The 144,179-nt window shown below is 38.9% G+C and overlaps 2 protein-coding genes across 5 annotated transcripts; one reads left to right on the top strand and one right to left on the bottom strand.

Annotated features, from left to right (window-relative positions):
* The first annotated feature begins 54,207 nt into the window (after positions 1-54,207).
* SPHKAP (SPHK1 interactor, AKAP domain containing) lies at positions 54,208-117,893 on the top strand. Of its 2 annotated transcripts, XM_014877860.2 has the most exons (12): positions 54,208-54,222; positions 72,414-72,516; positions 78,035-78,145; positions 97,201-97,260; positions 100,152-100,286; positions 102,727-102,982; positions 103,247-106,979; positions 110,232-110,411; positions 112,273-112,359; positions 113,352-113,404; positions 113,489-113,673; positions 115,705-117,893. In XM_014877860.2, exons 2-12 carry the CDS (start codon positions 72,433-72,435, stop codon positions 115,846-115,848), a joined length of 5,028 nt encoding a protein of 1,675 aa, XP_014733346.2. In that variant the 5' UTR covers positions 54,208-54,222; positions 72,414-72,432; the 3' UTR covers positions 115,849-117,893. The 2 variants fall into 2 exon arrangements, with proteins under 2 accessions (XP_014733346.2, XP_088026888.1); XM_088170762.1 differs by lacking the exons at positions 54,208-54,222; positions 112,273-112,359.
* A 3,790-nt stretch (positions 117,894-121,683) lies between these two features.
* On the bottom strand, positions 121,684-141,155 carry DAW1 (dynein assembly factor with WD repeats 1). Of its 3 annotated transcripts, XM_088170760.1 has the most exons (14): positions 141,062-141,151; positions 139,633-139,705; positions 138,253-138,397; positions 135,014-135,072; positions 134,225-134,347; positions 132,592-132,691; positions 130,710-130,817; positions 129,910-130,016; positions 126,689-126,791; positions 126,199-126,313; positions 125,035-125,111; positions 122,949-123,111; positions 122,310-122,387; positions 121,684-122,186 (listed from the first exon to the last, which is right to left on the bottom strand). In XM_088170760.1, exons 1-13 carry the CDS (start codon positions 141,099-141,101, stop codon positions 122,353-122,355), a joined length of 1,248 nt encoding a protein of 415 aa, XP_088026886.1. In that variant the 5' UTR covers positions 141,102-141,151; the 3' UTR covers positions 121,684-122,186; positions 122,310-122,352. The 3 variants fall into 3 exon arrangements, with proteins under 3 accessions (XP_088026886.1, XP_014733347.1, XP_088026887.1); XM_014877861.2 differs by having other exon boundaries at positions 121,684-122,387; positions 141,062-141,155; XM_088170761.1 differs by lacking the exons at positions 121,684-122,186; positions 122,310-122,387; positions 122,949-123,111 and adding an exon at positions 124,152-124,337.
* Between the last annotated feature and the right edge of the window lie 3,024 nt (positions 141,156-144,179).

Below are 144,179 nucleotides of genomic sequence, written 5' to 3'. Positions count from 1 at the left end.
TCATTAATAAAAGCTTTTTAGGACTAATAAGATTACCAATCATAACATTATTAATAACACTGCTTTGGTAAAACTCTAACTTTCCTATTCACTTCTTTTCCAGATAAATCTGTGTTGACTTTCATAAAAGGTTACTACATGGAGGAGCCCTCTGGGCTGCCTTTCTTCAGCTATTACGTGTAGCTTTCAAATTAATACACATGCCTTTTTATATTTATTTTATCACTTGTATATAAAGAAAACAAATATTTTGAGACAAGAGCTACTGCTTCTCCCATGGAAAAAAATGCATTTCCCAGCTCTAAATTTAGGTCCATATTTGAAGTACAACACACTGTGCAATTATTTTGAACAACAAACAAAGCACACAGAGCAGAGGTACAACTGACAGAGAATATGCTTTTTCTAACTCAGGTAAATCCATCCGGGGATGTTGCAGCCTAAACTGCAGAACAAGCACTGACAGCCTCATATAGCACCCCAAAGCCCCAGGCTATCCACTGCCACTCATTGGTGAGGAAATCCAAAGTACCTGGCTTTGGGATAGCTCAGGGAGGCCTTGAGCACATTTTCTTTGTGCCTCCTTTCAGAACAGCAGAGCCCCCACGCTGGAGATCTCCTGGAGCACAACCTGAACAGATCCACACTGGAGCTGGCTGCAGCTTGTAGCTCCACAGGGCTAAAATGTGTTGTTTTGTTTAATTCTCACCGCACAGATGCATTCTAGCACCAACAGTGCTGTTGCAGATATTAAGAGTTTTGATAATCTAACTAGAAAATGCTTATTGTCAGCTGTGCTGCCAGAACACTGGGGGAGTGAAGCAGAGGGAGAATAATTTAATTTAAAATGCTGATTCTAACTTCAGTTCTGGCTTGCCCCTCACTTTTTCTTCTTTGTTTGCATTACCAAACCAAAATAAGATTTTTGTGTGTGTTTTACGTTTTGCTCAACCACGTTTTTAGAGAAAAGAAAAAAAACCTATATCTTCACCTACAAAATCCACCGGCTGATGAGAAGGATGCTAATGGTATCCTATGGCTCTTGAGAAAATGAACAGCAGGACTCACTTCATCCACACACACATGCAGTAAAGATTCTTCTCCCATTTTTCCTTTATTTATTACCAGTGACAAGCCCACATTTCTCTTTCTAGGTCAACTGGGATGGTTTAGGACATCTGACTCAACAAAACGTAGTTGAAAATCCCATTTGGCTTTTCTCAAGCTTTCAGAAATTATATTAAAGTGTCTTTCTGCTTTTACTCCTCTATAAATTTGTAGAGTCAGTGCTAGATCATTTTCCCCACTACCATCAAAGAAATAGGAATGCAGCTTTCTTCCTCTTTTTGTGGACTTGAGAAGAGTTAGGGTTCTTTTTGAAGAAGAGTTCTCTTTGGAGAAGAATTATTTACACCATAATATTCTAAAATTATGAAAGTTTTCCCATCTCATGTCTATTGTAGAGAATGTGAAGCATTTTTATATAATACAAATATAAAATCTGCAATTTGGGATTTTCATGTCTAAACATGCTGGTGACAGGAAATTGTGAAATTCATCTTGCACCAGACAAAATCATACTACTGTTGTAGCAAGAAAATTATTGGGATTTTTTTTGTTTTGGGGTTTTTTAGGTATGTAACCATGCCTGTATGTTGTGTTGAATCAAAAGGAATACGTGAACAGAAAAAATACTTTTTGTGTATTTCAGTCATTTGTAATTATACAAATGGAAATTAATAAATGTCATGGTTTGCAAAAAGCAGCTTAACAGTAGTTTAAAGAAGTATATAGGATCCTAGGCGAGAGTTATCCTGCAGTTCAATTATAAGCAAAGAGAAATATAAATACATATTTAAAACCCATTGTCCCTCAAATACATATATGCATAAATCCTGAAACCAGAAACAAAAAACTTCCCTGCTGATCTCAACCTTGTCCTATTCTATGAAATCTTACTTTAGTTGTTATTTTTGTAGACCATCTCTGAACTTACATAGCACTTATCTATAGATATCACAGTTCTGTATTCTTTAGGACAACATCATAGATACTTCCCTGAAAAGATCTGGTTTTCAAACAAGTTATTTTGGAAAGGGAATCGGGTAAAAAAGAAAAATTTCCCTTTTTGCTTCATGGCATGTTTCATTCTGAAACCCTAATCTATTTTCTATGATGGCAAAATCACTGAACTTGAGTTTTGTTCTTGTCCATATGACTGGGAGGAGGATAATGAAAACAAAACCTCAAAACAAACCACCACCAGAAACCCTCCCAACAAACCACAAACAAAAAACTACCAAAACTCCACAAAACTCCTAAACTAGTAGGACTTCCAGGCAACTCAGTTTTGCTTTTCACCTTTACATAGGCTTTTAGTTCAAAAAGGAGCAAACTGTTTTAAGCTGTAGCATCAAAGAGACAAATTCTGAGATGGAATATAATAGTCTTTCCATAGGACACTTTTTTTTAATGCAGCATAGCGTCTATAACCTAAAAATGTACTTTAACAGAACCAATTCTCTTTCTTTAATAAAAAACCTCCAAAACTGACTTTCCACCAAAGAATTCGGAAAGCAGAGCCTCTTAATTTAGAATCATTAGCAGTATGCTAAGGCATTAATTGAGGAACTTTTTGCTGCTACTGTTCTACTGTTGATATGGAGGAGCAGGCTCTGTACACAGATACTGTAACAGGAAAAAACCCAAACTTATTTCTATTTCCTTCCATTCACTTCATTGAATCTTTTTCCAAATAGCTTATTTAATAACCAGATTCACACACTTAAGAGTTTTCCAATATTTAATATTAAAATAAACCCTAAAAATATTTGGGCTTATTTCTGGCTCACTTTGATATGTTTTGAAGTGAAGTACACATCTGAGGACTGTAGTAGAACCTTTTCTTAAGATGTATGGCCAGCTGGTCAGCCAGGGACAGCACTTTGCATTATCTATCTATCCACTAAGATCTATCCAATGAGGATATTCTTAAATAAGCCAGTCTTTTCAGAACAAAAGGTGTATATGAAATACTTTATCCATTCTGAAAAGCAAGGATTAGAACACCACATTTCTTGCATGAAATTGCCCAACAACTTGGAAACCAACCCACCCTGCCATGGAAAAGATCACAGGGCAGATTACCTGTACCATTTAAGTGAGAAATATGAGATCAAGCTTTACACTTAAAGTGGAAAAAAAAACCCAAAAATCAACCAACCAACCAACAAACAAACAAAAACCACAGAAAAAACCCCAAAAAGAATAAAAAACTCCAAACCACCAATTAATCACTAGAGACATGTATTAGTTAATGTGTGCATAATTCCTGCTTTTGTAGTAAATACAGATCATGTACATAGTCCCTCCAGTACACAAGAGGATCACAGAATCATTTCCATGATACATACATTTTCATGGAAAATCATTTTCATCATTTCCACAAACATTTTCAAACAAGACTATTTGATTTAACCCAGGAAACTGGAGAGTATGCTTTAAAAATACTTTAAATGATAAAGACTGCCAAAATCAGAAGCATTTTTCAGTAGTCTTTTTGGAGTTATTAAAAAAAAAAATAAAAACAACTACATGCAAGAAAGCTAAATAAATACATTAAGACTTTGTTCTCCCTTTCACCTACATAATATGCACTGTCACTTTGCAATAAATAGATAAAAAGGATTAAAACTGCATCTGTTTCCCCCAAAGTAGAAGCTGGCTTCCCTACAGGTCAGCTCTCATACAACGTATGCAAAACATCCTGTAGCAACAGGACAACTGAGATGAAAGCTGAATGCCAACCTTCCAGCTGAAAACAAATCTTGCTGGGAAATTAGCTCTAAGGGACACCACAGTTACCATGACTGTCTTTGTTTAGCACATGCCACACTATTAATTTGTTACATGATCATAACACTACTGAAGCGGAATTTAAAAGTATGTGTTTGTTTACTTGCAAAGACAAGAAATACACATATTAAAATATTTTTGGTTTTGTAGATGTTTGATAGCTTGGAAGAAAGCACCCAACAGCACTTGGTATTTAAAAAGCCTTTCAAATCATGATGACATCTTGAATTGTGTTACTCATCTTAGTATGTAGAGGGCAAGGTCAGCACAGTCACCAACACTTAATGTTTCCAAATACCAGCCCATGTACAGATATAACAAAATTACCTTAAAATATCAATCAGAAACACTCATCTTCTTAACCCCACCAGACTGATGTCTGCTCAGCTGCAGTCCTTCAGCATAAAATGTCACAGTTGAAGATATTTACATCCTCTTTGGCACCAAGGCTGGGAGCCTTGTGGAGGAGCTGAGGGTTTGCCCCATCTCAGCATCAGCCCATCAGCCCCTGAATGTCGTGAGTGCTTAGTGACAATGAGCTCCAGAGGAACTACTGGCTTTTTGTTTGATGGCAACGAAAAATGTACCAGGATGATATTGCAAATACGGTAAGATCCTTATTCTGCAAACAGTTTCTCTGATTCTTAACGGCTAAGAAACTTCTCCAGCTTAACACAGAAATACTTTTAGGATTGTAAGCCAGGCAAGAGTGACCGTGAGCTGTGCCCTTAAGAAAAGATAGCAGCACTTAATGCCAGGCATTCTTGTCTAGTCTACTACTATTCCATTTCATGCTCTTTGAGCTTGATGCACAATGTTTCTTTTTGTAAAATTGATCGCATTATTCCTCTGGAAACATTAAAAATATGTCAAAAGCTTCAGCACAACTTACTGAAAAAAATATAGTAAAATGGTCTAGCATTTTATACATAAATGACAGGTAAATTTGAATTTAACCACGCACAAGTACAAAAAATTATCTTTATGATATAATCTTGGGCTTTTAATTTTGCTCTCAATTTGTTATTGTTAGCTATAAGAATATGCAGCAAATCTGGCTTTTTCCATTGTCAACTTAAACAACAGAAGAAATTTGGGGGTTTTAAATTAAATTAAAAGGCTATTTTCTCATTTTTTATAAGAGGGAAACCTTCTAGATTCAGCTCACACACCAATTTCATGTTTAATAAAGCCAAGGAAAGCCTACAAACTAAATCTATTACCAGGATTCACCAATTTTTCTTCTCTGAAAAATAGTATTTACAGCTTGGATTCACCTAAATTTGTGGGGACTGTGAGAGTCGTTGGGTTGGGGTTTTTTGGCATCTTTTGCAGAAGTCAAAGTACCAGGGTGAGGAAGGTGGGTGGAGGCTGTGAAATAGTCTTTCCATAGGATGCCTCTGCATGACAGCCAAAAGCCACAGGGCTATTTTCTGGTTACCACAACAGTTTCCATGCTGCCTTTCACTTGTAAAGCTGACAGCACAAATGGGGCCACTCCATGTTGGACTTTTCATAAGTATTTGGGATAGTAAAGAAGCATTTCTTTGAGTGTGCTGTGCCATCACAGAGACCAAGGCTCTCTCCTGAGCTCCATCTGACAGTGCCCTTTGGGAAGCCAAGAGCTTTCAGAGCCACATAAACCCTCTTCCAGTATAACCCACCACACACGTAGAAGTTTTACACAAAAAGCAAACAGCCCTGCCTCTTTCAGCTAACACGACAATTTAGAGGAACCAGTTTCCATTAATGGTGTCAGGAAGCATCAAAGGAATGAAGGCACCAGAATAGATCAAACATCCAGGTATGTCTTGCTGAGAGTTATATATACCCTTCAGAGAGGGGTATGGATGGTCAGAAGAGCAACAGAAGGCAGCACAGGGTGGGTCAGGACACAAGCAAGGCTTTTTAGCAGGTGGTCTAAAGACTTCAATGAGCACCTGAGCACATCTCTGGCAGCCCTCAGAAAGAATCAGTTCCTCCTAACCCTGTCAAAAAAGGAAAAATATTAAAACTGGGTAAATTAATTTAAACTATTCATAGTGTTTTAATTTTTTTTATTTTGACCTTGTATGAGGTATAAGCCAGGAGCTACAGCTTCTACCTCTCACTCTGTTCTTGCTTCCCTCCCCACATTACTTTTGAAAGCACAGCACAGATGCTTTCCCAGCAGTGTGTTGTGCTGCTGCCAATTCCTTTGTCTTGCTTGCACTGTCACCAACTGTACTCGTCTGGGGGTAGCTTTTTCTGTTTCTAACAAGATGTATTTCACAAATCACAAATTAAAGCACTGCAACAGGTCTCCTGACATGAACAGAAAAATTGTGCTTGCTGGAGCACGAGCAGAAAGGAGGAAGAGATTCATTGCTACCAGACATATACAACTAGAAACAGAACAACTGCTAAAAATCAATTTTAAAACCAATTTTATGTGGGAGTTCTAGAAGAAATGTCAAAGAGATGACCTTAATATAGAAGCGAAGGCAGTACAGTGGTCATGGCACACATGCTACTTCATGTCTGCAAACCAGAGGAACCTCTAAGCTGCCTATGGAATGCCTAATTACTTTGAGTCACATTGCTCTCAAAATATTTTGACAAAATAAATTTCATAAAGGCATGGTGAAATATTTAAAACGCACCAGACTCCTGTTAAATGGAAACTACTCTTCCTTGATTAAGTTACTTGTACAAATGGGAAGTTTAATATATTTAATATTAACAGCAAATTAATCTCTAGATAAAATATTTTAAAACTACTCAGTTTATCAAATGCAAATATAAATGAGCTACTTTTTTCATATATATTCAAGGAAAAGAATAATTTGTTACATGTGTTTTGGGATCTATGTTAACTCTCTGAAGCATATTGTGAAAGTTATCCCAGATTCTTTATTAGCAAATTTAAATAAAGCAGCATTACTTTTTCTGTGAAGGTCCTTTTCCATCTTTAATGCTTTCTATATTATAGCCTTCTCATTCATATTTACAGATGTAGTATAACATTTTAAAACCAAAGCCAAAAGAAAACACAAACACACACATTCAATTCATTAAAATTCCTCTTAGGTCATAATATAATTAAAAATAAGAGAACAAGAGAGAAGACAGACATTTCTAGCTCCACAATAATGTTATTAGGTTAAGGACATGACAATTAACAATCCATTTTATTTCTACAGTCGTTTATTGCTGTTAGAGAAGTAATTGACAGAGTATTGTTCATATGATTGCACACAGGCATGCAGTGCTGTAGATGAATATTTGTTTACTGCCTGAGATAAGTCACTCTAAGTACACTCAGGGTTCTGAGAGCTGTTTGGGGCTCAGCCATGAACCAAAACCAACAAGCACTATGCACACACTAATTTCTTTAGGCCCCCTACAAGTCAATAGAGCTCTTTATGGCACCAAATCTCCCTGAATCAAATTTTGTGCAGATGACATCTGTTCCTTTTACATTCATCAACACAGATTATTTTGCTCTCAATACATCTCAATGCTAAGAGCTTTAGACACATTCTGTGCACTTCCTAGTGCAATGTCCTGGATATCATTGGTTGTCCTAAAGCACAGATATATTTCTAGAACTGTTATTTGGCTTAAATCATGAGACACAGCCATTGTTAAACCTCAAATTCTTAAACCTCTCTCATGTCGCCCAAACCTTTGGAAACAGAATTTTCCTGAGACCTCCCAATGCTCTGAAAGTTCCCATTTCAGTGCAAGCAGAAGCAAAGGTCTTCTCCTGGGTGTGACCATGGGTTAGATCGTTCTGTTCCATTGCTGATACTCTACTGACAGCTGAGACACGAGATTTCACCTCATTTTTACTCCTTATGTGTATGCAACATACTGGCACTATTGATTTAATGAAGGCACCCTGGCCTTTATAGATGACATTTCATCAGTTATATTATTAGGTAGCTTCATCTTTATTATAAACACAGATGAAGTTATCCAGGCCTTAGAAATTGAACAGCACTGTCTTTCTACCTCTCTTCTAATTTGCTTTTCTACTTCATTTTTACATGTGACAATGCATATTTTAATTATTTTAAAATTTAAGTATCCAGAAGGAAGAGGTCTGCTACATAGCTGAGTTAAATATAACCCACTTCTTGCTAGACTCTTTCTTAATCTAGTAGTATTTCAGACAAATCCAATGACTATACATTTAACCTAACACAGAGGTACCTCACAAAGCTCACACAGTAGATTTCTGAGGTTGTTGGGGTTTGGGGGTTTTATTTTCAGTTTTTGTTGCTTTTCATTTGTTTGGTTTTGGGTTTTTTCTTCTTTTGGGAAATTTTTACTTACATGCTCCTTGTCTGATATGTACACTACCTCCAACTGCATTTTGATTTTTCTTGATGATAGTGCAAGAGACACCAGCAGTACGACATAAATTTATGTCACGCTTAACTGAATGGTAGGAGTGAAGAGTATTCCTTAAAATTAGACTGACTGTTTCCATGGAAACAAGAGAGCACAACAGAATTGTAATAACTTGACTTTATAAAGTCAAAAGAAAGGGTATTTTTATACGTTTTGTTGACAAAAGGACAGAAGCCAGTAGTTTATTATTTATGGGATTTCACCTTTAGGCATATTTCTGAACCTTATTTTGTTCAGAAGAAATCAGTTGCTGCTTTTGAGGTTGGGGAGGCTGACACTAGTATAAAAGATATAGAGTACCACTGTTAACTAATAATATGCTCTCCCAAATAACACAGATGAGAGCTTGAACATAGAAACAGAGTTTGAAGACATTAGACAAATGCAATTTGTCTTAATGTTCAAATGGAATTTAACATTCATCTTCAGAAAAACAAAAAAATCAGGAAAGGGAGAAGGATACCTGCTTCCAAATTGCTAGCAATGGAAATCAACCTCAACCCAGACATTGCCACAGTGATACAATATCTTTTCTCTGTTAAAGAGGAAAACAAAAGAAAAATAAATACACCCTCCCAACATGTCTCATTGCTTACTTGTCACATGCAAGTTTTAATAGTTATTTTAGCAGTTCTAATAACTACTTTGAATATAACAATGTCAAATGTCACAGCCTGCACACACCAAAACAGCAAGTCCCTGACAGTGATTGCTACTTGACAATTATCCAATTTTTAATCTCTTCTCTATGTAATGGTGAGTTTTCTCTCATTCTCATTTCATAGGCAAAATTCTGACCATCAGCAACTCACATTTTCTGTAGAAATAATTGTATCAACAGTATTGCCTGCATCAATTAAACTTGTAACCCAGACAGAAGAGACAGATCCTTTCAAACTAATGATCTTCTGGTTGTTTAGCAATACACTTATTTCTTCTTTTACTGTAGCCTTCTTTTAATACTTTGTTATTGAATCCAACTACTGTAAAACTATACAAGGACTGATTGTTCCTCTCCACCTTCAGCCATCACACAAAGAGCTTTAGCTTCCTTCATTTTTAGGCAATTCTTCCAGTGTTCTGAAATGAGCTAAACAGGTCAATAGTCAGTAGCCTGCACAGCTCCTCGGGTAGCCATCTTAAAACTTTGTGATGTAAGCTTTTTAATTAACTCTACCTCTAGCTCATTGTATGACAAGAATTCTGGTAGTTTTACTATCTATACTGACGACATATCACATTTATTTTAGCCCCAGATAAGGAAGAGGGTAAAAAAAAAAATCAATACACCTTCCTTTAGAACAGGCTGAAAGAAGAGGCAATCTGAGACAAAAGGGATTTTCCTCCTTCAGGTAACGTGCTGTACCTTGTCAAAGGGGATGGGAATAATTCCTGATAGGGTTCATCTCCTTTAGCTCTAGGACTGGACACCAGTGGAAAGAGACTGATGGGAAGCACCAGCATCAAGAACTTCTCATGGACTTGCTTTCAATCCCACTGTATTTGGATTTGCCACCAAAGAAGTGAAAGACACCCCTCATTGGGCACTATTCAATTTTACTTTAAAATGCCAGACAAGTCCCAGACTGAAGACATTAGCTTTACTCTCATAAAGCAAAGTGGCATGAACTTGATTATAGTATTGGAAGGATATATCAAAACACAAAGTATAAAAAGAATAAAGCATAATGCCCCCCAAATCTATTAATTCCTCACTTTTCCAGCAAGATTACTATAAAACTTGCTCATAATTTCTTAGCCACTTACAAGCTACATAATGGCAAAATTTTCTCCACATTTTTATTTTATCATTATTTACTCTATGTAGTCTATTCTCTATAGAAGGTACACACAAAACTGCACAAGTCTGGCTGTCCTTTGGGGAGTGCAGCTATCTTCTAGTTTTATAAGTCCAACCTATTACACACCAGAGCATATCAGTTCATGAAGAAGTCAAGAAAGCTGAGCAACAACTTGATTTCTATTAAATTTCAAATGTACTTCAGCTCAAAATACTCAAGAACACTCTAAATTTTGCTTTGAACATTGTCACAATGACAGGTACTTCATTAATGAAGAACAAGAATTTACTTTAAAGAAAGCAAACAGTGAGAGACCAACCAAATAAACAGGATAACATACCATATAATCATAATTACAGTATATTGCTCTTCACATCTTCAGAGTATTTTACCAACACAACTTTTCACAGAAGTCCTGCCTGATATTAATGCATCATTAAGGTCATTTATAGAATTCAGAAGCAGAGGAATCCAGGCATTTTTGAAGATCATACAAAAGAGCAGCCGAGCCAGTATCAGGAGAAACATTCTTGCAGACTTGCCAAACCAATTTACTAGAAGTGGCTCTCAGTTCTTGTACTCCGAGGCCTGGCACTACAAGCCTGACACTGTTACTTCCTTCTGTCCTGGACTACTCTCTGGATCTGGGCTCTTCTGCCTTTCATGTCCAAGAGGTTTTAGAACAATTTAGTGATCAGCCATACACATGTAGTCTGCAGCCAGTGATACAATAAATAGATCCTGTGTTTTAAGGGACAATATATATGGAAGAGTAGAAGTAGTCATAGGTCACAAGCAGTGATAAACTAGAGTGGAGCAAGAGTGGAGCAACTGATACAAGGCAAGTGGGCAAGAACATTCCAGGGAACCTTGGCTAATTAATTCCAACTTTCTTTTTTTAGAACTCTGAAAGTTACCGTTTGAATTTTGAATGAGAATACCTAAATAGAGAAAGACAAATATTCAGGAGCAGAATGCTATTTTAAAAATTATTCTGGTTGCCAACAAGACATCAAATATTTCTTTTTTTTGGACGCACACACAGGGCATGCAAATAGACATGCATAAGTGTTACTCCCACCACACAACACAAGTCTTGTGTTCTCCTCTGACACAAGCACGAGCCACGTCCTTTCCCTGCCTTCTCACTGCATTCATTGCTCGTGCCATTTCCACCTAGATGGAAAAAATTGGTCCAACAATGCATTTTCATGTTACATGGAACAGGTTTCCCAGGACACATTTAGAATCAAGACGGTTTTGTAAGAAAGAGAATATAAGATGAAAAGGAGCAATTTTTGCAACAGCCACTACATTACATTAGCTAGGTTTAGTATTTTTCAAGGCATAAATATTCAACGTTCCATTGCATTAAAAATGGCCTGATCAATCCAATGGACTTTCTTATGGAAGAATTCTCCAAATATATAATGCTTTACTACTGAGTGCTGACAGTAAGCACAGCATGGGGAAGAACAGTATTAGAGAGTGAATGAGGGGAGCTGTACTGGTAAACAGAAGAAACAACTCAAAATGAAATACTTTTAGTTATAAAAAAGCAGTCTCAAGGTTACAAGAAAACTACTGGGATTATGCCTTGGTGCTTGATATGGCTTTCATATAATTTATATTGCTCCCACAGAAGTCAGTAAGCTTCAAGCAGAAAAGTCAAATATATGGAATCCCAGGCAGATAGGTTGGTATAAACCTATCAAAGTAAACTGATATACTGCAGCTATTTAAGATGGCCACAAAATGTGTTTCTACTTGATTAAGTTAAATTTTGTTAATTTTCTAAATTCAGTTTGTGGAGGGGATTTTTTGGGCTTGGTTTATTTTATTGTGGGTTGCTTTGGTTGGGTTTTGGGTTTTTTTAGTAAAATTCTTAGTCTGGTTAATGATTTATTTATTCTTAACTGAAAGGGATAAGTTACTTCATAAATTGATTCAAAACCATACTGATAGCTGGTGGGATTGATACAAGCATTTGTATAGTAGCTTTTCCCTATAAGGTTCCATCTCCTGTAAAATCTCCATTTTAAGTTTATGTCATTAAACTTAACAGCTTTAAAAACATAACCTATACATTAATTCCTTATTTATGTACTTTCACACAGAATATCCAAACATACCAATAAAGTAGAATCTTTTGAATGAGCTCTACTAAGGGATACTTTTTGTTAAAATTGGGCTGGTTTTTTTACTTTCCCGCTGTAACTGGCTGGGTATCTTATGGTTTTTCAATGCTGTTTTCATTGGCAAGGATAATATTCTGTGACATGGATCAGGAAAGGAACCAAAAAGAAAAAAAATTGTGAAACTGAACCTGTGAAAAGAGAATTAGCACAGTACTAATGTAAGAGTGAGAATACTGAAATGCAAAGCAGATGCCCATTCATCTTCCACTGCAACTTGTAAGAGTAAGGAAAATAGTTTTAGAAGTGATTAACTGAGTTGGTGTTCAGAAAAAGTCACAGGTGAAGATGTAATATTTGACTTCATTTTCTAGATCTTTCACAATTCACAGGATGTGGCCTTGAACATAGTTTACTGGAATGTATATTAAAATCTAATCTAACACCATAGTGAAATTGCAATACAGCCTGTAATATACCATTCTATGCCTTCTTCTCAATATCTTCTCTCTGTGACTTTTCAAACAACACAGAGCCCCATGGGAAATTAAACACCCTTCTATGACCGTCCTGTACACTTCTAGAAGACTAATATCTCAAAACAATTTCTAAGCTCAAAGCATACAAACAGTGTAAGAAATATGACATAAGTAAGCATACATACCTGTTAACACCATATTAAAAACATTCCAAAGAACACATGAGGTTTTCATATCTGTTAGTTAACACAATTTTTCATAGATAAAAATACGTTACAGAGGAAGAATAAAATGAGAGTGTGACACTATATAAATACAGCTAAAAGGGGATTGCAATTATCTGTAACAAATCATTAATAGGCTTTGAATTCAGAGTTAGGCCATGAAATCTCAGATGCCCTAGCTTTCTCCTTGTCAGCCTGCTGGCACAGACTCTTACATCAAGAACTGCTCAGAACAGAGCTTCCAACCATCCCTCCCAATTCAGGGCACCAGGGGAGCAGGATCAAGCAGCACTGGAATTAAAGTGATGCAGGGATGCTCTTTTACAAATGTAGATGAGAATTTACCATTCCATTTTGTGGTCTGTAGTGAGGCATTGTAACTGAATGTGACAGAACACTGCAGGAGGGTAGTTCTGCTTCACAGCATTGTAAGGGAAGAGAGTGGGTAATGCTGATGCTTTACAACTGTAGGCATGTTTTTCCACAAATAAGCTCTATACATAAATACACGTATATAGCAAGAAGTCAAAGGTTCTTAGGCTTCATTTCAGGGAGAGGGAAAGTCAGAAGAAAACACAGTTACAGTAGAAATATTATCTTAAAACCAGCACTGACCTTGCCATTGATACACCCAATTACAGCAGATTTCTCCTAACAGCTCAGGTCTGCCACATCTTGCAGAATATCAGCCCTTCCACCTACAGATTCTGACAATGTAATAAGATGAAAGGATGAATGAGAGTCTCAGATCAGTAGGAAAGTTTCTCCTGCAGTTGTCCTTACTAAAATTTCCTACAAAACTGGACCTCTACTTAGCCAACTTTTGGCATTTGTTTTTCATTTGCAGCAAAACAAAAGGCTCCTCCACAGCACTCAAACTTTAGCACTCGGATATGGTGCAGAAAATGCTCTTGATTTCCAAGTACCGGGTAAAAACTACAAATAAAGAGCAATATAGAGACTATTCAGGAAAGAGGAAGAGGGATGAATGGGTAGGAGTTACATGCTAGAATTTAAAAGATCTTTTTTGATAGAAGCTTTGCCTAAATAGACCCATCAAGACAGAAAGATTTGTTCTATGAACTTGCATTTACTTGGGGGAAAGTATGAAAAATCCACAGAGCCACACCTGACCTACAGAAACCCTTTAACACCACCTAAGTACAGTAAAGAAGGAACAAATAACCCAGGAGAATTGCTATCTCCACCTTTCTTACATGCAAAAGAAACTGAACCATTTACCAGCTGCTTGTGTTGTTGTTTACAGCTCAGGCAATGTAACATAAGAAAATTAATTATGCCAGAGTCACAGATTCATTCCCGGTATTAATTTGCTGCACACATTTTCCTTCACACTTCACAAGATACCAGGAAAAACTGAAAAAGGATTGATAAGAAAAATCCTACAACCTTACTGCAGGTAAGAATGCAGGACAATCAGCTACTTCCAAATTTCTTACCTCCACCTCTTACTTTCTGTTCTCCTACTGTGAGCCATAGCCACAGTCACCATCCCTTCATGTGAGATCATGACTGCTTTACCTGGACAAAGCTGAGTCAACTGAGTCGAGGTAAAGCAGTCATGATCTCACATGCAGAAGCCCCCAGGCTCTTGTTCTTCTGTGCTGTATTTTACCCCAAAACATCGTTGTGGTTCGGGCCTGCTTGCAGCATTGTTTCTGCAGATTTGCAGAACAACTTGCAAAAAACCACTGGCTCTTCAGCTTGGCTTGTCCCAGGGGGCTTGACCAGAGTCTCTGCAGTTGAATTATTCCCATCTCCTGGCATAAGTCCCAATGATCTTGGAAGAAACAGAGGAAGACTAAAGATGTCAGCATGGTATTTCTGCACGTTCCACACCTCAGCTAAACTATTCACCTGTAGGAAGTGAAAAGGAGATCTAAATGTTTTCTTCAGCTAAAACACAGGCTCCCACTGCTTTACAAGCATTAAGCAACAAACAGATAAGCATATTCCAAATCCTCTAGAATATCAAGGTGCTGAAAATACGTATTTTGCTATTTTATCATTTTTTAATGCAAGGACAGAAGATTTTAAGTGTCAGTATATTAATCTCAGACCTGTAATTGCTTCATTTCCTCTTTTGCTAAATTATTTTAGAGCAGCTTGTGATACTGACTTTCTTTCCCCTCAGCCACATCACAGAGCCTGTGTATCACTGTTGAAAAACAGGACTCAAATACTTTAAAGCAACTAAGACAACGTTGGCAGAGAACAAAGTCCGAATCTCTTCACTGGCATCCTTGAGTTTGCCAGGCCCCCACAGGGGGCTGGGCAGTTCCTACCAGAAGAAACAGGGCCCTCTAAGTTTCAAAGATTTCTTTACATGGGATTTTATAGACAATATATATTTCACAGATATTGGAGGTACAAACTAAAATTAAATTCCTAAATTAACATTATAAATTAATAGTAGCCTAGCCATATCTCTCATTTTGGTCAGTGTTGCTGCACATTTTGATCAATGGCCTAATGTGACTGTTCATTCTCAAGCTGAACAAATTGAGAGAGGTATGGGAAGAAAGATACCAAAAGCTGGCAGAGGCTCCCTTTCAAAGCCTTTCCTCCCATGGTGGACTTGTCTCTAATATTGGAGAACTCTCTCTGCAGAAAACTTACCAAAGAAAGAAAGTCAGATGACAGAAAAGACAATCTATAATTTACAAACCATTTTCACTTTTTTCCCCTCATACATTCCACCCTTCCTACATCTCCTAACAGAAAATCTCTAGTTTAGCTCTGCTTTCACTTCCTCTACATGTCAGATAGCCTCTTGCCTCATGGAGACCTGTGTGGAGTTACTACTCTATAAAATAAGAGTTTAGTCATGTCCCTTAATATATGCATTTAGAAATACGTTCACTGTTGGCCAATTTTACTTTGTAGCCAGTCTGCACAGTTATATTTTGGTTTGGGAACCTTTTAAAATAATTATAATTATTTTATGTTAATTTGGCAAGTTACTTGCTAATATTTATTCATAAACCAAAGCTTAAACAGTTAATTCTTTATCACAAACATTTTTAGCAACGTAATCTGCAGAATAATTCCCATGAACTCCCTTATCAAAATGGCAAAGAAAACAGCAGTTAAGCAATAACCCATACACAAAATGCTCTATATCTTATTTCCCAGTAATTCATGATTAGCCACAGAAAAAGCATAAGCTTAGCTTGTTCAAAAACAAAAAATATCTTGCAACTTCAATTTCCATTAAAAATCTAAGGAAGAAAAGATTCAAAATTTTCCAAATGGAAAACTACAAAATCACCAGAGGAGAAAAAAAATTGTATCATTTTAAGCTTTTGAAAGGATGAAACTGAGAAGCAATTTTCTAGAACTCTCAGCCCGCAGTGGCTTCAATTACTTGGACGTGGAATTTGTTTAAATTTGCCCTGTTTGAGGACTTGTTGCTAGAACTACTGCAGTCTCTACCACACCACTAATGAGGTCACTGCATAAGGGTTCAGAGCTGAACTGCACTTACAGCCAGAAAATAATGTCTATTGCAGAACCACATTTAATTATATTATCAAATTTATGTTTATTGCCTCTTGATGAATTTCATATCACATTCTTTCCATTTACAACTAAAGTATTCTTCTCACAGTCAGTTACAGGAGAAATAAGAAAAAAAGCTTCAAGAATAAGTCCACTCTTGAAAATATAATCATCCAAATGAAAAACATGTGAATAAAATCAAACAAACAAAAAAGAATTTTTTGTTTTTAAATGCAGACAGTTATATGTATCACAGCAACACACAGGCACACCTGCCCTGCCAGGACACCTGCTGCATATGAGCAGTGTGGACTCAGTAGGATTCCCAACAAGAAATGCAGTGGTTTCTGCACACCAAATAAACTCTGGCCACATAGACTCAACCTGCAGCACACAGGGTACTAAAGAGTCCAACAGCAGGCAGGGCACAAAAGGATTTCCCTTTCCAGTATAAGAAAACTTCTAATGCTATTTCAGTGCATTTCACATTCAAAGCACAATTTCTTAACCACTATATTTAAATTTCTTTAAAAGCTGAACTGTATAAAACAGGACACTGTGCTGCACAGAAGCCAGTCTTCACCACAGTGAAGCTCAGCAGTACCACACTGTCCCTTCCAGTCCAGTCTGCAAAAAAAGTATGCTGTGGAAATAGGTTAGAGAGAAAACAAATTATTAATAGCTATTATATTAATATTTAGATAAATGAATAGCTAATGAAATTCATCTTATATATTCTTTCCTCCTTCAATTGCAATGTAACTTCATACACATATACTCAAGAACTCTGAAAAACTCTGATGCTTTAGGACAATGTAGCAAGCCTTTCTATCATGTGTTACTCTCTTTGAGATCTTAGAGATTTAAATACAAATAATTAAATCTCTTTTTAGTTGTTTTTTGATTTTCAACACTTCATTTCCTAACACTTTAGGCAGTAAAGAGTGTTTCTAATGTTTTAGCTCTTATTTCACTTTGCAGTGAAACAATTTCCAGTCTGCCATTTGTCTATGATAGCAATAAATATAGTAAACTGTATTTTCCCCTAATAGAGAAAGTTTATATTATTTCTGTGCTGCCTTCATCTCAGGGCAAGTGCTCTGAAAAGCTGAATGACAAATTTGATCGAATATTTTGAAGTAATTGAGAGGAAGATCCAGTTAGTCATTCACGGGCAGGAGGTCAGGCCTCCTGTCCTCTCCTGCTGCACACAGATGTCCTTACACATGTTGTGAGAAGATGTGAGCCCCAAGGCAGGCCATGTGTTAACCCTGCCCTGGCCACAAATGTGTAATGAAGACCCTGGGAAAGAGAGGACACAGGTGGTTGTAAAGCAGAAAGTGCACAGAGAGGTCAGGCTAGGACACAAATACAGGTTCAGCACTTTGGTGTTCCTTTAACAGCTTCTGCTTAACTGAGTCCTCTCTGACAGACCTGGGGCCAAAAGTCTGCCTCCCTGCTCTTTGTTCCTGTCTATTCCAGTTGGGCTGTAGAGCTCTGATGGGAGAGGGAACAAATAAAATACTAATAGCCACAGCTATTCCGGTACAATAAAGGGAACCAGACTGCAGCCAAACATCAGTGAGAAAATGGTAAAAATTGCATTTTCCTCTCCTCTTGTTGGGGAAACCCAAACAGTTCCCTCGATGCTTATATTAAACTCAACCCAAGTAAATCAAAATGTTCTGCTTTTTTAGAACAACTATCTGAAATTAATATACAGTGCTCAGCTTCATTTTTGCCACAGTAGCAAAAGGAATAGGAGTTGTGACTTGCAGGATGCATTTCCCACTTCCCTCTTGCCCACCTTTAACTGTGCAGCAGTACCAATGTCTGGCTGCTCCCTCTTGAAGCTGTGCTTAGCAGGTGAGGCCCATCCACACACTCGCTAAAGTCAAATGGAAATTAACCATATGTGTGTGAAACCAAAACCTGTATATGCCAGATAGAAAAAGGCAGAAACCATCATAACAATTGTCTTAGGACACATACTACACAGATACATTTTTAGCATCATGCTGGGGACTGTTTTGCAGAAGGCAATCCCTTATCTATCTCTTTGCCCTCAGACTTCTGATGTGGATTAACCTTTCTCACGAACTCCAGTAGCACAATTAACAGTAGAAAATATTATTAAATATGATAAATGAAGAAAAAAAAAAGCATTCCTTTTTAAGAACTGTTGATAAACATGAGTTTGCTGTGATTTCAGATAGTTTATGTCTGGCCCCTGTGATAATTCAACCACTTGTATTTTCTGGTTCCACCAGGGCGACTCTCAAATGGACTTTGCAAACAGCTACTTGCACAAGTGCTTCATCCAATTGGGAATGAAACCCAAAGAACCCAACATGATCTGTCTAGCAATCAGGTATTTGCAGTCAGTCTCTGGATTGTGTGCACAGACACACAGAAGCACTTCACAAGTCATCAGTCTGGTAATCAAATACTATTGTTATATAATAAATTTGACTAATGGGCACAGAGCACCTGCTGGTTTTGTTGCTGCTGTTATTACTAGCCAAATTTTATTAGCAAGTAAAAGATAAGGCTGCTCTTCTTCCATTTCAGTAACTTGTGATAATGGTGACATTAGGATCCCTGTTTTGAGCATATAATTTTTAAGCTCTGTCCACATTTTCATGAGCACAATCAGGCTTGTCAAATCTACTAGTCTAAGAATCTTCATCTTCTTTTTCAGCTGAATGATTTATGCAGCCAATATTAGGTAAAGAATACTTAACATATAAATGTTTTATATCAACTTAATTAAAAGTTCCCAGTTCTCAGTCACTCAGTACCGGCCTAGGTAATTTGCCTAATTTTTGTCTTCAGGGGGTTCTCCTGTGAGCAGTTTAACCACATAGAACCTGTTAGGAATGAACAGTTTATTGAAGTGATATGTAATTTATTTTATTTACCCTAATTGTATTTTGGTGACTGACTGAATTGTGAATCTTCATCACAGGCTGCATGAAAAAAGGCTCTGCTGAAAGAGACAAAGAGTATTTATTCCTTGAAAGATGATATAATAAGGTGTGGAAATAAAAGAGCTCTGCCAAAGCCCCCTTTTCAATTGGAACTTCTTTCACACTCAGCTGATACAAACTCTCAGTCCACCTTGGGCAGCAGGGTAGTCTAGAATCACAGGAAGGTTTGAGTAGGAAGGGACTTTAAAGATCATCCAGTTCTGACCCACCTGCCATGGACAGGGACACCTTCCAGTGGACCAGACTGACAGACCTGGCCTTGCTTGAATGCTACCAGGGATGGGGCATCCATGATCCTCAGCAGCCTGTTGAGGGCCTGACCACTCTCACAGTAAAGAATTTCTTCACAATATCTAATCTAAACCCTTTCAGTTTAAATAAGTGATTTTTCACTGAGTAGAGAGTTGAAATCCTTAAAAAAATATAAAACAGAACAAATTGGAAAAAAAACCCAAAACGTCCTAGAGTTTAATGTGAAACTATCAAGGCCAGGCAGAGATTTTAAAGAAAACTCTTACTCGAGACATAAAAGCCAGGATCCATTCTGGATAGTGCTTGAAGAGCAGGCAAAATATTCAGTGGAGCTGAAACCATAGGATAAAGCTCAATGCTCTCTCTGTGCTGATGTTCACAGTGCAGGAAGAGCTCTGGGGACCTTCTCACACCAGAGCATTCCTAAGAATCACCAGGTCACATCTAAGAATGCCTTAAAATCTGCAGTGTCTGTAGAAGGCTTAATTATTACAATCAAATTAATAAAGCCAAATCAACAACATACTGATAATATTCAGCTGAGTTTAAAACAATTTCTTAATGAAATTTCTTGTTTACTACCTGTTACTCTATAAAGCCGTATCCCTGAAACTAACTTCCTTGAGATAAATTAATGTTGCCAAGGTTCATCCAAGCAACTACAAACCTTGACAAAAGCTTTAACTTGGGTAGAGAGGTTGAAAGCAAAATAAATAATAACTTTTAGGGGTACTTTCAAAAATATGGCAGAATGGAAAGCAAATCAACTTTTCTCCTATTTCAATAAAAGTATAATTTCCAATGTATTAAGTTTCTGAAGTTGCAGACAAGCTAGTATAGTCCACTCATGGAGAATCCTAGATCTTCTGAAAGAAATTAATTTAGAAAAGTGTCTCAATGACCTTTAAGGAAAATAAATTGTCATTGGATAAGAAGGAACATTCCCTGGCAGACTGATAATTTGCTAAAGGATAGAAGGCAAATTATAAGAGTAAACAATTCTCTTGTTGATGATAAATTAGTCATGGTAATAAAGACCATAACAAATCCAGATGAATTCCAGAAAGACCTAACAATGCCGAATAAGTAATTAAAAGGCAGATGAAATTCATCATCAATAAATGAAGAATCATCCATAGGGAAAGCATAACTACAAAATTATGTGCTTGAAATTATCTTTTCCTACTCAAAAAGTAATGTAGTATCTCTGATACTGATCAAAAATAACACTTTGATAAAAATATCATTTCAATGCCCAGTAGTCCAAATTTAAGTAAGAAATTGAGACAGAGAACAAAGCATGAAATATCATTGTGTTTTTATATAAATCCTTTGGGTGCCCACATTTTGAAACATGAGCACAATTTTAGTAACCTCATAACACACATAGCAGAAAGGGGCAACAAAGGATGATTAGAGACAAAATGATTTTCTAAAAATAGAGACTGAATAGAAAAGGACTCTTCAGAGTGGAAACCTGACAATAGAGATGGAGTATGTTCATTTCATGCATCTCTATCAGTGTGGAGAAAATGAATAGGAAGTGATTATCGATGGTTTCTCAGAACATCACAATTACCCATGTCATGCTATTTAGTGCTACTCTTAAAAGCATAGAAGAATAAATATTTTTACATACTTCATTGATTATTTTGCCACAGAAGACTGGGGTGATCAGGAAAACAAGCAAGTTCAAAAAGGAACTAAACAATTTACGGACAATAGGTCCATTGATGGACACTAACACAATTCATGCAGTCTTCTGCTTGGGTCTGCTCTGACTGCAGATTTCCATAGCCTATGGAAGTGGATCACTCTACACTTACCCTGCTTTTACATCTGTTCACTACTGCCATAGTTGAAGACTAAAGACGGCTAAACAGAATTTTGGTCTGACATGTTAAAATTGCTCCTGGTTTGGTTTTTTTTAATTTTCATTTTCTTGAAATATTATGACATTCTGCTAAACAAAATGCTGCCTCCCAAGGAAAAGAAGGAAAATAAAAGTATGGATGTTTTCCAATGGGGGAAGGGTTTCTTGCTGAAAGTGGAGCCTTGTAGGCAGTGGCTTTTTATTAGGCAACACAATAATTTAGGTGACATGCTATCCACTTTCAGGATCAGTCTGTTGGATGCCCCAACACACAAAAGGGAACTGGCAAATTTGACCATGAAATGAGACTCACAACTTAGACTACATCACTGAGAGCTGATTCCACCCCTTTGTTTAACTAATTCTTCAGTTTGGAAAATTAATAGAGAATTACAGTTACCAAGCACGTGGCTGAAACATACTTCCATTTGGTAGTGGGTCCTTCCCCATCAGATTTAATTAGAATCCTAATATTTGTATGGATATATTGGATTTTATGTGGGGAAAAATGTAGATAACCTGAGGTTATTCCAAAAGTCTGGTCATCGATATGAGTCACTTATTCTAATTGTAGTGATATGTTTTAACGAATCAAAGAAAATAAGCAAAGGTTTCAGAATTCTGTGGCAAATTGTGTCTTTAATATACATTTTACTTCTCACTGACTCCAGAGAGAGCACTCTAAAGAAAGATATAGCCCCACATCAGCTGCTTACTATGTTCATTGTTCTTTAGAGTGCAGTAGGAAAAAAATAGTATCATATCTAGCAACTAAGTTGCTTGATTTATGCCTCCTTTCTGCTTTCTCAGAGCTTTTGGATCTGCATCCTCATCATTTGACATTTGTTCCTGCTAATGGTGTGCTCTCAAGCTATTTCCCATTACATATTTACTCCCTTTATTATTTGCAATATTGAACTATAGTGACTGAATTCCACCCCCATTACACAATTTCTCCAAGGTCCCATCTTTGTTATGACCAAACTTACCAATACATACTAGTTTTTAGCTCTAGGAAGTTAATATTTTACAAACTTAAAAACAAATTTAAAAGTAAGGAAGACATTAAGACAGTCTGCAAAATCTTTGGAAAACAGGAAAATACCAGTTACAGCTGCATTCATATACAATGGAGAAGCACAGAAGGTTTCAATTGCTTCTTTACACTGGTAAGGAACACCAGTGCCCTTCTCCCCCCACATCCTCTAACATACATTATAAAGTACCTAAGATGTTGTTACAAGCCATCAGTGACTGCCCCCTCCTTATGGAGGGATACAGACATAGAAGAGATGTGCCACTTGGCCATACTGGCTCTGCACCAGCCCAGGGCCCTCTCATGCCCAGGAAATTCCCACCCATTACCACTCCAGGACAGCATAAACAGCCTACACCCAGGAGAGCCCTCAGAACTCTTTTAAAGTGACTTAGTCCTTTTAAATACATGGTTCTCACAAGATGGCATCCAAGGTTATTGTGTCTAAGCAGTACCTCCTAGCTCAGACACTGTCATTGGGTATCAAGAAAAATTTTAAAACAGGAAAGGAAAAAATATCATGCAACAATTCAGTATATTCCACTACTAATCAAAAAATTCCCTCTCCAAACCATTTTTCCAGCCATTCAAGTCTGGGAAATCAAGGCTTTGTGACTTACTTAATTTTCTGAAGCATGCCTGTGAAGACACAGTTCTCATAAACTTATCCTCTAAATCAAAACACCTGTCAATATCCTGGGTGCAGAATATGAAGGTAGCTCATAACAGACCTTGCTAAGGTCACAAACATGTGACCAAACCCTGCATGTCAAAGATTTTCTGCCGGGTTTTACACCAAGCCAACCCCTTTTCTGGGCACTGCCATATCCTTTCTTCTCCTGCCAGACAGGAACTGAGGAAGAGCTTTGCAGTGGCAGAGCCCTGCAGGACATGCACAGCTCCTCCCACCCTGCTGCAAGCAGGGCAGCAGTGTCACAAGGACCTCTCACCATGGGGGTGTTTGAACAAGCAGGCTGGATATGGAGAGCACAGGGGGAGGAAGCAAAGGGCACAGAGAACAAGTGAGTTCCCTTAGGGTTGTTTGAGCTGCACAGGATGGAAGTAACGATGGGTTGATCCTCCGACCTGTGTTAACAGCCTATCTCTGGGATTTCCTGTTCTCGTTTCCTTCACCAAAACTAAACCTTCCTTTTCACAGGTTCTTTCAATACTTAGCTCCACTGACACATTCTGGATCTATTCCAAAGTAAATAAGGCAAACTTTTACTTCACTCTCAGTTAGGTGGGTGGGGGATTTTTCTGTTTGATTTAGGTTTGGTTTATTTTAGTTAAGTTGTTTTTATTATTACTATTGAAGTTTATTGCACTGTGCAGGTCATCTTGAAGTGGTTTCAGAGTCACGCACAGACCAAAGAAAAGCCTGCTGAGAATAAACCTGTTGTAAACCAAATTACACCTGAAAAGGCACCACACTGTTTCAAATGACATATGGCTGCTGTACAGAACACAGTGTAGAACATTAAAAGGCTAGAAGCTGGGGAAGTGACTCCATGCATGTAACAATACAGATTGCTAGGATTGCTCTATTTATTTGGGTGGCTTTTAAAAACAAAAATAACACAAAGTTGATACCACAGTTTTGCATAAGTTTTATCACCAGCATAGATGAGCCATTTACAAGGTATGCAAAGAGATATTGCACTTTAACTTCCGACAAAGGTACATTTAAAAAGCAGGAACATCTTTACTGGGTCAAGCTGCTATAGTTTACAAGTGCAGAATCACATAAAGCGAATATCAAAATTCTCAACAGCAGTTTTTCTTCTGAATTCAATCCAAACTAATAAATCTACTGTGGCTGTGCTTTCTCTGTTCACTTCAGCTCTTATCTAAATGACAAATCTTGTCCATGTGCCACGGATAAGTATAGCATCGTGTCAGGGAAATGACAGAAGCATCCTCAATTCTGCCAGACAAATCACAGTAGATGGGACATTATTTTTTCTTTTGCTATTTGACAGTGCCATCTGTAACTTCTGCCAATTTTCATGCATTACTCAAGGCAATTGCTTTCCTTTTGTTAAGAAGAAAAGAAGGTTGTGACAGAGCTAGCCATCAAAGCTAAGAGTTAGGGCACCCATCTTTGTGCAACTTTTATAACACTCCTACCTGCAACATGGAAGAGAGGCAAAATGCCAACAAAATACATAAGGGAGTCAACAGACCAACAAAGACAAACACAAATTACAAAAAACAAAAAAAGGTTTGTGCTCAGTGTTTTGTGATTCAAGGAAGCACTACAATACTACAATTATGTATGACCTGCTTTGTCCTTAAGGGATAGAATGGGCACTTGATTGGAATATTAGTACGAGAAACACAGGCTCATGTGGCTGAGGCACATGGTGTAGTAGGGAAGCAGCTTGTTGTGCTACATACTGAACATATTTCTACCTTTTTTGTAGAAAAATAACACTCCAACTTCCTTCATGCCATCTGCCCTACACACTGAGTTCCTCAAATATTGCAGGAAAAGGAAAGAACAGTAGGAATATTCTACAGTATTGTCAATATATAAAAGACAGTCTTCTCTACTAATTTACAAGTGCCAAATGATGGACTTGGTCTCATAATTATTAAACACATTAAATAGCTTTCTCTTATATGTGCAAGGTCATTGTAGGAAAGTTTGAATCATTTAAGTGTTCCAGATATTTAGGGTCTTGTGCAACATTTCTACCCGAGTTCTCTTGTGATAGTGATTAATTGAGAACAGCCTTTTGTTAACAAGATTCTCCCACAGCTTGGCTTAGATTCCTGCATGCTGGTGACTCTTGCAACTTTTCTACCTTCCTCTGCTCAAATAAGGTCTTACTCCTTCATATAAAATTTTGCAAGTAGAGCAAAGCAGTTCTCTTTGTCTCAATGGTGGTAATAATACATGACACAAGGAACCCCTAAGTTTCCAGCTGGCTCAACAAGTATGAATTGAAGTACATTTTTTCAAACTGGATGCTGGGAAAATGGTAGGTACATGTCTAGAATTAGTATTATAAGCATTAGCATATGGTTAACAATTCAAAAAGAAAGAAGGGACTTCAGGACCTAAAAGCTGTTGAGTCCCATCTTCCAAAGATATTATCCACAAGGGACTGGATACTTTCTAAAAATAAAACCAAAGACCCACCATCTAAATTTGAGTGCCTTTAGGTGCAAGCATGCATGTTTCAACCACCAAGTCTTAATTATTTTTTATAAGCTTTTTTTTTAATAGTAGAAGTAAAAAAGCTCAAATCTTTATCATGCAAGCTATGACAGATGGGATCCCTTTGGATCTGCTGTAGAACAAGATTCAGAATGAGCATCTGCAGTATTTGCTGCAGAAATTCCCAGCAGAAGTCAGATGTCTTCATGGAAGAGGTGTACTTTTTTAACACCCTTACAAATTAAAAATCACAAGTAAATGAGTAAGTTCCTAAGTGGTCTTACAGAGCGTGTTAGTCCTCCTTGAGTTAGGAATAGCAGATAAAGAGTGCAGAAAATATAACCTGTCCCTTTCTGTCCTAATGCCCAAGATATAATCACTCTTGTCAGAAACATTATTGTGGCATACAGTAAGATTTGAGACTATTGAAGTACCAATGCAGAGATTTGATATTAAAAACATTTCTCATTAAATTACTTGCTGCACATTGACAAAATATGGAAGCCCTGTGGGCTTGTTCCTTTAAAATGATACATTTGATTCTGACAGAAAGAAATTTAAAGAAATTATGTACAGACTGATTTCCAAGTAATAGCAGAAACATAAGTCATGCTCACAACCAAAAATCCAAGTACTATAGCCTTTGAGGATTATATTGAACATGCTGATAAATTATGTGCAAGTAAGTGTATGAAAAAAATAAATACAGGGATTACAGAAGTCACAGCAAATTCTGCACAGGCAACTCTCTAGTGCATTAATATTTTCATTTAAATCAACTTGTATTATCTTGTTGCTTTGAAGCTATAACAAGAACCATATAAATTCTCCTGCAGTGATTAGGCACAGAGAGATACTAAAATGTACCTGTAAGTGCAGTTAAACCAAGTGGAAAATGTGTAAATTAAATTAACTAAATTAGGAAAAAAGTAGAACTTTCAATATGGAGAAGCAATTGATACTTAATGATGACTCAACAGCAGTTATGGGCTTCCCTTTTGATGCAGTTCTTGAAACAACTCCCAGCAGGACAGCATAGAAAGCTGGGGGATGTTTAACAGGTCACCTCCTTCTGCACCTCATTCTTAGAGTTAAAGGCTGGAATGGAAAAACTGAGAGAAGTATTGTAAAACACAGGTCCTCCTCCTCGAGTCACACAAGCCATTTCAGGAACTTACATCTGCTTCTGCAGGAGAAGCACTAAAGATAATCTCCTAGTCTCACCACCCTACCGCTCCAAAAAAAGAGAGGTACTTTATGGAATTAATCTCCAAGCCTGCTTGTGAGATCCTTTCAAGCACTTCCTCCATTTAGTGTCAGAGTGCTCTTAAAGCACTTAGGAGCCTTGCTGACAAAGGACCAAGTTGACCATATCTGAGCAAAGAAGAAAAAATATGGGATGCCTGATTGCCATGAAGACTTCTACACCAAGATTCCTTCCCATCCTGCCTAGATGGCCCAAGATCATGGCTTCAGCCTGTTGGTAAGAGATTTTTTTCCCCAGTTCTCTTTTTCTGCTCTTCTAATAGTACTTCTCTTTGAATATATGAAACCCTTTTTAGACCCATAAAACAACAGGGTTTTTTTTGATGCAGCAATGCAACCCATTTCTCTAGTGTGTGCCAAAATCCGATTCTTCTATGATAAAGCAGTAAGATGTCCCTTACTCTTACAGCATGCACTGCATAGAGAGCTTTATATTGAGGCTATTCCTTCCTTTATGTTAGAAATCACACATCCCCATCACTATTTCCTCAATCCATCAGTGTCCAACTTGAAGAAAAATGTTGGGTTTTTTTCTGGACAAACCATGTATTCGTTATATATTCCCACATTCTGATCCATCGTTAGGAGTTCTGCTAAAGCAGGTTCTTGTTAAAGAGCATGAATAATCTTCAGTGTGTCTGACCTCCTTCACTTGCCTGTAGAAGATCATCCTAGATACCCAATATATGCATGATCAGAACTGAATATGCAAGTATGTCTGAGATGCTGCCTCAAAATAAGTGACAAACTGGTATAAAAACATTTATGTAATCATGGAATATAATTAGTGTAATGCCTTAGGATATTTGTAATCCTACAATTCTTTAGTGTACAACTCTAAACTACATATAGAGTGTTAGCTACTGCTTTCCCATTTTGATCAGACAACACAATTCCTCCCCAGGCCTGGGAATCAAGGACACCTCACTGTCTCAGGCCCTGAGAAATATAAACAAAAGCAAGTTGGGGAGGGAGCAAACTTGGGATAAATTACTTCATTACCTGAAGCTGTAATTGGAAGATTAACCCTCAATTTGCAAATGGACCAAACTTATTTATAAGTATGAAAACCCATGACCCATTGTCTATTTTTTGGATGCAGCTCTTGGGGGGGCTTCATCTACCCTAAATGTACCTGAAGGCCCTTCAATAAAAATAACACTTTTTATTCCCCTAATTTTGTCTGGCCACAGTTTTTAGGTAGTCCCAAAAAGGCATCAGTTTGTTTATGAAAAGTGTGGGGTGCATCAAAATAAAGAAATTGTGTTTTATCTAGACAGCTTAAAGGGTAATTATTCTTAGAGCAGCTGGCTGGGATCATTTCAGCTGAGATATACCCTGAACACAGAGACAGGTCTATCATTTACAGTAATAAAAAGTCATAAATGTCTCTGTTAAAGAGTGGTTTTCTGCATAATGATGAATAGAGGACTGAGGGGTCTCACAGGTGAATGTGACTGTATGGGTAAGCTATTTTTTTCTTAAAGTATTTCCAGACACTGAAGAAGAAGTCAGGTTTGAAATCCCAAACTGACATTGATTCAGATGCTAGCTTGAGGCCATGCTTTGGATAAGTGCAGTACTGCTCTCTGTGTGGAACACAACAGATTCACCTATTGCAGCAACAGCAAAAAAATTGCGTTACAAAAAATTAAAGTCTGCCTACTGAGCTCTTTTGAGGCTGTAAAATTGTGTAACTTCATGCCAAAACCAACCATTAAAAAACAAAGAAAGAAAACAATAACTATTTTGTCTTTAAGACTATTTTCTCTGGTAAGACTCCAACACATTTAACAAAAACAATATTTTATAGACCTGTAAAAAAAAAAAAAAAAATCAACGTTGTACAGCAACTCGCCCCAGGCACCAAGGCTGGGCCTGAGGGATATTTCAGTGAAAGACCTATATGAGGTAACTTCTGCCTCCAAATGAAAGATTTCCAGTAAATATACTTACTGATGAAGGGACCAGTATGAGAGAAAAATCTCCCTTAAGCTTTAAGGGAACGGAGTCTACAATATTTCTGGGTTAAAGTTAACTTTAACTCATCAGCTTAGTATTGACACCTGCCAGGAGATACCTGACTCCCTGAGGTCTCCTGAAATGGAAAAGCAGAATTTTTACCTCATAGCAATATTAGTCATCTGCCTTCCCACCCCTTGAAATCACCTGAGAGAAGTTTTATACAAGCTGCAGTCCTTGGCAGGTTTCTCTAGCCTGGATCAGAGTTTACAGCTTCACGTCCTTTAGCTACGTGCACGATGTTTTCCTGCTGCCTCTGCAGCCACAGCCACTGCCCAGAGGCCGCTCACAGCACCTTCCTCGCCAGGACACCACTGCCTGATGTTTGCAAGCTTTATGCAACAAAGGAGAAATAGTGTCTTAATGAAAGGCATTTAAACGCCTTTTCTGTCATTGCATTCAGCCATGTTTCCTTCAGTTGCAATAAAATCCCACAGATTTTAAGCCTTTTCTGATAATGTTATGTTACATAGCTTTTCTCCTGATGTTTTACAAAAAAGTCTAAATTACGCCTTTCACCCGCACACTGAATTTGTTGGTGGTTCAGGGAAAGCAGGCTTCCTCACAGGCTTCCATGAAACCGAGTAGGCAATTCTAAGTTGAATTTTTAAAAGAAATATAATTTTGTTTCAAAGAAAGCAATCAGGGAGTCATTCCTAGGGAAGAGAAAGACTGATATTCCATAAATAAACTTAAAAACTGGGATGTATGAGGCACAACCTCCGGACCCACAGCAAGGGACAGTCTCAGAGCTCAGGCCCCACATGGCCCATGGGAGGAGCTGAGGGCCGGGGCCCCAGTGTAGTATTTTAATTTTGGTCGTGAGCTTATAGACAACCTCTGTGATGCCTTTCAAGCATGATGAGCCACAGTCCTGCTTTGCCCTGTGTCCCTGGGAGCCCATTTCAGGTCTCTGCTGGAGCACAGCCATGGCACAGGCCGGGCTGTGCTGTCCCAGCGCAGGGACGGGCGCCGAGGGCTCCGCGAGGCCCCTCCGGCACCGCCATCGCCCTGCGCCCACACCGCGGTGCCATGAGCTCCACTGAGGGCCTTGGGCAGGAGAGTGGAAAAGGCCATGCAAATAATTAAGTTTTGTTTTATAGCCCAGCTCATGTGAAAATAAGAGATTTTAAAAAATAAATCGTAAAAAAACCCCTACCACCAAACCTTAAATGAAAACTGGATCTAGATGCAGATTCTCCTGCTAGAAATTGCTGAGAAAATAAACTGACATATCTATCTTCAAACTTTCTAAATAGGTCAGTTAGACTTTTCCAGTTAATAAGAACACTTTAGTTCATTTTAACTCCTTAAATTCATTTATTTCCTACCATATTTAACATTAACACACATCAGATCTATCAAGGACTGCAAACCATGGGTTTTTTTCCATTACATCCAAAAGCTTTTATAGTATAGTCCACCTTTAGCACTACAGGGCTCCAGTCAGCAGGAGGCTCTGAAACAAATCGTTTTCATTAAAGCCCTTTTAAACCAATTTTTTTTAGTCCATCCGTGTCAGGAAATGCTTTGTAGTAGGGCAGCCATCAGACTGCTGTGGGAGCAGGGAGCATATGTGTATTTCACGTACATTAATTTTGGGAGTTAAGGGGCTGGGAGTGGCTTCTGTGGAGTACTTTTGTTTGCCACATCCCACTTCCAAGACAGTCAGGGATGTAGTAAGGGGAGTTTAGCACAGTAGTACAAATTCTGACTCTCTAGGTGATATGATCCCAGATGGATGCTGGGATCTTGATCACTCTGAAAAGCACCACATAACAATGGCAGTTGAGAGCCAACACTTCTGGAGTAATTTTTAAATGTTTGTTAACTCAGATGCCATGGTAACATTAAAAAGTTAAAATATATGTGCTAGCACTGTCAGAGTCAAGCAGCTTCAGGAATCCTCAGCAAACAAAACCTGCCTGCACGTCCAATCCTACTGCCCAGTTGGTTGGGTTGATCAGATTACTACAGGTAAGAGACTCACTCAGCTCCCAGACTCATCATCTTAGCTTTAAAGTCATATTATTCACTGTACTACTTGGCTTTAAAGAGATACATAGCTATTTTTCTGGCCGTTTGTAAGGAACTTACTGTTGGCTGTAGCAGATGCTGGTTCTGATTCTGTAACTTTACATACCCAAAAAGACTATGAAAACATCAGTCAGATCAAGAATTCAGAATAGGATCAGAGAAGAAATATTTAAATATCTAAAAGTGCCAAGTTAATTTATGACCGAGCACTGAGACCAGGTAATGGTGGAAGTAACTGAGACATGAAATCTATCCATGTCAATACTTCCTCTGGAAATGTTCCATAAAGCTAGAAGAGACTGAAGCTCAGCCTGACAGGATTTGGATGTCTGTAAAATCAACCTAAAAAGCAAACTAAATCCTGTGTATGAGGGTATTCTGAGGAGGTGGCCAGTTATCTAAATATAAATCCTTGTTATTTGTCATTTTTTAGAATAGAATTCTGCACTTAGAGAGATAAGCCTCAGTTGGAGGCAACACAGGGAAAACAACAACCTTTGCTTAAATATATTTTTTCCTTCACATCTGTTGTTGCAATCCTCAACTCATACCACAGTCATTTAATACAAGCAAGATTGTTCTATTTCTATGCAAAATAAACATAAATACAGCTGAACTGCTCAAAACTCCAGGTCTCAAACAATACCAGTAACTCAGGAGTGTAGAGCAAGCCTAGAAGCATGATATTGATGGAGTTGTTTAATAAACATTTTTGTGTAATGTCAAGACAGCATTGTTTATTCTCTATTCTGCTTCAAGTTTTCTGCTATTTAGTTTATTTCTAAAAGGGTCAAGTTCTGACATGAGGCATTAATTGAGAAGTTTAGTTTCCATTAAAGATAAAAACCAGTGTAATATTCATGACCAAGACAAAAAAATAAACGTCAAAGAAAGAAAATCTAGAGGTAAATATAACAAGAAAGAAACGTTTTTTCTTAACCTGCCATTCTTTACACATTGTTTACTTATGTGGGGGTTTTTAATCCTTGGAATAGCTAATACTGAAATTTGTACTTGGCAATTTTGTTGCAGATCCTTTCCATCAGAACTAATATGAATACAGATCAGTCCACTGGTCAGTGCAGATGATCTTATGGCAGAAATTTAAGAGTTTTGTTATTTTGCACTGTTCTTTATGTTACGAATACAGAATACTCAAACAGTTACCCAAAGAAAGGTTTATAGAGTAGTTTAAACTGCCAAAAACAACAGCTTGCCACTAAAAACAAACAAAACAAGACTCTACACCAATAACATATTGGCTATTTTTGTCTTGTTGGTCATGAGAATGTTAGCAAATAAATCTTGCTTTGTTTCAACAAATAGTTTGATACAGTCATCATACAGAGTAATGTGTACTTAAACACTCCAAAAGAGACATAACCATAATCATATTCATTTTCTAATACCAAAACTCTTGATTATAAACAAGTCAGTAAATAGCAGTAAACAAAGAATTCCTAATAAGAACCTATTTAATTTATTCTAAGGCCTTACTCGTAATGCTGTAACACATGATGTTCTCAAGCAATGGTCAAACCTATGCAACAAACTGCAACATCACAAATACTTTCCCTAGTAGAGACAATTCAACAGGAATAAACAGGGCAGCCTGGCTATTCATGGAGCTGAAAAACTTTGGGAAAGACCATGAACTAAATCATAAGAGATATAAAAATAATCAGAGCAAGCAATATTGCCTACAGGTACCATTACAGTGTCTACCATTATAATGCATAACTGTTATAATGGAAATATTAGGCAGTTTTAGAATTTTCTCATATTCCAAGAAATTGAGCTGAAGATTTCCCACATTATCTATTCCATACTGGGTTTACTGGTTTTGGGGGTTTTTTTGGACATTGTCTCAGAAGCAATTCAGTTATTTGTAAAAATTTGCATTAGTAGAAACTTCTCTTTTTCTCCTCTTAACAATATCCACAACATTTTTTTAAAACATCTTGCTATGTACGTGTGTTCCTTGTCATCAGGAATGTACTCATCACTATTTCTATCAAAGATACTACTTAGGTGTTCCCATGCCGTTCTCAAATGCTCAGTCTCCTGGCACCAGCAGGAGAGCCCAGGCTGTCGAGGCAATAGGCAGAGAAACCCAAGCAGAAACACTCTCTTACTCCTGGGTTTCAATGCTTCTGCTCCTCTCACTCAGGCAATATGGCAAGGAAAGCAGACTGGCAGGTGGGACAAGAGCCAGGATGAAGGATTGGAAAAAAGCACAGACGGAAACAAGAAAGCTGCAGGTGAAAGATCAAAAGCACAAAGTACATTTCGGGTTTTTGTTTCTGTTGTCTTTGACTGCTAACCTTTATAACCTTGCCGTCCCCCTACATAGCTTTTGATTTATGAAGTCAAATGCTTTACTAGATTTCTTGGTCTATATTTGGTGCATTGTTTGACTTAACAGACAAGACAAGTATTTGCATCATCATGTCTTCATCTGCTACTCTGAACATGTACGAAACTCCACATATGTTGGAATCTGCAGGATTCTCGGTTTAAAAAAAAATTGTATTTGGTGTCCTTGCTCAGTAGAACTTTTCAATATAAAGTAACAACATATAAATAATGCTAGTTCAAGAATCCCTAATAAAACTTATTTCTAGTTGTAAACATCTTCTGTGGTATAGCTGTGATGTTAGCAGATGTGAAATGGCTTCTTATTATTATATACATGGGCATATGATGGATCAAGAATGAAATGATACTTCTGCACTGAAATCCCTTTTAGATTTTGGCATCAACAACCCATTGGAAATGCACATGCACCCTAGGTATCTAACTAACATGACTGATGTTAGCATTTATGACGTTGAAGCAGCAGATTTTTAACATGAGCTATAACTAGACACAGCCTACAATAAAAACCCATTCTTCCTTCTACTCATAGGAACAGCTTTAAAGCAATCTGTGTTTTGCCACAGCTCCTTATTTCTCCCAAAACTAATGAACTCTACAGAGCCACTCTTCACTACACCTCACTCACTGTAACTTCTATTTGCCAATGTACCTTTATGCTCTCCATGCATTTGGAAACAACACTCAGTGCATCAAAAACAATCAATGTGAATTAGTATAATTATATAAATGTCTGACTATATAACACATTATACTTAATCCCCTCACCCTCTTCCCCCCCCAAAAAAAGAAAAAAAAAAAAAGAAACCAAAACAACCAAACACACACATATTTTGTTCTTGACCAGGATTAGTTATCGTTCACATAATTCATACTTCCCTTTGGCTTTGATATTACCCTAAATAAAAGGACAATGACATGGCAGTGGAAATCCATCAGCTTCTTGCTGTTACACAGATAATAATCCAACAAATGCTCCGTATACTCAAGTTGTCTCACTGACATCTCTGTTTACACTAGCAGCAGTAGCTCCTGCTTTCTCTGAGCCACATCATCACTGCAGGCACCAGACCATTTTTGCACACCTGGGAATTGCTGCTCAGGACTTGTCTGTTGCATATCACCTACTGCTTCTAGGAAGCAAAGCTTGTTAATTAACCCTTGATACTCCCATTTTCCAAATCACAGGATCAGGGCTCTTTTGCAAGCATTTCTGCAGCTTGTATAGCCACTATAATCTAATAAATGGCTGTTCAAATTCATAGACATGCCTGGAAAGACAGTGAAATGCAATTAAGAGAGAAACCTGTAGTTATTTAATCACTTGGGTCCCCTCTGCACAAACACATTCATTCCAGACAGTGGTTGTTCTGATTTCAATGAAGTTGGTTTTGACACAGGTAATTACCACCAAAATTTGCCTGGTCTGCTACCTCACCAGCAAAGATCTGATCAACAGAGCCATTAGAATGCTTGTAGCCATCTTGTGCTAAAATTTGTCCTGTGAATACATTAGCTGCTGCCTTGTAACTGCTTTGTACAGCAGTTGTGTTACAATTAGCAACATCAGCTACACATCCGTCAAGTTTTAGGTATTTTTCACATAGACCGTCTGCAGGATGATCACTGAGTAAAATCCGTTCGGGGATGCTTGTTCAGATTAATCATGGCATAAAGCAAGATACATGAGTGTACCTGAATGGTGAAGTCACTGTGCTCATCTCTCATGCCCATCACCCAGAGATGTGAACAGGCAACTTGTCTGCACAGAGCAACACCACATCCTGCAAAGGCAGGCTCTGCAGCTTGGTCCTCTTAGTCCCACAGACACTGCAGACAGCTGACCATTCTAGGTCATCTCTCCTGGATGAAATGTTAATACATTTACAAAGCTGATTAGTTGAACTGACCCATCTTTTGGTCAGCTCTTCAGTTTGGCTTCAGAAATCCCATAATAGGATTTACTCTTCTGCTGCAGCTTGCATAGCAGACCTGTAAATTTAGCACCAGAGGGCTTTTACTAAAGGAAAATGAGGTGGTCTATCATTTCACTGCAGTACACTTCAAATACATGTGCAAAAGCATGAAGAATAGCCAGGTTCAGCATTGATTTGCATGAGGTAATATCAGCATCATTATTGTTCCTATAAAAAGCACATGTGCTGTGGCAAATTCAAATTGCATTGCAGGAACACGAAAGAGGGAGAGCATGGAAACTGCCTCACCAGCTTCCTGACCCACTGAACAAAAAAAAGACAGCAGTCAATAAGTTCAACAAAGTAAGCAGGAGACCTGCATTTAGCAACTCATCTCTACGTGCAGCTCCCTTTGCTCAGAGCAGTGAGCAAAGTGCCTCTGGTAGCACATTTCAGTGCACAACCTCCATTCACCTACACAGAAATTTGTTAAAAACTGCACATGGCTGAAATTTTCCAGTTTCTGTTTCAACCATTCTCAAGATTTTTCATAAGATGAAACATGTCTAATAGTTATTAAAATAAAACTATCTAGAATAGGAACTTTAAATTTAGAAGAATACACATTGTGCATATGTTCTGTGCTGTTCCAAATCTGAACAAATGCTGCAACTTTGAAAAATGTCATATCAATGAACCCTGGGACATGTCAGGCAAGGTAAAAGGGTGAGGGAGCAGTGGGAAATATTGTGGAAAGTTCTGGTCTCCTATCAAAAAGTAGGGTTAGACAGAACTCACAGAAGGGAAACAAGGTTGTCTAAAAGATAGGAAAATGCTTGTCATTAATATCCAAGATTTGAAATCTAGAAAAGCAAACAGCCAAATGACACGGATCTTCAAAATTGTGAATGTCCTAAAGATTGTAAAATTAGATGCTCATCCACCATCTCTTTCAGAGCAAGAAACAAGTGGATTCAAATGAGGCCACCAAAAGCCAAACTCAAAACAAAAAGGGTTGTTTTTTTCATACAAAACTAGTAAAGCTGTGGATCCCCTTGCATATAACAGTGAAAGTTTATAAGTTTTTTTGGTTTGTTTGTTTTAAAGAGAAACAAGAAAAATTTGTAGAAGAGATATCTGTCAGCAGTTACTCTTTACACAATATTATTTGAATATGTTTCTGTATTAAAAATAGTTGGGGCAAGGGAAAGGACTAGAGGATGGTGGATATATATGTATATATGTGTGTGTGTGTGTTTGTCCTGTTCTCATTCTCAATCCTAGATATTTGCTTTTGATTTTTGTTGGAGGCAGGACTTTGGGATATAGAGTTTTTATTTTAAAAAGTTAAAACTTAAAACCAGCTATTTCCATGCTGTTATCTCTCAAGTAGCTGTAAGCCACAAAGTACAAGTCATATATCTGTTTGTGAAGTCACAGAGATTTTAAACAAACCTCAGTTAGACAGATGTTAGAGCACATCTAATGGGGTCGTTTTTTGTCACATTTTATTCTTCCTAAAGGCTGGCCTGTACTGACTTTTCTCCTTGAATACCCACCCTAGTCCCCAAGCACAAGAAGAAGGGGGAAGCATAGCGTGGAGTTTATCTCAGCTCACACACAGAGGGCTTACATTAGTCACTGTCAGCTTGCAACTGTTATATAAAGGAGGCAACTTGCCCAACAAAATTTGGAGAAAGAGGCTTCAGTGGGCTCTCCCAGACAGTGATTCAGAGTTCTACACCTACTCAAAAATCCTCTGAAGGTGTTTCCATCTCTCCTAGGCAGACTAGAAGACAAGCCAGCAAACACAGACATCCAAGGAAAATGGCTAAATTTAGGCAGATAAATACTTCTTGTGCAGATTGGAAATAAAGGCAGAACCTAAAGAGATAACTATCAAATAAATTGCCAGTGATTGCTTTTGAATGGCCCAGGAATGATGGTATTTTATCTTGTCATCACATCTAATAAACAGAAAATGCAATTGAGTCACTCAGTAGGCAATTGGATTTGATTTTTCATTTCCCTTTGATGCTTATAATTCCATTTTATGTTAGCAGCAGAGAGGGCTGGGCTGTGACAGTGATAACAGATAATCTAGTAGTGCACATTTTTTCCTAGAACATCATGAAAGTAGCAAGTCGTGATAACCTCCAGCAGCAACAAGGACTAAGGATGAGACTTTCACATAGAGCCTTTTGCAGCATTACTGACATCATTACATTGCTGCTCCGTAGAAATCAGTTGGCATTTTTCAGCATAATAGAGCAACCTTCCTTCAGCAAAATGCTGGTGTTAGCTGAACAACTCTGGAAAGCCTGGAGGGGCTCATTTACACAGAGGTTAATGGTCTGAATTCTGCATTTCTATCCCCAAAATGCAAGTTTCCATGCAGACATTCTCCTAATTTTCATATCATTCAGCAGCCTTTGCCTTGTGTTCTTCTGATCAAATATAAATTGCATGGCTTAGTTTTTTTTCACAGCTATATAAACTACTTCAACTAATGGTTACCTAACTTTCACAAGCATAACAAGCTTTGCATCACCAGCAAATCCTCCAGACAATTCCACTCAATTCCTCTTCTAAAAATCCTTGAATTGATGTAGGTTCATAATTATCCAAGTATACTCTTAATTGTTTTCACATCAGTCCTCTTATTACAATTTTTTTTCAGTCTCTCTCAATTAGGCTCAGTTTAAGTGCTTCCAGCTGAAATATCCCAAGATATTCTTGTGACTACTGTGACAATTGGCAGTTCCAAGCACAGCATAAATGTTGCAGAATTTATCTGTTTGGGATCCCAAAAGTGAGACAGTATCTTGAAGCTGGTAGTTAGATAAATGAAGTTGAGCCTACATGCCTTGTGCTGTTTTAACTCAGTGAGTGCTCTGTGCTTGTGACCTGTGGTACAGGGGCACCTGCCACTGATGCTGAGGCACAGGAATAGATAACCTAGTGCTTATGGAAATGTCTAGCAGAGGGAATTTTTAAGAACATGTTGGACTAACTGCTTCTGACAGTTGCTTAAGTAGAATTGACATTACTTTCAGAAAAGGGGATTATCTTTCACGGGTTTTCCCAGACCTATTTTGTAGAATTTCATAGTATACCAGCATTAAAACCACAGTACAAATGTATAAAACAGCAGCAGTTCACATATCTTGGGACATGGGATGACTGTGTGGTCTTCTGAAGTTCCTTCCAGCCTGACTTATCCCAATTCCCTGGGTAGCTGTATAGATTGCTGTGGATCCACTGTTCTCCTCTGTGCCCCACTGTGATTTTAGAGGTCAAAGCATCAAATATGGAAATTTATAGAGGCTGGTGACATAAATGCCTACATATAACCATGATTCTTGTACTTCACATTCCTTACCCTTAATCTTGGTGTGTGCACACATACTGTGATCTGTTTGTACTCCCCTTCTATTTCTCTCAGCTGTTCTGTTTTCCTCTGGAAAGCACCACATTCTGATGATTTTGGTGCACACTTCTATGTTTAGTATTTGTCCAGTGTTTTACCATTCTGAAAGATCTTCACATCTGACTGAACTGTATTTACAGATGAATGTTCACAACAATGAAAAAAAACCTCATTCAAATTCTAATTTGCAATAGAAGTAACAACTTGGCTGCTATGGCAATAAACTTTTATGTAACTAACTTTGTGAGGCAGTCAACACTTTTCCCTATATGTAATGGATTAGAAGTATGTAATACATTGAGTCAGCCCTAAGATCTCAACACAGAGATGAAGAAACAAGCCCCAAGACATTATCACCTTAGAAAAAAAATCCAGCGTTCTTGAGTGCAATCTTCAGTATAACTATCTTCATTACCAGCTAGTATAAATGAGTTTTTGATCCATGGTGCAATTTACATGTATTTATAGTGTGTTATAAACCCACACAATAATTTTATTTCTTTCTCCAGAATTTGCTTCTTAGCAAGTATTTTCTGACAAGAAAACATCTTCAGGGCTCCATAACAACAGGAATATTTGAAGATTCTGGTGACAGATAAAAACTAGTTATGTCCAAATCCAAAATACCATTAAAGCTGTAAAGCTAGTCTCTTTTTTCCCTTAAATTTAAGGACTACATATAGCTGATATTCCAAAGCCATTTTCCCCATTATTATCATTATTTCTGGTTTCTTACTCCTTAGCTTAAGATCAATTTTTAGATGCTGAGAACTGAGTTGAGATGTGAAAACCATGCAAAACCCCATGCTTCATACAAAATAGAACTGTCAAGTTTAAGAGGTTCATATGATCTGACCTTGGTTCATACAAGCCAAGGAGGAGAGGAGGAGTTCCCTCTCAATCCCATGGCATTGGTAGTTTTTGTATTCCAATAACAAATCAAACAAGTCCACACAGTATAAAACTTAGCCTTAGCCTTATGTTTATTTCCTGATGTTTTCCTGTAAATCAACCAGAAATTAAGAATGAGTTTGCCCTTAGGTTTCTTAAATAAAAATAGAAATAAACCAAACCAAAACAAATTAAAAACAAACAAAAAATTCTCTCCTCCCCTAATTAAGATGATTTAAAACCTATATATATCAGACAATTCCTGATGCAACATTAAGTAAAGCCATTGGCTTACACCTAGAATATAAGTAGGACTTTCATTTCCCCCCGTTTTCCTTTAGATGGAAAAAAACCCCCAAAACCCAAGCAAGCATGCTGTGAGCAATATATCACCCTTTAACATCATACCAAAGGTGAAGATCAAGCCATTATCTACATAAATATTTAGTAAGAACCCCTCAACACAAGGGGTTTGAAACGTAAAAGGGTTTAGGCAACACACAAGACATTTTGATGTTCCCTTGAGATACAAGATCAATAAACAGCAACCAAGCTGAAATATTAGTTCCAAGGAGGATGATTAGGACCTTGCATAAACGTTGGATTTGAAGACATCAGATAGTATATATACTAGTTTACATTCAAATATTTCTATTTTTATCCCGAATCTTACACACATACTAATATGTGACATTCATTTTAAGTACAACATATTAATGTGCAATCTTGATGGTGTTTAAGGAAGGGGAATGACACCCATTACTCTACTTGTCCACTCCCTCCTCACCCAGCATGTGTTTAAATTCAGCCTATGGAGTGTGAATAGCATAGCTGTCCCAAACACTTCATTAAGCAGTCTTATATATCCAAGCAGGTAGCATTTACTTATAAGACTCAAACTGTGCTAGGGAAATGCAAAAGTTCTGCCATCATTGCTGTAGAGAGCAAGACTGGATGTTCAAGTAGATTTAACAACAGAAAAATAATCCTAATAAGTGCAGGACCTGTTAGCATTATGCAATGTTCAGCTTTATATGAGAGTAGGGGAATGGTTGCAGGGATTTCGGCTTGAAGGACTAAAATGAAGAAATTTGAGCATGTACCATGGAGCAGTGAGTGATTGCATACTCCTGAGACTACTCCAAACATTTTATTTAATGCATACATGAAGCTTAACTAAAGTCATACCAATTGAGTACGGCATAAAATAAGAAAGTAAGGCATTCAGAAAAGTAAGTCACGATACAATTGCCATCAGCTTTGCCTTTCCCTAAGGTTTAAGAACCTGTAATTGAGAGCTGTGGGAATCCCCCATCAAAGCAGGTCTAATTTTATCAGGCCTTACTTAAATTACTGAACTACAAACTCAGTTTGACAAAGCTGCTTTAGTATGGCTCTACTGTTCTTCCATTTTAACTTTCATTACCAAAATCAAAATTGAAATGCAAGGATTACATTCAGGAAATTATTTAAATATACTTCTATGGACTGCACTTAATGAGGACTGTACATCCAGTATAATATCTTTCTGAAGGTTGATTAAATAGATGCTTAAAAAAAATTTGAAAGGAAACAAAAGAGCCCTAAATCAGAAACTTGAAGCCCAAATAAGAGTTTGAGCCTACTCTCACTTGGGGTCCACTGCTGCTTGCTAGAAGTCTGAGCTGCTTGGTGGGTGCTCAGATTCCTGAATTCCTGGAATTGCATCCAGGAATATGCTGAGCTGTTGACATGTCAGAGTTGCATGAGTGGAATCTCTGGTGGGTTTAGCAAGAAATTTAAAGCTTAAAATTGGGTATGGCTTTTAGGAATCTGAAAGCAGGTGGTACACCGAAACTTGAACAGGAACAGAAACTGCCACTGACTTCAGTGAGAGGACAGGACATGCAACCTGAGAGATCAGGGATCAGTAGAGGTGCCCAGCCTGAATTTAGACCACTACTCAACACTGCATTTTTTACAATCCTGTCCAGGCTTCCTGCATTTCCCCTCTCCAACTAGTGAATTGAAATTTGAGTTCCTGTAAAGACACAGTGAAATAGGCTATTCATTTGTGAAGAACAAACATTTTGGCGAGCCAAAAAGATGCAAAAGAACTAGAAGGTCAGTCTTACTGTATATGCCAGCTCTTTCCAGGAGTTGTGAATAGCACTGAAGATTAGAAGAAAGGAACAGGCCCCATATCAGTGCACTGTCCCTGCTCAGCCACCCCCAGCAACAGATGCCTTTAGAAAGACTACAGATGCCTCAGAGACCTGAGGTGTTAAAGCAAAATTTTCTGCAATACCATCACAATTTAAATCTCAAAAATCATACACGATAATTAACGTCAAGTGCTATTCAAGAAATTTGTACTTTGGCCAAAATATCCCCAGGAGATGACATGGTCACTAAGCACAAAAAGCCCAAAATCAGTGTTAGCACATCTACGTACATGCATCCAAACCCAGGCTGTGGCTGTTATGAGGATAAGTTTAAAGTGCAATGAGAAGTCAATGAGAAAGGAGACTGTTTTTTATCAGTTCTCTTTCCCGAGACCATCTCAAGAGCACCCAGGGAAGAAGATGCAGACTGTATTTGTTACATTGGTAATATATGTCTCCTTAAAATAAACCCCAAAATTCCCAGACACCTCTTTCCTGGAGAAATGCAGAGTACAAAAGGATTTGATGGAATGAGTATAGCAGAACACATAAGGCATAAATACAAAATTTGGAAAAAGTTACATTTCTCATGCATGCACTGTTCTCTTGTACAGATACAGAGCACGTACACATACACAGAACTCATGGTGCTGGAGATTTAGTCAGAATAGAGAACAGGTACAATTTATGAAGAAGAAAAATGTTAATCCTGCAGAGGACCAAAATTAGGTCTGCTGTGCCTATGAAAAGGCTTGCACAGAATACAACATTTTCCAGATTCCAAACTAGTTGGCAATTCCAATCCTGAAGGTTATAATTAAAGACCAGCTTCACTCTGCAAAAAGTAGTGGAGTTGGCACAGTATTTTTCTTGCTTTTAGGTGATCAGGAGAGGAAATATGACAGAATGGCAAAGAAAAATCTGTGAAGAAAGACGAAGCAGTTCTTAAGCTTACTGAATTATCAATTACTGACTGACAGTGGGACTCCTAAAAATCCCACTGGTGCAGTATGACATTCAGTATGGATAGTGTGGGTAATTCTGCCTGGTTTTGAAAAATATTGCTAGTTGAAAATGTAATACAGGAAATGTAGGAAGTGTCATTAGGCATGTCAGTAAAAGCCAAAGGTATGAGTGATAAATGCTAAGTGCAAAATGTGAGTGTGGGTGAATTCTGTGGGTCTGCATAGGATCTTCACACAACTCTTCTGAGATACTAAAACTGAACAAACTGGCCTTTGCAGTGGTTTTTAAATTGTCATAATTTTCAAATGAATTAGATAGTAACTTGTTACAAACTTCAGTAAGTAGCAACCTGCAACATTTACATTCAAACCAACCAAATACTAGCAAAACCTCTGCTCTATTTTAAGAGACTTAAAATGAGATATCCATGACAGATATTTTTACAAATTCATCCTACTATCATTTCTGGTCATGACTTCTGTTAATTCTGCAAAATAGTTTTCATTTCAAGAATAAATACCTAGTAATTAATGCTTTAGGCTTTTTTAAAGCAATCTAAACTCTAATCCTTCCTGTTTCAAAATAAAATAAATAATTAGCCGTTATTTATCTACTTTTAAAGAAATATGGCTCAACTTTGGAAAATTAAAAGGTTAGCAACAGACACCATGAAATCTAAGCCATATAAGAAATCCCTATCAGTATAATAAAATCTTTCCATTTTATCACACCCTTTTTCATGTTATGTACTTTCATTGCCAGAATATCAACATGTAATAAGAAAATTCTTAATAACGATTTTCACATTATCTGTAGGTCCTTAAGCAGAGGCAGTCTCCATTTGTTTAGACTGAAAAGTTATTCTTTTATACATCTTTATTGTCACTGAATTACTGTGGTCTGATTAAAATTTAATGACATGGCTACTCTGGTGATGAGTCTCTAGAGACTACCAGGAGCTGACAGATCTATTCATTTCAAAGAGAGCAGAAGTGCTAAAAGTACATAAAAGCAGGAGCTGTGCAGTTTCAGATTAGCACTGCCTTCTCCAAAGACACATGGCAGCAAGTACAGCCTGAGCCTGTGATGTTACTCACACATCATTCAGGAGGCTGCCCCACAGAGCTTAAAAAAAATAGCCCAAACAAACAGTTACTTAAAAATTATAGATATCTATCCAGAATTCCTGAAGAGAGCTTCCAAGAGCTTTGTGTTTCAGAGTTCCATTTCTTCCACCTTTCTTACACAAGCTATTCCTATTGCACTACAGAAATCTCCAAAGTGCAATAAAACACCACAACATTTAGAAGGGCTTTCTCCAGCTGTGTGCCTTATCTTGTCTGTTCATACTAGAGCAAACTAGTCTCTCCAAAACCATGACAGATACCCTTCTGCAGCAACAGAAAACACTAACCAGGATCTGCCAATGCAGACTCAACAAGTTCTAACATTTGCATCAGGGAGTGTATTAGCATTAACAATGGTATTAGCATTACTATACTCTTAAAACACTAGAAAATAAATTGGATTCTTAGTCATCTGAATAGTTTATAAATATGAGTTAAACCTCAGAAATTAATTTTCCATTGGAGGCCATTGATGTTAAACATGACGTTAATTTTCCAATATTTATTTATTCTATATTAACATTCTGGACAACAACCAAAAAAGGATTAGCTCTTGAAAACAAAGTTTCATACGTCTTTTCTCACCTCTAAGCAACAGTAATTTTGTAAATTCTGTAATAGTTTGTTCATGGTTAGGACCAATGATGCTATGGTCATAGCACTTTAGAAATGCAGTGGTGCAGAATCTAATCCAATGTATTTAAATAGCTTTAGAGAAACTTCCAAGGTCCAATAACTATTTTACATGCATTACTAATAACCAGCTAGTATAAGTCAGTGAAAAAATTGGTCATGTTACCTTCAGCAATTAGAAAAACTTCACCTATAAGCAAATGGACAAATTCTATTTTAACACTATCACTTCAAAAACAAAAAATGGCCACATATTGGCCGTAACTCTTGCAGTTGTCATCCCTGAAGCAGGAGGGCCTGCATTCATGTGTTCTCTCAGTAACCTGTGGGAATTGAGGGCTAGGTAAGGCTTGTGATGTTTCCAGGTGAAATTTCCTGATGCAGGCAGCAGAAATGCAGCCCTTCCAGTGAGAACCAGCATTCCCTGCATGTGCTGTGCACAGAGTCCAGGCACACTCTGTATCTAACATTGCCATGCATCAAACACATTCTGCATGGAGTAATCAGCTGCATGGTGCATTTTCAGTTACCTAAATTCTTCCACACCCTGTGTGGTTTCCAGCATAGGCACTGCAGGAACACCTGGGGGTTCCAGCAGTTAGGAGCTCAGCACAGCAGTTCTTGCTGGACTGACAAGTCCAATATACAGAGATATTGGACAAATGGTGAATCCACACAGACAGAATTAACAGTCTGGGGAGAGTCCAAGGCAAAAATCAATGCACACACATCTAGAAGTGAGTCCTGACAGTGCTCCAGGGGAACCAAGTGCCCATTTGACTGGTTTCACTTCCTCCTGATCTCTTCAGGTACCTTTAACGCTTTTCTGACAAAGGACTCACACAGAGGAAGTTGTTCACAGCTTCCTCCAAGTGGACGGGTGGCTGTCAACTCAGCTACACACCGAATGGGTAAAGCTTATCAAATGAGGGTGATCTTCCAATATGTCAGTCTGCTAATTAGAACAGCAATACAACAAATTAAAAACCAGGGTCTAATATTCTTCACTCAGAGCCATAAAAGCAATCTGCCAAAGGTGATGCTTCTGTCACCTCAGACAGCCTCACATGGCAAACCCCATGTTCCAATGCTGAAGTTACTCTATTGTATCAGAGATTTTGCGACTCAATGAGGTACAAAAATACCAGAAAGGGAACAAAACTCACCTGAGAAAGTACAGCCTTCACTGCACTCCATACTCACAAGCTAATTATGCATTTTATTCAAAGGATGTTTCTATTTATATATTGTATCTTTGAGCCTCCAGATATATGTCTATGAGGCCACAATGAATTTTCAATTAAATTTCGTTTATCAAGATTTAAATTGAGTACTACACAAAATATACACACAAACATACTCCAAAAGCAAAACAACCTGTAAATATTAGAGCTTTGCAGAGCAGTTTTCTGTATGAAACCATATAACTTACAAATAAAATTTTACTACACCACAAAATATGAACTATAGTTTACAGCAGAAAAAGCCACATTTATTCCCATCTCCTGATTTTCACATCAGAATATCATAACCAAAAGAGTGCAAAAAATATATTTGTATAATTTAATAGTTTAGTAGCAGAGATTCTTTTGCCAGAATTAAAACTTAATAGCATTACTCACCTGGACCAATTTTTAACATAATGCCAACACAGAAATGGCCCAATCCTTCCTTCACATTAGTTTACTGTACAATGTCAGAACCAAACTCTTCATTTACAGTAGCATGAGAATATAATCTCATGGGAGAGCTCATTGAAGTGTGATCTGTTATTCTGCTAATATAGTTGGGTTTTGTTTGCTTTGGATTTGTTTGTGTTTTTCTTCAGACAAACTAAATGAATTTCAAATTTTTTCATGTTTTATACAGAAACTGGTACTGGCAAGACCCTAAAGAAATCAGCAAGTCCATATTGTAGTATCAGTGTAATTAATATACTCATTCAGTGCAGCTAAACTCATTCCTTACTGACAGCTTCCCAGCCACTCCCAAGAGCACCCTGTGATCCCACAGTAATTTTCAGTGACTGATTGTGAATTTCCAGTTGTTATCTAAATCAAATTTCTTGAGACTCTGAGAACCCCTAAGTACTCTGGTCTTCAAGGACAGCAGACCTTCATAATGCGTTAAATGCAAGCACAAATAAATATGAAAATAGAAAATTAGACCCAGAAAACTCCTAGCTATCAATAAACTAGGACTCATTAAATATTTACTGCATTCTGGGTATGCTTAACCATGCCAGAAATATTCAGAATTTCGTCCTCCACAAATCCCCAACATACACCATGAACAAAATGTCTCTCAAACTATTACAACTTGTCTTCTAAAAGCCCTTCAAAAAGCTGGGAGGTGGGAATCATATGTTTCAAAATTTTACATTAAAAGGAGAAATGGGTTTTTTTTACTCCTTCCTCTTCCAATCATGAGCAATTCATCCAATTCAAGTGAAGTTGCATTGCCTATCCACATGAAACACTCACTTATTTCTCAAACACACCATTCCCTAGATGAATCTTCAATTACCTTTTTAAATGAGGCATTTCTCTGACTCCAGTTAATTGTGCTTTTAGGAATTAGAAGTCAGACACATAGCAGAAGTACACGTAGCTTGCTTCATTTTTATTACATTTTATTTTTATTTTCTATATCAAAATGTAAATAACATAAACACTGAAGTGCAAGTTCACTGACAGAAGTCAAAAAGCATATAGTGAAAAACAGATTTATGGAATGAAATGCCTGCCTTCACATGCAGTTATAGGATCTTAATTTTAATTTTTTTCTCATAAATCAGAAAATTATTTCAAGATGTCATCAAGCTCTAAACACTCCCATCTTCTCCCCAAATCAAGATAAGCTCTTTCTGTTCAGAACTATAAACAAAATTGTCTTTGCCTGCTTGAAACCTTCCTAAAGTGTGCCTTATTGCTAGTCATCTGTCTTTTCCCTAGGTTTCCCTACAAACAAAATTTCATTCAAAAGTGTTTCAGCCCTTACAAATTTAGGTTCTGATGCAGGCCTGGTTTCATAGATATGTCAAAAATTTATCACGTAACTTTAACAAGTTTACTGACAAAATACAGAGGATTATGGGTGTGGGGGTCACAGTATTTAAATTTCCTCAGAACACAGAATAGGTCTGAACTGTGATAAAAAGGCAGGGCAGAGGGGCTTTCATGCCTGTGTACCTGTTACAGTGGAAATACACATTTCAGTTTAACAACTGGTATTTATGATTCTAGAAATACCATTAGCTACTGCGGAGATGAAAATTGATTTCACGGTAATTTTGAAACTTTTAGCTCCATAGGATTTTGTACGTGACTGTAGGCATCTGTTTACAGTCTCCCCTCCTGCAGCTATTTAAACAACTGTACATGGTAATTTAGCAGCCTAAAGTATGAAAAACATGAAAGGTCAGACTTTCACATTTATTTAAGTCCTTCTGGTTTGTAAAAAGGTTGCTAGCTTTTTGTTATTCTCTTGCAAGTTCAGCCAGAGACGTTTAAAATGAGATTGAAGGACTGAAGGTAATTTTTTTTTTTACCAATAGTAACTGTCTTGCTCTTTCCATACACCTGCATTTTATTGTCAGCATATCCTGTCATTTATTCAAATATATTGCATGACAAATTTCTCACATTGCATCTCATGAATATATAATCCACACAGAAAACCAGCACACAGCAGTTGGTATACTCCTAGATGAAAAATCTACCAAAAAAGTAAAGCTTTTTTTTTCTTCACATTTTAATTGTATGTTCATACCACCTATGCAATTTTTATGCTTTGACAACAATCTTACAAGGCACAGAACACTATAGCCACAGACAACCCTATCAAATCAAACATTCTGCATTATCAGTTACATTGGTATTTGAATTTTATTTTTCAGACTCTTTTTTGACCTCTTTCATATTTTCTACCTGCCTATTGACATGAAGGAAAAATGGATAGTTGTTATTGATAGCTACTACGAGACCTGTTTAGTAAGTCTTTCGACCTGACCTCTTTTTCTAGGGACATACAAAATATACTACCTATTTAAAATCTAACTGCTTTTAGCATTTGAAAATTTCACCCAAGAGAACAGCCAAAAATAAGAAGCCTGAGGGAAACACTACATTGGAGGATGGCAGCTAGAATTTAGATAAAATTTCCAAAAATAGTTTAGCAATGAAAAATGCCAGTGATTTTCAGGAAGACTCAGAATTCCAGATCTCACATTAATTACTCAGAAAAATCTAAAAATTCTACATGTATTCTGAAAACAGAGCTGACCCTTATCACCACAGCTTTTTAAGTAAGCAGCAGCATTCTGAACAACCTCTGCAGTTGCAGGAAGGGGCAAGAGCAAGCACACAGCAGTTGTACAAGATATTCTCACAGCTCGTGGGACATTAGGTTTGGATGCTCAGAGAACAGGGGAAGCCAAAAGCTATTTTTTCATCTTTATCAAAAAACCCAGGGCAGCATAGACGAACTCAAAGAGTGTGTTTGGGAATGTGTCACCTTCTGTCTACTCTATATGCATCATCACCTTCAGATGCCTCAAAGATTTCAGTTAATGCTACACATGATGGCTCATTGCCTACCAGCTGGTTATTATTATCAGCTTTGAGCCCAGTTCTGAATAAAATGAGTGCATTACTTTTGACCTAAGAAGAACTGTATGGCTCAGTTTATGGAAAAATACAGTTGAGGTCAGCTGGAATACTCAGTTATAGGAGTTCTCTAGTTTACTGGAATGAGAGTGACAACAAACTATTCAGAATTTCAAAAATCTGTGATCAACTTATTATTCTTGATTTATCTTTCAGAATTTAAATGCAATCTCCTAGCCCTTTCTCTTCCCTCATCCAGGGACACAGGTAGGCTGAAAACAGAATGAGGGTTTGGAAGCTGGAGAGACAGGCAGACAGAGTGAGTAGGTTTAATATTTATACTTGCCTTTTAACTCAAAAAAAATGAGGTTATCTTAGAAAAAAATTCTCTTTGTAGTTGCAGATATGTACATAGATGAAAAATAAATCATCTTGCACCCATGCCCTATGGCAATGAGCTGCATTTATTAAACGCAGAGCCGTTTCACCAGTCTGGAGAGAAGCAACAAACAACTGTTCATTCTCTTTTGACTACATTCAACAACTGCCTTGGCCAGACCATCTTTCTCTAAAGCTCCTGGCCATTGTCAGTAAGAATCTTGTCAGCCAGATCTGTTCTGATATAAATTAAAGTAAGTCATGCTACTTACTTGTTGCAACACATTATGACAATTCTGGTTCGTTGATGGAGGGTGCTTTAGACACAGCTCAAGTACCCATCTCAAAGGGAACAGGATTTTGAATGACAGAAAAAAAACCTGTAACTGTAAAAAACTCCAAATCCAAAACAAATCAAAGCAATAAACAAAGTACTGGACAACAAAATTTGTCTGAAACATTAACATACAAAAGGTAACAACCTCATCTTCAAAGCAAACAATTTAACCAATTCCGCAAGCAAAATATACCTGTTATTTTGGGTGAAAGAGGTGTCCCTCTACAGTGTCAGTGCTCAACCAATCTATTGAGCAACAACACAGAGAATTATGCAACCTCATCAATAACCTGACTGCACAAGGTCATTGCTTATGCACGATAATCAAACACAGGGTAATACATCCAACTGTAATGTACATTTTGGTAAACAAAGATCTAGTAGACAAATATAAACCATGTTAGATGGCTTATATTTAAAAAACTTTTCACTAAGTACAGGACAACCATGTCAAGCCCCTTTAACAGTCATTGGAAAAGTTAATTGTAAAGGACTAACTAAATATCCATCCAAACAGTAATCTGTGTGCACACACCAACTGCACAGCAAACTTGGGTGAGGAGGATAAATAAAGGTTCATCCTAAAATACTTGTTGATTAACACTAGTGTCCAAAGGATTTGTTGTCCTAACTACATCACATTTTTTTTTATTATGTAAGAGATGGTCCCTGTACTCAGGATTTGTCAATGCCATATTTTTTCTGGAAATATTATGCCTATGTCTAGAAAATGCCAAAATGCAGAGAGGCTTTTGGTCCTGCTTTTGCAACATGCTAAGCTTCCACCTCTGCAATTTTAATTAGGAGAGTTTTGTACAAAGCATCTAAAGGACAAGTAAAGAGAAGTGGAAAGAAAAATGCTGTTTCCTCCAGTCCCCTACAACATTGATCTATTCCTGAAAATACCATCCACTTACAGGGTCAGTACGGAGTTGTAGAATTCCTGAAACAAACCGAGTCATGCATAAGCACAGTTTTTGGGGAGAGGTTTTTTTTTTGCAAGTGAACAAAACTTCAAATCTACTGAAGTTTCTGGGTTGAAAGAGATCTCTTGAGAGCACTCAGTCCAACCCCACTGCTCAGCAGGGTCAGCTAAAGCAGGTTGTGCAGGACCACATCCAGATGGGGTTTGGAATAGAATGGCTGAAGTGTAGTCAAAGTCCCAGTGTAAGTCTGGCTCCCTCTGATTTTCAGGAATGACTAACATATTTTCTTAGGAGACAGTCAGCTCAGTTTGGTGCTATTGTTTCACCGTTTCCATCAGTTCAAACTAACAACTGTGCAGCAGTTTCTTCTGCTTCTTTTCCCAACAGAAGTGCTGACTAATTATTTTTTAAGCAGCCTTTTGGGTTTTTATAAAAGTTAAAATCAGCAAAATCTTAACAACTGGAATAGTCTGTACCCTTAAAACATAGAAATATTGTATTCTCTGGCCATAACCTTCTGTCATCCAGTATGGGAACAGTGTCCTAGGCTGACACATAAAAGACAGCTAACTAAAATGCCACAGTATTCTCTTCCTGTTGCCAATTCATATCTAAAAGCTGAGAAAAATACACTCCTGGTGACAGCTTTGAAACAAGTCAATGTGTGACAGTAATCAGTTCTCTTCTGTCAAGTTGGATTCCAGGAAAAAGAATAGGTTTTTTTAGGCTATGTGCCAACATTGTCAAGGAATAAGAACAAAGGCATAAAGCAGTACTTGGCTAAATCCTTCAGAAATAAAGACTATGTGCTTTCAGTGAAGAAGGGCACTGCCTACCAGAGAAAAGGATAATTCTGATAGATTGTGAAGATGTCAGGTTGCAATGGCTGGCTCAAAGAAGGGCTCTGAAATAGTGAGAAGAACCAATAGAAGAGGTTATGTCTGTGCAACAGGTTTGTGGAGTTTTTGCAGGATGACAGAAACAGAAAATAAAGATTTAATAATGCAAAAACAAAAAAGAGATGAAATCAAATTATGTGGGGAGAATCAGAGGGCTTCACATCTACAAGGATATGATAAAAACCAAACAAATAAGCAGTACATTGGTAATGTCAGTGCTATCTGCTGGAATGAGGGACCAATGAATGGCAGTGGAAAAATGATGGAAAAACAAGGGTTCAGAGCCTTTTCACATTAGGGAACAAAAATAAAACATAAAGGTGAGACTGAACATATAGTCCCACCCCCAAAGAAGGAAAAACCCATCTTTTTCTGTCTCAGAGCTCTTCCCTTTTGTCAGATCTCAAGAGCAAAAAATCTGAAATTAAAGAGTAGAAAACCTGCTTTGAACTTCTGGAGTGACAACATCATTGAGAGAAAATGGTCATTCCCGTTCTCAGTTCCTAACTGAAGGTCTGTCCTTCCCCTTCACAACAGAAGCAAAACATTTTAATAATACTGAAGAAGCTGTTCTCCAAACCCAGGCATATGAATGTGAAAATCACATCTGTCAAGCAAACAAGCCTTGACTGGCTTTAATCAGTAGCCTAAATGCAGCCTAAGAGACACCTAGGTAGTATCTGGAGACCATCTAGTCCAACCCCTCTGCTAGGCTGTTGTGTCTCGATTTCCACAGCTTCTCCACGTGACATTTAAAACCCAATACTTCCCTTTGCTTTGATTCACCTTTAGCAACCATGACATAGCTGTTAGCCTGTTTCTTATGTCACTTCACATGTTGGCAGAAGGTGTAACCCATATCCTTAGCACGAAATCATGAGATATTTAAGAATTAAGATGAAACTTCTACCTCTTCGTTATGTGGAAGTCACCAAGAACAAACCCTTCAGGTTTCAGGTAGCCTTTCTTTAACAAGAAAAGGTGTTGATTCAGTAGTTATATGATACTGTGCCTCTGGCCAAAGCTGGCTAAGAAATTTCTGCACTGTAAATTGGAACAGAGAACAAAACCTGATTTAATATACAAAATAATTTTCTCCACATGCCCCAAGCCCTTCCAAAACTCACTAAAGTTCACAATTTCATAATGATGTGCCAACTAAAGGGAACAGCAAGGTGTAGAAAAGACAAAGGAATGATGTGTTTATAGAAACACTGAATCTCTATTGAAGAAAAAAAAAAAAAAAAGGCTGTCCAAACATGGATTTACTGCCCTTTCTCTTTGAATTCACTCAAAAAATCTCTGAACAGGGCACTGACTAAAGAGCGCAGCTCAACATATATGAACCAAGCTTTCAGCAGCATTTGTAGAATTCTGTAAAATGTTCTTGCCATGGTTTTACTGCTGAATTCCTGTTGAGCAGTGTTTGCTATGTAACTAACAGGAGCACAATACTCATCAACTAGCTGGACAGGGCAGATCTTGGGCTTTGACCTTAAGACTAAACTTATTGAAAACAAATCTCAGCAGAAATGCAATCCTGCCAGCAATTACAAGGCAATACCAGTTGTCTCCAGGCCTCCAACTTTCACACCGGAGGCAAAAGGACTCCTGCCGAACCCAAGAGGCTCTGGGTTCAAAACAATCTTTGCACCGTGCATCCATCACTTACGATTCAAGTGCTTCTAATCGCTCCTTTCATGACTACAGACCAATGCTAATCATTTGCACTGCAGATTCTCTGGCACGGTTTTGCAAACATGATACATACCAAGCCAGAATGCACTCGGTATTTTCCTGAAAAGAAAAAGGAAACAAACCAGGAAAAGTTTGCTGAAAGTAACCAAATAAAATAGTCTGAACGAGCTCAAAACAAGACGCAATTTGTAGTTAACTCGAGGCTCCTTCCCTAAATGCTCAAGTGTGACATCTGAGCCAGAAAGAAACCCCCGTCATTTCAATCACATGGTTTACGGGGCTGGGGCTCCAGGAACATCATGACATTCGTAACGAGGACTCGGCAAGGATCGCCCGTGTCTCTCTGGAGTCAACGAGCACCTCGCTGTCACGTTCCTGCTCCCACACCGCAGCCAGAGCACAACGCCAGCAACTTCTGCAGCCGTCCTGAACTCCGGCAGCCGCTCCCGCATCCCTCCGGCGAACAGCTCCCGACCGGCTGCGCCTCCCGCATGTCCCGGCCGGGCAGCGGCTCGCAGGCAGCGGCTCGCAGGTGCGAGGAGCGCCGGGCACGGCGCTGCGCTGCGGCGGACGGCGCTGACCGGGCTCCCGAGGTGCCGCGCTCGGCCCCGCCGCAGCCCGCACCGCCCCGGGGAGCGCACGGCCCCGCGGGGCCCGGCCGCGAGGGAGGGCCGGGGGAGGCGGCGGGGCGGGCGGGGGAGGAGTGAGGCGGAGGGCAGGGCCGGGAGGCGCCGCAGCGCCGGGGACGCGCCGTCGCTGCCCCGACACGGCCGGAGCGGAGGGTCCCGTTGCCTTCGCCGCCGCCATGGCCGGGCGCCCCCCGCCCGCCGCCCCCAGGTAGGGCCCGCGCCCCTCCCCGCGCGCCGCCGCCTGCGCGCTCCGCGCCGCGCCGCTCGGGGCCGCGCCGCCGCCGGTGCCGCCGGGTGAGTATCGGCGCTGGGCGCCCGCGGGGCCCCGCACGGTGCCCAGCGCCCCGCCCGGGATCTCCGCGGCGCGGGCAGGGGTCCCCGGCCTGAGAACGGGCGCGGAGGAGCCGCGCTCGGGCTCCGCGGTGCCCGCGGCGGAGCGGAGCCGCTGCCGGGCGCGGAGCGGCTCCGGGAATTCGCGTGCGGCTGCGGAAGGGCGGGCGGCGCGCTGCACCTGCCAGGAGGTGGTCGGGAACCCGCGCCGCTCTGCCCTTATGCCTAAGGCAGTAATTAGAGGGCTTTTCTTACAATAGAAAGAAAAAATAGACGTTGTCATCTAAATTTGCTCTGACAGCTGGTTTTCATGCCGTAGCATCTCGAGAGAGTCGGTAAGTTAATTAGCGCTTAATGATACCTTCAGGATGGTGTGCTTAAATCACTTCGACGCGTGTCCGCTACCTAGTAAATCAGATTGTTTCACGATGAAAGGAAAACCTAAAAATCGCTGTAGTTCTGTTATCCTGGCTCCACCAAACGTGCATTTATAGCGGTCATGAAGAGACGATTAGCGCAAAACTTCCTGCAAGACGGAAATGGATGCACGGGTAGCAGGAGCCTACCGGAGATGTAAGATGTGGTTAAGCATAATTTTCAACAATCACAAGTAAATTGCGTTTTGATAGTAGCAGGCAGACAGAAGTATTATAGAAATTGTACCATTTAAGGATATCGTAGATAAAAAACATATGTTGTCAATTATTAGAATTTGTTTTGGTTTACTTGCTCTCAGTGCAATGTCTAAATGAGACGCAAAAAACCCATAGAAATAAAGTTTGGAGAACGCACAGCCTTAAAAGAAAGATGGTGAAACGATGTGTAACTGCCTAAACACACAAGAGGAACTATTTAGGGGAGGGAGAGACAATGACACCTGAGTGGGTGATAATTACTTTGAGAAGAAATTGCTTCTATTTACTAGAAGGAAACAAAAAGCTTTAAAGCAATCCCTTAAAAAGACTGGATTGAATAGTGTTTCATATCAATAAATATTTACTGCCCAAAGCTTAATAATGCTTTTGCACTTTGGTCTGAATTGCCTGATCCAGAAATAGTCCTTCTCAATTTTTCCCTTAGCATTTCAAAGTGAAATGAAAAGGATTTAGCTTTGTATTTTTTGTTACTAATCATGGCAGGTAATTTTTAAATGCAGTTTTTACACTACGAATAACAAAGAGATTATAATAACTTTAGTATTTGAAGGGAAATCACAATCTGAAAGTGAGAGGGATGCAGACTTTAAGGCAAGAGAGACTTAGGTTATCTGATACAACATCTTGTATTTCACACTCTACAAAAATTGGGTAGAATGCAATCTTGACCCCAAGATAAACAGACATTCCAACAAGATACTCTTAAAGGTAACAATTGGACAAGCTGTTGCTTTCCTTTCCTATCCTCTTGTTATCATTGTTACAAATTTACCTCCTCATAAGCCTACAGCCATCTTCCAACTCCATGATTATTGCTAAGCTTTTCATCACTGTGTTTAGGAACTGAGGAAACCAGTCCTTCTCCATTCCAGAGCTCTGCCATCTGGTCATCTCTTCACCTCTGCTCTAGGCCTATTAACCCAGATAGAATTGCCTATTTCTGTAGCAAGGCCAAGGCTAATCTTATTCATGTCAGCAAGGTACCCGTTTCATCTTCCTGAAGAGTGATTCTCTTCCCAGAGCTTAAGCAGGTCAGACTTCCCTACACCAAGAACTACCATTCACTCATCTCTTATCTCCTGAGGCTCACTGTTATTTGTTAATCAAGGTAACCCTTTCTTTGCTGAAGCTTTAATTGTAAGCTTTCTCCCTGTGAGTAAAGATCACAGGACTCCAGGAAGGATGACCAGAACAACAAGTAGTCTATTCAGTCATTCCTGTCTTCACCAGGAAACCTTGTGGGAAAACAAAGCATATCTGAGAAACTATGGGACAGATAATTTATCATACACCTTCAGCTCATTATGCCCACTATACAATATTTAGGGAACTTTTAATTGGGATGTAGCTACAGCAGCTGTTGAGAAATACGAACTTTGAATGTTAGCATTTAGAATTTAGCTTTACTGACCTCAAAGAACGTTTTCACTGTCAAACTGTTATAAATCAAAGATATTTTCATTTTCCTTACAGAATCACTTCAGGCATTAACCTGTTTCTGTGGCTGCTTATGCCTTATCTTAGTCACCTACATACATCTTCCTAAATCAAGGCCACAGCTCTCCCCACTTGCTGACTATGGTACATCACCATCACTCCCAGAGTTCAATAAAAACTCAGGGAGCACAACAATTCCTGCTCAGTACCTTCCATTCCTTTGGCTTCCATAGTTGAAGGCAAAACCATAAGCCCTGGGTTGGGATGCCAGCAGTCACTGCAGAACAGAGCAGGCAAGTGGCCTTCAGGCTTCCACTGATAATTTAGCATTTCCAGCAGCAGCTTCGTGCACTGAGCACTTAGCTTGGGGGTCAGATGAGCAGCTGAAGAGATCTGCACAGAACTGGTAGCTGCCACTTCTCCTTCAAGCAGCTAAAAGACATTTCGGATGCATGCTGCAGTTGGGGAGCTGGAAATGCATAAGGATTTGTTGTTTGGGTTTTTTCTTTGTTTGTGGTGGCTAGTTTTGTTTTGGTGGTTTTTTTCATGGTGGAAGAAAAAACACCCTCACATCAAAATCTTAAATATACCAGCTTGCACTTTGCTTCATTAGGTGAGAGACAGGAAGAAAAATTTTGAACTTTTTATATATGAGGCAGAAACTTCCTTGTTTCTGGCCCTCTGTGATAGTGACTGTCTGGGATGTGTCTGCTCAGCTGCTTAAGGACATACAACCACCCCCTTCAGTAAAACTGCAGTTTCTCTGCTAAAGCTTATGAAACCAAACCTATAAACATAAGCAGTTTTTGGCCAATTGTGTGTCTGAAAGAAATACTGGCTGCCAAATAAAAGTCTTCCAACATGTCTTTTGAACTGGCATCTGCTTTCAACGCACCTTTTGTGTAAATACTAGAAAGAAATGGAGGAATTTAAAGTGTTCTTCAATTCAGAATTGGAAACAGCAGTGGAGCTTAGAAGCAACATTAGACTGAACAGTAATTCAGATAAATTAAAGTGCCTGTACACTCAGATGAGAAGTAGCAGGTTTTCCATTTAAAAAGTGAAAAGACAAGCCTAAAGTAAGTCTGGTTATTTCTGAGAACTTGCTCTGCGCATAATAAAAAAAAAAAAAGTGTTGTATCACCAACACAAAATGATCTTTGTTTCATCTCAGAAATACCTGGTGTGGCACATAGTGCACAAAGAATGGCTAGGAAAAACCTTTCTGGTTTTACGGGACCCTGATGAGAAACCAAGGACTGTTTACATTTGATGAACATGCTAGGGCTGGCCACAGATGTAAAGAGGTAAGTTAAGATATTTAACGTTGAGAAGAGATCCAAAAGCTGTGGCTGTATCAGAGCTTCCTTACAGGCAGCAGGCACTCACGCTCAGTGCCACTGGAACATGCACAGTGACACTGTCACAGACAGAGCTGACAGCTGCTCTTGTGCTCCAGCAAAGCAGCCTGGATCTTGTATAACAGCAAAAACAGATTTGGTGGCTTTGAACTAAGATGCTTTTAGGAATGAGTGAAATAAAACTTTGATCCTTTAAGGAGACAAGATTGCAGGCAAAATCTTCACAACAGCCATGGGACTAAGCTGCAGATAACAATTTGAATAAATCGTTAAAGAGAATGCCAACAAAAATAAACAGAAAAGCAAAACATAAATGGAAATAAATACAAAAAATTTATTCTGAAAAATTACGAGTGATGAGTGAAATTATGTAAGTGAAGAAGAGCAATGGGTAGTGTTTGGTGGGAATGATCACATAGACCACATCTTACAGGCCTGTTCTCCGTATTTTTCCACCTCTATGAATAAAGGAAAACCAAACGTATCACAAATCTTATTTAAAGGAAAGAGAGCAAATAAATCCCCTGAACAACTGAGTAATGTCAGAACTCTCATTATCAGGAAACTACATGCATTAGAGCAGCAGCTGGCATCACATATGAGGATGAAATTTATTTTTCTGCACTCATGCAGAACTAGTAGTGCAGCCCAACCAGAGGAATCCATTTAATACTTGCTGGTATGCTTTTTATTTGCAAGTTAGCAGATGAATGTACCCGATATTATGAGTGGAGTAGCCAGAAAAATTATCTGATTAGTTTCAATATTTACTAACTTCTTTCAATGTTAGTTTGAGTCTCAGTGGTTAGAATTCCTGAAATGACATGCTGTGCCCTGTTTTCATGGGCAGTTACTTTAAGCAGTTCATTAACCTGGCTAACCTGTGTTATTAAACATAGACAAAATTATCAGAGATGCTTTTCTTCAGTATGGTTAGGGGAGAAAAAAAAAAAAAATCAGCTAAAACCATAAGCAACCTAAATTGTCAAAGGTCATAAGTCTGTGCTTGGGGAATCTAATCCCTTGAGGAATGGGACTGTGGGTGAAGGGAGGAGGAAGACTTGCAGAAGTAGTAAAGAATTTAACTATAGAATTTCCATGCTTTGTTTCACTAACCCACTTGCACACTACAGTGACTAAACCACACTGCTTATGTCCAGGCTTGGCATCGCCACTTCTTCCTTATTTAACAAACTCCATCTGTTTTAAATTCTTTAATCCTGCCTACCCTGGCCTCCCACATGAATTTCTCACTGTTTTCCTGAAAATATCCATTAATCTCTTCTTTCAGCTCCAGCTCTAATCCTGTGCATCCCTTCTCCCCTTTGTGACTGCAATAGTTGCAGTAGTGCCAGTCACTCTGCTCACAGTCTGCCTATGCATACCAGCCCTTCTCCTCCTTCATTCAGTCCTCTCCTTCTCCAGACAGACTTGAGAAATACTAGCAACTATCAGTGATAATTTGGAACATCCATATTCTGTAGCTATGCTGCTTATTTTGTATATGAATTAGGCTGTGACCTCCTCCAGGTAATCATTGCAGGCAGACTCACTAATTCATCAGGGTTTCGTCATCTCCTTCCTCAGCCCTGCATTAATCACTTTACTCTTCCTTGTTACGTGTGGTTGGTTCAGCTGCCAGCTGGGAAGGTGGGGGGGAGGGAGGCATAGACTTGTGGGAACCTTGATCTGCACGGTGGATAATGAACCCTGGTCACTCCTCATGCAGTTATCCTTCCCTAAACTCGAGTGTAAGAACACCCTCTAAAGAGCAGTATTTTAAGCCATGATTGGCACCTAAACAGCCAGAAGTCACATATGCAGACAGCAGTGAGATGTGCCAGAGGTGCTGATGAGCAGGAGCAGGCTGAGAGGGCTCCCTCCTCTCAGGATACCAGCCTGGAACGCCAGGATCCCAGCAGTGGTCCCTCCAGGCTCACTGCTCTGTATTACACTCACTGCAGCTGCTCTCAGACACAGTATTGACTTATTTCAGTGGAGAAGCAGCTTCAACATGAAGGACCAGGAATGCAAGCACTAATAGCCATGTAATTCTGAGCATTTACTCAGAAGTCCAGCAGGCAGCTTTAGTTTTTTCTCAGAAGAAGGAAAATTAATTAAACTTCTACATCAAAACAATAGCTTTAATTGCCAACTCACTGGATAAATGCAGCAGCTCCTCTTCTCCTGGTGTGTTGTACAGGCTCTTGGCTGTGCTCTCTGGGGAGAAGCAGGGAGGGGAAGCCTGCATGGCACTTACAGGGATGAGGCACTTTGAAAAACTTTACATCTCTCAGGATCTCAGTGCCAGAAATTTGTGGGGGTTGCTTCCCAATTTTTTAACAACTTCTTTGCTTATCAGTGGATTTGACAGTGCTTCAGACTGCATGTGCAGTAGTTCCCCTTCTTCCTGCTTCACTGAAATAGAGAGAAAAAAACATATGGTGTATTTCTGGTTTTCTTTTAACCAGAACTACAAAGTTAGCTTGTGCAGATAAACACTACAATATCTGGGATTTATTTGCTATCTAGAATAAATTTTAAAGCTTCTTTTTTCAGTCTTGTCAACCTTTGGATTGTTGTCATTAATCTCTTTAGATTCCCTCAGTAATTTTCTTCACTTCAAGGTGTGCCTGGTTATTATTAAGTATCTGGCTACTGCAAGTGCCCACAACACGCAATAGGTAGGTGGTTTTTTGTAGTAATTGTATCACGACTGGCACCATTACCAGTCTTTTATTAAAAGCTTTTCATGCTTTCTCTCTGGCAGCTCTGACTCCTTTTCCTACAGGCAGCCCCACACAGCACTGACTCCTTCTCTCCTCCCTGCAAGTTTCCTTCTGCATGACTGGCTAACCCCAACCTGTCCCTTACCCAGCCACCTAACCCTGTCTGTCCCTCACACAGCCTCTCCTTACCTTGTCTGTCCCTTGCACGACCACATGTCCCTCCCAGCACAGCCAGCAGCCCCATCCCAAGCTACAGCAGACTCTGGGGCTCCAGCTGTGACTTGTGGCCAGCTAGCCCACTCTTTTATAACACCCAGCCTCACAGGGCAGGCAAGGCTGTTTCTACTCCTTGGTAATCAGTACAGCTGTAATTAATTGGGAAAGACTGCTTCCTGCACTATCCTTACAAACTATTCTCCTACAGTTTTTATCAAAGTTATGTTTCCTCTTGTTTGTGTGGTCTTCATGTAGTCCCCATGAGATTGCATGGTTATCAGAATTTCATATACAGGCATTCTGTCAGCATTGGAGCTGTTCATTACATGCAGTGGCTCTTCAGAATATTAACAGGAAAAAGTAATGGTGTCTCCTGGTTTTCAGAACTGTGTTTAAATTAGGTCCCAATCTGTTTCCCCTAAGATGCATTTATAACCGTTTGTGTTATTTCAATTTGAAAAGGGAAGAGATCAAATCAGCAGGGTAATGTTTCAACAGCACACTTATAGATTGTTCCTCTTCTATGTTGTCAGGGCAATGTCCTCCTTCTCAGTGAAAAATGTGTATTACCACTGCAGACATCTAATAAAAATGAATAGGCCATTTATTTTTAAAAGGAAAAGATTTGCGTGCTGTGGTATTAAAATGAAAACCTGTTATCGTCACATAAACTCTGGAATAAGGCATTCCCCTCAAATGGAAAAAAAAATTGCTTCTTGAATGTTTAAAAATACAGAAGTAATAGCACAGCTCTTTTAAGGAGCTTAGTTATATGATCACATTGTATCTGCCAAGGCTTTGAATCCTAAACATAATACATGCCATAAATTCAGTGAAATCCAATAGTCACATTATCCATATTCCCAAAGGTAGCATATATGACCTGTATCAGTGTTAGTATAACTATCAAACACAGAGTTTTGGTACTTTTACAAATATACCCATACTTCTCAGATTTTGGAAGTCTATGCATTATGGAACAGTGCAGTGCCTATGACTATAAGAGAGGTATCTTTTGGTACTAGCAACAGTAGCAGATTTTTATTTCATACAAGAAAATTTAATTCATAGGTAAATATGTATTTGTTGAGTCCAACAGGTGACCTGATTCAAAAGGCAAGGCTTTGAAGGCATCACGTATAAGAAAAATAATTAACTACTGAAAAAAAATAGTGACAGACCATAAACAAGTAATATAAACTAGTAATAAATACTAGTCCAAGTCCAATAATGAAACGAGCAAAGAGACTGTAGGGCTGGGTTTACTTTGCAGGGATTGCTTTTGCATACACAGAACCAGAGCTCTGTTACCTGTGTCTTTCTGTAGCTGCAATTGTTACAGTGACCCCCGTTAATGAAACAATAGGAATTTGTCGAAACCTGGATTTCCGAGAATACTTCTGGTTTTGTTCCTCTGAATTGAAAGAGCTTAGTGTTGATCAGAGTAAAATTTAAACACACCCAAAGGCATGAAAGCAAGTGGCAACCTCTACTCTTAATGAAGTTAATTAGAAGAGCTGGTTTATTTTTTTTTTTTAATTAGGTGTAAGTGTAGGAATACTCATTTGGCAGGTACTCACAGAATCACACTGCAGGCTGTGATAAAGTTGTCTGAGAGCTTAACCTGACTCAGTCCGTGGTGCAGATGGTCCTGCTGGACCTTATGCATCCCATGGGAACAAGTTAACCATGTCAAGCCCAGGTATCACAGCAGTTTTATAATTCATCTGAAATTCATTGCAAAACAGTGGCAGTTTATCTACATCAAGCCACCAAGGAATTAATTAAATTAATAACCCATTGACCTGATTCACTGTTAGACTCCCAGAAATCATGTCTCATGTTCATTATATAGAGTATGAAAGGCTGTAGATTTTAGAGGCTAGAAAGAAATATTCATTAAGCCAAAAAAGTTCAAACATAGTTTCTTGGACTGAAATCACATGCTTTTTTTAAGGTGCTATAAGTGTGGAAAAAATTGTGAATGTTGCCTTCACCTACCACTCAGTCCCATTAATCACATTACATACAGTCTATGGAAAAAAGAAGTTTCACAAATTGAAGCAAGTTAAACCAAATATAATGTTTGGAGCTTCTTGACAGAATGACACAAAAGCATGTTTTATCATATTAAAAGCCAAGTTGATTAGAGGCAGTTTCATTTTGTTCACATCTCTGACAACGTTATCATGCTTTTTTAAAAAACACTTTTAAGCAAGTGAGTTTTGAGATTTTTTTTCTGTCTAATCACAGATTGTACTCATTGACATATTCACATAGCATCAAAATTGATAAGGTTTGTGTTTCTTTGGGATATTAGTAGCAATCAGAATTGTTCAAGAATATTTCAAGTGTATAAAATATGTTAAAATAAGATTTGTTGTGAATAAGCCAAGACAAAATGTATTCTTTGGCATTAAAATAAGCAGAATGTACCCTGACGTTTTAACTAGATAGTTTACAAATGTAACTGCAGGTGGTCATAGAAACAATACTGGGTTAAAGAGAATAGGAAATTTCTGTGAATATTTCAGATGAAAACACTTTTTTTTAGAATATTGTTTTACTTTTCTAGTATCCTTAGTCAAGGTAAAAACATATTGCTTTCTGAGCTCTATTATAATCCTAGACAATGTTTTGGAAGGTTTAGCAGGAATCTAAACCAACTTGGCATTCTTGCAAATTAAAAGTGCTGGGAAACAGAATGGAGTTGAAGAAATTTATATATTCACTAGAAATAATACATGTGCTGGATTGGTACTTTTGAAAGTACTTTAGATACTGTTAAGGAAAAATATTTGCCATAATCAAATTGAGTTTAGTAGGGAGCAATACTGCAACTATATAGTGTCATTTTGACCAGTTATTTTTTTAATGTATGGCTATGTTGGTATAGGTGCCTGACCAAAAGAGCTAATTACAACAGGCTACAAATACCCTTCATTTTACAGCTGTGGAAATGATGTTACAATTGGACAGTGTTACTACTGAGAACAGAGGAAGAAGAACAGGCTCTCCTTAGAAGAATACCAACCAAATCTCCCAGTCTTGCTCACAGCAGCAAAATCTTGGTTCCCTTGTAACCACAAGAGAAGAAGGGATGAATTCAAGCATTTGGGTTCAAAACAGCTGCTTAAATCTGTTCTGCCAAACAGGAGATCAAAATGTATTTGGTGGCTTCCAAAATACCTGCAAGGCACTATTGTGTTGAGGGTGAGGCTAATCTGGCTTTTTCACTTGCAGCACTCCTTCATGGCTGAGAGCATCCACACACGCTGACCTGGATATTCCTTTGCTGGTAGGAGGGATTGACAGTGTCACTGTCCCTGTGTCATAAAAGGCATGGCATAATACTGGTTCAGCTCGGGCATGCCTTACAGATGCCTGGTAATAGGAATTCCTGATCACCTCACCATATTTTTCTGCCTCTGCTCTGATTGACTGATAATCACAGAAATGCTGCTCTCTGCGCCCCCCCCCCCCCCCTTCCCCCCAAAAAAGGGGGAAAAAGGAGAAGATAAAAGAAGCTGTCATGCTTTACTGATCAGTTCTGTAGCTTACTGGTAGGGAGTCTTCAGGCTTTTGGAATAAATATTTTGTTATAGTTTCCTGTAGCATTCAGAGACATTAACTTCTGTGATATGGACGTGTGATATGGCAAGGTACATCTTCACTACACTCAAGTCAATTCTTATGATTTGTAGTAAAGTACATTTTACATCATGACACTATAACCACTTGTCATAGGCATACTTTTCTGTTCCATAATTCAAATTCTGTATTGAAAAATCTGGTTTTCCAGTATCAGTAGTTCATTTTCACTAACGGTTTTGCCCTTTATGTTTTTAAAAGTAGCTGAAAGTGATGCTGCAACAGTGGGAAGTTCCCAACCTCCTATCTTAAATATCTGTATTTAGGTACAGACAGGACCCCTTCCTTAATCTCATAATTCCAAAGCCAGATTTATTATTTCTGTGGAGAGGTGGTACAAAGAATTTCAGAGTCCGCTGAATATTAGGAAAATGCCATTCAAAAGATGAAAGTGATGTTCACCTTCTGATCACGCACATAATCCTGACTGCCTACCACACTTCAATTAGGCTTGTACAGTCTATTTGATTTGTAATCAATCTAAAAAGGAAAACACACGAACAGCTAGCAAGTTGTGATTAGCTACACACATTTTCTATTCAAATAAAATCATGACATATGCATTTACTTCTAAGTTATGAACGTCTTCATCACATTCCTCTTCCCTTCAGAAATATTCAGTATCTGTCTTGAATATAATCACTGAAAAGCTTTTATAAATTAAATTTGAGATCTTTAGAGGATGGCCTTTAAAAGAAGTTGTCAGATAGTGAAATACTTGTTTGCCTGTGCTGTGCTTTGAGGCTTGTTTTGTCAGTATTTTACTGTTGTTGCTCTGATGCTCCGAATGAGAATCACATTTGTTGATGACAGGAGCTGGTTGAGAAACTTGACTGTGATGTTTGGCTATATAATATAAATAGAATGCCAAAAATACTTCATGAATGAGTTAAAGCAAGATTTACATCCTCCACATAAAAACAGTTGTGTCTTCCTGTGTTGTGTTGCACTGGTTGTCCTGAAATGCCCAGCTGATAGTTTGTGCATAGCAAAAGGATGAGAGGAGCAGGCAGTGAATACAAGTTGTTTGTTAGAGACAAGAAACATATAAAACAGGCTGTGAAAAATTACCCAGTGGTTTATGGCATGAAAGCCTAATTTTCAATGTCTTTGATTTCATCCTGAAAAGTGCTGAGAATTTCTATTTCTAGTTGAAATCTGTGGGAGCTGCTTGCACATTTGTTATGTATTTAAATTGGACCAAATTTCACCAGTTTCCAGCTGTGTCACAATGTTTTTTCTGTTCTTTTAAAAGGAGGATCAGATAACATCATACATTTGGACTATTACATTGTGCTGCACTAACAATATATCTATATTAAGAATAGGCATTGCCATCAAAAATGCAGAAATAATATAAATTTCTTAATAAATACACAATCATGAACATTTTTGCTAGAATGGAAAAAGAATGATTTCCTGTTTTGTTCTCCTTTCCACAGTACAAGGGCCAGTAATATTGTACAGTACTCCTACACATGCTAAGTGAATAAGGAATTTTTTGTGAGACATCTTTTTAAGAATATTTCAGATTTTATATTGTTTTTTGATGACTTAGTAGGCTTAAATAGTAGCAATTCTGTTGCTTTGCTGTAAAGGAAATGAAACTGCCTCATTCTTATGTTTCTGTGGTACCTGTGCCTGTCTCTCTAAAATCATCTTCCCAATCAGCACTGCCCATTTAAGTCTTGTGTATACAGACTAATTGCTTGAAGAATCCTTCCTTTAACAAGGTTTCTTATCTTTCCTGCAGTCAAACTCTCAGCAGAGCTTTAGTTTCCCACTGGCTGGCACTCCAGGCCTGAGCACAGACTCCTTTCTTTTGGGGCAGAAAAGCAGTCTGAGTTGTCTTTCAGTCCATCTCAATAAGGTAAAGTCCTGTAGCCTTCCCTGCCTTTAAGGGTCTGTTCCTTCATCTTTGCCAAGTCACTCATTCTTCTTCATCAGACCTTGCTGGTCCCTAGCTGTTGCTCCAGGTCATCTTTATGTCCCTTCTAGAACATCCTCCACTTCAGAACTCAGCAGAGGTCCCTGTTACCTGTGAATTGTTGTGGACATTTCCCACCAGAAGAGATCTCGTAGTTACTCCTGTTCTTTCCTGTAGTTTGACTGAGGTCCGAGCATGTTCATTCTGGAAGGTTTCCTTAGTAAGTAGCCATTCTACCAGCCTAACAAAGGTCCATCTAGAATGTCTTAAAGCCATGTCAAATCCAGGGATAGGTGGGAACAAAACCAGGCAGGATGCCTATCATCTGTGTGCAAAAGCCAGTTTTATATTGGGTTGACTGTCTGACAGTAAATTACTGAAATACAGTTAACCATCAAAACCCACCAGCCCAATCATCTGTCGTTCAGCTCCTGAGTGCCAACTCTTTGATTTGATTGTCAGCTCTCTGAACTGAATATATCCTGCCATAGCTATTGAATGTGGAGGAGTTTGTCAGACTGGTACATAAAGCCTTGTTATTTTATCCTTAGTAATTCAATCAGTAAACTCAGGAAGGAAGGAATATTTCCAAGTAGATCATAAAAACCGTAGTTAGTTTTGTTTACATTTATTGGTCAGTAAAACTTGTCTGTTCTTTTATAATATTTTAAAAGCATGATTTAAAAGAAGGCTGATGATTACTACTGCTTACAGAGACTTACAGATTTATTTACTGGTTTAATTTGGAGCAGAATAAAGGTCATTCAGGGCACTTTGGGCATTGTGAAGTTTACCCCAGCACGGGTTGTCTTTTCTCTATTTTTCATCAGCATGTAGCTAAAGACCTGGTCTTTTGGCAGCTGTATCACTGATAAAAAATAAATGTAAATCAAGAGGACCCAACAGACACTATGAAATGAGTAATCTGAATATAAAGCATTTAAACTTCTAGTCTTTTTAGTGTGCTGATCTATAAAACCCAATCCTGTACCTGTTAAATTGCATACACAATGAAGGGAAGTATTCAGTGTTTTTGTTTCCAGTGAAGCCAGTAGCAGCTGTGGGAGACTGAAACAAGTCTGTGAATACCTTACAAGATGTGATCCTGATATTGCCAGTGATTATTCTGATTCTGTACTTGAGTTCCAAATCCATAACAAAATCAGAAAGACATTTGTTTGAGGTATTTATAGAGTGTCTGTTTGACTAACCATCTGTGATCTGATTGAAGTATACACATTGTCCGGACTGATAAAAACCATTTCTATGGATTAGAATAGTAACTTTGACACTGTTACACCTAAAAATTTTGCTCCTAGTGACTTTCCTGACCTGTTTACTTGCAAAGGTAAATCTTAAAACTGTAAAATTTGAAAGGTAGCATGAGGAAAGAGTATGACTAGTCGGTCCACTTCAAAAAGACTTTGAAGTGAAGAGATGCTGTTTGAACACTGCATGCTTTTCAAAACTGCTTCTTGCTTAAGGTCTGGATTAAGCTGGCTGCCTTCCTCAGTTGCTTAGTAGCTTTTGGGTTTATTTGGGAAGGTAGAAGAAGATGCTAAAGTATTTTGCTCTGCTTTCACTTCTCTCATTTCTATTTCAAAATGAGATTCATCCCTTTTTTTGTTGTTTATGATGTTCACTACAAATTTTAGCAGAAATGTAGTTCACTATAGCTTGGCATTAATTACTCTGAGAAACCTCCCTGTGTTCATTCATTTGCTTCCTTCATGATTTTTTTGTCATGGATCAGTACATTTTTCTAAGTTCAAAATGTCAAGATTAGGAGTCGAAAAGAGGAAGAACAGCAGGCTGTAATATGATTGATTCAAAAAATATACATGTAATGGTCACTTATTATTTATTGAGATTGCTCCTTAGGAATGATTATTGAACAGCAAGTTTTGGGAAGCTGGCTATGCTTGTTCAAGATGGTAGGAAATTGAAGTTTCTGATATTGTTTCACAAGATTAATTTTCTTTAGTGATAACCTGGGGAATTCTTTAAATTGCCTCATCTTAGTTGATGTAGCACCATCTGCCACATCTGCAAAGGAGATAATTATTTTTAGGAGCAGTTGTGGGTTTTTTGATTAAGTCTTGAGTCATCGAGGTCAGTATTTTTGAATTATTTAACATAGGAAAGATGAAGCAATTCGTTTGCATTTTGGACAGTAATACACGATGTGTTATTATGACAGTTAGTGATATAAATCTCGTAGCTATTTACTAGAGTTCTCTAATTTCCAGGAAGCTTTTTTGTATTCTTTGCAAGTGCATATAGCTTGTAGGAAAAAAATTATCAGTTACTATTCATGAATCAGTAAGACAGCACCTGGTGACACATGAGTGTGGAGACTTCTCTGTTAATGAAATACCAAAGTGAAAATGATGCACTTAGCACCAAGTCTGAGGTCCAGGTTCTCAACTTCAGTTTCAAAAGCTGAATTATAGATTAGGATCTTTCACACCAAAAGAAAACTCTCAAAATGAGCCATCCCTTAACAGAAATTGGTTGCTGTGCCTGTGGGTTTTTGTGATACCTCCAAGTCAGATGAGCACATCTAGCATTCTCCATGATATACTAAACAAGGGAGCCAAGAAAACTTGAGAACTGAGACCCAAAAACTCCAACAGCTTTCTTTATCTTGTAGTGAAAAGGCTCCAATCTGTGCCAGATGTCCTGAAAGTCCAGCACTTGGTGTAAGCTCCTATTGTGAAGTAAGGAGCATAGTATGTGAATGCAAAGCTGTCACTTGATGATGAGCTGACTACATCTCTGCAAGAGTTTCTTTCTGCTTCCTGCTATTGAGGAACTAATGAGAGCAGAAACTTGTCAAAGCCAGAATAGTTTTTCTCTGGAGAGTTAATGAAAAATAGGTTTATATTACTGCCTTTGCTACAGAGGGTGGCAGAGCTGTATGGCCTGAGGAGGGTCTCTTGAGAAAACACTTGTTGAAAATGAAAGGTTAGAAAGGGTACCCATGGGATAATGAGAAGAGGAAACTTTGCCCTAACTGGGAGTTGAGATAATTGAAAAAGAGATGTTGAAAAGCCAAATCAGTGTTCCATGTTGGAAGAAAGGTATCTCTGCAGGACCTCATACACTGCACCTCCCTGAGTTATGGAAGACTCACATTTGTGGTGCTGAATTCCCAGCCTGCAGAAGCACAGCTGGCTGCTCATTTTCTCATCAGTTTGCATTGCTGCAAATCTCCTTTGTGTCACACCTAGAGGGGCTCATGTACCTGTTTCCCTGTGCTGCTTCTAGATATTGTGTGGCCATAAACTCATTAAGGAGAAGGCTGTGGAATCTAAAACTGAATGTAGCTCTCCTATTTTGACACCTCTTTGTTAAAATTTTTCTGCACTTCAGTGACTGAACCCTGACCCCGAAGCTGTTTGCAAGGGGTAGGAGCCCAGAGTTCCTGTCCTTTGGATAATTCAGGAGTGAAACTGCAGTGCAGCATGAGAATAGTTCTGCTCTGCAGTTAAATTACAAGAGACATCAACTCAAGACAAAAAAAAAGCTCCAAAAGTGTTAGAGATACTTGTAAATGCATTGTCCCTTGCCCTGTGAAACACAGTTGCTTGATTTTTCCTGTGCTCCAAGTAATCAGCTGGATGTGAAATACAGCTCTGATGACTGGGATGGGTGACAAGAAGATTTAGGTTTACCAAATCTTGGAGACAGCAAAGGTAGCCGGGTTCCTGTCTGAACTTTAGTCTGAGTGGGAGCCTAGTCTCATTTAAAATATTTAATGGCATTTTACATTTATTTCAGTCATCATGTGGTTTTAACAAGGTTTTCTATATTTACCAGTGAAAAGTGGGCTTATTTAGAAAAGAACACAGATTTTAAAGGATTAAGAAGCTTTTACAGATCATTTCACTTTCCGCATGACTTGGAGGAGGGCTTTACTTCTGTATGGGACGTGTCATGTGCTACCCCTTGCTGAAATACTGTCCGGTGATAGCACAGATCTGTTGATACTCCAGAATGTGACTCTTCAACTCTATGCTTTAATGTGATATTCTGTTTGCACTGCTTAATTAGGTTCCAAAGAAGGCCTGTAGGTAGTTGTCAAATTATCTTTGTTGCTGTTAGACTCAGCAGCACTTCACGCAGTGAGGTTCAGTTCCCTGCAGACAGTGGAACTGAGAGCAGAGTCATTAGCAGCCCTTTAGCTCCCTGGGGCAGAACCCCTCAGTCTTCCTCGGTGAAGAGCAGGAGAAAACAGTACAACCTTGAACTTCAGTCTGCAGGTCAGCCTTGATCTGTAATTTTCGATTAGATTGCAGAGGTGATGCATCTTATAAAAAGAGGCAGTGCACAGCTCCTGCTGGGATTGGTGAGTTTTACCACGTCCAAAGGCTTCATCTCAATGTGGACTTACCAAGGAGGATACTTGACTTATACAGGATTTCACCCTCTGACTATGAGGTTCCTACTTTAAATGGAGATAGAAAGCCAGAATTGACTTCCTGTGTTTAATTTCCCTCATTCTGTTAAAGAACTCAGTATAAGGCTTATAAAATGCCATTTTGCTGTGTTAAATACCAGAGAAATTACTGCCCAGAAATATTACTGTGTATCTATATCATCTGAGAGCAATGAAGCAGTTTTGTAAACAGGCAAAAGTCTTCTTTCTAAGTACAAATGATGCTGGTGTCTGCCAGAGTATTAAGTGGTAACACACTTTCCAAGTGAAGTCAGTTAACCCTCTGGTCTCTCTTGAGCATCTGTATTCTCTCCTCCCACGTGATTCATTAAACTTCCCCCCAGCTGGCAGTTAACAAGTCCTAAATTAGTTTTATATTTTTTATTCACTCTTCTAATTCCAGCACATCTAGATACTTCTAGAACTTAAAGTTGCTTACCAGTGGGAATGCATATATTCCTAGCTAGTCCTAAGCAGTATCAGGTGAAAGGTACATGCATTAATCTTTAAGGGAAAGGTAGCCTTAGTCATGCTTGGCTCTGGATTTCAGAAAAAAAAACAGTGTGAATGGCCTCCTCTTAACATACTGGTTTACACTCAGTAAAGGTGACTGAGGAAAATGCACTTTAGGTTTGGGCATAGAAGGAAGTTGTACATGGTCTGTTATCCATTGGAACCAATGAGGGATCATTACTGGAGCCATGGTGACCTGGTCACTCTTTATGGTCCATCACAACATGTTCCATATATTCTCATAGGTGACTTGCAATAATTAAAAGCACTCCAAAGACCCAGTCTGGAAAGCAGAACATGATCATGTAGGGATACTTTTCCCCTAGTATGTTCCTGAATAAACAGTCCTTTAGCACATGTGGCCTTAAACTGTGATCATGTCGTGACCAGAGGGTGAAGCTTCATTAATCTTGGACCAATGTAATTATTATACAATGCAAGATCTTTGAAGACTGGCCTGAACTTCCAAAGGAAAAGTATGAGGGTTGGTTCTTGCTGTGTGTGCAAACAATTTGGCTGGGGGAACTTGTTTTTATGGTTTTGTACTTCACATCTGCACAGTCCCAAAGTAAACATATTTGTTGTGTGCCACTGAACCACAAAACAGAATATGTGCACGATTTACCTTAGCCCCAAACCTACAGTGTATCGAGCTGTTCCATCTGGATTACAGAATACTGCCTCTCCTGTTGTGTTTTTTACTTTGTAATCACTACCCCTTTACTTCCATCCTGGCAGGTAAAAATGCAGCAAATATTTCTGTTGTTTACCAAGTAGAATTAATGCAGCAAGCATTTCATGTGCTGCTCCAAGGTGCCTGCTTATGAAAACAAGCTAGTACTACTTTTTACAGTGGCATTCAAGACAGACAGGTCTGGTTGTAGGCAGCTTATGCTTTCCTCTAGTCTTCAAAAGACATCAGTCTGCTATTTTATATCCAAAGTGTGTAGCTCAGGATAGTCTTCCAGAAAGGGAAAATTAGTAATAAATCGACTACTAACACCAGCTAGGAGAGTACAGACAGCATCTAGTATTCTAAGTTACATTTCTTTACTGACCTGTGTTTTGGTATTGAGTTATTTATGTAGCTGGGTCACTGGAAAGGTTTTTGGGGGCTTGTTTCTTTTTTGTTCTTCAGCAACTTTGAATCTCCACTGATGCATGAAGTCCCAGAGCGCCAAGGCAGCAGCACAGACAGTTCTGCAAGCAGTTTGGGAAGCTCTGTCACAGCATGTAAGAAGGTAACTTTTAAGTTTATGTTATATTCAAGTCCAGTATATATATATATATATATATATATATATATATATATATATATAGCTTTGCTTTTTAGCTTTCAGCTTTAGTGAGGAATACAAAATTTAAGTGATACTTAGAAAGGGTTTGATACAGAAAAATAACTTAGTGGTGCTGTTATGGTATCTTGGAAGTTTTGTCTGTCTGGTCCCAAAATGCATTATATAGATATGGGAGGTAAACTCCCATTGAACATTTCTAATTTACCTCATTATCTGACATTTCATTATATGAAATAAAAGCAGTGCATAGCACAAACACCTTCAAGACTGCTCTTCAATAAATGACAACTTTCTGGGGCCCAGACAGAGCTTTGCTTCTCTCAGGTCAGTGCAATGGAGGGTCCTTCGTGAAAAACTGACTCATTTGATCAAAGGGTTCATTTGCAGAATAACATTTGGTTTTTAAAAATGCTGCTGACTGTAATTGGAATCCTCATATAGACAGAAAATCTGCTGTGTGGGAAAACATCTTAAATTTACACTTAATCTCAGAGTTGTCTCCTTTATGTAAGAGTGAAGGAGAGTAGCACAGCATTAAGTGCCACCACTGCCTTTACAAAAAAAGTTTCCTGCTTGGTCACATTCAGAAGTATCACTTTATTTAAAATGGTAGCCTGTATCACATGGTTTAGAGCTGCTTCACCTGTCCAATCTCATACATTTGAGCTGTTAATTGTAAAACAAGTCAGTTTTATGATTGTCAGCACACTAGAAGAAGTTATTCACTTCTGACAATACTGCTGACAAACAGCAGGATGGTTTGGGCTTCTTTGCACCATTCTTACACCAGAGAAAGTTTACCTTTGTGTGTGTGTGAGGAAAAGGATGAAGAATTCTCTTCTAGTCTGTGTTGGGTGATTTAGAAGTTAAATGTGTAATTGGTGGTGAAGTGGAATGCTGTGGGTTCCTGCTGCAAGGGAACAGTTTAAACAGTTGACTTGCAGGTTTGAGTAGTTATATTTGGCATGAATGGCTCCTGTCAGGAACCATATGAGATGTAGCCTGTTACTACACAGACCAACCTAAACAAATGCAGATGTGCCCCTTGATATCTCGTTTTATTCTGTATGTCCCGCTTTCCTATCTTTTTTTGATGAGTAGTAATTAACCAAAGCAATTAAGATGTTCAGTCATGAAGACGCAGATGTTTCATTTGTGGAGCAGAGCCTTTTTAATGCTGTCTCGGTTATAGATATTTACTGTATTTTAATGCCTTGTGATCTAAATCAGGGAGCAGGAAGCTGTTACACTAAACTCATATGCAGTATTTTCCTCTGGGAAAGAGTGACTTTTCTAATCCACACTCTGCTAGAGGCTGATTCAGTTCATTGATTCACAACACACTGAGTAATGCTGACGGCCGAGTCTCTAGATGAGAGTAGAAAACTTTTTTTTAGAACCATGAATTACTGCTGATTTCACATTTAGTGCATGATGCAGATTCATCCTGAATTATTTTCTGAGTGTGATGATCCTGCTCCAAACCAGATATACAGCAGTATATAGTGTATGCAGCTGTCACATGAGTATGGTCAATGAATCAAATTCTGCTTTCAGTTTTCGGCTGATAGCAAAAATCCTAACAATGTGTCAGTGGGATTGACCCTACACTTGTCTTAATTAAATAAGAATGAAGAGCAGTACAAGACAGGAGGATGAAATTTTGGCAAGTGATATTGTTTGCCGTAAAGTGCAGGATTGCAGACTGACAGCTCAAGAAGAGGGTTAGTTTTCTTGTAATTTGGTACAGATCACATTAGTATATTTTGAAAAAAATGCTTAAATGCAAGAATGGCAGTGGTAATATGCTGGTAGAGATACAAAGAATACCAGTTCTCACACTGCTTTTGATTAATTAACTAGCTCTGTTAATTTAGATCAACTCCTTCAAGCTCATACACTTCTGATCATAGCAGTTATATATTATTTTACTATAAGGACTTGGGTAGTTTCCTCTAAAAGCGTGAATATCCCATCAAGTTTTCATGCGTGTGCAAACTCCCACTTTGTCTAAACACAGGAACCTACTTAACAGGGAGAATTGCCTCACAATAGCAAGAGGCTACAAGAAAGATTCAATTTATTCTTACCATATATGTGTCTTTGTCCACAACAATACTGTCTGTTACCAAAGAAATATGCCCAAAAGTTCACGTGGCTTCTAGAGATACATTTTTGCACAGCAGGTCTGTGTAACCCTACCTGTTATCAGCATTGCAGGGTGGCCCAAATTATCCTTCCTCCATGGAAGTACTAATGGGAAAGCTCTGAGCAATACCATGTCTATAATGGTCCTAATGCAAGAACTTGTGTTTTATAAGATGGAGTTTAACCTGATCCCAGGTTTGCCCCTCACTCCTGCCACCACTGACTCAAATGTCACCTCCATCCCCTGAGCACCCCTCGGACCTGTGTACAAGCAGACCATGTGCAAGGACAGCCCTGGCACACCTTCCATTCCCTAAGGGCTCGATTCAGAGTAGTTTCTGGAGCCTTTCCAAATGACTTTGAGCCAACCTCTGTTCCTTAGATCTGACCAGCTGACCTCTGCCAGCTTCTGCTGTGTGGACTCAAGCATATCTGGTTTTGGTTTTTTCACCTGTCTTTTTCAAATCCAAATTGTTGTGAATTATATTCTGCAACTTCTAGTATTAAAAACGTTACACCTATTCACACCTTTTCACACTTCTGGATACATCCTCAAGTGTGTGTGCAGAACTTCTTTCACACAGGAGAGCAGAATCCAGCCCAGGGAAAACATAATCCTACTAATGGTGTTCATCTGCTTGAGGTTACTTAGAAATCCAAAACTTTAATGTAGTCATTTCTACCCTTGACTTCAAAGTCTGTTATGAAAAGCTTCATACAAAAATTTAAATGCAATATAAAGCCTTGGAACTCATAAACCACCCTGGAGTGACTCAAGCTTGGCAATTGTGACCTGACCTGACCAGACATTTGTTCAGGAAAGTTATTCCTCTGTGGCTGCTTTACCCGTATTTGCTTCCTGATAAAAACATCTTCTGAAAGAAAGAGTTGCCAAGGGTCATCCCACAAGAGACAAAGTGGGTGAAGTGTGGACTGCCCAGCTCATTTCATGGCTTTATCATGTACAATATACATGTGCTATGATCGAGCTGCTCTGAAATGCACACCAGCTCCTTCTGAGACAAAGACGAGCAGCACCACGGATATCTGCAGCTTGTTTCTGCATGAAAAATTTCTGCCTACCACAGTTTATCAGAAACTGTCAGAGTTTTGGGAAAGAAAGATCTAAAATGATTAAGGCTGAAGAAAAATTCACTATGATCTTTAAGGAAATGAAACAAGGTTGCTTGTTACCCCAAAAGCTGTTTGAGCTGAAAAAACCTGTTTGTGTATGCAAAATTGTGTTTTAACAGGTTATTAGAACTTCACCCCTTAAGAATGAGAATGTCTAGAATCTAATTAAATCTGAAATCATATATATATCATATATATATATATATGTGTGTATGTGTGTTTTTGTATATGTTCGATTCTATGTTGTCTTCATAAAGGCTCAGAGAATGGTAATTTTTCAGAAAAAGCAAAAGAATGCTTAATTCTAGATTTTACCAACCAGTTCATAATGCTTCGAGATTTCCTCAAAAAAATCCAAAGCCACACAAAAGTTTATTACACTAACAGGAAATTGTTTCTTTGGGATATGGAGTATATTATTTTCCCCATCTAATCTCAGAGTTAGTTATGATGGCAGGAATGTTTTTGCACTGAGACGAGAGGTTATAAAATTTATTGAGTGCAGAGTGGTTGCACTGGTAAACAAGATTAGCTGGCAGCCCCCAGGAAGAGGCTGGTGTGCCTGTGAAGCATTCATGAGCCTTTGGCATTCTCAGAAGAGAGTCTTTGGGCACAGTATTTCCTCTAAGTATTTTGTGAACCTTAAATTGGTATTTTAAAGATCTTTGGAAGAAAACCCATAGCAGGGCTGGTGTACAGAAAAACAACCACAAAGTTAGAAAGTCTCCATGGAGGGCACCAAAAAAGGGCACTGAAGCAAGCCAAGCTCAGGGCCTGTGGTGTTCCCCACCACCTCCTCATCCCTCTCCTGCTGACTTTTATTCAGAATCAGAATAATCCAGTGAGTGAAATATTAACTGTGTAACTGCCTTTCTACCAGAAAGATAAAAGTTAGAGTGGGTGTTGGTCTGTGGGTGATAATAAGCTTACTTCTGGATGCCCCCAAGTATTAGAAAACTGTGTCAGCTGGCCAGATGAGCTTTCCAGAGTCATTTATCTTGCCTGGGAAGTGAGAAGGCTCACAAGTTATTCTCACTTCTCTTCCTAAGAAACGGATCTAGGCTTAGAGATCAGGTGTTCTTGAAGCAGGACAAATGTGTGTCAATACAAAATAGGCAGTCAAGTAAAGGAAAGTACTACTGTAGATAGATTTTCTTTCCCTAGGTATAGCAACAAATTTCTATTTTTAAATATCATTATTAAAAGTCCAAAAATTAGAGGATGGGCTATTTCTATGTAATACAAGAATTGCAAGAAGTACAAGTAAAATATACATCTATTTCACTAACATACTTCTTAACATTGCTGCCTAAGGAAGATGATAAGCCACAGAAAATGTTCTGTAAGTAGCACCAATGGTGCAGCAAGATTTTTCCTGCTGTTCCCTAGCTGTTTTAAAGATACTAATGGTCCCTCTTTTTCATGGTAGAATATTAGTACAGAGGCAGAAAATAAAGAATTCAGTTTAATCTAAGCATCAGATTTGCAAACTGGCTTTGCCTCTTTAGCGTCTACAGATCTCTGTAGCCCCATTTTGGTTTTCTTTGAGTGGAGGCTCTGGCACAAGCTGTAGGTCTGAGCCAACACAGATTAAACCCAAAGTTTTGGTCTCAGGATGCTGACTGGCTTCAGGACTCGTTACAGAAGGTCCAAAGTACTCCAGCTTCTCAGAAAACAGAAAAACGTAAAGAGTTTGGAGCTTTGGAAGTCCCAGAAATGAGGCTGCTGGCAGACTGAATAGTACTGATCTACTGTGGGGAGAGATACAGTCAGTCATAAAGGCTGCAGGTTTGTGTACTCTGGTGTAATTGAATAGTTAGTTTTCCTAATATGTCTGTTTATCACTTTAACACAGAACAAAACTCATAGCAATATTTTCCAATAAAAATATTGGGTTTGAGCATTTCCTTTAAGTGTCTATCTCCAAGGACTCTCAGTTCTGGAAGAAAATAGGCTCATACTTTAGGGGATATGTAAGTGATGTGACTAAAGGTGCAATAAATGGAGGGGTCCAAACCAAATAGCTCTATCTTGTCCATCTTTCTCCCCCCACCTCCCTCCCCCCAGTTTTGTCAGCAAAATTTCCATTGAGTTACAACAATAGGGTTCTGGCCCCCAAAGCACAATAGCAGTCAGAAAAGTTTGTCATTATTTTAACTATTTTTAACTGTTTTAACAGATTCTCTGCAGTAACAGTCTGCTAGAATCAACAGACTACTGGCTGCAGAATCAGAGGACACCATGCCAAATTGGCTTTCTAGAAGACAAGTCAGAAAGCAACTGTGCGTCAGTAAGTACCCACTGCCCCCTCCTCTGGAGAAAAGTTCCTGCAGAGTTACTTGGGTAGAGTGTGGGGCTGGCAACAGTACATGTTAAACTAAAAAAGGCTGTAATTTCTAGCTTTCTTTTAAAAGCAAACATACAAACTAAAAATACAGATTTATGTACAGAGCACATTAATAAAGACTACTGCAGAGGTTTCCCCACTTTCGGCTTTCAGACTTTGGTGGCTCTCTGTGTTGTTTTATGTTCATAATCTGCAACTCGAGAGAGAGAGAAAAATAAGCCAAAGAGAAAATTATTCCGAACCATAACTTGTTAAGTGGCAGGTAAAGAGCAGATGTTTAAAAGGCTGCTCAATGTTCCTGAAGGCAGAGAGACACAATTAAGGAGAAAAACTCTTTCCATGTTAGATGAGGGGAAGCTGCTGAAGAGCTCAAACAGAATTATTTTGCTCTTGAAATTAAATTTCAATCTCATTATTGTGGGTTATAATTTAAGGGTTATATTAAGATCAGCTTTTGTTTAAGAAATAGGAGTTATGTTGCTTTATAAACTGTCTACATATAACTGGATGGGAATACATGGCTATGTTTTTAATAGTTTTTTACTTGATGGAGGTCTCAGAAGAACAGATCTTTCCTCAGAATCCTATTCGAATGCTATTCCCTGGTCTCCGTGAGCAAAGAAGGGCTTTAGAAAAGATCAGCTTTATCTCAAATAAGCACTGCCTGTGCTGCACACAGCCTAAAGACCAGCTGAGGGCTCTCATGGAGTCTGCTGGGATTCCCTCAAGGACATGGACATTCAGCTCCAGCTGATGAGCCCAGACTGCTGCTGCCAGGAAAATGAATCTCCATCCCATGGAGGCTTCACACCCTGCCTGGGGCAATGCAGAGTCCCTGAGAGCAGCAGGAGTGACACAGCAGTGGCATTGCAGTCTTGACATTTAGGAGTATGGTCAGAGGTTATTTGGCTTGATTCAGTCATACCAAGCACTGGTCTATCAGTTTCCACAAGGCAGAGTGAGAAAAATGCACAACCTGATCCCAGTGAGCAAGTGAGCAGCCTTACAAGGTGAGAACCTGAGCACGTTCTTATCCAGAGCAGGTTCAGCAGGCAGATAATCTATGGGATCCTTGTTTTTTCTTACAGGAAGGGATTGCTTTCAATGCAAAACACACTGACTACAGTCACTTAATTTTACTATTTAGTATTCAATATCCTAAATATAAGGCTGATTTCCTCGGAGGAAATTATTACCTCAAATAATAATATAAGAACTAATTATGGCTTGCCTTTTGACCTGTTGAGCTTTGACTTTTTGCTAAATTTTCCGTAGAATCTTAGAGAAAATTATATTTATCTCTGATAGGTTGGATATACCAAGCAAAGATAAGTTGTTGTAGAAAGATTTTGCCATTGCTACTCTCCTTATTTCAGGCAACATTGTCTGATTTTTGCCATGCTGTCTGCTTTAAAAGGTTAAACTGCCTCAATGAGCTTTTCCCTCTACACCAGTATTACAAGGGTTTTTTGTTTTTTTTTTTCTTTGGAGGATATTTGTCTAATTGCTAAACATTTCATTAAACTTACTTCAATTAACAGTGGTACTATTTAGCAGCAGTTTACCATTGAGATTAGGATACATAGTTTCCTGCTAATATAATCAGGTAATATTTTGAAAGTAGTTTAATTATGCATGCCTTTTCTTTGTTTCTACTGAATGAGAACTTAATCAAAATCACCTAATAGAATAAAATACATGGATTTGTGAAGCATAATCACACATAAGCTCCACATAATGATTTATAAATGCAGTTAAAATTTCTGTAATGTGACATTCTTCTTACTCCATGGAGTGACCTCATAAAATAAATGTAGATTCAGATAAAAATACATACTTTTGCTTACTCCACTATTTATAGTTTTCTTCTAGCACTGGACTCTCCTAAATCACAGTCTCTTCATCTTGCACACAGAAATGTCAATTATGACTTTATCTTAGCAGTTGCTAAGATTTAACACTTTGCAATGCTTCTACAGCATCTCCATTTTTAAGGTGGTGTTGCCACACTGCTAAAGGTGTATCATAATTTTCTTTTAGGAATTCTTCATGGACATAGTCATGAAAGTGTTATTTAGGAAAAAATTAGGATACAAAACGAAATTTTTAAAAAAAGGTGATATAGTCCTGCAAGATGCTTATAAGTGAATTTTCAAGAAATTATCCATCCTTTCATGCTCCAGGCCAGCAAAAAGCCATTAGAAATTATATTTGCACTGGGAAAAAAAAATAAAAACAATCTCTCCAAATGGATCCAGACTCCAATGATCTCCACACAAAATCATCACACCCCATCGCTCTTTGCATGACCATCCTGTCCCAACACGGCACAGACATTCCCACTCCACACAACAAGGAATTGTCCTTGAGAACCACTGGTCTGGGAAGGTAGAACCTCTCCTTCCCAAGCAGTGTACCTTTGTGTGAGGATTTCCAGACTGGCAGAAATCCTACAAACTTCTTGTCAAATATCTTGGAGAAGCAGAAACTTTACACCCCTGAATGGCAGTGATAGGTATGGAAGGTGGAAAAATACCTGCCGGTCAGTAAAAACAAAGCCCTAAGAAACGGTGCTCATTTCTTACTTAGCATAACAAGGTAACACTTTTTAAAGAGTAAGGATGTGACAAGGGCTCATTTTGAATTGTTTTATATCTCCTTAAAGCTGAGAAAAAAAACGGATTTGCAGGCAGATGGATGAGAGAACAGTTTCAATAAAGTGTTAAAGGTTTTGAAACATTCTTGAAATAGTCCAGCAGCTTTTCCATTTGCAAGTGCTCCTACTCTGTAACTACAGAAACGCTCACTCCAGAATGCTCCATGCAGGGATGTTAGTAATGCAGGCTGTCTGCACAGACAGAGGCAGTTGGTTTTTGGTTTGATCCAGCCCAAGGGAGCAGCAGGAATACATGGCCAGAACAGAGGGAAAGGACAAGGACAGCAGCTCAAACTTCAGCCAAATTCAGTCATGGCAAAACACCCCCTTGGCTAATTTTTGGCTGCTTTTCTGTGCCCGTGTGCCATTGGCACCTTTTGGGAAGTGTCTGATGATGATGGTGATGGAAGCACAAAGAAGAGTGGAGGACAACATGACTGAGGGAGTGGGACAGTGGAGACAGTCACTGAGTGGGCTTATGCCACATGGAAAAATCCTAATCCATCTGCAGCACAGGAGAAAGAATTACAGTCGATGGTTGTAATCTGGTTTAGTGCAGGAGAACATGCCCAGCCCACGAGACAAACTTGAGCTTTTCAAAGAAGGGAAGCAGTGCTTCACCTTAGTGAAGTGACAAGTGAGAGAGAAACCAGATCTTTACAAAGCAAACAGGTGATGTGATGATGGATCACAGGGTTTGTGGTGTCTCTGTTAGCTGAGGTAGTGAAGAAGTCACTTTGCTATCAGAGCAGGTGGACTTTCAGAACTGACTGCTTGCCTTGCAACTGCATGCCTTTGCTGTCCTGGCAGATATTTCAGCATTATCATTTTCATTGCAATTTAGCCATCAAGCTTTCAAACAACTTCAGGAGGAGGTTAAGGGTGCCATTATGCAATAATTTGAGCTGGTCAAATCAGGGCTTCTGTGGTGTCACCTCCTCCTCCAGCTCCTGCTTCATCTCATTTACTGCCCTGGCATTTGTACAAATGTGCAGTAAATCATTTCAGGGAAAAAAGTAACTATGAAATTAAGAAATTTTTTAGTTTTTCTAGCCAAGTCTTCCTTGAATCATCTCCCCATATTGTCAGATAAATGCCAGTGCTCACTCAAGGGATGGAACAAAAACATCCAGGAAACAGTTCCCATAAATTAATTCAAACTGAACGATAACATATGCAGAAAGGAAAAATCTTTGGCAAGGTGTATTTTGTTGATACAAAGGACAGCAGCTTTCACTTGAATTAAAATAGATTATGAGTGGTTTTCATTCTTTTCTTCACCTAAGACTTTTGAAAGATATGGCACTACATATCTTTGGATATTTAGGTACAAATACACAGATTTTTTTTTTGCATCAATCCTTGATACTAGATTACTTCCAGGTAGCTTGCTAACAATAGTGCAGACACTGTGTCAGGGACATTTTCTATCCCTTAGTCAGGGCCCCTGTATCCAATATGTTCTTCAGAGTGTCCAAAGAATGAGAGCAAGCCCTCACTGAAGAGTGACAGTGTCGTCTTACAGGAGCTCAGAAAGAAGGATTGTTCCCAGGGACAGTAGTAGTCAACAGGGCTTTTTACACAGGCAAGTACAGAAGTGCAGTCTTGAATCCCTCGGGAGATTTTTGTTTGTTGGCTGGTTTTAAAACAAAGCCATGTTCCTGAATAGTGACCAGGCACAGCTGAAACAAGTGCTGTGTTTTACTGTGTTTGGATGAAGTTTCACAGTTGCTAGCAAACACAGCAAAGTCCTGTTTTCCTGCCTAAAACTGCCAGACCTACGTACTAAGACCTTTTTCCTCCTTCATGAGATTGCTTGCACACCTCAGCACTATGTCATAGACAGGGAATTACAAGGGTGTTTATTTTACCTTTCAGTGCATAATTACTCTACCATCTTCAGGAACAGCATTGTCTCTTTCAGAAATCAAAATCCATCCATTGCTTTCCAGATCTAAACCATAATTACTGGAGATATTTTTAGGTTTAAGTCTCATCTTCCTATTCAGCTTCACCATACCTTAATTACATCCTGACAAGGTGCAGGAATCAACAGCAGCAGGCTAAATTGTGGCACTGAGTTGTAGTCCTTTCTCAGGCATGTGTGGGTGTTCCTGCTGCTGTGGTAAGGAATTGTACCTTCCAGAGAAACCCTCTCTGGCTTGCACAGGGAAATAAAACCCCTCCTCTTCACCAGTTGCTTTCTGCCTTATGGAGCCCAGTGCAGGCAGACTGAGCACTTGCTTAAGAGACCACTGAAAGGATTGGTTGTATCATTTGTAAAATATGCTTCACTTTCTGCTCTTGTACATACTTGGCTCTGAAAAGTATATCTTCACATATGAGTTAATGTTAAGACAGAATTAAAATGTGCCCTTAAAGGGTTGCACTTCCACATTTTCAGTACCACACATATATCATACAGCAGTCATGAATTTCAGAGTGTGGAAGATTGACAATAGATTTTCTTCTCTTCCCTGGCACTTCAGACTTGGGATAGTCTTTAGTCTTCTGTCTAGATCTGCCATCTTCTTTCCTGCTCCTCCATGGCAGTCTCACACTGCATTGGTTTTCTTATCTGTGCTTAAGAGAAGCAGATGCTTAACCTTACTCTGACAAAGCTATAAATAAGCACTGGGAGGATCAAGCATGGCATTGCAGCTGTATCCTCTCCAGCATTCCACTCTGGCATGTTCTCAATGCCTCCATGACCTCCATGCTTTATCAAGAAATGAGATTCTTGTGCTACCTCCAGAGGAGACCTCTGTGACTCTGCTGCTGTTACAGCCACAGGCTCCCTCTGACATGAATTGCAGGCTGAGGTTCGCAGACATTTGTTAAACATTAAGTAAGTGTACAGGGCACTGGAGAGAGTAGATGGTGCATGTGACATAAATATTTATTGGAATATTTTCTCTAAGTCGTAAGTGGCAATTAATTACATCAAACCCAAAGGAATAAGCTTTAATGGGAAGAAAATATTCACAGCTGGTTTTGAAGCAATGGATTATGAAGAGATAACTTGGGAAGATTCATTAATGAAGCCCAGCCATTAAGATTGGGATAGTCTCTAAAATATCAAGAACCATAAATCCACCAAGTCAATTGAGATAAGAACCTTCTGAAGAATAATTTGGACTAAATTTCAAACACATTACTGCTAAAAATACTGGAAGGAGAGCAGTATAACACATCCTTCTGACAACATATAAGGTTGTACCTTAAAGAAAATTGTGGCTGGGCTGGGGAGACAAGGGAAAGTCATGTCAGGATCTTATTTAGGTGAGTTTGAGTTACTCACTAGAGATGCACTCAGTTGTCTGCTTTTGGAAACCCTCCATTAGGGCCTGCAAGAAGAGTGTTTGGAAACCTCATCTCATGTTAGATAGCAATTGTGCAGCTCACAGGAGAGATTTTTACATGGAAACTGAAAGGAGTAATGTGGCTTTTGTGGCCATCCCAATGAAAATACGGGGCAAGAATGGGAAAAATACTTCCTCCACTCACAGCTAGAGAAGGAAATTGCCTTTGTCAATCATGCAAAGGACCACACAACAGAAAGAAAGCTCGGATCTCATTTCAAGTTGATGTTTCCTCAACTTGCCTTGCATCCTGTTGTAATTTTGGGCAGAGAAACTGTCAGTAGAGTGCCATGGTCCTACTTTGGCACAAATGGATTTTTTGATGGTAGCCTGATCTGACTTTGGTGAGATAAGGAAGGTACCACTGTATACCACTGAGGGACACCTGTCACAAAGCCTTTTGAGTTATTTGTAGTACAGAAGATGGGCCTGAGCTGCTTCATACACTGTGTACAGGGCTGGAGGTAATTTTCTTCACAGTGGCTGGTTTGGGGCTGTGTTCTGGATTTCTGCTGAGCACAGGGTTGATAATAGAGAGGTGCTTTTGCTATTCCTGAGCAGGGCTTGCACAGAATTAAGTCCTTTTCCCTTGCACTGCCCCCACCAGTGAGTTCACTGGGGTGCACAGCAGGCTGGGACAGCAGACCCCAGCTGGCCTAAGGGATGTTCCATGGATGTGTCATCATGCTCAGTATAGAAAGCAGGGGGAACAAGGAGAAAGAGGAGACAGAAATTCTCCCACCTGTATAATACTGCTGCTTCATATTTTCATTCATGCAAATCCTTTTGCAAACAGCTACAGGGCATATCTAGTACTTCCAAACTAATATTTTAATTTCTACATTTCACAGTTGGTTCCTCTGCCAGAATCATTTTGGCAAGCATGCAGATTAATGCAAGACAAGCATTGCATCCAAATGCTAATGGATGATTAGCTCTGTCTTCTAGAAACTTTTTTTTTAATTCTCAGTCACTATCAGGCTATTTCAAACACCTCATATAAGACATATTCCATCTCAAGATCCTCTTTAACCATTTAAATATAAAAGGTCAGATTTTACCATGCATGGAGGAGAGAGCTGCATCTCTCATTCCCAGTCTCCTGTCTACTAAAAATGTACACTCTGCCTATTAATGATAACTGCTAATGACCCCAGAAAGAAGTAATGAGAGCCAATGGCTGTGAAAAGAAGTCACCAGAATTTGTTCAGTGGAGGAAAGGAAATTGTAATCTAAAAACAAATACCTGCAACAGAAAAACAACAACTAGCAATTTTCAGCTTCCTTATTTCTTATGATATTGCAGATCTTCACAAAAAGTCTGTCAATCCTTAAAGCACTATATACTATATACGCTGTATATACTTCTTCAGTAGATACTTATGTCTATGGTCAGGAAAAGGAGACATTTTCAGAAGTTAGCTGATTGCATTCTTCCATCCCAACACAGCACATCAATTCAATAGCAAGGAGTGAAACAAAATCCTGCCTGCTTCCCCAAATTACTCTGAGGTGGAGTAATAGAAGGTAAAATAATAGTAATGATTAAATAACAAAAAACGTGGGAGAACACTCTGAATAATACCACCTGAAACCCACACATTTCAGCTAGTAGTTTGTTAATGGTTGAGATCTCTCTATCCCAGAAATTACAGGAAAGTGTCTTTTCCATTACATGCTTTACAATGGCAGTCTCACAAGCCTCACTGCTCTGCATGACGGCATATTAAAGCCTGCTATAAAACCCGAAGGAAGATGAATGAAGATGACACTTTGGGCATTATGAAACCGTATGCAAAAGAAAGCCACGTGCACACTCCTGCTTCAGATAATCCTCATTTCCTCTTCATTAGTGTCTGTGAGGCTGCACAGTTCTGTCTTTAAATAGTGAGGAATGTGTGATTGTGCCTGAGTGGTGCAGGAGCCGTGTGCCCCAGGCACGGTGTCCGATTGCTGTGCTCCAGCTGAGGCTGCTGCTGGCTGTGGCAGCAGAGCTCCTGAGTGACATGAGCGCTTGTTTATCACACAGATAAACACAGGAGCCCCCTGACAGTGTGAGAGCTTGAAGAACATGGCAGGGTGGAAGTCCTGCACAGCTTTGTGCTCTTAGCATGGGACCTTAGCTTCCACCCAAGTGCAGCTGAGTGTTTTGCCACTGGTGTTCCCTTGTCCAAAGAGCTTCTGTCAGGACCTTGTACAGACAAAGGGTGTGTCCATGTGCCCTGGATGCACTGCAGCTCTCCATACAACAGCTGTAAGTTAGAGAACTAAAATCACCACACATTTCAGGGTCACTGAAATTACCAAAACAACACTCCTTATTGTACTGCAGGAACCCAGCTCAGGCTGAGATTTCCAGCTCCTTTTCCAAAAAGATCCAGCCCAGTCCTCAAGTAGATGCCAAGATTTCTCATCTCTTTGGTCTTCTGCAAAGAGACTGAGAACTACAGAAGCCCAGCCTTTAATCATCACTGTAGTTCTTCTTTCTGCAGTCTGAGTCTGCAGATTTAAGATGATCATGAAGAAGGCAGGTGTTTTCCTGGTAGAAACTTGTCTAGGGAAAGAAGTTCAGACGAGAATACTTTTCTGATTCCCAGCTTTACTATACCAGATACAAGAAACTGAAAGCTAGAAGATTCTTGTTTTATTCCAGGGTTTGTTCTAAACCCCTCAGAAGTGTTATTCAGGTATTTTTTTTCTCCAGCTATGTATACAACTAAGTATGTGGAACAAACAACTAATTTTTTTAAATTGCAAAGCTTAAAAATGGTAATGATAGAGCTAATAATCCAACTGACTCATGGACAGATCTTTATTTCTGTCAGCTGCTATGTAATTTAGTAGAAAAACATCTGTGATTACAGCAGCTCTGTGGTCTGGCTCTGGGAATGCAGAGATGGTGAGAATGGGTGAGTGTGCAGAAGTACAGGTACTTTTGCCTGACACACAGGGACTGGGGAGGGATTCAGTAATTCTGATGTCATGGCCACCTCCTCAGCAGCAGCTGTTTAATTGAGATATCCTATGTTCTTTTTAACTGACAATGTGCAAATGTGGGTCGTCATATTTTTAAAGTAATTTTTCCTAGGTATATGGGAAGAATTAGTATCAAATTCACCAAAATTAGTTTTCCCAGTTAAAATCACTTTATTTCCTATGAGAGTTTAAAGAATTTTCCCATTTGCTTCTTGAACAGTGTACTTGGGTAAGATAAGTCCTTTCAAATCCACACATGCACCCTTTTTGTTTTCTGGCTCCCTCAATGTGCTTGAAGAACTCTGTGAGAAAAATTATTTAGCTTTACTATTTCATAATGGATTCAGGAATTCAGTAAAACAGACCTCAGCTGGGGAAAGACCTAAATCTGTCCAAAAATACATGTGATTAGGCAAAACATTCTCTCAAAGCAGCTATGGGTTTGTGTGGATAAAAGTAATTCAACAAACTAGTTGAATTAGATTTAAATTAGTTGAATTAGTGATTAATTTTTTTTAAAGAATCAAGAGAACACCTGGAATTACAGCCTCAGTAAAGATGCATGATTAGAGTTTCTGGTTGCCTGTTTGCCAACAGAAATAATTTCAGGCTCAAGTGAAATAGTCACTTTTGAGCTTACTGGATGATATATGTCTAATTTGACAGTAGGCCAGAGGTTCCAGAGCCAGAGTTCCTACAGGTTTCATGAATACAGATGAAACTGAGGAATTGTAAGGGTGTGAACTCAAACCTTCCTTATACAACAGAGAAACCAGACAGATCTACACTTTAATGAAGTCTACTGAGAGGAGAGTGGCAGTGGCAGAGCTTACACATCAACATGCTGAAAAGTTAACCTTAAAATGGTAATACACAAGCAGACTTTTCTAATCTCAGCACTCACACAGCCAGTCAGACAGCCAGCTCTTTTCCAGACTGATACATCAGCACAAGAACCTGTACCATTCCTTCTTTTTCAAGCAATCATGCTCTACCTAATCTTGCTCAGATCTCTTCCTATTTATAAGCTGTCTAACAGCTGGGGCAGAGCTGCCCTGCAATTTATAGAGCATGAGCAGACAGCTGCTGTGCACATCTACTGCAGAGAAACAGGGATCAGTCCCAAAAGGTTTAGTTAAAAATGACAGAAACCATCACTGTCACCAAACTGTGTCCATCACAAAGCTGTCATTTCTGTTGCTTCTAACAGTGGTCAGCAGTAACTGGATACTTTGTATGCTGAATGTAAATTATGTGAATGGAAGGGTGAAATAGTCCTTTGCAAGGGGAGAAAACACGATGGTCTTGGTTTAAAAATTTAATTTTATGAGCCATGAAGCAAGAATGGGGACTGGGGCCAGGATGGTGAAGAAAAGGAAGAGCTGAGGAAATTACCCAGATCAGTTAGATTTTGCAGTCCTAATTTCTTACAGTGTATAATGGTGCATATTTACCATACAAGTGAGCTCAATCAAAACCTATCATCAGACCTGCGTGCTTCCTCCCTTAATTCTCACCCCATCCTCTGAAAAGCAGAGAGAACTTACAGAATGACCTGCTTTTAGTAAAGAATTTTTTAATCAGAGGAGAAAAGGGGCCTCTTTTTCATATAGAGACATCAGTTTCTGATCTACTGGATACAGTCCTGAAATCCCTTCACAGAAAGCTTTGAGTAGAGATTTATCTGGAAGTTTCATAAGGTGACAGCCATGGAGCTGCTGGTTTTCCCTGCTGCCCTGCAAAGTGCCACCTCCCCATTCCTGCTTCCCCCCAGTGCAGTCCAGAACAAAAGGCACCTAAGCCTGGGAGACTGCAAAATACACCAGACCTGCCCCACTGTGTGAAAAACAGAACAAAAATGAGATACTGGTCTGAACTGTTATGCATATTAACATTTTACTTAAAAAATACAGAGGGAGGAACACAATGTGTATTATAATGAAGTGATAAGTGTAATTAGAGTAATAGAGGCAAGTAAGGAAGAACCAGCTCAATTTAAAAACTCAAAACCAAATACACAGTTCCTGGTACTGGTGTTTTAGCTGCTGATCTGACCTGTATCTAGTTGTAGAATGCACAGTTGACTCTTTCTATCTGCTGATAGCTGCACCTTGGTAATTCCTGCTCCTCCTGACACCCCTGAGACCTGGAGCAGGCAGAGCCTGAGTCTGATCGGTCTATCACAGGCACTGCTATGGAGTATTTTCACTTGACATCTTTGTTTAGCAAAATCATTTGCATTTTTTAATTAGGCTTAGCCACATTGACTTCCTCATCTTTCTCAAGTACTGAAAAAATCCTGTAGAGCACCACAGAACAGTTTGCTGTGCACAGATAAGCAGAATGGATTTAAGTGCTTATAACGCTTTAATCTCGTTTTGTGCTTCTGCATGTCACCCAAATGTCTTTGAGAAAAATAATTGATTTTTATAGTTGTTTAGAGCAATGCTGTACCAAATAAAAGTATCTAGGTGTGTTAAAGACGTTAAGCAAATACTCAACTGTCCCAGAAATCTGAGCATTCATTTAGTAACATACCATCCATGTTCTCTTTTCTGTGAATCAAACATCATCATAATTTCCTGCTTCAGTTGCTTATAGGATTAAAGAATTCATCTGTTTGGCTTTGTAGACTGCAGGCAGTTATATTTCTTAGCTTACCAAAACCAGCCTGGGCAGAGACTGCCAAGACAATCAGAATTTGGGGCTGCAGGGAGTCAGTCTTTCACCTTGGTTGCATTGTTAAATGGCTTATTTATTGAAACCATTGAATAGTTTCTATTCTTTGGTGCATTTGGGACAGTGCTCTTATGCAGTGATGGTTTCAGTCATTTTAAACAAAACCTTTTGGGACTTTCCTCTGTTTCTGCTGAGTTATTTAGCAGAGTCTGACCTATATTAACCACAACAGTTAAAGCTTTATTGCATCATTGAATTTTGGCAATTTAAAGTTTCAACAGTTTCTATGAAATCTTTTCCCTGGACGTGTCTAAAATTTGGAAGTTCTGTTTTATGAAGCTTTGTCTTTTTCTTCCTGGAGCAGCCTGGTCACTGACACATTTTGCAGACTGTGCTTGTTTTCAGTAACAGGCCCAGGCTGCTGAGCAGGAGGGCAGGGGAGGCAGGAAGAGGATAAGGTGCAGGACCAGCTTCTGAGCAACCCACAAACTGATTTCAAGTTATTACTTATTATTTTGCTCATGAACAAATTCTCCTTTAAAATAACACTTCCTGCAGTGGTCTGATGGAACCATAATTTTTCCATACCAACAATTTTCAAACACAGGAAATGGAAAAAGTCAAGATTAACTTGAACAAAGCTAGATGATGGTATCAATTATGGTTTATTGGTTTGTATTTATCTTTTTTTTTTTGACTGATCTTGAAATCAGATCTGTTAACTGTCACAGTTATATTATCTAGTCCTCTGAGGTTCTATTTAACATTTAAATGGAAACAGAAAGAAAATAAATAAGCATAATAAGACCTATCAAAAAAAATTAAGAAGATTAATGTAGGCATCTAAGATTGTACAGAAATGTAAATTAACTTTTTAGTCTTGCACAAGCAGTAATATTTTCTATTCATTCTGCAGTAAAAACTCCTTTTGATGCCAGTCTATAAATAAAAGTGACAGCAAAAAAATTAACTTTGTAATGGTAATGAGAGACAAGCAAAGGGTAGAAATATTAGGCTGGCTATTGTTCCTGGCCTTGATGGGTGCAAAGTGATTTCCGTGAAGGAAGTTTTACACCCAACATGTGCATATTCACTGGGGCAGTCAGAGAGTGGTTGATAACAAGATTCCCATCAAATGCAGTGAATTTGCCCAAATGTCTGAAGATGCAATCTAGGGAGGCTTCTACTCTCCAAAGCCTGAGGCACAGGGAAAACCTGACAGCAGCTTTCCAGCTCATGAATCAGAATTATACTGTAGAATTTATACTGAGAGATGGAGCCATAGAGGCCTCAAATATCAGTTATGAAGGTTTTCTTTTAGTAAATAATTGTGGTGAAGCCACATTATCACAGCAATCACAGTTGATGTAAAATTCAATCACCCTCTTCACAAACTGTACCTTCCCAGTCCTACATTTAAAAAGGGATATTCTGAATAATAATATATAAGAAAAAATACACACCCTGAGAATAAAAAAAGCCACAAGCTTCCAAAAAAAGTTTGCAATCATCCTTTCACACAAGTCATACCAGACCTAGATGATAAAAAGATTCCTAGGGTCTACAAAACTATCAGTTTGTTTCCTTACTAGCTAATAGATGATCTGACGTGACATTTTAGAACATTTATTTAGAAATCCTCATTTCACAGCTGTTTGGTTTTTATCTTTCTAAAAAATGATACTTGAAACTCTAATGTGATTACAAGATTCAATAAATTGCAATTTTCAGGAACGGAGAGGTCAGTGATTAGGGGACCTTATGGACAGTACACATATATATACTATCATATATATATCTACACACACATATTTATATCTATACATCACAAAAAGTCCAAGGGTTTTTATTTAGCCATCACATTAGCATAAATAAGACAAGTGAAAATAAATGCAAACTTCTGTTTGGGAGCTTTGCAGATCAGCATTTTGCTAGCCATCAAAACAAATGCTCCTGTCACACAAACTGGCTGTGTGGATACAATCTGCTGGAAAAGGCATTTTATACCATCCTAATATAAGTCAAAAATATGTGAGTGATTCGAGTCATTTTCAAAGAGACGAAGCTCACAGCAAATTTCTGGACAGAATCTGGCACGTTGCCACTCCTTTGATATTTTCTGTGGGTTACAGTTTACTTTGGCTCTCAAGTACAGGGTAAAACAATATTTTTTCCTCAGGCTTTTGCTGACTTCAGCTCTTGAGGGAGCCCATCATGCAGCTGTAGGTTCTCTGAAATAGTCACCATTCCAGTGAGCAGTGCCTTGGAGCAGCTCAATTCTGTTATTGTGCAATCACAGTGATCTAACCTTTCTAGAGCCAGCAGACTCAGACTTAGGTCTAACAGAAGTTTAGAGCAACTGTATTGTTTTTCTACTTCTGCAGAGATGAAATTAGGATGAGAATAGGCTCAGAATTCCAAATCTGCCATCCTATTACAGAGTTATTGCTAAGAGCACAAATTACTGTGGTCAAAGATTCCATTAAATCCTTAAAACAACTGTCACAGCAATCACAATTGATGTAAAATTCAATCACCCTCTTCACAAACTGTACCTTCACAGTTCTGCATTTAAAAAGGGATGAAGTGTTCTGAATAATAGTGTATAAGAAACAACACACACCCTGAGAATAATACCTGCCCAAAATATGAAGGGGAGACAACATGGAAGTAAAATGCCAAGCCTTTAGTATTTCAAAGGATAATGCCAAATAACAATCAGAATGTCACTGCACTGGTGTGAGATGCATTGTCACTCACGGGCAACAAGGCAAGATGCAAAGAAGTGCAGCAAGGTGCATGTTAATTTAAAAGTGACACTGGGAGAGCTGCATGCCTGGTCACCCAAACAGGGCAGAGAGGACACAGCTGGCTGTCCTGATGTGCAGCTGCCTTCTGCTCCTGCCACTGCACTCTGGTCAGCACAGATGGTCAGCAGCTGCTGAGGGCATGGGGGAAGCTCAGGGGAGCACAGTCTGATGCTGCCTTTCCTGCTCTGGAGCTGCAGTTGCTGCTGCAGTTCTCTGCTGTGAGAACTCCATTCCTACCAGCACTCTAACTGGGATTTTTACATAAAACTACCTTCAGTCCTGGGCTCAGCAGTTGCTCACCTTCTCATATCCCACAGTTGTATCCTGCACATGTTCAGGTTTAGGCATCTACACTGTTTTAACTTGGCACCCAGGAGCTGCCTGCTCAGAACTACTTTCTCCTGAGATCTCTCCTGGGGCTAATTACCTTTTTACTTCTGTTTGTAGGAAATTAAACAGGAGTTTTATGTGCAGATAAAAGAGCAGTCCCAAACATGCTGTTCCCTCTGTCTCCTGGGGTGTCTGAACTGGCACCTGGCATGAGTTGACTCATAGTGATGTGTCAGGAAGAGGATGGGAAAAGCAGAACAGCACACTGGGAAATAAAGACTCTATAAGCTCATTTTTAGACAGCATTTACATCCTGACAGACCAAACAGGACAGCACAGAACATGGAGAGTTCTGCACAGTTCTGCTGCAAATCAAACATCTGCACAGACATTTAGGCTCTGCTGAGGTGATGGCACCAAACCCAGCCTGCTGGTGACACCTGGGCCAAAGCTGAGGATCAGATGGATGGGTGCAGTGAGGAATGACAGGGATGAAGCAGTTTGTGTCACCTGCATGTAGTCCTGCTGCCACTCTGATGGTCTAACTGTGTTGTCCTAATCCAGATATTGATGGATTAGAAACTAGGAAACTGTGTTTAGGAGTGCCCTTTATGTTACAAAGTCATGGGCTCACATATTAGAAAGTGGCAGATACACAGTACTCTGATCCAGCATAATTTTCCCCCTTTTTGCAGGCTTCCTGTTCACTGAATTAGGCAGCAATACTGCATTGCATAAATGTGGGCATATGAGGTAAAATTCAGGTTGCACAAGCCATCTGTATATAGTTCTCATTTTTGAGTCTTGTCTCTTCAGTTTAACTTCCTTTCTTTTAAAATAGATATTGAAATTTTTGGGAAGGTGATATAATGTAGATGTGTTTGATTTTATTGGGGGAAAAAAAACCACCTCCTGCAGCACTTCAAGCAAGTGTTGACCATAATCCCTCACAGCACAGAACACAGAACTGTGGCTCTCACTTTGCTTACTGGGTTATTATATCCTAAGGCCATTTGTCATTGAGGAAAATATATTGTGTTTACTTTACATCCTTAAATACTTTATAGAAAAGAATTTCTTAATATATAGTTCATTTAAAAAGTGAAGTGTCTACATAATTTCTATACCAACTCAAGAGCAGATTTCAGGACTTCACTGATCTATGGAATTTGCCCCATGCACCTCTTACCAGTTATAGAAATTATCATACAAAATACAGAAGAAAAAGCAAAACCAAAGCTTCTCTATTTGCTTTTTATATGATCCTGGAAAGTAAAGACTTCGAGAGCTCAGCAAGTTAGGATGACAACCTGCCTGGAAGTATCCTAGTAGAAATGCTTGGAGGATTTGATGAAAGGAAGTTTGGGGGTCAGACCTAAATCTGGGCTATTGATGTACAAGAATCTGCATAGTGCAAGAGCTGCTATTTAGAGATTGTGTGCCTGTGCATTAAATGGTTTAGGGACATGTAGCATCCTGCTTTGTTCTACCTCTCAGTGCAGTGGTACGTGTTCACCAAAAGAACAGCACTTTTCTCTCTTGAGAAAGGGCATTTCTAAACTTGGAAAAACTACTGAACCAAAAGTAGATACTGGCATCTACCCGGGAAGTTGTGGGTGACTCTCTCACTGTGTAAAGCCTGAATTTGGGTGGTGGCTTGTTTGCCTTTTGTATTATGCAACACCATTTAAATTTTGTTGGTTTCTCCCTCCAAAATAAGTATTTCCTAAGACAGAAAAAAGAAAAAAAAAAGGTGATATCTTGAAGTTTCTGTATGGTTTCCAGACAGTAGATCAGTGTAAGTGGAAAGCAGACACATTTTGGAACTGAAAAGGTGTTTGTGGGAAGTCAAGGATGTGAAGAGTAAAGAAGTGGCTGGGAAAGGATTGACATTTAGAGATACCATGATGAGGAGAAGGTTGGGTTACAGCTAAACTAAGCTGCATCTAACACAAAGAAAAAAAATCAGAATTAAACTGAGGTTAGCAAATCCTGACCTGACCTTAGCTCTTCATAATTTATGCAGTATTTCCGTCCTGAAGATAATTAATTGTTTAGTGTTGTTTTGCCTTGTTTCAATGGAGGTGTCCTTGATAATTACTAGAAGTTAATCAAGCAATTCAAGCTAATGAGAGCCTAAAACTTGTATTATATAAGTAGAAAACAGGGAGAGATTTTTCATAATAAATAATTTTCTATTTGAGCACCACTGGTGAAGTATGTCCAACAAAAATATCCAACAAAAATATCCTAGAAGGAAGCAGTAGTGCAGAGCAGGCCAGGATGGAACTTTACACAGGTAATTTATGGTTACAGTACCTTCCCTTCTAGTCCTGTCTCCTGCTCACAGCAAAAGGAAAAAGTAAACGAGTTTGTCAGTGCCTTTCACCACTGTGAAACTGTTTTTGCTTAAATATTGCCTATAATTAATACTGCAAAATCCACAGAACAGGAAATGTTAAAAGTCTTCATTGGCAATATAATAAATCAATATCAATGGAATTTGACAAGTGTATTTGACAAGTACTGGTGCAGGTTTTACACTGCAAATTCATTAGGTTCTGAAAATAAAAAAAAAAATTAAAAAAAGGAAGCTTTTTGGTAACTACCTATTGTTGATATGTGCAATGCTTACACATGAAAACCCAGCAGAAAGTAAGAGAAGTGTTTATCTAATCAACTGTAATATGTTTGGGACATTACATAACCACCATACTACATTGCTAGAGGGTATTTTTACTATTTTAGTTATCTAAGCTTGTAGCTTAGAAATTTTTATAACTATTTATTGAAAGATCAGTAGGTGACAGTGGTGTATCCTGATTGTTGTCATTATCAGGCACAGAAATATTTTTGCTAAAACTCTAAAAGGGCTGGAAAATATGTTTGTAAGTTCATGTAAAGATGACATTAAACTATTTAAAAGGGCAAAAAGCTTTCTTCTTCGCTGGGTGTTTTTTTTTTGGTTTATAATGGGAGCACTGGCTGGATCTTTCCATCTGCTGTGCTGGCTGTTACTGCAGATGGTCATAATCTGTACATATGGCATGTGCATATATAAACTGAAATCAGGGTTGTCTTGGTGTAAAAGCAGGCACACAACAGGAGCTTGGGTGCCTAACACAACAGTGTTGGAGAAGGGGATAATTTAGAGCATTTTGATTTTCTATGGGATATTTACAGGGAATTAGGGAAAGTATTTCCTCTCCACTGAAAAAAAGAAGCAAAAAAATATATATCAGCTCTTCTGTGTTAAATTTTGGATCTGCAATTTATTTGGAATCAGGTGTTGGCTTCAACTGCATCTTGAATTTGTGTTAGGTTTTGGGTTAAATGGGGACAACACCAAACTCTCATAAACTTCACAGTCAGCCTAGTTTTGGAGTCCCTGTTTCTAACTCAGAGCTGGAGAAGGGCTTTTCTCATTAGAAAATGGCCTTCCAGTAAGCAGATAATAAAATAAAAGTCTTCAGAAATTAAATGGTCTTTAGATCTGAAGATTCTGTTTAAATCAATCTCACTACCATTAAATAGTTGCTGAAACACATAATAATCAAACAAGTAGCAAAAGCCTCCTCATCAAAAGCAGAACTTTCTGGTGAATCACCAGGCAGTGAAGCTGCTCTGCACCTCTGCTGCCCAGTTAGCAGTGCTGAAAACTTCCTGTTGAATATTGGCTCATGAGCCAAGTTTAAAAAATTGTTGTCATGAAGTTTTACACTTCTCATAGATACTCTGGAAAATTAGGAAAAAAACTCCAGTATTTTTGTGGTGTGCAGAAAAACTCTAAAAGCAGCTCAAAATTGTGCTTAAAAAACGTTTAGCAACAAGTGAAAAGAAGTAATACTGGGAAAGTAAGACATGAAGAATTTATCAGATATACAATCAAATGTATTTTTAACATTTCCTCTAACTTTACTAATACCCTCTGTATATTTGCAACTTTTGCTCATTCATCAGACAAGTCAATTATCAGTACAGATAAAGTCATGACTCATTCCTTTTTTCCCTCCTTTCTTAACATCTCCTCCAATGTTCTCTTTACTAACATTTCTGCCTTTCTTGTAGTAGGAAAAGGCTTCATAGATTCAGCTACAAGACTAGAAAATGAAAGTATAGTGACTTTAAAAGGGCTGCTGTCACTCTAATACAACTTTATAAAGTGCTTTATCTTTCTCATTGCAGGTTTGTTTTGTGAATTTAGATGCCAACAGAGATGATTGCAGTGATGAGCGAGTGAAACAGGTAACTGCTGAGGTCCTAAAAACATGCACAATGGATCTATTCAGACCCACCAGTAAAAATACAGATTAAAATTCTATTAACAAATCAAAGCCAACCCTAGGTTGTTAAGTGTTACAGAGAGCAATGCATAAGGAATCTGAAATTGTCTCAGCCCTAGACTATGTTACATAGCATTTCTTATTGCCATCCCAGAAATTTGTAATGGATTGTTGCAGTCTGAATTCACAGCAGTTTATTAATAGATTTCTTGCTTTTATCAGAGAAGTGAACATGGACATATCATACATCCTTTTTTAAAAAAAAAATTGGCATAGTACTACATAAAAAGAGTTTCTGGTGTCCTGCTCTGCCACCAGTTTCTGATTTCTTTCTCTGTCCTACTGCCAAAAAGCCTCTGAAAATCTTCCAGTCATCTAGGTCTTGTTCAGCTGAGCTGTCTTACTCAAACTCCACGTAGGTAGATTATGTCCTCTCGAGGAGGGGGGCTAGATAAAACAGAACTAAGGGTGTGTTTGATCTGTTTAACTGAAAGTTACGAGGGTAGGAAAAAGTAAATTTTTAAGAAGCAATAAAAACCTTGGTTATTTTACAAGCACTGAGACAAACTACATCATGATATGATATTTAAAACACATACCATTCCAGAAAAAAAACCCTTAATTCTGCAGAAGTCACATTTTAAAGAAAGGGCCTGGTGTCAGTTTTGTCTTCCTTTATCAGCTCCTTTTCATCATCCCGGCTCAGTGCCCATGTTTGACACACCAGAACAGAAGCAATTGCAGTGAGTGAGCACAGGTAGGATCTCCTGGCAGTTCCCAGGGAGTTCCTTGGTTAAACCATTACAGTTCATGTGCTGGAAACACTTTTAGCTCATAGAACAACCAGTACTGGCACCTTGATGCCTCCTGCAAGTCATTTGTTAGCAGGAACAGTTTTTCTGTGCTGTTTTCTGCATCCTGGATCTGTGAAAATTCAGTTTTCAAAAATAAATATGGCATTTTGCAGCAAAATTATCTTTCTATTGAATCAGCAGGTTAACTGTGCAGAACAGCTTGAGAGGTTTACTTTCCTGAAGCCATAGAAGCGCTGGTTGTTTTCTAAAATGCTGTGGTTTTATTGTTGTTTACAATGTTTGTTGAGGAGCAAAAGGTATAAGAGGAAACACCAGAAGTTTCTCCCTCAATCTTAGAACTAGACATCTGTTCTCAGTTTTCAGTGTAGGTAATAAAAATTCCCTGTTAGCACAGGGATGCTATGCATTCTTTTCCAAGAGGAAACGCCTTCATCCTTATTTTTGTGTATAATAAGCAGGTTTTGTAAATTAGCATTGAGTGGCCTGGAATTTTGTACAATACAGTGGTGTGGTGAAAGTATTTCTTAGAAGAATTTTGAAGATGTTGGCACAGCTGTTGTTCATATGAAATATATAACTCTTTACTAGCAGGTACTTGATTTACTAATAGGTACTGTTAGGATTTTGTATTACTGATTGAACCTTGGAATGGGTTAAATTGGGGGATTTGTGTAAAATAACTATACTTCCAGACTCCTTTTTTTTCTGAAGAAAAGGTAAAGAAGTGAAGTAAAAGATACATAAAATGCCCTAATTTCCACCTAAGAAGTCTGATAAAATGTGGCAATTTTGGCAGTAGAGAAGCAGATACTTCAGGAAGTGTTTGTGATAACAGAAAGGTTATAATTTGGAAAAAGAAAAAAAATGAGAACTTGTTTATGCTACAGTGAAACATCAAATTGAATTGAAGCACTGAATTCAGTTATGTCAAATAAAAATACTTAGTCTCATCTAAAGATCAGTCCCCTGAAAAGTGAACAGTTTCCCAATATTGATTTAGCTTTTCTAAGCCAGAAAGTTTTATTATATCTAATTCAATCCAAGGAAAAATAACAGTACTGCAAGTTTAATATTTTGAGGATGAAAAGGAAAAAAGTGAAGTATTGTTGCCTTGGTTAGTAACTAAAGCAGAGAGCTGGGTACCCAAATCTGCACTCCCTGAAGGGATGTGGATGTTCTGCACTAACACACGGGCCATGGTGGTGCAGAAAATGGAAATGGTATTTACTCTGCTCCTGCTCTGGGGGGTCAGCCATGGTTCTCTGTTCACAGAACAAGGACACCAAGATCCTTGGCAGAGAGAGCTGCACTCTCAGAGTAGGTGTTGTCTTTTTGGCCTTTGTACACAAAGGAGCACAGATGTCCCCTGCACGTGCTGGGGACAATACAGATCTGTATAGCATCACTGATGCTGTGCTGTTACTGCCTTTGCCTCTAACAAATACATAACATGTAGGGAGTGGCTGTATCATTACAAATGGAAGGTCATGAAGGTATGCAGTGTAACAGCAAAGAAAGGCATATTTCATGCATCTCCAGTATTTTTGCTGTTCCATGTTTGGCATTGCATTGATTTGGTTGGCAATTTCCAGGTAACTTCCACTGGTTTCTTGCTAGTCCCATGCCTGGAGGAAAACAAGATTTGCCCTGTTCTCATTACCATAACTACTGAAGCTTTTGTGTTTCAGACCGTGAGAGAGACACTGCTTTCACAGTCTAAGGAACTCATATGTAATAAGAAGTATTTAGATGCACCAATCCAATCAAAATGTTCAGCATGTGACAATGTGAGGGATGGCAGATTGTCCTGCTGGACACTTGAGCAAAAGTTTATACTGTCATCCTTGTCTTGTGTCTCAAAAGAAAGAATGTGCATTTTAATGCTGCCAGTTCTATTCTTAATCTACTAGAAGTAATACTTTGAAGTGAGCTTTATAAAAAGATGCCTATAAGTGATATTTCATTTTAGTATTTATGAATATAACTGTGCAACTCAGACTTCATTACCTGAGAGCAAAATCTCTGTTTCGTACTACAGAAGTTGATCAGTGTGTCACCCAATCTCCCCAAACTCATCAGTTCAATGAATGTACAGCCACCAAAGGAAAATGAAATCGTCCTGCTGAGTGGATTGACCTCAGGAAACCTGCAGGCTGATTATGAGGTTCCTCAGGTAGGAGTCAAACTCATCTTTAATCTTAGATCATGCCCTTGAATGATGGAATTTGAAAAATGGGAAAAGGACCCTGAAAGCCCTGAGATCAATTTGAGATGAGTGGAAGTTTGCGAATACACAAACAACAGCCTTTGTCAGACAGATTTAAGTGTGTGGTGCACGGTGGGGGGACACACACCAGGTACACAAAGCTAGCTGAGAGATCCTGCTATTCCCTCTGCATCCTGCACGTGTCTGGGTTGCAGCTGGTAATGCTTTAAGGCACATTAGCCCTTGATCCTTCAGGGGAGGAAGGCACTGGTGCCAGAGATGACTGATCTGTAAGCCCAGATTTCAAGAGTAGCAGAAGGGCAGCAGAGGGGGAAAGGAAAAAGGTAACAGTTCTGTGCATAGAGCTGGGCCAGGGTACAGCTCCTAAAGACTCCCATGGTCTTGCCACTTGCCACTTTCATTCCCAATTCATCTTCATCTCTCAACTTCATTAAAATTGCAGTTACCCTGGAGTACAAAACTGTCTCAACAAATTTAAAATGTGAATAGGTATTGCCAGGTTTGTCTGTTGCAGATAAGAAAAGCAGGAAACTTTTTTTCACTGAAATTACCTTGTGTACAAAAGCTTTCTTGAAGCAGACCCCGTTACAGCTATATGGCAAAGATCACTGAATTTTATGGTGTACCAATAAGCTAATCATTAAAGAGAGCAATTACCAGGTTATTGAGCTTTCTTGCCACTCATGACTAATGGCTGAATTTAGAAATGTTTAACAAATACAAGCACAAGGCTGTGGTGGGAGCAATGGAGCTCCAAACCCCACATCTCAAGGTGTTGCAATACACACAGGGATGGTCTGAGACCCAAACAAGGTAACTGAAATACCCAAGTCACCCCTGTCTCCAGAAGCCTACAGACACTGAGGCTGGCAGCCCTCTCATAGGGAGTGGAGGCAAGAGACAAACAGGAACTAAATAAATTTCTGTTGAGTAAAGCTTTACATTGAAGCTGGATGAGATTTATTGGCCAGATATGCCACAGTTATCCTGTTGTTTGGCTTTCAGAGAAATTCATTTGTAAGGTGACTGGCGGAGTTTTTGTAAAGGATTTTTATGCTGCTGCCTCTCAAGCCATTTTCCCAAGTACAACCCCACAAACTGTGGATTGGGGAAAAAGCAAGGGAATGTCTGATCTAAGGCTGCATCTGTTTTTCATAGCATTTTTCACAATATGGGGCATGCTCAAGCCTGATTCAATTTCATAGCAGCTATCTAATCTATCTTTTCTGTTTTAACACACTAATTTATCTGGTTGCTGTTCAGACACATTTTTTAGGTGGAAAGGAAGAGCAGGCTAATAAACATGTTAATCCAGCATAACACTCATCCCACTCTCTTTATTAGCAGATATTTGGTTTGCATTCAAAGACAAAAAGTCCAGGATGGGGTCACGTTCCTGTGTTAGCAACTGTGCAAATGCCCAGGGGGTCCAGAGCATCTTTTGCACAGCCTAAAGCTTCTGCCTCAATCCAATCCAAAGTTGGTTCCACCCAAGCTGGCTCTTTCCTGGGAGCCTGAGTTCAAAGCACATCACAAGCTGCAAAAGTTGGCTTTAGTTCAGGGTACATCCATACAACAAGCATGGCCCCATGAAGAGACATCAACTCAGCTCTGTTGTATAAATGTCCAACTGTTTTAATATCAGTAAAATTAGGATAACAAGAGTTCCTTCCTCTCAGTTTCTGTCCAGCTTTCATCTTAATTGCACAGCTCCTCTAGAGAAGGCAGTTTTCTGAGAAACTTCTAGAGAAGTTTTATATAAAGGCTGAGCACACTGTTCACTGGAGCCTCATTTCCAGTGGGAGCTTGTATCAGTTGCCTGAAATAATGGGGCTTTGGACAAAGAGGGAATGAGAGGAGCAGCAGCAAAGACACAAAATAAAAAACTATTTAAAAATGGTATGTTGGAACATGTAGCAGTGGCCTGCTCTTCACAATCTTACCAGCCAGTATTTACAGGGCTGTCTTCAAACAAGTGTTGCAACAGAAATGGCCCTGAGAAGGAATTCATGCCCACAAAGAATTCCCTCCAGAGAGGTAATACCAGGTAGTGTGAGGCCATTAATAACAGCAAGTCAGATGACTAACATAAATAAGTCTCTTTCATTAAAACAACAAATTGATTGAAAACAAACAAATTTCCACAAAATTGCCAAGTATCCCCTGTGATACAGCTGGCTTCTCTACTAAAACACTTGTATAATAAAAGCTGTCAGTCCAAGAAATCTTATTTTGGCATACATGTAAGTGCATACTGTTACTAACATGGAACAGACAAATCGTATTGCATCTTTGCAACAGAACATTCCCAAGATATTTATAGACAGGGGAGCTTAAAATAAGTTTTATTTTTTAATTGAATAACTGTGATTCTTTTCCCCTCTAGTGTCCTTGGCTGGCAGATGTCTGCTTGGTTCAGTGTGCGAGGGGGGACAGGAGGAACAGCGCAAGCTGCATCATTTTTGAAATAAACAAGTTTCTGATTGGACTTGAGCTCGTTCAGGAGAGGCAGCTGCAGACAGAAACTCGTGTCCTAAAGCCTGAGGATGACACAAACTGCTCTGTGTCCTCAATAGAAGAAGATTTCCTCACGGCCTCTGAGCACCTTGAGGATGACAACGAGGCTGATGAATATAAAACTGGTAAAAGCAGGGGGACTGAGCATAATTCTGCTGTCGTTCATACTGCAAAACAGCTATAGCAATGCTCACAGAAATTGCACTTGATGTTAATTCAAGCATGTGTAATTTAGAAAATGGACAGCCATTCATATTTTTAAATTTTTGTTCAAAGACAAAGATGCAGTACTTTTACAGAGCAGTAATGGAGTACTAAGTTGTGCAGCTCTTTTCTTTTAAAAGTCACAAGTTATTCTGCAAAAACTAAATTTTTACTTCTCTCAACAGGTCATGAAAAATTAAATGTTTCAGAAGCATCTTCAGATGTCAAAAAAAATAAAGGAAAGGGATTTGAAAACATTCACTATAGAAAAGCTAGGTTGCCACTCATTCTTGAAGGGAACTGCATTAGTAAAGATAATGCAGCTACTCAGGTCTCTGAAACTGTGAATGTTCTATCTGAAGATGGCATCTCACGACATGAAGATAAATCAGACAAGGAAATGCCGTGGCAGAAGGAATTAGCTGAAAAAGGTACTTCATCATTTAGTACTACTGATTTGACTGGTGGAGTAGAAAACTCAGCACTCATGTTAGAAGATGTATCTGTAACCAAAATGGCTAAAGAGGAGCTGGAGCCTCGGGGTGACCCCACAAGGAAACACAGCAGCAAGACACATGAGGAAGATTGTGCAGGTATCAGGAAAACTGATCCTCCCTCCCAGAATGAGCAGGCGACCACAGGTCAGTACGCCACAAATTTAGCAGAATCGGTTCTGCAGGATGCTTTCATTAGACTGTCACAGTCTCGACCCAGTTTCAGTGAGGAGGCTGCAGTCAGCATCTCTGTAGGAGGCTCCTGTAAGTCAGAAGATGGATCTGCTTCCCGATCATGGAATGAACTCCCAAAGATTGTCATAGTGCAGAGTCCAGACAGTTCTGAGAATGTCCCAGACTGGCCAGGGTCTGCCTTCCCCAGCCTGGGCCACTGTGCTGAGGCAGAAAGCTCTGCTGAAGTTTCAGATGACTTTGAGGAAGAACATTCAGATGGACATGACCAAAGTGCACTGGAAGTGGCTCTGGCTTGTGCAGCCACTGTCATTGGAACCATTTCCAGTCCCCAGGCTGCAGAAAAATTCCGCCGGGACCAGGAAGTGGCAGACTCGAGAAGTGGAGTGGTTGCTAATGCAGAGGTGCACGCAGCATCCTCCCAGCTCCTGGGTGACTGTGCTGGCACAGAATACTCCTTCCCATCTGCACTCTGTGGCATGACTCAAGTAGCAAGTGCTGTGGCCATCTGTGGCCTGGGGGAAACGAAGGAAGAGAAGTACCCTGCAACTTCCAGTGGACTTCTGTCTGCTGCTCAGGCCTCTGCAGCCATTACCCTGCATTGCAGCTTAGCTGTTGGGAGCAGCATGGAGAGGCTGAATGAGAGCATTGCAGAGGCGCTGCTCAAAGAGGCATCTGTAATTCTGACAAAACCCAACACATACAAAAATGTAGGGCATTTTATGGAATGTATAAACGGGAAAATTATTGAAACAGCAGCAAGACCACGTATTCCACGCACTGATGGAGTAATCAGGGATGAACTTGCACAAAACTTATCCAACATTATTCTACGACATTCTATGGAAGAGGTTAGGAAAAAGAGACAGCTACAAGCCCATTCAGAGGATGGCTCAAGTATACAAGACATTTTCACAGAGACTGCAAACGAGTTGCTTTTTAATGTAATATATTTCACTTGCAAGAAGATGAACGACATAAGGCAAGTTGAAGAGTGTTCTCCTCTCTTTTCCGAGGGCACAAAAGGAGAGAAAGTAACAAGAGCAGAAGGATGGCCAACACTGGCAACAGCATGTGAAACTTCACACAGCCCCCTTGATCAGTCTGCTACTAAGCCATTTGGTACATCCTACAGCAGCAGTACTAGCAAAGACCTTGAAAAGGTCACAAGCACTTGTGAGAGTAATATCAAAGATGTAAATAGCAAAGAAGGTTCCACACTGAATTCAGAACCAAGTGGAGATACAGGGCATTACACACTTGGTGCAAAAACATCTCCCAAGAAGAGATACCTGAAAAGAACTGCACGAGACTGTTATAAATCCCCAAATCAGAGCAACAATCAGCAGAAGAAAGACTACAGATCATTTTCAGACAGAGAAAATACCTTTGCAAACAGTGAATGCAGGCACGGTGTTCAAGAACAGCTGTCTTCCAGTGCCACCATAAATGCAGAAAACCAAGCCAAGATTAAGTGTGATTCTGTGCTAAATAATGATATTCAACTTAGCTTGTCTTTGTTAGGAAACCATGGCTTGCTTCCTTCTCAGCCTGCGCTACAGGTGAAAAATTCAAGGGACAAATATTGTATAACAGACTTTGCAGAAGAATTGGCAGAAACAGTTGTCTCTATGGCAACAGAAATAGCTGCCATTTGTCTAGAAAATTCAAATGGCAAGCAACCCTGGTTCTGTGCATGGAAGAGAGGCAGTGAATATCTGGTGACCCAGAGTTTATCATGCAGAACCATGAAAAGGAAGAAGGAAACCCACACCAATGGGTCTGTGGTTCGGAAGCACAGGGCACCTCGGCTTAGTGAGATCAAAAGGAAAACAGATGAGCATCCTGAACTAAAGGAAAAACTGATGAATCGGGTAGTGGATGAATCTATAAACCTTGAGGACACACCAGATTCAGTCAATCTCTTTGCAAATGAAGTTGCTGCCAAGATCATGAACCTCACCGAACTCTCCATGGTCGACAGCATCTGGCAAGGTCCAAACCACCCCAGGAACAGACTGCACTGTGAAAGGTGGAGCCGAGCCAAGGCCTCAAGCTGTGAGAGCATACCAGAGGAGGACTCAGATTCCAAAGCCTCTTTCAATACCCTGGGCCTCATGAACAGCTTTGGTCATTCTCTGAGCCAGACAAGTTCTGTCTCAAAGCAGTCTAGTTGTGAAAGCATTACAGATGAATTTTCAAGATTTATGGTGAACCAGATGGAAAACGAAGGAAGAGGTTTTGATTTATTACTGGATTATTATGCAGGGAAAAATGCAAACAATATCTTAACTTCTGCCTTGCAGCAGGTAGCCAAGAAAAATGGCCATCTTAATGTAAGACCAAGTTGCCCATCCAAACAATCCAGCACAGAAAGTATAACAGAAGAGTTTTATAGGTATATGCTGAGAGAAATCGAGAAGGAAAATAAAGATAATCCTTCATCCTCTCAGAATTCAAAGGACTGGTGTGGCAGCTTGCTGGCACCCTCTCTCCGGTCACCTTTCTGCTTCAGGCAGTCATCAATGCCTGACAGTAGATCCTCAGGCTCTAGGCTCACAGTGAACATCCCAATTAAAGCCAATTCCTTAGATGGGTTTGCCCACCACCGCCAGGATTCCTTGAGTGTGCAGCCTGTCAGTACTGTGGCTTCTGCAGGGCTCTGCAAGTCTGACTCGTGCCTGTACCAGAGGGGCAAGACTGACCAGATCACAGACATGCTGATCCACGAGACCTGGGCCAGCTCTATCGAGTCTCTGATGCGCAAGAACAAAATCATAGCAGATTTTGAGGCAGAGGCTACAGAGGCAGACCAGTTTTACAGTGATTCTCCACCACATGTGGAACAATATGCAAAAAGACTGGCTGCAAATATTGTTGAAAGTGGTAAAAGTTTAATTGTTGTCCAGCAGGACTCCTTTGATTATACAAGCCGAGAGCACGTGCTGGAAAGCAAACATCCCCAAAGCACAACCCAGATACTGCCCAAACCCAAAATGGAGGAAGTAAATTTGGATGAGAAAAAAGAACACGTGAAGAGCTCTGGAAGCCTCCCTGCAGGACAGCTCAGGGAAGTGCCTTTAATTCAGATAGAAAGTGATCAACGAGATGAGCCAGATAAAGACTCAGAGTCAGCTTCATGCGGCCCATCTGGAAAGGGGCATCAAAGCAAAGAAAAGCCTCCAGAAGCTCTGGATGGGAAACACATGGTTTCCAGTTCCCCAGTAAATAGGTGAGTGACAAAGAAGCAAATCAGCACATTGCTTTGGTCTGTGGTTTATTTTCCAAGTAAAAGTTATTTTGATAAAGGAAGAAGGTAAAAGTGTACATTTAAAGAAGTAAGAAGCCTAAATTTTGACCAGTTTTCTTTTGGCATAAAATCACCCAAACACGTGTCACAGTGCTACTTTCTGGAGAAAACTTATTTTGAATATGACATTGTGGTTTTAAGATTTAAATCTAATACTGCACAGACAAGTTCTCTCTCTACAGACATTTAAGCCTCCCATAAGACAGGAAGGATGGACAAAAGCTTAAACTTTTATATAGCTCAGGGTGATATCTGAACTAAAAAATAGATAAATAAAAATCAGTGCTAGTGTGTAACAGAAGATAGCAGTATTTGACATGTTGTTCTTTGCTATGCTTGTTGCAAGTAACCTTTTATGTACCTGGAAACATGACCAGACTTCTGAGAGCTTGAAGTTTAACTTTGTTTACAGTCTGGAGCTACAAGTAATAAAAATTCTTTAGTGAAGGAAATAAAAGAATAAAAGTAGCCCTCGCCTCTTAGTTCAAGATTTCTCTGGTAAAATTTAGATTCTAAAGAAAAGAAGAGCATTTCATTTTAATGTCATTTCACGGAGTTTACATCACGGCTTACCACCCTCTCCTTAGGGCTGCACTCCTTTTGTAAGGAAATCTGCAGCGTGCTTTTGTGAAGGTAAAGTGTGAACCAGCATGAGAGTGCAGTGCAAATGCAGAGGATTGCTGTAGGTGCTCTGGGGTGAAGGGAATGCTCCCTCTCAAGGCATTGCCCATTTATCACTGTACTTCATGGTATCTGTTACTTCAGTGGTATCTGAGCTGCCAGTCTCCTGGAGCCCTGCAGCACCCCCTGATCTCAGAGTGGCAGAAAGAGTGCAGCTGCTGGTGTTAGAAACCATTTTGTAGCTCATTTTATTCTAGGCTGTGCTGTGTTTCAGCATTTGACAGAGCTCTCTGAAGTGATACAGCACAAGTGCTTTCTCACTTGAAGTGAGAAGGTAGATAGATTGTAAATAATTCCCTGTGTATGGCAGCAATTAGGTGGGTAATTACCATGGTGTCACTAAGTCTTTCATACTGACTCTCCCCCACTACCTTCCTCTTCCTTAAAATGCAACCTGCTTTTAATAAGATAAATTTAGAAATACACCTATTTGGAATCTTGACTGTTTGAAAATAAAGTTATTTTTGCAGTTTATGAGCCCTTTCATAATTTTTCCTCTGCTTTTAAAGCAGAGCTCCCAACATGACTGTGACATTTAAAGCAATAGGATTGGTAGGGCAGAGGCTACACCTGCATGAGCATCTTGGCTCAACAATGCCATGCAGTTCTGGTTCACCTTGCCTCCACTTCTGTGCTTCAGCCTCATTTGCAGTATGAAATGCAGAGTTCTTCCAAAGCAATCTCAAACAGAAGCTGCCCAAGTGCTCTCCAGATGTGCTTGTATCCCTGCTGGGAAGGCAAAGCCTCCAGAGGTTCTTCACACAAATCTGAATCATTTGTGGCATAGCTGTCTGGACTAAGTCTAGGCAGAAGTGAAAACCTAAAAATATATATAATGTAGCTTTGATCCACTCCTACTGCATGAAATTACTTGCTAGTTCAGATACAGGTACAGGTACATAGGAGCCCAGGCAGAATATCAAGCAGATATAGAGTCGGGGAAAAAAAAGCCACATAGGCCTTCAGCAATGATAAAAAAGCTGTTTCTTATATGTAGGCAGTGCAACAGAGCCAGTCCTGTCACAGTTACACAGAAACTGTTCCAAGTGACTGTTCACAAGTGGGGAACTGTCAGTTCAAAGCATCGCTGGTGTGAGATGTAATTGCATAATGAATCAAACAAAACCCAAAATGCCAAGAAACATCACCCACACAAATCTCTTGTGTTTTGGACCAAGTATCAGAAGCCACCTGTCCTGTACTAAGAACCTGAGCAGCACCCCTGTCCTGTGCCCTGGTGTCAGAGAGTGCAGGGGCAGAGTCCTGAGGGCTCAGGGGTTTGGCAGAGCTGATTGCCAGGAGAGCACAGCCCCAGGCAAGCAGGTCCCATTCCCCTGCCCAGGCTGCATCTCTGTCATCCAGCATTAATGCAGCAACTTCGGAGAGTGAGAGCTTGGAAAAAAGAGATACCCACAACGGTATTGTCTCAGTAGATGCCTAATCAAGGTAATTACTCAGGAGCAGTAGAATTTCTGGTGTGAATTCCTGCTTTAACTGAAGGCAGATGCCTTAACCATAACTACAGATAAAGGTCTGAAGGCAAGAACTTCTCTAGAGAGATCCTGCAGATCTGTGCTGTATTGTCAGTACAGAACATAGCATTGCTTTAATCCCTAAATTACAAATGCAGACTATCCAGTGAATATAACAAAACTACAGTTTTGCTTTACTTGTTATTCTGGTACTACAGTGCCAATTATTGGAGGGATTGATTGTTATTTTTCTTTGCATCAAAAGCTCAGTTTAGCTCTAAAAACTTAGCAAAAATGTAGTTTCTTTTTTTGTGTGTGTTTGTGAGAACATGTGTACATACATATGGCATACACACATGTGACATATGTCAAGTGTCAATTAGAAAGCATTTTTCCCTTAACCCTGTACTTTCTAAACTCAGTCTGGTTTCTGACTGTTGCAATATTTTGTCCCTCCCCAGCCTAAGCAGTGAAGATCCTAAGAAAACGGCATGCTCAGAATCATTGGTGATTCACAACCCACAATATTTTCCTATTTTCACTTATTTTGGTTCTATAATTTTAACAAAGTAGAAAACACTGTCAAGAAACTTATTCACCCATGAGCAGGACGGGGATTTAGTAGCAATATATATTTCCAAGAAATGCTGTCGTTCTGCAGTACCATCTACCACATATTTCAACCACGGATTGACTGAAGCATTAAGCAGTAAACCTTTTCAGTGATCAGATTTTTTATACATGCTAAATCTTTTTGTACAGGCTAAAACTTTTCTATGCATGCTTAAATCTAGGGTTTGTGTTTATTTATAGCAGTCATAAGAAAGTTCTTTTTTAAGAGCATCTCAGGCCATATGTTCTGCTGGACTCTCTGTATAAATTATAAGCTTGTCCAGTCTTCTGCATGTCTATAATTCTGCAGCTTGGTTGACTTTAATGAGCAGCATTGGCTGAGGATTGGTGGCACCAGTTTGTTTGCCTATATTACAATATCAATGTGCTTCCCCTATCACCCTGCCAGCACCAGTCCTCAGAGCAGATCGGATGCTGAAATCATAGGAGACACGAAGGCAGCTGAAGAATTCCCAGCCCATCTGAGCAGCAGTGAAGAAAGCACTGGCAGCTGGTCCCAGCTTGCCAACGATGAGGACAATCCTGATGACACCAGCAGCTACCTGCAGCTCAGCGAGCGCTCCCTGAGGTACCCACGTTGTGTCTTCTCACTGTACACTGTGCTCTGCCCACCAAGCCCACCCTGCATCAGCAGGGAGAGGCAACAGCTCGAGATTTACTCAGAATACTGTAGAGGATGTCTAATGGCAGACTTCATCTCTTTATTTTTTAATAAGGGAAAAAAAACTGCTCTGATTCTCAGCCAGGTCTTTTTACTACTGGTGAGTAGCTTAATTCAGACAAAGAAAAAAACCTCCTGGCACCACTGAAGTGTCTCAATCCTACAGCAAAAAGGCCACTGGATAAGTTAATTGCTACAGTCCTGCTTTTATTTGCTGTTGTTTGCATAATGTTTATTTTGGCACCTCCTTAGATTGACAAGACTGCCATTCCCACCAGAAATCTATGCACTGAGAACAAAGATTGAGCCCTGATCTGCTTATACTGGCACAGGGGTGCAAATTAAGAGAGGATGACCAATTTTTCCCTGAGTAGACAGAAAAATTCAAGAGCTCCTACGTTGTGATTTTTTCAAGTCAGGACAAATGTGTGTAAATGTTACTTAGTCCATGGAGTTCATATAGAGCGATGGTAGTTGGACTTCAGCCCTTTCACAGCATCAAATTGAGTAAGGTTTTTACTTCACATGCTCTTAGACCATGTTTTAAAATATTATCAAGTAATTACATCTTTCTCTTGAGTATTAAGATGACAAGGAGGGAAGACATTATGGTAATGAAGCAGGGAAAAGAAAGAGTCTCTGTCAGAGAGCACTGTTGGCTGGCTGAAATTACTGAACAAAACATGGCTGTCAGTGCAGCTGAACATTCATCCTGTTATTACACTATCAACCTTTAACAAAGTCCTTGGTCTGAGAGAGCTGAAGTATTGCACCTTTCAGCTCTGCACTGGAACAGAAATTGCTACAGCAAGTCTGAATGCATGGCATGCTGACAATGTCTCAGAACACCCTGATGGGGAAAGGAACTGTCTAATCAATCCTTCCAGTGTAGGGGAAAATACTATTAGTTGGTTTTTCAGTAAAAATTACGTGGTTCACAGTGACTTGCCACACAGAATTTGTTCATGGTAATTGACTTGCAGGCAGCAAATTCACAACTTGTCCATGAGACTATTACAGTACCTGCATAAACATTCACTGTCACATTTATAATGATGTTATAAAGTGAACTAGTAATATTTTTTCCAAATATCCCCAAGTTTGCTGCTTCATCCTTGTGAAGAAGCCAAAGAGAATACTTCTGTGTATTTGTGGTCCCAGTGAACATTGGCTTTGATTATAATCTCAGTCTTTCAGAGTAGTCACAAACATGAAGGGCCATCTCTGTACCTGTGGGTTCCATCAGATCCCAAACAGTGTTTGGGGTATGATGTAACACACTGACACTGCTGCTGGTTCCCAGTGTGGACTCACCCTGCAGGTAAGTGTATCATGGGCAGCCAGTGCCTTGCTTGAACTCCCTATTCAGAGGGAGCTGGATCTTTGCAGGCTTCTTGCAGGACATCTCTGTACCTGCTAATGCTTCTTTTCAGGGATTCAGGCAGACTCGGTTTTTGTTTGAGACCAAGTGTTCATTGCAGAAGCCATTCACAAGAAAGAGAGTCCACTTTTTTCCCCTCCAATTTACAGCATAACTTGATGCATTGATGCACTTGATACATGCTCAGTCTAGAACTATTTGAATAAAAACCTCATTACTTTGAGCAGAGTAGTGTGCTTCATTTAGGGAACCACTTGCTGAGCTCAACTGATTTTATGGACCAGGGCTCCTCCCCACTTTGTTTTGTACGGAAATAAATTTTTAGAAGATGTATGGAGACATGTTCAGCACAGCTTGGCACTAATACTTAAACTTTTGCTTTGTCAGCAATGGCAACAGCAGTACAACTAGCAGTCTTGGCATTATGGACCTGGAAATTTATCAGGAGAACGTGCCATCTTCTCCTATGATTAAGTAAGTAGTCACTGAAGTGAGACTTGATGTTTAGTCCAATTTTAACTGCAAATCATTTACGCCACTAAAACCGTGCCAAGCCCTGCTTTGCACCTGCTGCTGTGCCTGCCCATGCTTTCAGAAAAAAGCACATGCAGGTGTCTGTGCAGAGTGAGGGCACCAGACAGTGAAAAATTACAGGAAAACCCAGTCAGGTGGATCTCTTGAGAACACAGAACCATCAACCACCCTGTCTAGAAGACAGTTTTCTGTCATTGAACCTTCTTCCCTGAATAACTTCAAATATTATCAAAACTCTACTGCAATACCAAGGAAGGTCAAGCAAATAAGGACCAATTAAAAGCAATTTTAAAAAAACCAATAGCATTCTTCTCACTAATAATAACAGTAATAATTTGGCCCACAGTACATTTTACCTATTGTTTCTGGGAATTTTTCTACTGAACACACAATTTAATTATCAAGAGATGTGCAAGTACATCCTGCCTAAAGATCTTGGTACAACCTGCCAGCTGGTGAATGTCATTATGCAGCCAGGGCACACCCACTGCACAAACATACAGACTGTACATCACATACTGAACATGGCAACTTCCTGAAGTCAGTGACGTCAGAAAATTGTCACAGCAAAATACAGACATTGGAAATTCAGCATTTCCACCCTGGTTATGAGACTTGCTGTGTCTTACCATAATGTCATTTGCTTGTCATTACGTGAACTGTAAAGATACACAGATCCTGGTGAAACCTAATACATGATATAACTAATACCAGCAGTTCATCCTGCTACAGAAAAATGCTGCAATACAGTTTTTCCTGATTCACAGATTAAATAATGAAATATATTCAGCATTTTATTGTTTCATCATGTGTAACCTTTTTCTTGCAGTTTTCTAGGTCTTGCATTGAGGGAGAAGTTTATTCATCATGAAGCAATGTTGTAGACTGTTCCTAAGTATGACTAATAAGCTTTGTTGTTGTTTGTTTCTAAGTGAATTAGTAGAAGAAAAGGTTTTCCTTAAAGAACAGACAGAAAACACTGAGGGTAAGTTGAACCATATCACTTAAAGCATACAGTTTGAAGATAACACAGGAAATTGCACAGTAACTGGTGGGATTATTTTTCCAGAAAGTACTTCTGAGCTTTCAGTGGGAACAGCCAACTGTCAAAAGGACCTCCTGGTGATAAACTTTGATCTGGAACCAGAGTGCCCCGACGTGGAGCTGCGAGCCACCCTGCAGTGGATAGCTGCTTCTGAACTTGGAATTCCAACTATCTATTTTAAGAAATCTCAGGAAAACAGAATTGAAAAGGTAGTGTTTACAGAATTGGGCATACCATTAATGTCTACATAACTGTAGCAGTTATGATTTATTGAAGTTATTGAGCTTAAAAGCAGATGCAAAAACATCTTCATTACAGCAAGATGACAACACTAGTGTTGGTGAGAGAAAGGAATGAGAGGACAGGTGTGTCAGAACTTAAGGTATGTGAAATATGTAGTAGATTGTCTATGGCATAAGAAAATGTCACCTCCGAAGTCTCTATAGCATGCTTTGACAAATCACTTTTTCATATCAATGATACATTACATACTAATACTAATTACTAATACATACTAATGCCCAAGGCAGAATTAACAGTCCTTTATGTGGCTGCATTTGAAAGGTTGCACATGGTTTACATGGAGTTTAAGTATAAAGGTTTAAAAAATAAAAATAAAAAACATTTGTGTGTAGATATAACATGTACAATGATCTGCTACTTAGTCACTATAACGTGAAATGTTTGGACTTAAGATTTTCAGTCCTTATGCTGGTTCTGCCTTGCCTGTAACACCAATTACAGCAGCCTCAGGTCAGTCTGAACCTGTGCCTGGCTGCTCATAAATTGCTCCAGATGGGGATACAGCTTGTGGGGGCAGAAGTCTCTTTCCAGAGAGAGTGGACAGACACAGATCACTGAGAAACCTCCTGAGGTGTGAGAGCAAGCCAGAGCCAGGAGCAGCACTGAAATCCAAAACAGCCACAAGAAGTGCAAACTCTATTCCTGAATGATCAGCTGGTGCTCCTTTGTAGACCCCACCAAGTACCAACCACAGCATTTCAGGAAAGACCAAAAGAGACCCATTGCCAAGATCAGCAAGAGAGCTTAAGCTTTAAGACTTAAAAACATGTTAGTAGTTAAGTCAATTAATGAAAAAAGTATTACAAATCAGTATTTTGGTCTCTTATGGGAAGATCATTTTGAGTAGCAGAGATATTGTTTGATTTTCTTGAGTACATGCATTTGGGAATCATAAACATAATTTAAAATGCATTCAACAGCAACAGTCCAAATTGCATCTAATTAAAGAAACAGCTGTCAGCTTTACCCATGTGCTTTGGCAAACAGTTAATTCAATTGCAAAAATACACTAGAGAATAATGAAGCACATCCTGCCTACAACAGCGTTCATGGAAATCACGTGCCTATTAAATATCATTAAAATACATATTAAAAGTTTAGGCTGAAGTATGTAAATAGCAAACAGTTACACTAACTAGAGACACAATCTTTTATGCTTTAAAACTACAAACAGAAGGAGCAAACTAATTATTACTGTGAAATTCAAAGAAGTGAAAAGCTTTGATTTTCATTTATGTGCTTCAAAAGAAAAAGGGACCAGATGGATGACCCTGTGAAGCCCATTATTAAGTACCAAGTGGACAAAACTCAGGATTTTTTTTACAGCTGCTTAAGAACAATATATTTAAACTCTGGTTTCTCTGGAAATTTAAAAAAAATGGTCAAACACAGATACTATGTTTAAAACACAACTATGATAAATGTCTTCATGTGACAAAATTACACAGAATTCTCTCTCACCAGTACCATTTGAAGATTTAAAATACTACAGGACGTATATATGGAAATACAGAAAATTAGGCATAAAGTAAAATATAGCTAGTGGTAATGCAAAAATATTTTTTAAGATGAATAATCACACTTCCATTATTTGACAATGAGTTGTTGATAACATGGCAAATAGTGATCCTTTATCAAACTGACTTTATCTGTTTTTACTTTAATTACAATAAATAAGAAATAATTGACAGAAGCAGTTAGTTTAGAAAATGTCATGAGAGCCCATCAGTCTTCGGGGAGCTATGGAACTGAGAAATGAAGTTTTTATGAATAACAAGAACATTGATGTTGCTGTGCACTGAATGGTGTCCACTCCCTCATACAGCTGTGCATTTACAAAGGGTGGGCCAACAAGAGTTTGTGTGTATGCATTCCACAAAACCTTAGAAAGTGTTCACCAAATTCCACATGTATTTCATTGTGTTTTTTTAATTTAGTTTCTAGACGTGGTGCAGTTAGTTCAGCGGAAGTCCTGGAAAGTGGGGGACATCTTCCAAGCCGTGGTGCAGTACTGCAAGCTCAGCGAGGAGGGCAGAGGGAGCACACCCAGCCTGTTTGACTGGCTGCTGGAGCTGGGTTAACAAGCTTTGCTGGTTCAGCTTTTCTGTTTTGTTCCAGTTTAAATAAGCAGTGGTTTGTGTAATGCTCTGATTTCTGAACATCACTGAATAAAGTGTGCAAAGATGTACAAACTCTACAAGAACAGCACAAGTCCGTGCCACAACTGACCCAGGAGCAAAGTGAACCCGAATTTATTGTGTCTTTCTGTGTCATGAGGGACTCTTGACATGTTGTGCTATAGGATGCACTGTGCTATGAGGGGATGGATTTTTTGCCTTTTGAATTAATGAACTACACAGTAAAGGCTTAATTATCGACTATATTCAATTTTCATCAATTTGATTAGGGTAAAATGAGATAGTACCCTAACATCCAGTTTTAAAACATCACTGATATTTGTACAGTTTAACTGTTAGAAGTAGAGTGTGTTTCAGAATGCCTGGAGACACCCTTGTCCCTAGATAAGTAGAATTTATGGGTTTTTGAAATCCCCATAATCTGCTAAGGGGTAAAAAAGCTTTTGAACACGTAACACCTTTGCAGTTAGACAAGACAATAAAAAGCTGCTGAAAACACATTTCAGTTTCTTCCCATGTGTTTATTTCTTTTCCATAGCTGTTCCTGATTCCTGCAACCTTCCCAAAGAAATAAAATCCAGTCTCTCAGTTACTTTCCTTAAAAAGCTGATTCCTTTTCCCTGGGAAGCAGTGCAGTTCAGTACAGCTAAACCTGCTAGATTGCAGCATGCAGCTCTGCAAGCCAGGGCAGCAACCCTGTCCTGCCCCAGCCCTGTGACCTTGGGCGAGTCATTTCACCTCTGTGCCTCAGTGTCCCTGCCTGGCAAAAGGGAATCATGATAGTACAGTTGTTACCTAAAGTGCTTCTGCTGAAAGCACTGTGTAACATTCTACATATCAGTTAAAAGCAGTAAAAAAGTACTATTTTAATTTTAGTGTAATCGAATAAATTGTTAATGAGGTGAAGAAATGCATATCTGAAAAGAGCACCATCTTGTCCTAAAAATCTCAATGTTAATTTTTGTAACTTACAAGAAAGCAAAATGTTTGTTAAAATTTTAGCAGACATATGTGTTCATTTTTAAGATAACTGTTGGGACTATATGTGAGAGTTCACATTCCTATAACATTTCTATAATTGTTTGATAAGATATACTCTGCTATTGTCCTGTTGAGATGATCTGTTGGTATCATGCACTTACTAATACATTCTCTTCACTCTGCCAAAGAGATCAGGTGTGAATTTAAAGGTAAAAAAACCTTGTGACATCACAGCTATTCTGCAGTTTGTTACTTTGAAAACACTTGCTTTTCATCTCTTCTACCCAAATAGTGGAATAGAATACCTGCCTGCTTTTCCCAAAAAAAAAAATATTTAAGAGAAGTTTTATTTTCCATATAACAGTATATGCTTCTGTAATATTTCTTGAAAAAAAACCTATCCTTTTGCACTAAATATTTTTGAAAATTTTGAAGTAGTTTTAAATAATTTATGAAAAAGAGCCATATTCTCAGTTTTATCTTTAAAACCATTACAAAACTTGCATGATTGCATCACTCATTTGTTACAAAATGCAAATTGTTAGTGATTTAAAATCTAATGTGGAGCATTAAATAACATGAGTAATTCTCAATCTACTCTGCAGTATAAACAGAACAGGAGAGGTCACTTTACACTCAAAATAAAGGTCAGTTTATTGCAAACACTGAACATAACTGGAGTCACTGGGCCAACCCCTAAGAACTGCTGAGCATCTGTAACTCCCACTAACATGAGTGGCAACTCTGAATGCTCAGCATTTCTGAGCTAATGAAAAGCACTGAGAATTATAGACTTAAAGTGCTTTGTTTGAGTTAATAAATGGGAAAGTGTATTTCTTTTTAAACCAAATACAGTTAGTTGTCAGTATACAATTTTTTGTTGTGATAGAATAAATGTTTACAAAGCACAAATATCATGACAGAGTTGTAACAGTGTGATGCAGTTTCTCTGTACAGTAGTTCTTAATGTTGCAATTTATTCAGAAATAAATTTATGTTATAATGTGTGTCCTCTTTGCCTTCCTAAAAGGTTTACAAATGGGCTATGGATTTTTTTGACCTATTAAATATTTGCCTGCTATCCCTGGAGCTTCTCAAACTCTGCTTCTCAATGACAAATCTGATCCATGGCTCTGACCGAAGCAAGCCAGAGCAAGGTCCAGGTCCTGCCTCAGTGCCAAAGCTCCTTGGGTTCCACAATTCATTTAAGACATACAAGGCTAGGCATATCATTCTTAGTATCACAACAAAATAAAGAGAAATGATACCCTGATTGCCTAGAAGAACTCCCAATGTACAAACCTCAATTAGTGGTCACTCTGGCTGCTTTCAGGACCTGCAAAAGCGAGCAGGAGAGTGGGGAGACAGAAGTTCAGAGTTTCCTCTCCTTGTGTGAGCTCGCAGGGGCTTTTACTGCAATATTGCCTAGATACCACAGGTACTTCTACACAGAAAAGGAAACGATTACTTCACTGAAAAGATCAGAAAAGCACTTGCCCATTCTTAATACTTTTCAGTTTTTAAAAGTGGGTATTAAATACACCTAAATGAGAACAACACACAGCTGTGGGTAAAAATCTCCCTGTACATGAGCACGATGCAGGTTTTTAGCAACATCGAGGGTGGATGCTCACTATCTTTCTGGATAAAAACTAGGATATAACAAATTAAAATCATATGAGCCAGATTCAAAGCAAACAAAAAGAGATGAGAAGTTATCAAATGAGAAGATGCAGGACCTGTACAGAGGTTTGAGTAGGAGCTGGAGAGTTCTTGCAGAAGATGTCTCGGGGTGCCCTGGTTGTCAGAGGCCCCCCCATGGGAGCAGCAGCCTGGGCTGCAGTGCTCCCCTTCCTGGAGGTGGCTTCAGGGTTGATTCTACCACCCATATAATGAAGAAATGTAGATCTGCTACTCTTCAAAAGGCAATGCTACTGTATTTGAATTAGATCTTTTAAAACTTCATTTTTAATGTTGTGTTTGTGTAATGTTGAGGTTACTATACCTCAGTTTTGTTTCTATATATACCTCTGAAGAATTTTGTTATCTTCAAGTAAATTAACCATTTATGGTCTGTGATAAAAATAGTCACCTGTTAAATTCAGTAGATAACTTTTCAGAAGAGGCCAGTTTTACAGTTGCTCTTGCCCTGTTTCATGCAGAGCATGACAGCAATGTCACTGTGAATCCTGAACTTTTCAAAATAACACAGGAGAAAAAACCCACCAGTCCATTGAAATAAAGAACCCACATGACCTACTTAAAACAAATTGCGGCTCAGAAGGAAGGCACATCCATACTAGCCCATTTAAGAATTTGAGTCAAAACTGTTCCTAAGCCTTCACCACATATGAACAAACCTACACCACCACTATTTTAGTTTTCCCAGTCCACTCTAAACCCAATCATCACAAGGAACAGGCCCTCAGAAGGCAACTTGCTGTGCAGCATTTAGCAGGACAGACAGTTATATTAGACAGCTGGACTATCAAACTAATTAAAACAATTTGCAGTGAAGACAGGGCTGGCGGCATCCTCCTCCCAGCTTCAGCTGAGAATTAGATAGTAAAGTGCAGCAAACTGGAAAATAGGAGCAGGATATATTTCTACATCCTTTTGCTAACTACCCAGGAAATGTGAGTGATTCCACTGAAGGAGACAAAAAAAAAAAATTCTCACAAAATGCCACCTTTAAAACATGAGTGGGTGTGAGTATTACTGTCATCACCTATTCAGGAAGAATTTGAATCTTACACGTCCCAAGTCCAAGTACACATCATGTGCTTACATGGAAATCCCCATCCTTGTGAAATGTATGTTCTGTCCTTGAGCAGTAACATGACACAAACTTTTCCCAGAAAAACAGAACAGAGGTTTATCCTGAAAGGATTTCAAAGGTCTAAAGGACAGAAAGAATACAGGAAATATGATTTCTACAGTGACAAGCCTTACTAAAGCACTTCAGGGCTCTCCTGAAGTAACCCTTTTCAATAAAGTCACAGGAAGCCAAGTTTGTCAGCATTTCAGGGTAATGTTGAAAGCTACATCTCACTCCAACCACACAGTGACTAAAGTAGCACTTGCATAGTATAAGGTATGCAGATTTTAAAAGTGCCAGGTAATAGAGGTAGAACATACACATTCACCATTTTGGCTGAGGGACTAAAGTGGAATCAAAGGGATAAAGCTGCTGCCAAACCCACAGAATGGTTCCAGGAAGCTACATTTATGTGATACATTCCTAATGTATGTCTCCATAATTTATTAAATCCACATATGGGTAAACCAAGGTGCAGAGAACCTAACATCAAAGCATTCACAGAGAGTATCCGGAGTACTGCTGAAGCTCCTAGAAGGCACCAAGCCAGCACCCTTTGCAGCAGTGCTGGAACCACACCAGATGTGAAAATATTTCACATGTGAGCCAGAAACTTAGATAACTTAGCCTGAAAAGCAGCTCTACACACTTAATCTAGGAAAAATGAGAAATAGAACCCAGATGGTCTGCCAGTTCAATGCTTACTCTATGGAACCTCAACTCACAATTTCTTGCAAAAATAGGACGAGAGCTTGAAGCCAAAAGCTATTACAGACATCTGATTCACTAGCATAGTATAAGAAAAAAATCATAAATGAAGAGGCAACAGGAAGAAAACCAAATTAAAAGATTAAGGGGTTGGGGGGAGAATCTTGTTCCTACTCACAGTCCAAAGAATATTTTCTACTTTTTGATAGTTCACAGCAAGTCAAATTTCAGTTTTTAACTATATAGCAGTAGTTGTATACATCAGCTGGAAATCTCCCAGGTCACAGGTGCCCATTAATGTAGGGACATTGGGCAATTCTAAACCAACATGTAACAGCACTGCCCTTCCTGGCCCTTTCAATTCCAACTTACTGACATACATTTTGGACATCTGAAGGTTTTGCACAAAAACCCAGGAAGCACCACAGGCATTACAGAGATATTTGTGTCAGCCACTTTGCCAACTGGTAAAAGTTCATTTTTAAAATTATCTGCAATTCTCTGCTCACTTCTCCCACAGCATAGCACTACTTGAAATAACGAGGAAATCTGCCAAGTGATGACAGACACTTTTGTTTCTTCATTTACACACAAGGGTGCTGGCAAGCACTCAGAGGTAGTCACAACACATCAGCTTTAGTAACTTTCTACTAAATTTAACAACACTTAGAAAATTCCACAACCCAGAGATATAGAATATAAACAAAATATCTCCAAGTTCATTCTCTGCAGTACACTTACTTTTTCCCTCATTGCCTCTTCATCCTTCTTTCAAGTCTGCTGGAGAAGATGAGTCAGTTCTATCCTTCACTATGCCTGCAAAGAGCAACTACATTTCCAGGTGCTCTCAGGAAATGGAATGAGCTCTGCATAGGTGAAATCTATTGGAAATTTCTCTGGGATGTAAGCCTGGCTAAAAGCTCATTGAATGCTGCTAAATAACTTGCAGGAGTTTCTCATCCACTTCTCAGTTTATGTCAGGATCCTTGGCTTCCAATCTTTTGGTAAGCAGAGTTTCTTCATGCTGGACTTAATCACTGGGCCAGGATTCCAAGTTTAATTCATCACTGATTTGGTTTTTTTTTACCTCAGTTCAAAACATGACAATGAGGACTAAGCAGAAAGGAATGGACTGAATGGAAAGAAGTGGGCAAGCGTGAGAGGGGAATTTAACTGCAGCATGCATACGATAGCTAATAGCTCGTAAAATGGCTGCTGGTTTTCTCCAGAAATATAAATGGGGCATTGTATTACAAAAAGCCAAACTAGCATTTTAATTCAATATTTTATTACACACACACAAAAACTAATACAAAAGTCCTCAAAGCAAGTGCATGCCAACACTCCTTTCACAACTGAGACTACTACAATGCTGTATTGTTTTTTTATATAAAAAGTTACAAGTTAAAAATTACACATAAAGAAATTGAGCTGTCCTATGCATTCATTCTCACTAATCGTGATTTCTCTCTGGTGACTGAAATAACAGACCAGATTCTTCTCAGTGCTACTCAGTGAACAGGCAACATGCACTAATTGAAATATAAGGAACTATTCCATTTAAATGTAAGAGGGGAAAAAACCCTACTTCTCTTCTTTACTATGCAAGTGATCAAATATTAAGCAGGTTGTGTAGAGAAACTATGGAGTCTTCATCCTTGGAGACACTCAAACCCACATCAGTCCTGGGCAGCCTGCTTGGATGGCAGGGCTCTGAGCAGGGCAGGCTGTTGTACTCGGTGATGTCCAGGGGTCCTTTCCAACTTCTGCAGTTCTGCAATGCCATTTCTAAGTCAAACCTATCAAATCTAGATAACTGTTCTACTTCAACAGAGGGTGAACAAAGAGCAAAAGAAAACAGATCTGAAAGGCTGAGTTTATTGACTCTGAAACTCACAAAGTAGGCTGGCATACATTAAACTGGATCCTTCCTTTTCTTGTCAGTGCCAGATTCTACAGGAGTTATCCTTGCTCCCTAGTAATAAACACACATTGTGAAGGAATCATTTAGGTATATCACACAGTCTATCCATTTTTGTTAATACCTACATCAACAGTGTACCCAGAAGTGTACCCATAAATACTTTTTTCTCTAGCAACAGGCAGCAGACTGAAATAAAGGAAACCTGATCAGAGTTCAGTACCAAATCCACAAAAGAAGTGCTCCCATTTAGAAACCCTTGCCTTTGTTCATTCACACCTTCCTCATAGCAATGCATTGTGAGAAAATGGCTTGTCACTGCTCTGGTGCTGGTATGTGCCCGCTGGAGAGATGGGAGGGCATGCCAATGCCTTTGCACAAATTTGTTCATGGCCACCTTCTCTTAAATTTCAGTTCTAAAGTGAAGTTCCAGATTTTCTTGACTATATTGTAAGTCACTGCTGGTACCTGCATTTGGCCCCAGGAAAGTTTTCAGACTATTTTTCTTTTGCCCTAGCAAGATTCCAGATGTCTCTCTCAAAAAAAAAAAAAAAAAAAAAAAAAAAAAAAAAAACAACCAAAAAACCAACCAAAAAACCAGAATATATTAGTTACCTGTGATGATTGTATCACCTTTGTAGTTAAAAGCACAAGAGAAGATCTCATCAGCATGACCCTCTAATATCTGAAGGCAGTGTCCAGTAGCAGCATCCCAGAGCCGAGCTGTTTTATCAGAACTGGCTGTTAGTATGCAATTGCCTTTAGGGTTGAAACACACCTTTAAAAATACAGAAATGAGTTTATGTTACTTAGCAAGTCAGTATGCCTAGAGAAAGAAGTGTAACAAGGTGATTGAAAGACGAAAACAGAAAGCAGCAACTCTAGCATTCAGTTTTTTAGTTAAAATCAAGGGTAGTATTCCACTAGAGTCATGCTGGCAAACTTCTGTGGCTGAAAACTTTGTGTATTTACAAAGGTCTTCTATACCGTGACCTTACTAAAGAATCATAACTTCCAAATATCAACCACCAAAATCAGAATTGGTAGCAAAAGTAGCAGCTTTATTTAAATGTTATAATTATTCCAATGTATAATTTATACATATTTTATAGAGTTCTTCATTAAATAACATACATCTCTGTAGTATCAGAATCTGCACTGGAAACAATTACTTTTATAGCAAGTCTTCATATTTGTTAAACACTCACTGCCATTAACTGCATGGATTTCCAGATAATCAGGTACATTTTCAAGCACTAACTGGACAATACCAGTTTATTATATAATTCAAAATTGCTTAATCACTGAGGGCAAAATGTCTGCTCCCCAGAAATCCAATTTCCAAGTAACAGCATTCCTAGGTGGTCACATCTCCATAGAATATCTGCAGAAATACATGGCCTTTTCCACATGCTCCCAGAGGAGCAGATTCAGTCCTCCAGCACCGAAATGATGCTGGTACTAAGGCCCTGATGGCAGCTGTCTCTAACCCACCCTCTTGGCACCAGGGGTTCAGACCGTCCTCAGTAGGTCTACACTGAGTGTGAGATACTGCAGTGACTTCAGTAACTGAGGAAAGACCAATCCTTCTGAACTTACCATTCTCTCAGCAAAATGATTATATAGACAAATCAATAAAATGAAAGCATTTAAGTTTTGTTAAGAACCATCCTAGATTGAAAATATTAATATTTCAATGTCAAAATACATCAAAATAGCAGCACAAACATAGCACACTAGCTTGGAAGCTAGGGAGATTATTTATCTGAAAGAATGAAAAGCTGAAACAATAAATAACAAAGTTTGAAAAATACAAACCATGTTGGAAGCAACTATGTATTTGGAACAGAACCTTGGTGTTCAAAATTGAGCCAGATAAGCAAAGCACATGAGAACACTCCTCATGACCAAGCGATTCTTGAAACAGGCTTTGCATTTCCAAATCCCTTATGCACTTTTGAAAATAAGATTCTCCATGTATTTTTCCACAGAAATATGGTTTTTCTGTTCCATTCCATAAATCAGGTATGCAGAGAAATAACAAAGAGTAAAGAGGAGCATATCTGGTAGCAGCAAGGAATAGGGGCGATGGTAAAAGCTTTAAGATGTCAACAAGAGATTAAAAACCTGATGCTTATTTCTGTCAGAGAATGTGGGACTCCAACGGCAGAATAACACAGGCACAGTTCAGGACAGGTCAGACCAGGAGCTCTGTTAACAATGATCACACTGAAAGAACACTCAGAGAGCATCTCCCTCTCTCTGCTCTCCTGTTCTTTACCAAGGGGGTGTGCAGACCCAACTGATAAACTGCTTCAGGAAAAGGAAAACCGGTCATTTCAATGGCAACAAAGCCAGGTGTCCACCCCTTGGAGGGATGGACTTAAGGAGCTGGCACCATTCTAAGGAATCAAATCTAATGACATGACAATACAGAGAGGTGGCTCTTGGAAGCCATAGGAGTAGCACGCTCAGTATTGCCTTAGCTCAGAAGGGTGGAATTGGTAAACTATCACTGATAGCCCTTAGCCAAAAGGAATGTCCTTTTAGTAAGGTTAACTTCTTAGCCAGACCTATCATTCTTAATATTAAAGAATGCAGTGGTACAATGATTAACAGTACTCCTGCATCATGGAATAAGTGGTGGATTGGATGTCACATATAATCAAATTTAAAAAGGTGCAAACCACACACAACTTACCTTTGAAATTTCATCTTCATGCCCTTCCAGCTTTGCAATGCACTGTTTTGTTCCTGCATTATAGACTCTTGCTGACCCTGTTGCAGTAGGACCCATATGTGATTGTTATGCTTAAACACCCATTTCAGTAAGAACATTTCAGTAAGGTCAGAAGGAACTCATCCTCAGGTTCAATTTTGGAAGAAGTAGAAGGCAAACTTCACAGAGTTTCCTCCAAGGGTAAAGTATGTTAAAAAGAATCTGCAATCTGGTTGGAAAAGACTGACTTCCTTTCCTGACCAGAAATGGATTCTCCTGGAAAATTCCTAAAATATGAACACAAAGGTCCGCATAGAACACAGCTTACTGAAGCCTGTTATTTCAGAATGCATGTACAATATATTTAGGAAGCTTTCTTTATATTTCAGATATTCATTTTATTTAATAATCTATTCATTATATTTAATAAGATTTTTATTAAATATCAGGAAACTTTTAACATTGTCTTTTGTCTTAATATAGCAACTACAGGAAAATAGATCCAAATAGTCTTCTCCATCCAGTCTGGTATCTTGCTTCCAGAACTGTCTATCTAAAACTAATACAGTGTTGTCATTATGAAGTATAATATGAATAACTGGGCAAGTGAATACAGAAAACTATTTATTGTGATTCCTAGACAAATAATAAACACGCAAAACTTCTGCATACCAATAAAAAAACAAAATTGCTTCTTTCACTACTTCTTTATTGTGTATTCTCTTGCTGTGCATTAGAAAAGCCTGCTAGCAAATCCAGCTGTAAAATTCCAACTACATTTTTCATTTAAGCTTACATCTAAGCCACCAAATCAAACCCTTCAAAAGCTATTTACGTACACATTTAAAATGTATTTCCAGCTACAAGTGAAATATTCCCTTCCAAGTTTGAAGTTAAAGGAGAAAGATTTTGAGTTGAAGTATGAGTATGAAGTATGAGTTGGAGTATTGAAGTATGAAAATAACTTTGTCACTAGAGAAAACTTTTAAAGTTTAATACTCAATTTCTGTAATGCAACATTGCTTGATCTGCAGTTTTGAATCAAGCCCTCCTCTTCCATCAAGCTCCACGGACAGCAGAACCAAAGGGAAAGGACAAAGGTGTTTGATGCTGCAGCTCCCCCAGCAGTGGCAGCCCCTCACTCACCATCAGCCGAGGCTGTTGCAATGCGCTGCCCAGTGTAGTCAAAGCACACGTCCAGCACCTCCTTGCTGTGCCCTGCCAGCGTGGCTATGTGTGTCCCTGTCACAGCATTCCACAGCTGCACACACAAACAGCACTGCATTGCTGCTCTGGACTCATTTACTTTATAGACATCTAGTTGATTGAGAAAGCAGCTAGTAGAGGCCCTTCCTGATGACTGACAGGTAATAACATGAAAGCTGAATACAAATCAATAATGATTTTGTCACTCTTTAGCTAGTTTAATGAGGTCCTATACATTTTTTAGTTCTGTGTATTGATTAAACAAGACTTAACTAGACTTCACTGAAATTACTAATATTATAGGCTTTACATTTAGTTTTAAATTCTCTAATTCATTATATGTACTGCTTTAAAATAATGCTCCTCAATTAAAAAAAGCTACATTTCATATGTCAAATAGCTGTATTCACTACCTACTCAAGCAGCTTACCATGCATGTTTTGTCCATTGATCCAGTGACAATGAGAGAACAGTCCCAGTTGAACTGGGCACTGCTAATCTCTCCTCGGTGGCCTATTAAAGTATGTAACAATCTACAAAAAAAAATTTAAATAATCATTTGAACTTACAGTGTGTATTTTTATATACACATATAAATTATAAGTTTAGAAAATGGTATAGTTAAGGTGTCAAGTCTTCACCAATGAAGCAATTAAATGGAGTGGTGCAGCTCATTTACGATTCTAGTACCACAGCAATTGCATTTCTATCTTTGGCAAAAAGAGGCAGTAAGGAATAAAATGGAAAATTCCTCCCTTCTCTTTCAGAAATATTTTAGTGAATGTATTTCCAGTGAAATGCAATGATTTTCAGTACCAGCAACAGATTCCTTGTATTCATCTACATGCAAAGCATATACAGCATGTTTTTCCACATTACTCTTCCATTATCCTACTTCAATGAACTGTAAACAGTACATCTTTAAAACTCCATATAATCTAAACCTTTTATAAAATCCACTGAAGATCAAATGGAAGTTAATCAGGTACTTAATGTGAGCATGTTCCCACATAACAGGCAAATGACAGCCCAACTGAAATATGATTTCTAATCCTCATTAATCCTGAACGTCCTGTTTCACAAGACTGGCAATACAAGTCCCATTAAATTCTTCAGCTTTATCCGAGTAGAGAGGTTATAATTAGCCAATATTGCTTCCTATTAATTAATGGCCTATAATGCAACAAAGCCTAAAAAAGATTAATTGAGATATATATGTATTAAAGGATTAGCAAATTGGGTTATCATCACAATGCTAATATCACTGCATTATTAATAGAAGCAGACTGTAAATAACAGATAAACTACACTAGAAAAACAACTAAATGAGTTTAGGTGACTGAAATGTTTTTATGCATTGCACAAGATATATAAGAGTAATATGTGCTAAATGAATAGCAAAGAAAGTTTCCTGAGCATTTGAATTTGCTATTTGTTTATAATAACAGAAACTTGATTATGTTCTTAGCATTTTACAGAATTACTCCCTTTACTTCCTAACACTGTGAGGTCTACACTGTTGTAATTGTTTAGAATTTTTTACAGTAAAACCAAAAATAATCAAGCAGATAACAGAGGGAAACTTAATTTTATAAACAAATTATTTGGCCTTCAAGACTACTGTTACTGTAATACCTAATGCCCAAAATACCTAGTAATACCTAGAAAAAAGTTTTTATTTAAATTCAGAGAGCTTAGACTTCCACTTTACAAAAAGGCAGTATACTTTTATGTCAAGCTTTGACATAAAAATCTGATCAATAAACAGAATAAATAATAATGTGGAGAACATCTCGCAGAAACCATTATCAGATACACAGAAAGAACACAGAAGAGAGGCTTATGAAGCTCCATTAAAAAATTTCATTTAAGTTATTTATTAAAAGCAATCAGCTTGAGTCATGACAGTATTTCCTAAGCCTTCAGTTTCCAAGTGAAAGTTGATCTATGGATGCTCTACTATTTGAGTATCATTGCAAATGAGAAACTGCCTGTGTCTCAGCACCCCAACCCAAGATACAGGATCAGGCTGTTGATTTGCCAAATGAAGCTCTGCAGACACCTTAACTGAACTACAACAGACTGTATCTGCCATGGAAATACAGACCTGGATTACAAAAGTGTGTTTCCCCCTTCACGCTGTTTTTCTTTTTAATCATAGTATTTTATGAAGAAAATCTCGAACTTTGTTCAGATTTCTTGTCCCTACATCAACTTCCCTCAGGGCAGTTCAGGACACCTACTCAGAATAAAACTCAGGAACACATGTGCTCAGCAGGGCCAGCCAGCAAAATCAGAAGAAACTCAAATTTGGAAAGCTGTACACCTCATGTAATTCACATGGTGAAAAACAAGCACACAAAGCCTCACCTATAAGATTTTTGCAAATCTACCTGAACCTGTCGACAGCAAATTATGATTTGCTCATTGTCTTTCTGACTGCAACTTCCCATGATTCCTAAATGTATTCATGCCCAAGGGCCATCTGCAAGGCTGACTGCTGGTCTTGGAACAATTCTATTGCCCACTAGCTAATCACCAGAGAGAGGTGATTCTCACCACCAGTGAGAATCTCCTTCATATTCCTGATGTGAAGTCCATATTGATTTCCTAGAAAAAAGATGCAACATGAAAATCCCCAGACTTTGATTTCACTGTAGGCTCAGACTGGAAAAAGTTGTTTTCAAACAAAAAAAGAACATCAGGCTGAAGGAAGTTGAATTCAAAGGTCGATTTGCAGGATGAGTGCTGGTGTCGAATAAGCTCAAAGATTACAGGATCAAGCCTTAAACGAAACATTATGTGTACACTACTTATAAATCACACACTTAGTCTCACTTTCATATATATTGTCTAATATCCCAAGGTATCACTATACACACACTCTCCTTTTATGTATAAATTTCAGAGATAATCCCCTTGCTCTCCCAAGAAAAAAGAGGTACAACCCCTGTAAACAAAATAGAATGGTTATCTTCATAAATTACTTTGTCAGTAACCAGGGTGATCATTTTATTATTTAACTTACACTGAGTTTCCCACTGAAAAAACAAGTGGATTTGTCAGTATATAAAATATTTATATTACCTGTATAATTTATATTACCTGTAAAATATTTATATTTACCTGTTGCATTATTATTTGTTGGCTTCTTAATCAAGAGATTTTGTTCTCTACAGTCAAAGGAGAACATATTTTAAATTTACATTGACAAAGGATGGTGAGAAGGAAAAATACGTTGTCTATAATTTTTAAAAATAATATAACCAGAATAATTTTCTATAACATAAAATACACTTTCTACTTAAACAGTCTAGAAATCCCAGACATCTTGCAAGTCATGAGTTTCCATGTTGCTAAAATATATTCCTGTTTGGAGAATTCACCAGGAACAAGCACAGGATCTGTCCACCCTTTCTGCCTCTTTAGTGCTCATAAGATAGAAATTTAAAACAAAGAATACAAACAAAAGCATTTCATGAGCAGCATTCCTTTTCAAAAGAACAAAGAGAACAGGAGTAACAAATTACAAAACGAAGGAACATATACTCTAAATTAAATACAAGCTCTGTAAGGCGTAGCTCAACGTTTTCTACTTAATTTGTCACGAAATCATGCAAAGTAAAATTATATTTATTAGTGCTTTAGTACCTGCCAGTGCCAACATCCCATACTCCTACTGTATGGTCAAAGGAGCCAGTGATGATCCTGTCTCCAGTGGTATTGAAAGACAGAGAAATAACTTCTGCTGAGTGCCCCTGAGAAGTTTTTAAAAGGAGTATGAGAATACAAATTGTTACTTTTCCACTAATATAGTATAATACATAGTCTTTTTTCAGCAGCATAATCCTTCCATAACTCATCACTATTTTATTTACTGTCTTGTCCAGTATATCACAACTTGACAGAACAATCTACTCAACCATGGAATAGTCAATATCCCAAAAAGTGCAAAAACTCAGGCACACCATTTAAGCAGGAAGCTTCACTACCTATGACTTAGGATTTATGTGAGAGAAATGCATTGAAGCAGCAGAGGCCAATGTGACCCTGGGGAACGCCAGCAAGCCATGCAGAGCAAAGAGAGATGGCAGTCCAGGGGTAACTGGATGACTGTCCTCTGCTCATGGTTACCTCCTCCATACAGAGAAGGACAGATGACAGTAGAGCAGCAGGTTTTAGAAGTGATGGAAGGGATTCTAATCTATGGCAGTAATGTCACTGCAATGAGAAAATCTGTCTTTTGATAAATGGGACTGATAAAATACCACTGCTTTTTCATTCCCCTCAAGTTTTCCGTTTCTGTTTTGTAACTGCAGTCACTATGGGATCACCTGGTAAAAGAGACTGCAAGTTTTGAAACAGCTGAAATGTTTACACTGCTATTTATCTCAGCTGGAAAACTAAGACAGCAAGGAACACCTCTGAAAACATAAGGAATGCAAACATACATTTAAAGTGGCTACTTCTTCTCCTTTCTCTAGATCCCATAATTTGGCAGTGGTATCCATGCTTCCAGTTGCCAACAGTGTGCTCTGAGGATTAAATGATAAACATACCTGTAGCAAGAAACATTGGATAGAAAAAGTTTAAAGGAGTCTATTATATATATTTACTAAAAAAAAAATAAAACAAGGATGAGGATTAAAATTTTTAAATAAGACGAAGATCTGATAATATTCTATGGCATACAGAAAACTTGCAGAATGCTTCCAACAGCTCACCAGAACAGCAAGAAATCCTTACCACATAACTGGATAAGCACTCAAACCAACTGGACTCCTTGCAAGAACATGCTTTGTTTTCTTTGTTTCAAAATTCTCTTTGAAATCCTCCAATTACTGTCCAGTCTGACTGCCCTCCCTAGCACTATCATTTGGTAGGTTTTCTCTGTTGCTTGATGAGACTGGGGCAAAGATCATCCAAACAGTTCTGTGAACCCATAAACACATTCTGTGCACTCTTACCCTATCAGGTGTCATTATCAATGTCATTTGCCAAGGGTATTGCCACAATATCATATTTAAGAAAAAGTAATAACAAAAGCTCAACAACTACTTTAATTTCTTTTTCACATTAAAAAAAATCATGTAGTCATCCTCCCATTCTCTCTAATTAATCAGTGTGATTGCTGTGCAAATAAAGAACAGCAGAATGCCATGAAAAAAGGAAAACAGTAGCTGTTTTTTCATCCTAAGAAACTCTGGGCATGCTCTTGCCAGCAATGTATCAGATGCAATAATGGCCTTTCAGAAACAGGTCTGATTCAGAGAAACACATCATTTCCTGCTGGCAATTATCTTCTAATTACTTGTCAGCACAACTTACAACACTCTGGATCTAATCTAACCCCTAAGAAGTCAGAAAAAATGGAGAGGCCTTTAAACATTTACCTGATTTGTGGAACCAAAATCACTGCAGCCTTTCTCAATAAGCAGATATGTTCTCCATTTTAAAGGGTAACTCAGAGTATCCAGAGAATCAAAAATATACTGAAACAAACCCCAAATTCCAATGGTAAAGCACCATTTTCTTGCTCTAGTTAAGGCCTCTCAATCTACAATTAAATTAATTTTTTTTCAGAAAGAGTTTTCAGCAATATTTCTTTGAACAGTGATTGTATAGCTATTTTTTAAAATAAAAAAGAAACCATTCATCATTGAAATTCAGAGTTTTAATGTGTTTGGCTGGATCTTTTAAACTGAAATTTGTATCAAGGTACTTGCTGTTGCTGATAGGAGTCCTAGTGCATGGGAGAGGAAACTAAGCATTTCTAAGCTTAAACTGCTTTAATTTCACAGATCTTTGACATTTTAGCATCCCACATATTCCCAGTTAACACACTTTACATTTCAGAAATTCATTCCTCTACAGCTCCAATCGGTTCTGTACATGAAGTACAGATCTCTGTGTGAAAGACAACAACACAAGCAATGATATTCTTGTGTATTTAGTTCTGCAAATATGACAGGCAATGCAAGATAGCTAGAAAAACATGTGATATGTAATCAAACAAAAAGTATGTGCAATAAACTGAAAATTCCAATTGCTACGGTATTTTTCAATGTTTTAACGTTTAGCAAGCAAAGGAAATAGGAACAAAGTAAAAATAAAAATATTATTTCAAACTCTGTATGAGGGTTTATTCTATCTCAAGAACTGTCACACTATCTTTCCTTGCAGTGCAGAAATATTAACAAGACCTGGATGTATGAATAGATGTGCCACAATAACTGTGCCTTCCAGTGGGAGCTCACAGGGAGTTGGAACTCACAGTCATCAACAATGGTGTGAGGAAACATAAAGGAATAAGAAACATCCATCACTACTCACTATTTCTGCACTATGTCCTCTGAAGGTATGATAACATTGCCCTGTTTCTGTACTCCACACTTTGCAGGTTTTATCAAAAGATCCAGTAGCAATCTTGTCACTAAATAGAAAAAAAATCTTATCATTTTTATGTAGAAAAACTTTCTGACTCCAGAGAAACACCCAGCCTTGGGAGCTCCCATGTACTTTGGATTTCACTAGCACAAGTTACAGCAAGGCAAAGAATTAGCAGACACTCTGAGTTTCTAAGAGAGCTACTGTGCCTATCTCTTAGCACAGGAGTGTCCATAACTGACCTGCTTTAGGGATGATGTTGTGCTGCACTTACACATTTACTAAGAAGTTATATCATTTCATCAGATAACATCTGTTGATCAACAATTATAAATGCAGTTCACCTAAATTTCACAGCTTGAACTCTGCTCCCACTGAAGTCAGTGGAAGCATTGTGACCATCTGCAGATAGAGCAAGACTAAAGTGAAGGCTCCAGAAAATGTACCAAGGGGCATTGTACCAAAACCTAACGATTAGCAGAAGAAAAAGGTTTTTTATCACATTTTTAATACAAAAATAGTTCAAAGTTCTCATCAGGTTTTTGTCTTGCTGTATGTTGCTTCTCTGCTTTTATGTTAACAGTCTAGTTATTGATCTTTGCACAGATTTTTGTCATTAGTTTCACCAAGCTACATAAATGAACTTTATTAAATGCTTTCCTAAGGTAAATAATAATATCAGAATATAAGACATTGACACAGTAGGGCCTAAGTTTTCATACAGAAGAAAGAGATGAAGTGTGTAGGAACAAATAGTGTAAGAACAAGTATTTTACCATTTATTTTCTGATGTTAAATATGAATTGTTCAGTTAGGACAAATAGATAGGACATCTGACAGTAATGTGACTCAACAGAAAAATAGGAATTAATTTATCTTACTTTACAGAAAAAAATCGTTTTGTCACACATGACGGCTTCCTCAGGAAGCAAACAATGAAACTTCAGTAGCTAACATCTAATTCCCTTCACCTAACAGCTGGCAATTTCAACCTAGGGCAAACAATTACTGGAGAAAACAAAAGGTGCAAAAATTAGTATCTGACATTCACACAGCAGCACCTTGTGGATTTTGCAAAAATTACTCTACAGCTGTGACATTTCTAAATCATGTCCTAAATAATATTGCATTTGTAATGGCAAATGGAGAAATCCACTTCTTTCTCCTTAAATGAAGCAACACAGATTGTCCTAAGTGCTTATATCTCATGTCACAAAAAACTACATGGAGACAAAAGAGTATGATTAACATTCAGAACACAATCTGGTCATGTAGATATTACTGAAATAAACTGTGTTTCAATATATTCAACTGACTCTTATTTTTTTCAAGACTGAATACCTAATTAAATTTGTGGCTAGAATTTCTAAATTTAATTTTTAAAAATGATAGCAGAAAACATGTTTGAATGGATCTCTTGTACAAATAATGAGAGTCAACCCACAGTGATTAGTTATAGCTGAACACTACAATTTCAGAAGTTGAACTATTTCAATTTGAAAGAGTCTATTCTTTGTTAGAGTATCTGCAAAATAACATGGTTAGCAATTATGAAGAATCTCAGAGGAACTTTATTTACCCATAGGGGTTATTGAAAGCTATTGCATAGACAACATTTCTGTGTCCCTCCAGTGAACGCAGCTCCTCTCCCGATGCTGTATCCCACAGTTTGCAGGTTCTATCATAGCTTCCAGTGATAAAGCTAAAGCAAACAGAAAGTCATTTCTCAATACAGCAAATATCTTAGTGGTCCTAATGCACTGCCAAATTATTTATTTCCACAGATTTTAGTTAGTTCGATTTTTTTAGTTAGATTTTACTTGTCTCCTCTTTCTTTCAAAAATATTTATGACTATAGAGGTTCCTTTTCTTCTTTCTTTTTAACATCTTATTCATAAAAACACCTTTTTTCTAATCTTTGTAGTATTTCAACTAGAAAGGATGCTGCTGCTTTCAAGACATAAAGGAAAAAATGATAAGACATATGTCCACAGTGAAACCAATTAACTTGAAAGCTACACTTTCACTACAGTGAAACTCTCAAATGAGTTTATGTCAAAGACTCATTTAGCTTTTAGCAATATTTAGTTTATTGCCATAATATGTAATATGGTAATTGTCAACCGACTATGGCTGTGGAAGAAAAACATTACATAAATTGAATCTCACCTGCTACTTTTTTGCATCTCCCATTGGTTTTCCTAGAGGCCTGAAATATAACCCCCAATTATGCCTGAAGCTGCTTACAAGCAGGAGAGCTGAATTCCTTTTGCAGCAAGATAAGAGCACTGAAGTTTCCTTACCACTTAATTTACAAGTAGAAAACTTCAATTAATGATTATAGACTTGGATTTTGAAAGCAACTTACCGGGAACCAGATTTGTTAAATGCGACATTGGTCAGAGGCAATATGTGTGTTCTGAGCACCTGAAAGAGAAGGGGAACAGTGAAAGGAACTAACTAAATAAACAAAATGGCTCAAAATATTCAACAGATTAATTTCTTTCTTCTCCTGTTAGAGAAGAAGAAACCCCACATGAATTATCAGGTGATCACTGCAGATGTTATATTGATTTCAATTTTATAATTTACTTGAACGAACTGGTTTTTCCCCCATTTTTGCATTTTCTTCACCTTCTCTGGTACCAGCAAAGCAACCCTAGAGCAGAGCTGAATGGGCAAAACAAAAGAGGAGACCATGACTATGAGATCATTGATGAAAGAAATCCCAATTGATATTAAGCCTCACCTAGTGAACCAAGAAATCCAGTTATATTTGAGACTTCTAGGGTATGGGATGCTTCCAGCTGGAACATGATTTTGTTATACAAAACAGGAAGAAGAGATATAAGCTACAGCTCTGTCCTATGAGGTCATGACAAGGTGTGCAAAACCCTAACAAAGATATTCAGCAAGACAAAATTCCAAGACAAAATTTCATTTTTTGCATGTGCTTTTTAGATTATGGAGGGCAATGTCTTCTAACATTGTTTCTAAGGTGCTTTTATCAGACAGTATGGGATCATTGATGTGAATGACCTCATAGCCATAAGAACACATACTAAGGTTTATTAAACAGAGGTGAAAATAGTTTCAGATACTGCAATGGAAGACACCATGCCATGATACTTTTAAAAGAACCAAAAAAATATAATCTGGTTGGTGTTTGAATAAACTGGCTACTGTAAAACACGGTTTACACTTGAACAATTTTCACCTATTACAGCTGCCCTCTCCTCAAGTCTAAAACGCAATAAAATCATAAACTGGGAAACCACAGCAATTGCTGAAAGTGAAGTAAAAGGATGTTAAAAATACCCCAGTGGCTCACTAGGTCTTTTCTGTAGTGTAAGAATGAGGAAGAAACTGTTTATGAAAAGAGAGATTCAATCACTGACTTATTACCAGAGTTTCAACTTCTTTTTCTTATCTCAAGTTTTTCAAGCTGCCTGTCTCTGAAAGGAAAATGAGAAAGGCTCATAGATCCTCTACTCTGAAGAGTAGGGACTCATCAAAATGGATATAACAATTGATAAGTGAAAGACTTAGAGGGAGAGAGAAACAGAAAATGCATTTTATGTTACAGAAACAGCAATTTCTGTTCTCTAGAGAAAGCAACACAAGTTGTACTTTCAGCTACAGAAGTAGGAATGAGCAATCAAGATGTGGAAATGACAAAAATACTGTGTTTTTTTAAAAGAGCTACAATATCCATCTGCACATGAGAATCAATAATTATGGAAATTTATGGAAATTTTACCCATAACATTTTTAGGACTACATGCAGGCAGCTCTGAAGAACAAAAGTATTTTGAAATTATGAAAAAAGGGAGGAAAACGAGATGGGTTTTTATGTATTTTCAGATCATGAGACTAATTCTTTCCTTCCAATGCCCAGTGCTGCAGTTGCTTCATCCACAGAACTCTGAGACAGCAAGAATTGCCTGAGTAAATGATACAATAATCAAAATCTAAAGCAATACTAGAAAAAATATACCTCAGTTCTGCAAAATCTGCTACAGCTGTACCTAAGATAAAAATCTGCAAATCCCTACAGCATCCCATGCCATAGAATAGTTTAAAACCTGAGAAATTGCTAGAAAAGCTGATTTCTCTGCAGGGTGCCTAACACACCACCATCACCGCAATTACTGGAAATAACAAAAAGATGAGTTTGTACACTTGTTTCAGATTATACTCCAGTGCAACAGGAATAAAAATCATTCATTTCCAAACAACGCATACATGGAACATGTTTTTAAGGGAAAAGAAAAAAAAACTCACTCCCACCCATCTCTTATATTTTATTAGTATCTCGGAAGGACCTGGTACTCGTGTTTCATTTAGAAGCCTTAAATGAAACTGAAAAATCAAACAAGTTCTTTCACACACTTCTAACCACTGCTGAGTGAAGGAAATAAGCCAGCACTGATTGGATTTACCTGCTTCTATTATTTCCAAATAGAGAAGCTCAGACACAGCACTACACCCAACAATGAACAAATACTTTGTTTACACTCAAGTTTGAACAAGCATTTCAAGATTTGTCAGTCTCTGTGATGAACAAACAATTTTTAAAGCTTTTGAAAAGCAAGACATTGTCTCGGTTGAGAGCATAACTTGGAAGAGAAACTTTTTCAATTTAAGATGCCTTGCTATATAGCTCTGTTTTCAAGGTTAAATATATATATCTTTGCAGAATTCACCCAGATGAGTATTGTTGGTCAAAAGAATTAAAGTGATACCTAGAAACATGTAAGGGAGCTTTTTAGCTGAACAAACAAACACAAAACTTCTTCTTTTTCTCTTTTAATTTAAGGTAATATTAAACACCATAGCACTGACCAATATTGCTTAACAGCTACACATTGCCATCTGCTGACACAATAAAGATACAACGTTTAACTATGTCAGATTGTAGCATGCAATCTCTGGAAGAAAGTTTCATTTCCACAATTAAATTCAATTAAAACTATTCTCTTCTGACAGACTCAGTCCTGGAGCTCTGAATTGTCTCTGTAATCATTGTTCTTAAACATCTTATTTGTTTGAAATAATATTTCAAGTGCTGTCTGTAAGCCAAAGATCAATTTATCAATATTCAAAGATAATAGTAATGATAGAAAGAAATGAAAACCAGGATTTGTAATGACAACTGCATGTAGCATAAACCCCCATAAAATAATAGCATAAATCCCACAATTTTCACAAAATTAAGAACAAGCAGATACGTGTATGAAAATATTTTGGTTCTTTCCCAACAGCTAATTTACTTGGGTCTATTTACAGGTTTCCTTCAAATGTAACTATGGGCGTTGCTGGCCCAATTTATTTGACAAATAAAAGATTGATTTCTCCATCCAAAACACATCCTGGTGCATAAGCCTATGTAAACAATGTCTAGGGACAGTTGTACCTCTCAGCCTTTTTGGGGGAATTCCTGGCAGAAATTACAGGCCAGACTCAGTTGCTGTAAAAGTGCAGAGAGGATTGAAATATGCCAAGAAATCAGTCATAGAGCACAATACATAGCAGTAAAAACATACTCACAGTATCACAACTTAAACCCCACCAAATGCCCCAAATTATTTTAAAGATGCCTCTTACCTTAAAAAGAGAGAATTTGTGATTCTGTTTTTCCCCTAGCTTCTCCTGCAATCTTTGTACTAGATGTATGACATGTTCCAAACAGGAAGCTGTGATGAGAGGTTCTCCTTTTTGGATTTCTTCTACTAAGGCCGTAATATCTGTGCTAATTATGAGAAAAGAATGAAACAAACTCAAGAAATACCCCAAACACAAACCCACCACATTCCATCCTCTGGCAATAATTATGAATTTAAACCCAAGAATATTATTTGCTTGCAGAGACACTGAAGTAAGCAATTAAATGTTATGCCTTTTTCTCATTCTGTAAAGGTCTAAAGAAATAAGGATAAATCTTGGTTTTTATACTTCCTTCCCTCTCTTACTGAAGTTGTACAGTAAAATTCAACTATTAAAAATTGTAGCTTGGCAAGGAATTTATCTTTTCAAATGATTTCCATGGAGGATCAGGCATAGGAGATGTGTGTCCCAAACTGTCAGTTTAAATATCTGAATTAAACTGAAATTTTATACATTCCAAACAAATTGCCCACGAAGCAGTAACAAGACAAATCATATATGCAAAGTCTTAAATTTATCTCTGTCTGTGGTTTCAGAAATCTATGGCTGTTTCTACAACTCTTAGTTGTGACAGTAACTACCAGGTGGTCCAGTGTACTGATGTCCCTGAAGCCCCTGCAAGGGGGTCTCAGCTGGTCTGTGGAACTGGATCATCTCTCCATGTCATCAGATAACTACTGATTTCTGGCTTTCTGTGAGAAACCAAGGCTAGACAATACCCAGCAGCCAAAACACAATCACAAATCACTCTTAAAATCAGTTTAGCAAGAAAGCCAAGCATTTCTGTTAGTATGGGAATTATTCAAGTCTAAAGGGTATTTTCTCCATCAGTCTTCTAAATGGGAGCCACTACATCCCATAAATTGGTATCCTCTCAGTGTTTATACTCCTGTTAAGTAACACTAGACAATTTCTTTCACAAAGAGACTTGACAGGTTTTACCCATAGCACTGGACAATCCCAGGTAGACAAAACTCAGTAATTTTTAAATTGGGATTTTTCATCCTGCATATCCAGCTTACACTGTCTACTGATTTTAGTTTACATGCAAGGCCTCTTCCATATCAATGCTGGTATTAAGACAATCATATTACTCCATGTCTCTCTGCCTGACAGACTCCATGGATTTGGACAACTTTATTTAATGGTGGCACTTTGTTATGTTTCTGAAGCCCTTCCTACCAGAGCTGGCTGAGTAGAGCAAGCAGGCTCTACATAATAGCTGATCTCAATTATGTCTAATACAGCCAAATAGAGTTGTACATCAACATGCCATGAAAAGGTAAAGAGTGCTGCTATCTGAAGTAATATCATACTTACTCAGGTCTAAGATCAAGCAGATCTATTGATCTGGTCTTTGACTCACCACCTTCTACATATTCCAGAATAATTCCTTTAAAAACAAGTAATAAACAGGTCATGATTAGACTTCTGGAATTTTATAACACACACTATAGACAGCAACACTTCCACTTTTATAAAGTTCCACTGACTTCAGGAGACCCAATTCCAGTTCTTGGAGCTGCTCTCGCTGAGAGTAAGCATGGTGATGAACAACTCTGATGTGCTTATATGAAAAAATATATTAAACAATATTATTTCTTTTTCTATTTTGGAAATAAACGAACTCTTTTTGCATCATTTCATCAGCAGTAATCTCAAAGAAGCTGTCCTGAAGATACTTGCTCTAGTTCGTGTTCCAAGAAGCCTGGAAAACATGTTGTACAAAACCCATTATATTTATTCTAGTGTTTGCAAAGGCTTGAGTGCAGTAATGTAACAAAAATCATAGCACACTTTACATTTCCAGGTTTGCTCTGGCACTTCTGCAACCTCCACTGAGCTGGAGTATTAAAATGCTTAACCACATGGCTTCCTGTTTTGAAACAGCTGATAAAGGGCTCAGCTGCTCCTTGATTTTCTGTGGGAAAGGATAATTTAGATGAACGTCTGTGTCATTCTTCATTTTATAAAGTTCCTAGGAAAAGCATTTAATTTGAAAGGAAAACCCGTTTTTCCAATACTTCCTGAACTGGCCTTCTCCAGCTTGTTTCACTTCTGAAATTTCATCGAGTCACCTGAGTACAGGATAAACCATGACAGTCTGCCAGCACTGCTTTTCAAAGCATGGCTCCGCTCAGAAAATTCATAAATCAGGGACAAAAACCAAGAATTAATATCTGTTAGGTTGGAGAAGGTCTCAGAGGTCATGAAGTCCAACCCATGAGTGAACACCACCTTGTCAACCAAACCCGGGCATGAGTACCAGTCCTTAAACACCTCAGTGATGGTGACTCCACCACCTCCCTGGGCACGGTACCTGTGAAGGATTTCTTCCTAATATCCAACCCAAACCTCCCTTGGCACAGCAGGGCTGTGTCCTCTCATCCTCTCACTGCCTGCCTGGCAGAAGAGACCGACCCTCACCCGGCTCCAGCCTCCTTTCAGGTAGCTGTAAAGACCGGCAACTTTTTTTGCTAAACAGCCATGTCAAAACACAAATACTTTTTTTTCCGTGTCATCTACAGTCAGTGGTGACTTTTTAAACTCCTTGCTGTGATGCGAGTAGGACCAGCTCCAGCCGGCAGCAGGTGCGCCATGGAGCCCCCGCCGGGCTGAGGGGACCCGCCATGCCGGGCGGTCCGCACACCCCGCAGGGCCCCGCCGCACGCCCCGCACCCGGCCCCGGCCCCGGCCCCGGCCCCAGCCCCGGCAGCGCCCGGAGCCCCCCGGCCGCCCCGCTCCGCACCCGGCGGGAAGTAGCGCAGCAGGAGCCGCCTCAGCGCCATCGCCGCCGCCGCCGCCCCGGGCCCGCGCGTCCGCCCGCAGCCATGGCAACGGCCCGGGGCGCAGGCGCGGCGGCGGCCGCGGGGCTGAGGGCGCGGGGCCCGCCATGGCTGCGGAGTCACGGGCCCCGTGCTGGCACTGCACTCCCCGTACTCAGCTGCTGGCACTGCACTGGTACCACCCGTACTCAGCTGTCGGGACTTCTGGACTGCGCACCCAGAGCAGAGAAGCGGATCTAGAAAGGAGTGCGCTAAACAAATGTAACAAATTCACAGTGCCAAAGAGCCGCTCTTAGCCGCGTAGCAAATGTGTGAAAGCTTTCTGGAAAGTGAATAGTTACTTACTAAGGAAAAAGGGCAAAGATTAATTAATTTTAAAATAAAATCAGTTTAAATTTTTAAAAAGAGATACTCAAGATTGAAGCACAACTATGAAAATACAGTTTAGAATTACAGAATCGTTAAGGCTGGAAAAGGCCCTAAAATAGAGGTCAACCATTAACCCAGCACCGTCCTGTTCACCACCAAACCATGTCCCCAAGGGCCACACGCCTTTAGGACACTGCCGGGAATGGTGATTCCACCCATTCCCCCAGCAGTTCTTAATATCCTATCTAGAGCATCCCTTGGCACAACTTGAGGCCGTTTCCTTTCATCCTGTCACTTGTTATCCAGGAGAAGAGGCTGACCCTGCCTCGCTATGCCCTCCTTACAGGGAGCTGGAGGTGATAATGTCCCCCCAGTCTCCTTGTCCCCAAATACACAACCCAGCTCCCTCAGCTGCTCCTCACTGGCTTGTGCTCCAGACCCTGCATCAGTTTCACTGCCTTTCTTCAGATGTGCATTTCATCAAAAAGCAAAGAAAAAATGTAATTGAAAAGAGATAACCAACATGGAATCATTAGAACATAATGCATTAGTAGCACAAAAAATTTGAAGCTTTATGCTGAAATGGCTGTAGAGCATCAGTAGGGGGAAGTAGTAAACACATTCTCATTTGGCCAGTCTCATAGCCCACATTGTTGACAATGGATCAATGCAAGACAGTCCCACTCAGTGTTTAACAATATATGACTTCCAGAACCACCCATATGGCTCCCTACAGCTTCACTTTGAAGACAGTCCTTTGGTGTTTTGAAAGCCAGGAAATAAAATACAATGGCCAATTCCAGATTTACTTCAGGACATGGCTGGGGGACAAAGCGATCTCTGAGTTTTTCATTCCCATTTGTTTGTTTTAAGTCTTTTGTCTTGTTTGTAAGTGGAAAGTCTTGAGGCAGATAAGAAATATTTTTATTGAAAACGATCCAGACAGCTTTCCAACTGAATTGACTTACTTGGACCAACCCTATTCAAAAATAACTTTTTGAACAACCGCAAATCTTGGTGGTCTCCAGTTTCTTAACAACTACTTGTATTTGTTTAGCATAATAATTATCGACCCAGATTACAAATTCATAATATAAATATTTTTCTGTTCTTTGAACATAAATGACATGAACAAACAACCATGGCATGGACACTGCTTCTTACCTTAAAACTTAATTTAATTAATCATAAGCACAGATTAATGCAGCCTTTCTGGTACCTTCAGTATTACTTAACACTAGCTGGAAATACGACATTTAATTGTTTCTGCCATATTTAAACAAAACAGTCAAAACAGGGGAGGGAAGTGGAAAGACTGCAAAGCTCCATGACATCAGTACCTGTTGATCAGTATATTTTCCCCTCACTTTCATCCTCTAAATCTTCATCTGAACACGGACACCTTACAATTTGTCATCACCTGTTATTAGGATGTGATAATGACACTGGGAAGATGATAAATCAGGCCTCAGCGCTCACCTCTTTCCTTGCTTCTGTAAGCGCAGGATTAGGGAGCAGTGGAGTCACTGTCGATCCCTTAAGCCCTGTGCCTGCTCTCCGGGCACTGGTGTGATGGCTTTGTTTGCTGCACTCCTGCACAGACACCAGAAAAAGCTGCTGACCTGAGTGAGGACAAGGAGCTGACACTGCCCAGACAAAGCTTTTCCCACAGTGCTACCCAGGACAGGCCTGGGTGCAAAATTCATACACAGTGACAAGTGTGTCCTTCTGACAAAACAGAACCAGAGCTGTAGCACAGGTAGGGTTACCTGAGGAGGCTTTAGGCAGAAAAGAGGAAAACTGTGGAGAGGGAGTGAATGGAAGGACTTGCTATTCCATTGTTACTCAGAGACTAGATAAAAGGGGTTCTGATGATACAGCAGACCGAGCTCCTGTCCATACCATTAAACCTTGACTGCTAAGGAGAAATGCAACTTTTCTTCAAGTTCAGGGAAAGAAGGAACTAGTCCATACTTTTAGAAGGAATATTTTCAGACTGCTGGGGCAAAATTGTTGCCCTGCTATTTTTTAAGTATCTAAGGAGTGCACACAGCCTCTGAGGAATGAAAAGCCAGCTTCAAAGAATGCACACTGTAGGGAGTTCAAAAATATCTACACTGGAAAGAAAAATTAGATGCTGAGACATCCAGGATGAAATAATCAGGTTTTAAGTACGGAGATCAAAAGTATTGATGATATCAGCCTGGAAAGATAATTTATATAGCAGTTGCTCCCTGGGCATTTTTGGTCATGTCAGCAGCTTCCAGAAAAGGCAGAAAGTTAAAATACTCTAAAAATTACTGGTCTGTATTCAAGAGGCTTTGAAAGGCTTCAGTGTAGATTTATCTACAGTGCTGAAAGGAACTCTGTAAGACAATGTGAAGCAAAATCAGCGCAGTTACAATGAAGGACTTCGTTTGGAGAACCTTGGGCTCTTCCTGCCAACACAGGTTCTGAAAAACCCTCTCTTGAGCCAATGTTCCGTCCCAAGGTTAAGATGAAGGAAGTGTTTCTGACTCAAAAACACTTGCAGAGAAGAGTGGATTTTGGGCTTTCTGATTTGAAGTTGCATCATGACCCAGTTGTTCTGAAGTAGGTCAGCCTGTGGTATGCTGAACTCAGTCAGAAAGGCCAGCCCAAGAGTTGTCTGAGTCGAAAGAAAGACGTAGAAAGCCACTTCCTATTTCTGTTATGCCAGTGGTAGGTGAAGTG

Source organism: Sturnus vulgaris, chromosome 10 (assembly GCF_052056855.1).
Source record: "Sturnus vulgaris isolate bStuVul1 chromosome 10, bStuVul1.hap1, whole genome shotgun sequence".
In the NCBI taxonomy this organism is placed as follows: Eukaryota; Metazoa; Chordata; class Aves; order Passeriformes; family Sturnidae; genus Sturnus; species Sturnus vulgaris.
Note: the sequence above shows the minus strand (reverse complement) of the source record. Positions and strands in the feature narration are given on the sequence as shown.

Bases quoted from the DNA above. Each gene is read 5' to 3' on its own strand.
- SPHKAP (XM_014877860.2), top strand. From the start codon at position 72,433: ATGCATGAAGTCCCAGAGCGCCAAGGCAGCAGCACAGACAGTTCTGCA. The intron at 102,983-103,246 runs GTAAAAGCAGGG...TTCTCTCAACAG, and splicing joins GGCTGATGAATATAAAACTG to GTCATGAAAAATTAAATGTT. The intron at 113,405-113,488 runs GTAAGTTGAACC...TTATTTTTCCAG, and splicing joins ACAGACAGAAAACACTGAGG to AAAGTACTTCTGAGCTTTCA.
- DAW1 (XM_014877861.2), bottom strand. From the start codon at position 141,101: ATGGCGCTGAGGCGGCTCCTGCTGCGCTACTTCCCGCCGG. The intron at 138,398-139,632 runs GTAAGTATGATA...TCTCATAATTAG, and splicing joins CTGCTTGATCTTAGACCTGA to CACAGATATTACGGCCTTAG. The intron at 126,314-126,688 runs GTAAGCTGCTTG...TTGTGTGTGCAG, and splicing joins CAATGGACAAAACATGCATG to CTGTGGAATGCTGTGACAGG.